We start from the raw sequence: 144,179 nt of genomic DNA on the forward strand, positions 1-144,179 counted from the left end.
AACGGCAGTTCCCTGGCGGTCCAGTGGTTAGGACTCTGCGCTTTCACTGCCTTGGGCCCGGGTTCGACCCCTGGTCAGGGAACTGAGAGCCCACAAGCCACATGGCACAGCCAAAAAAAAAAAGAAGAACTAGAGCTCTAAGAGATTCCTGGGACCAAAAAGTGCCCCTAGTGTATATTTCCCTGAGTTTAGTTGTACCACTGCTGAAAGGAACAGGGGCTAAGAAGGGTCTATGGGAAGAAAAAGTAGCTGAGGGAAAGGTAGTTTATATCCTGGCAAGTTTTCCATTAGAGATGGAGAATGGCGACTGGAGGAGAACGAAGCAGAGCCCAGGGCGTGGTGAGAAGCTGCTCCTGACTTCAGCAGCCTGTTTATTGCTTGGGTTATGTCATTTGTAAGCCAACTCCTCTGTGCTCCTTGAGTATGTTGCAGAGGGAAGATTGAGTCTGACTCCCTGGGACCTTTGCCATGACGGCCTGTTTATTTGAGCTGGGTGTTGAGAGCTGCCCGGACACGCAGCCGGCATCAGCAGGCTGCTATAAACCTGGAGCATCACCCCAACATGGGAAAAGCTTGCATGAGCACTCCTTGCCCCTGTCCTCCCACCTCTTCATTTGTCCCCTCCCTGAGTAGAAAAAAGCCTGACAGGGATGTGGTATTTCAACCAAATGGTACATTGGACCTCGTTTTTTTTTTTTTTTTTTTTCAGTTTTTTATTTTATTTTATTTTTTACTTTTTTGAAAAAATATCTTTATTGGAGTATAATTGCTTTACAATGTTGTGTTAGTTTCTGCTGTACAACAAAGCAAATCAGCTATATGTATACATATATCCCCATATCCCCTCCCTCTGAGCCTCCCTCCCACCCTCCCTATCCCACCCTCTAGGTTGTCACAAAGCACGGAGCTGATCTCCCTGTGCTATGTAGCAGCTTCTTCCCACTAGCCATCCATTTTACATTTGGCAGTGTATATATGTCAGTGCTACTCTCTCACTTCCTCTTTTTTAAAACTAAGTATCTAAAGCCAAAAATTGATTGGCTTATTTTCAACTCTATTTTAAAAAAATTTTGTATTATGAAACGTTCCAAGATGTACTCTGTAAAGATGCTTTGACATGATATGGCTTAAAGCAACTTAATTTGACTGAGGAGGGTAATATCCCTTGGGGTAGAAAAGCAAATTTCTGTCTTTAATCAGCTCTTCAATGTGTGTTGCTGTTTTTTGTGGGGCCTCTGCTAATCCCGTGGGCTCCTTCATTCCTCATTGCCAAGCGTTGCGGAGCTTGGGCCTGAGTTTGTTCAGGCTCTGACCCAACAGCAGATGTTAGCCTAGGGCCCTTGGCCTCTTTTCCATGCTTCGATTTAGGACTCTCACTTTGCAAGGAGAAAGTGTTTCCTATCTTCCCTGTCCCAGTTCTAAGCCCCATGGCCTTGAAACTCAAAGTTGGAGACCTAAATATTCTCTAGCCCCTCTTTCTCCAAGGAAAATCCTTATCTAGCCTGAGGCTAAAGGAGATGTGTTTTTAAAAGGTGAGAAATTTCTAACTCTGTGTGCTCTGTGGGTTGGCAGTGAGACCTACTTTGAACTCTAAAATGTGTGTGGCCTTCCTTCTGGAATCTCTCTTCCTCTGGAGCCCTCTGGGACATGGGATTGAGGGTAGATGGTGGTAGGATAATTAATTTCCTGACCGGGTATTGGTCGCCAAGTCTTAGACCACAGATCTCACAAGCTGAGGGGAAGGAAGTCATTTGTCCTCTTGACTTAATCTGTTAATTCAGGGGGGCTATTCTAGGCCAAACTCGCATATGGCTGCAGGAGTTGGAGGACATCTATATCTGTTTTATATCTATTTCTATGTGTTTGTGTTTGAACTGGCCTGCTATGTAAAACATATGATTGTGGGGGAAAATTGGAAAAACACTGATGTTTAGGAAAAACTCAGTTTTTCACCTGTATGTCTCCTTTACTACATACACAGAACACTTCACTTCTGGTCACCAAGTATGTGGGTTTTTTTCCCCCTATAACAGGCAATTCTCTGCAACACCAGCTGGGTGTCCTACAATTTAACTCAATTCTGACACCGTCTACCTGGAGATAAGGTTAAGGGCTGGGCTCAGTCTCAAGAGACTGTCCCTCCCCAACCTCAGATGCCAACTGCAAGTAGCAGGTCCCTAGCTGGACTTCTGTCTGACTTGCCTGCAAACCAGAGGTTCCCACAACCCCCTCCTTGGGTTCGATTAATTTGCTAGAGAGGCTCACAGAACTCAGGGAAACACCTACTTACCCTTACCAGTTTATTAAAGGATATAATAAAGGATGCAGGTGAACAGCCAGATGAAGAGATCCATAGGGCGAGGCCTGGGAGGGTCCCGAGTGCAGGAGGTTCAGTCTCGGTGAAGTTGGAGTGCATTACCTTTCCAGTTTAAGGATGTGCTCACCCACCTGGAAGCTCTCCGAACCCCATACTGTTGGGATTTTATGGAGTCTTCCTCATGCAGGCATGATCAATCGTGAACTTCATTTCTAGTCCCTCTCCCCTCTCTGGGTAAGTGGGGGACAGGGCTGAGAATTCCAAGCTTCGAAGAAAGTGAAGAATCACTTTCTTCAGTGATTTAGAGCCATCTTTGACTCTTTGCATTTCTTTATTCCTTATATCTAGTTTGTCAATATGTCCTAATGTTTCCTCGTTTGAGATATCTCCCAGACTTGCCCCTTCCCATGTTTGCAGCCTCATCTTAGCCCATCTCTTTAAGCCTGGATTACCACAGAAGCCAGTCCTCACTGGTACCCCACCTCTAGCCTAACTGCCCCAAATCCACCCACCTCACCACTGTCATTTGAATTTCTCCCAGATACATTTTCATCCTACCAGCAGGGTTATTTAGCCAGGACAAAAGAAGGCTGATGGAAACATGATAGCGGTCTCCAAGAGATGAAAATCTGTCCTGTAGAAGGAGGTGCAGTTTCACTCCACCTAGCTCCAGAGAGCAGAACTCAGACTTGTGGGTGGTACCTGCAGGGAGATGGCTAAGAAACAGAAGGACAATTAGAGTGTCAGTTGGACTGTCTTGACAAGTTAACAAGTTTCCCTACATATGCCAGTAATATCCCAGTTAGAAAACAATCTAAAATAACAAATACAAAATGCCTAGAAATAAACTTTATTTGAAATGTCAGTAATCTATGTGAAGAAAATGACCACATTTTGTTGAAAAATATGGGAAACTTAATGAAGAAAACTTTCCTGGATGGCAAAGTTTAAAATCGTAAAGATGTCAGTTCTTCCTTAATTTATTTTTAGGCTTCGTGTACTTACAGTGAAAATTCCAAGAGTCCTTTTAGAATTGGATATAATTATCTTAAAAATTCATCTGGAAAAATAAACAAGGGAGATGACAAAGAAAATTTTGAAGACAGAGCTTAATTGGAGGATTATTAGCCTTGGCGGATAGTGAAATATTACATAGCTGGGCAGAAATAGACTCAATTTTATATAAGCATTAAAAAGAGGATAAAAGAAGCATTGCAACTCAATGGGGGAAAAGGCGTTTGAACAGTTGGTTAGGAATTTAGAAAAAAAAGAAAAAAGAATTCTAACCTTAAACAGTACACCTGAATAAATTCTAGGTAAATGAAAGAAATTAAATACTACAACTTAACTGTAGAAAAACTAGAAGAAAATACAAGTGAATATCAACTCTGAGAGGAGATCCATTTAGAATTTTAGTATTAAAAGTCATGAAGGTATATGTCAATTATATCCCAATAAAAAATAAAAATAAAGGTCATGAAGGAAAATATTTTAGTTCATAAAAATGTAAACTTTCTAAATTGAAAAACTAAAGAAGGCCAAAAAATGAGGAATTATTAGTGGCAAATATGATGAAGAGGCAACATTTTTGTTGATAAGCTCATATTGATAAAAGTACTAAGATCCTTCTAGATCACTGGTCAGGATAAGAATGGATAGTTCATACAAGAGTTCATATTCAGGCTTCCCTGGTGGTGCAGTGGTTGAGAGTCCGCCTGTCGATGCAGGGGACACGGGTTCGTGCCCCGGTCCGGGAAGATCCCACATGCCGTGGAGCGGCTGTAGGATCCCGTGAGCCATGGCCACTGAGCCTGCACGTCTGGAGCCTGTGCTCCGCACCGGGAGAGGCCACACAGTGAGAGGCCCGCGTACCGCAAAAAAAAAAAAAAAAAAAAAAAAGAGTTCATATTCTTTTTTCTGCATATGTTTATTAGGCTCCTACTCTGTGCCTTGGACTGAGGATTCAGGTGGGTTTACGACAGTGAGCAAGACAAGCTCAGTCCTGCCATTGGAGCCCTTATATTAGGTGGGATAATGTGGGTTGCAAATCAGAGAAAATGCAGCTCCGATTGGCTTAAGCAATAATGGATCAGTCTGACTGGCTCAGGTGACTAAAAGTCCAGAGATGCTTTAGGCTCAGGTGAGCCTTCATAGAATAATTTGAGGTCTTACCAAAGACCCAGTTTTGTTCCATTTCTTCTCTCTGCACAAGAGATCTGTGCTTCTTATAATAGCGTAAAATGGGAAACATGTATCCAACAAAAGAGAAATGGATAACTACATGCAGATGCAGCTACTCGAGAATATTATGCATTCACTACAAATGGCCTTTATGAAGACTATGTCACATCAGGGAACTGTGCTTAGAATGTTAAGTGAAAAAAAGTAGGACACAAAATTTTATGGACACTTATTACAGCTTAGCAAAAGAAAAAAAAATGTTTCTAAAAAAAAGGCTAGAAATAAGTACACCTAACTGCTAACCATGTTAGTATTAAGGCAGGATTTATTTTTCTATTGGTTTTTGTTACCTTTATTCTTCATTTTCCAAATTTTCTACAGTGTTCACTCTTCCCTCTCCAGCAGGGTTGTGTTCCCACACTGCCTTCGGTTCATGCCGGGATCATTCCTCTCTTTGTACCTTTGCTAGTGTTATTTCCTTCACCTGGAATGCCTTCCTCTTTTGCCCTATTAATCCATCAAATATTTATTGGTAATTGATACCCACGTATCGTGCAGCTGTGGAATGTAATGTACATGAAAACACTTTGTAAACTGCTTTACAGATGTTAGTTGTTATTGTTAGGAGAAAAAAAAAAGATGAGGAGGATAAGGAAGAGAAAAAACTATTATTTGTACAATAATGTGCCAGGTACTAGGGGAGGCCAGGATGGAAAAATATAGAACAGGGTTGCAGTCCTCCAGAAGTTTAGAATCTTGTCAGGTGAGTAGAGGAAAAAAATACTACCATGTGGAATAGAAATCGATAGAAATGAAATGAATAGAAATAGATAATGGAACATGTGAAATGCAAATGTGAGAGAGGCAGACAGTGATATAAGAGGAAACAGAGAAGGGTGGGGAGGATGTGGAGTGGGTGGGGGGGGTGGGGGGGGATGATGAGCCCAGCTGAAGATCCTGCTGGAAAGTGGTAGGAGGTTAGGGGGAGGGGGAGATAAGTAGGGTGGGACTTGCCACAGGTTTCTGCTGGAGTTTTTAAAAACTAGTATGGAAGTCCCAGGTGGATGGTGAGCAGGGTTCTTCCTTGCCTGTCTTGTTCGATACTGAATATCTTAGTACATAGAAAAGTGGTGCCTGGAACACAGTAGATGCTCAATAAATATTAGTTGAAGGGAAGTTGGAATGAATGAATCATAGGAGTGACATCATAAAATAGGAAGGCTAATCCAAAAGAGGTGGATGACATGGACTGAAAAGGTAAAGGCTGACAGCAAAGAGACAAGTTAATAGATTGTTAGGGTACTTCCAGGTAGGAAATAATGATGGACTGAATTGAGATTATGGCCGCTGGACTTGAAAGTACAGGACTGGTGTGAGAGTCATTTGGAAAGAACCGATAGGCCTTGGTAACTAACCAACCAGATCTACAGAGATGGAGAGAAAAGAATCAAAGATAACATCAAAGAAAGTTAATCATGCTTCAAGACTTGGCCTGAGTTCCTCTTCCAGGAAGTCTTCCCAGAATTCTCAAGCCTATGCTGTGTGTTCCCTTTCTGAAATCAATTAACATAAATAATCTGTATCGCCCTGTATTAGGATGTAATAATTATGACATTATAATGCAGACTTTGCATATGTTTGTTTCCCCAACTAGATTGCAAGCTTTGAAAGGTCAGGGAAATATCTAATCCCCACAGTGCCTGGCCCTGGTACTGCCACAAAGTAGATGCTCAGTAAGTCCTCACTGATTTAGAAGAAACCTGTATTCTCCTCTGTGCTGAAGAGGGCACTTACCTCTGTTTCTTGTTTTGAATTGTTTTCATCTTCTCTCTTAATTGGTCCAAGGTAGTATGGAAGAGACCAGTCTGGAGTATTAGTATCCTCCCCATGTAAGAGTCGAATGCCAACTATTAGCATTGTCTTCAGCAATAAAGAATTTTATTTATTCCTTCATTCATTTGTCAGTCATTCAACAGTAGGGAAATAATGTAGCATAGAGCTTAAGAGTCCATGAGCTTTGGATTTTGCTTCTAATCTTAGATCTGTCATTCACTGGGCCATGCCGGTTTGGAAAAGTTATTTAATCTCTCTCAGTTTTAATTTCCTCATCCATAAAATCAAGATAAAAATGTCTACTCAATAAGAATATTTACTGAGTGCTTACTGCCATTTAATTCCCATTTTACAGTTGAGGAAATTGAGACACAGAGAAAGGATGCACAGGTAGGAAGTGTGGAACCAGGAGTCGGTCATAGAAAATCTTGTCCCAGAGTCATTGTGAAATGGGAGGGAAGGGGGCAGGGCACAGCCTTTGAAAGAACAACATAGCCCGAGGACATGACATAAATTGACTTGAACCAAATGGGCCCAAGATGGCACACAAGTTGACTTCCACTAGACCTTGAGCCTCAGTATATGCTCACTGTAACACATCAGCAAGCTAAATTACGCACCCATAGGCACCATGACAGTTCCAAGGCTGACCATAAGGATCAAAAAGTGGGCGGTGGGGGCTTCCCTGGTGGCGCAGTGGTTGAGAGTCCGCCTGCCAATGCAGGGGACACGGGTTCGCGCCCCGGTCCGGGAAGATCCCACATGCCGCGGAGGGGCTGGGCCCATGAGCCATGGCCGCTGAGCCTGTGCATCCGGAGCCTGCGCTCCGCAACAAGAGAGGCCACAACAGTGAGAGACCCGCGTACCACAAAAAAAAAAAAAAAAAAAAAAAAGGGCGGTGGCCCAATTCCTGGAAATCCCCACCCCTTCCTGAAATAGCTGGAATACTCCTCCCATTCATTAGCCTATGAAATTACCCATCCTGATAAAAACTCACAAACCCATACCCTGGTGCCTTTCTCACCTCCTGAGGTGGCCCACACTCTGTCCGTGGACTGTGTTTCTCTCTAAATAAGTCCACTTCTTACCTATCACTTTGTCTCTCACTGAATTCTTTCTGCGATGAGACATCACGAACCTGAGCTTCATTAAGTCCTGTGCATGGCTTTGAGTCCCAGTCAGGGTTTTGGCCGGGTTCGAGTCCCAGCACGTGGGTTCAAGTTCCAATCTGAGGTGCATGGTTTCACTTGTGCTTAATGGTGTGTTCTATAACTTCACAGGTGTGGCGATCATCAATATAAAACCATATCTAAATATCATATGTAATGTGTCTGGCAGTGTCAGCAGACACTGAATATGCTAATTATTGTTAATAAGTCTTTTTGAGCATCTAATATGTCAGTGGTATAGGGTTGGGCTTTGGGGATATTAAGAGGAAAAGACTCTGCCCTCAAGTTATTCCGAGTCTTAATAACACCACCAGATATTTGTGTGCCAAGAGGCAAACAGACAATCACAAACTATCAGTGCTGAAGCAAACTTTAGAAAACATCCAACCCAACTCCCTCATTTTCCAGAGGAGAAAACTGAGGCCCAAAAGTGGGAGTGTGGTATGAGTAACTAAAGGTTGAAGCTTGGACAAAAATCCTGATCTCCTACAATGGAGTGGTGTGTCCTTGGCATAAGAAAGTGTTCAAAAAAGACAGAGAGATGGTCCTTATTCAAGACCTGTGTGCAATTACAAAGCGGTTTTCCTTGGGAAGCAGAAAATGGGAGAAGTGGTCACTGACGGATGGAGAGAAGCCCACCAGATCCTCCCGGCTCAGCTGGCTCAGCTGGTCTGCAACTTTTTAGCATTCTCTGTTTTCCTAAATTTCAACTGGCAATTTCCTTTTGCCTTCCTGTCTTCTCATGAAGGTGGGTGTTCCATTCCTGCTCACTTCTCTAACCAGGGTGTGTCCTTACCTAAATGACCATATCTCTCTTATCCTCAGGCTCCTTCTCCACCAAGAAACAACCACCACCACCAAAAAAAGGGGGTTCGGCCAAGGTTCCTTCCAGTTCTAAAATCACATGGGTCCTGGGACTTGCCTGGCAGTCCAGTGGTTAAGACTCTGTGCTTCCAATGCAGGGGGTGCGGGTTTGATCCTTGGTTGGGGAGCTAAGATCCCACATGCCGACGCTAGGGGGTGGAGGGGGGCACAGCAATGTTTCAGAGCACATTTCGTCAGCCAGTGAACCTGGAAGCAAGAGGAGTTTCTTTGTTTGCCAAGCGGAGGTCTTGCCACAAGAGGGCAGCAGGGCCTTGAGCACCTGGGCAGGTGCCTACCGTGGGCCCCACAGGAAGACAAGCAGGCTCTCTCCTCTGGCCGTGCCTAGGCCCCCGGAGTTTTCCTGTTGTAAATCCCAAACTCACTTATTTAGCGAAGGGCAGCCAGACAGATTGGAGTGAGACAAGGGAGCAGTTTTGCAAATTAAGTCTAGCACCAGAAAGATGAAAGACCAGGCCTAAAAAGAAATTGGATTCTAGAAAAGTAAATACTTTATGAAAAATTGAGAACGTATCCCTGTCCTAGTTTAAGTTGCCTACGGCTCACATCGTCAGAGGCAGAGCTTTGAGAAGAGCTGGGAGTACTTTACAGACCAGTAAACATTTTAGCAGGCTGAAAGGTTTAAAGCTCATTTGGAAGGCTTGTGTGTTAGACCAGCATTTCTTAGAGTTCCTTGAGAAATTTCAGTTCATTTTGCTCATGTTTAATAAGCTCTTAAGAAAGAATTCATTCTGGAAGTTTCCAGAAAGCTCAGCCAAACCAACACTAAATTAATTAATTAATTAATTAATTAAGGATAGGATGAAAATTATCATGTGTTTACTGAATGAAGAGCACCAGCCTTGGCACCTGAAGGGTCTGAAAGGATGGAGAGGAAGCTCAGTGAGGGTGCAAAGGAGGGCTGGGTGCTGCCTTGGCTTATCCTCTTCAGAGTTCCACTCAGCAATAATCACATTTCAGATCATCACAACAGCCCAAAGATTCCACATAGCCTGCCCAAGGGCCTTTCAAATATATAAAAGAACTTTGTTCCTTAAGAAGACAGTTCCCATTAGATTATAATCTTGCAAAATACCTAGAACACCCACAGAACAGGATATATAAGGACATGAGCTTTATATAGGAAGATAACATTGCTTATTCACCAGCAATAGAGCTAGAGCTTTGTTTTTGTCCCACCTCTCCCAGGGCCAAGGAGGGGTCATGGTTGGGATTAAGCTGCCCACTGCCTTACTCAACCAGCCTTATTTCTGAGCCTCTGCTACCTTGCCAGTTGTTCCCAAAACAGAAGGACTTGTCTTTCCTCACCTCTCTGCCTTTGCATATGCTATTTCCTCTGCCTGGAAATCTTTTCCCTTCCTTATCTTTCCAGCAAGCTTGGACTCATTCTTCCAAACCCCACTCAATGATACTGGTGAAATCTTCCATGACTCCCCAGAGAATCCCCAGACAGCTAATTATCCTTCATCTGTGCTCCCAGAGCAGCTGGTATAAAACTTATCACATTGTACAGTAATTGTTTGTTTTCATGTCTGCTTCTCCCCTCAGACCTGAGAATTCCTAAAGGGCAGGGGCTGATGATTTATCCCTGTATCCTCAGTCCTATATTGCCTGGCACACTGTGCATACTCAGTCAATGCTGGCTGAACGGAAATGGATTCTCTTTCCTGTAACCAGCAGGGTGTTTTGCAAGGTGACTGACCAGGATCACTGAACAAAAGACAGTCATTCCTGAAGGGAGCCCTGGGGCACTTGCCTAGTATCAGGAGCTAAATACATATAACTGATTGCTAACATTCAATTGCATTGGAGGGCACACATCACTCAAAACTTGATGGAGGCCATTTGTCTAGAATCCATTTTATTTACAGCAGAAGATTAGTGTAAGGAGACACCTTCTGATAGTGTGACTAAGCTCTGGGACATGAATTTAAGGGAGCGGTGAGTGTTCCATGTTGAAGGTCTTTATAATCTATGATATGTTTTGGAAAAGACTGTCCAGAGTGAGCAGGTTAAATATAAGTAGATGATGGGAATTCCCTGGCGGTCCAGTGCTTAGGACCCTGTGCTTCCACTGCTGGGGGCATGGGTTCGATCCCTGGTCGGGGAACTAAGATCCCACATGCCTCATGGCACAGCCAAAAACAAAAAAAACCAAAACAACAACAACAAAAAATATGAATAGAAGACCTCTGTTTTCAAATTTATGTAATAGAATGGCTCAGCTCTGGGCTCTGGACCTGGGGGCAGGGGCTTTGGTAGCTGCAGCGGGAATGACCCGGTCCTCTGTGAATGGGTGTTTGGGTTGGACACATAGCTGCCATTTCTCTACACAGCAGCTTTGCCTCATTTGCAGACATCTGAGGGATCAGTAAATATTAGTACATATGTGTTGTCAGTAAATAGAGTTTGCGAGAGCTGCCAACACCCCCCGATGCTTTGTGCTTGTGCTTCTCTCTGGCTCCAAGTCTTCCTCTCTGCCTTCTTGTCCCAAAGCCTCTGGGCGTGGATGTGGGGAGAGACAGCTGTATTGAAAAAGGAGCAGAAGACAAAGGAAGGAAGGGGAAGGTAACCTTCAAGGGGAAAGTAAATGCATATCGTAGTTGATTCCATTCCGGGCAGGGGATTCCCTTGCAGGGCAATTTTTGGAGACGGAATTTCTTGATCTGTGCCTCGGTCAAAATAACAATGAATATGAGGAAAGAGGAGAGAATGGCACATGATCTGGACAGAAGTGATAGCTGAGGTTGGGAAATGATTACCACCCACAAATCAAAATAGGTAAAAGTTCAACATTATGGTTATTAGAACCATGAATTTATATTGTACATTTTTCAAGTTTAGCACAATTTCTTTGCTCTATGTCTTAAATAACCTTACTATTTTATTAATTTTTTGTGTGTGATAGAATATACACAACATAGAACTTACCATTTTAACCCTTGTTAAGTGCACCTTTCCGTGGCATTAAGTACATTCACATTGTTGTGCAACCGCACCTCCATCCGCCTCCAGAACTTTTTCACCTTCCCCGACTGAAACTCTATACCTGTTAAACACTAACTCCTCAGTTCCTCCCCCATTAAGCCCCTGGAAACTACCATTCTTTCTGTCTGCATGAATTTGACTATTCTAGGAACCTCACTGTTTTGTAATTAAACTATTTTCATGAGAGTGTCCTGCAAAATCTTATTTCTAAAAGTATCTCTACATATAGATGAAGTAAGTATCATCATGTCTAGTTTGTAGTTGGAGAAACCAAGCTGAAGAGAAGTTCAGTGCATCAGATACAAGTGGCTGCTTCTCCAAATCTATTCTGCCCTGTTCCCATTCCCTCTCACCCTTCTTTCTTTCGGCAAGTCCCAAATTTTGTTGGTATTCACAGGCAAGCTATGCACACAGGGAAGGGGCTACTCTTAGCCCCAGGAGTATGTCTCGATGCATTTGAGTCCATCACAGTAATTTCAGTTCCTTTGCCAATGATGGTATAGGGGATTAGTAGGTGATACACTTTTGGCCTATGAGACATGAGAGAAAGCTGATGCAAGGATTCTAAAAAGGGTTTCTTTGCTTTGACAAATATACACTTCCTATTTTCTGCTTCTCAGTATGGTGGCCACATGTGTGAGTGACGCCTGGAGCTCAGCAGCCATTTTGTCACCATGAGAAGAGTTAGCCACATCACCCAGATAACACACTGAAGATGGCAGAGGGGAAGATGGAAAGAATCTGGGTCCTTTATCATGTGAATGAGCTTCTGAATTAACCAACTCTGGAACTCCCCACTTTTAGTCTTGCTATTTATGTGAGATCATAAACTTCCTTATTATTTAAACCATTTTTGTATTTTCTGTACTTGCAGCCAAAAGCATACTATTGATAAATGACTTGTTAAGGATTAAAGCTAAACAGGAACCAATGCAGAGAACCCAAGTCTCACATGCTTTTCCACTGGATGATGCTACTGACTCAGCATTGGTCTTTTTGTTATGAGCTAGCCCAACCTATTGTATTATTTCTGAACTGTTGGCTCTGGGAAGCAATTTCTAGGAAAAGGGACCCCTGGAAAATTTAGTTTGATTTTGAGAAAAGAAAGGGGAGGGGAGACGTTGGAGAAAATGAAGAGAGACACAAATAACAGAGCGACAATTGCCTAGGGAGTTGCAACTGGAAGGATGGTAAAAAATGATATTTGGAAATAGCCTTGTGAAACATGCCAGTCAGGTGTGGTGAGACGGAATGGGAGAAAAAAGCCAGCCAGTATAGCTGTAAGAGCCAGGGAGCTTTTCTCTCCGATGGGAAACCCAGCAAATCTCAGAGAGTTGTTGTGTGACAAAGTAGAAGACAAGGGCATCATATGAAGATGACCAGGTAAAGGGTTTTGAAATACTGCAACTACAGAATACTGATAGGAAACTAACATAATTATAATTACACACGAAGCTGACATCAACGCTCACTTACGTTAAACCTGTGGCAGATCGTACTAGCTATTCTTCAGAGCCTACACAGCAAACTTTCTTTTAGACATGTGAGCTGGGCATGTGATCCTGGTTTGGACAATCACAGTTCTTCATTCTCTAGGCAACTTCAATCAGTCCAGGTGGTAGGCACATGACTCAAGGAATGGCTGAAGTCTTTCCCTAGGAAATTAGATACAGACACTGTGAAAAACAAGGTGTTTTTCACTAATAGACAAAGAGAAACAGAGATGAGCAAAAATGAAAGGCAGAAGAAAAAGAGGGAGATGACCTCGAGTTCTCTGTGTCAGACCTTAAGACCTAGGTTCCTATAGCATTTGCTTTAAATCTATGAGCTATCCCAGTGTGGCAGATTATGTTTTCCAGAAATGACCACCATGATATATCCTATCCCATATACTCTAATTACACTGCAACATCGATACTCCTTCCGTGGAGTGGTGGTGTCTATATCCCCTCCCCTTGCACCTGGACAGACCTTTATGACAACTTGGACCAAAAAAGTATGGTGGAAGTGCTGCTATGTGACTTCTGACACTGAGTCATAAAAATGCCATACACTATTGCTTTATTCTCTTGGGACATCTGATTTTGGAAACCAGGCACCATGCTTGAAGAAGCCAATAGCCATATGAAGAGACCATGTATAGGAGTCATGCCAACAGCCCTAGATGAGGTCCCAGCAGACAGCCAACCTCAACCACCAGAAATGAGACATTTCCAGATAAACCCAGCCATCGTCACCCCTAGCCTTTGTCTTCCCAACTGAGGCTCCAGGCATCAAGCAGGGGCAGAGACAAGTCATCCCTATGTATCCTATCTGAATTCCTGACCCACAGAGTCCAATAGAATAATAAATTGATGGTTTTAAACCACTAAGCTTTGGGATGGTTTGTTACACAGCTACAATTAAGGAAATACCCGGTGTCCTCCTTAGCTATGTGAACCAATAAATTCTCTTTTTTGTTTAAGCTAATTTGAATTGAGTTTGTCACTTGCAACTAAAGGAATCTTGACTCATAAACCCTCTAGTCTCTAGGTCTTATCCACTCTAGCAAATCAGTTAATTCAGTTTACCAAAAAAGTGATTTTTCATGTGGTCTTCACAGAAAAAAGTACAGAAAGGTAGGGAAAATGAAAGAAGAGTCAGAATTAGTGCGAAGGCCTAAAAAAGGGGCCCTCTTTTTGTTTTCTTCAACTGATGACTCCCTGGGAAATGGCATGCCTTATTTCCTCATTCATGCCATTTAATTTTTCTGCTTAGGGGTGGGTGCTGGCCACTGATCTGCTGAGTGACTTTTTTTTTTTTTTTTTGTGGTACGCGGGCCTCTCACTGTTGTGGCCTCTCCCGTTGCGGAGCACAGGCTCTGGATGCGCAGGCTCAGCGGCCATGGCTCATGGGCCCAGCCACTCCGCGACATGTGGGATCTTCCCGGACTGGGGCACGAACCCGCGTCCCCTGTGTCGGCAAGCGGACTCTCAACCACTGCGCCACCAGGGAAGCCCTGCTGAGCGACTTTTGAAAATCATTGTACTTTGCTGGATCTACTTCCTTTTTCAAAGAGTGATAGTGGAGGGAGCTATTCCTTTACCAGCAAAATGAGGGAATAGGGCTAGATGTGATATTAATTAGTATTTTTTTTATTGGATTATAATTGTTTTACAATGTTGTGTTAATTTCTGCTGTACAACAAAGTGAATCAGCTATGTGTATACATATATCCTCTCCCTCCTGAGCCTCCCTCCCTATTAGTACTCTTAATAATAGCTCTGTGCTAAGTATTAATATTATGTTAGGTGTTTCCCACATATTCTCATTTGGTCCCCACCATGTCCCTATGCAGCAGGTATTATTAGCCACTTTATGGTCCTTTCCTGGACTAACATTCTATCAATCTTTGTTGAGCTCCTTCTCTTGTGCCTCTCACTCTGATACACTCTGAGGGTATGACAAGTCACATGTAACAAGTTCCTTGTTTTCAAGAAGCTTATGTTCAGATTGGAAAGGTAAAGCTAAACTAAGTATTAAATTGATCTAAACTGAGTAGCACTGACAATAGATGCAATAGGAGTTATATTCATTATCTATTGTCCTGTAACAGATTACTACAAATTTAGCAGCTTAAAACAATACACATTTATTATTTCACAACTTTTGTGGTCCAGGAGTTAGGGTTCAGCTTAGCTGGGTCCTCTGCAGGGTCTCACAAGCCTGCAATCAAGGCACTGGCTGGGCTATGTTCCCTAGTGGAGCCAAGAATCCTCCTCCAAGCTCACGAGGTTGTTGGCAGAATTTCTTGCAGGCTTAGGACCGAGGGCCCTATTTTCTTGCTGTCCACTCGGGGCAACTGTCAGTTCCTAGAAGCTCCTGCAGTTCCCTGTCATGGGCCTTCTCCACCAGTGGTTCACAACATGGTAGCATTCTTCTTTAGGGCCAGCAAGAGACTCTCACCCTAGTCAGCTAAGAAGGAATGTTATATAATGTTCCTGTAACCATGGGAGTGACACATCATCATCTTCACTATATTCTATTGCCTAGAAGCAAGTCATGGGTCCTGCCCACACTCAAGAGGAGGGTATTACACAAGCGTGTGACTCACTGAAGGGGAGATGGGGTCACTGGAAGGTGTATTTGTTGCAGGGATTTAAAAAAGAGAGAGGGGACTTCCCTGGTGGCGCAGTGGTTGAGAGTCCGCCTGCCGATGCAGGGGACACGGGTTCGTGCCCCAGTCCGGGAAGATCCCACATGCCGCGGAGCGGCTAGGCCCGTGAGCCATGGACGCTGAGCCTGCGCGTCCGGAGCCTGTGCTCTGCAACGGGACAGGCCACAACAGGGAGAGGCCCGCGTACCGCAAAAAAAAAAAATTAATAAAAAAATAAAAAATTGTAAATCACTACATTGTATACCTGAAACTTACATAATGTCTATATCTATACTTCAATAAGAAAAAAAAATGCACATTTTAAAACTTAAAAAACAAAATCATTGCTCAATTGAAATTATTACTTGGCCACTCTAATATCCAGGTCTAAATCACTGAGACCATATAGTTTCCTCTACATGTGCTTTTTTACATAGATGGGGCAAGTTTTTATGTAGTTGCAATATATGAAAAGAAAGTTGCGCAAAAATAACTGGGCCTTAGTTCCTGTTACTTAACAGCTGGATGACTTTGGTTCAGTTTCCCAAAACGTGAAATAGAGAAGCAAATTCATGACCCAGTTGTCTCACACGATTGTTGGGGTCATTCAGTAAAATAACGTATATAGGGACTTCCCTGGTGGTCCAGTGGTTTAAGACTCCCGCTTCCACTGAGTGGGTGGGGGTGGGGCGCCGATTCCATCCCTGGTCAGGGAACTAAGATTCCGCCTGCGAGCCCGCGGGGACTGAAAAAAAAAGGATGTAGACACACATAAGGTACTGAGCAAACGAGCAAAATAATTTAAGACTATGTTGAATCACAAACATCAAGTTGTCCTAATATTATTGTTTTTTAAAGGTTATGAAATGAAAGAAAAATAAAATATGCTCCACGTCAGTAGATGAATCTGTCACCTCCACTCCAGGCTGGGTTACCTGCTCACCATCCAAAAGGACACCCCTAAGAAGAAGAGCTTGAAAGGTGAACTACAACCCCCAGCAGGCTTTGCGCCCAAATTGCGTCATATAACCTCAGCTCCGGCCCGGGCCCAGCCCTCTCCCCGCCCCCACCATTCAGAAACTACAACTCCCAGGAGGCTTCACGGCGTCTAAGCCGTCCTCTTTCCCCCCGCCCCCTGTCTCCCCTTTACCCGCGCCGGCAGCTCCGTGGCCGACTCGGGTCCCGCCGTCGGCGGAGCGGGCGCGCGCGCCGCGGGTCGCGCGGCTGCTGAGAAGGCCGAGCACGCGCGGAGGGAGTGGAGGCGTAGGGTGGTGGGAGTACGGCTTGCTCGCTCGCAAGATGGCGGATGAGGACGGGGAAGGGATTCACCCCTCAGCCCCTCACAGGAACGGAGGTGGCGGCGGCGGCGGCGGCGGTGGGGGGTCTGGGCTCCACTGCGCCGGGAACGGCGGCGGGGGAGGCGGCGGCCCGCGGGTCGTGCGCATCGTCAAGTCCGAGTCCGGCTACGGCTTCAACGTGCGGGGCCAAGTGAGCGAGGGCGGGCAACTGCGGAGCATCAACGGGGAGCTGTACGCGCCGCTGCAGCATGTGAGCGCCGTGCTGCCCGGGGGGGCGGCCGACCGGGCCGGGGTGCGCAAGGGGGACCGCATTCTGGAGGTGTGAGTATCGGGGCTGCCCGCCGCCCCACCCCTTCCCCTCTGTCTGTCCCTGCATTTCCCCTCTACCCCTGTCACCCTCAGGCCGCACCTCCCCTCAACCCCCGAACCGGCCCCCCGCCCCTCCATGGAGGTTGGCCCTTCTACCTCCCCACACCCTGGGTTTCTGGGACCCCCGCACCCTCCCTGTAATCTCCAGTGTCCCAGCGCCCCTACTGCTTTTACCCCTGCCCCCATTGCTTTGACTTTTCTGCCCCCTTGCCTTCCCCTTTGGCATGCTGCTTTCTGCTCCTCGGTGCCCCTTGCTTTCCTCTTGTTGAACCTCTTTCTGCTTCTGACTGACAGCATCTCCTTTTCTGACCCAGCCACTGTGTGTCCGCCCCAAGTTCTCATCTTGAGCATCATAGTTTCTTGTTCTCCACCACTCCTTTTAGCCCCCGTGGACCGTCCCTTCTGCCCTCTAAACCAAATAGGCAGGACCTTTGGTCGGCTCCTACTTTTCTTCCGGAAACATCATCCCTCCACGCTGCACTTCTTTTTCTTTCCTTAGTTACCCTCTGCTTATGGTTAAGCACTCCCTATATTTTTCTGTCCTACCGTGTATCCCTTTCCTCCCCTCTTTTTTTGTATTCATACTCTGAGAATACCTTCTTTTCTGACCCTTGCTTTTTTTTTTTTTTTTTTTTTTTTTGATGGTGGTGTCGTCTTTGACACGATAGTTTCTCTTCACAGTAGTCCCCTTATCACACCAGGATTTTGAATCTAGTGTCTCCATCACCACATCCCTCTGAGAGCATCCCTGTCCTGGCCCCTGTCTTCACTCCTGCACCATACTCATATTTCTTTTTAGTCGGGTTTATGGTAGAGCTCTCCTTAGCTCCTACTTCCCCCAAACTACAGCCCCTTTTGGGTCTTTGACCTCCCCACTTTTTCAGGGCATGCCGTTTTCATTCTCTTTTCTAGTCTGTTCTCTTGTGATATCATGCTTGACTTGATCCTATTCTTTCTCTCTGAGGTTGTTTTCCCTTCTTTCTCTTTTTAGGCTCCTTCATGTTGAAACCCATCCTCTTTCCTTGCTGCAGTCTCTCCCGCTTCATATTCCTTCATCCTTACTTCCTCACCGAATACCTTAAAGCTCTGGCAGGATGCTGCCCTGTCTTGCAGTTTCTTTGCAGACCTCCTCCTACTCCTTTAATGCAGGTGTTACATTTGTGTTTTTATACTTTGTATTAAGATTTGTATAGTGATTGCCGATTGACTGGTAGGTGGTGTATGCTCTCATTGTCTCCATTCTCCTCAGCAGTCTTCAATCCTGTATCTCTCTCCTGCTTACTGACTCTATCTTATATATTCTTTTTTCACACTTTTGCCCTCTCTTTCAGTGCTAGGATTTGCCCTCATGAATCTTTCTCTCTCTCTTTTTGGCCGCTCTGCGCGGCTTGAGGGATCTTAGTTCCTCCACCAGGGATCAAACCCAGGCCCACCGCAGTGAAAGCGCAGAGTCCTAACCACTGGACCACCAGGGAATTCCCTCTTTCTCATTATTATAAGTGTTATTTTAACCATAATTTCCATAACCTTCAGTCTTTCCTCTAGTAGAGCAGTAGGTTTATACAGTAGGTTTGATCAAGGTTCCAAAGGGATAAGTAGTTTGAAGGACCTATAGAGTAGTCTGTCCCTTCTTATTCAGCTTATGCCTCTTACCCTTATCCTTGCCATTCTTACTGTATGGTATCCATTCATTCTGTTTCCTCTTACCCTCCACCTCAAGAAACAGTTCACCAAAGTAAGTGTTTCAAGCTATTATACCTTTCCTCTGTCCTTCCTGTAAATAGATGCGTTCTTTTTTCTGTTAATGTCCTATGACTTTTCTGGTGCTCTGGCAATATATTCTTAATTTTTTGGGTGTCAGGGCATTCAGATACCGAATGCAGTAGTGACCTTTTGCTTTGTACCTGGGCACCTAATTCTTTTCTTTCTAGATAATTCAAAATCTGTGGCTGATGTTTCCTTCTGATAGAAGCTCTTGGAATTGTCATTTTCCTTTCCCTTTGGAAGTTACCTTTGTATCCAGCTGTTTATTTTTAAATTTAAAACTGAAGTATTTATTTAAAATTATAAATGTATCGTAAAGTTCTAAATCATTTACTCTACTGGAGTAGAGTGCTGTGGTTTTTGCAGCAGAGTCCAGATATAAACTAGGTCCTGCAAAGGAGACCTCAGATGATTCCCTAGATAGATAGAAGGACTTGCCACAGGCCCAGGTTCCAGTCTAGGCCCATTTCTTCTTCTAGAGAAAAGACATTACATTTTAGTGGTGATGAGTAGACAACTTTCTCTCTTTTAGTGGGCGGGGCAAAAAGAGCACTCTTTGCCTAGAGAACCTTTTTCTGGAATGTTGTGATGATTGGACATCTACCTGGCATTGGATTCTCACCTTCCAACTGTATTTTGTTTTCCAAATTCTTTGAAGTTTCTCTGCTACTATAGTGAAAATAGTGATAGTTGTAACACAGAGCCAAGATAGGTGGTAAATGGTTTGGGTTCTCAACTCTACAGTTTCTTTCTCTTTCCTTCCCTTCTTCCAAAGTCTACATCTTCTCCTTAGGTTTTCAAGTGAGAGGAGGAAAACAGAGACCAAACAGACATTGTTCTTGAGGGATGTCTGTATCTGCTCCTTGTTTTGATCTTGGTTAAGTTGATGCTAATTTTCCTAAAGCATTCTTTAGGCAACACTTTTTTCTGTCTCTCACCCAGGTTCCTTAAATTAACCTCTCTGTTGTCCCAGGTAAGCTTTGCATGTTGATGAAGTGCCAAGTAGGGTCAGAGTAGGCATAGGTAGATTATTATTGTGTAGATGTAGTTTGTATCGAGTTGTAGGTGGATGTCTGGACCTCCTTAAACAGATAATTGTTGATTAAGACTTTTCCCTATTTTAGACACTTTCCTCCAATATGCAAATTATTTTATTCCAATTTTCTATATTGCAGTAGTTTGGACAACTGATAGAGGTTTGAAAGAACAGATGAGGTTTACGAGAATAGAAGCTTGGACAAAAAAGAGCATTATTTCTGTGCATTTCTTTAAAGGCTGCTTACCAAGGCCTTGTCCTAACTGAATCTTGGAGAAGTCATTAAATTAAATTCAATATGGTTTGGTTTGTCCTTTCTCCCTTCAAAACTGACTAGATTCTCACTGGTTAGGGAAAGAGTCATGTTGCAGGGCTTGGTACTGGAGTATGAACAAGCCTTCTGGGCTCTGAATTTTACTGCAGATGGAAAGTTTTCTTGAATGGCAATGTTAGTCTCCACCTTGTAATTTTTCCAGTGTAACATATATTGAGTGTCTTCCCTTTGATGTGTATACACTTGGAGACTAGTGAGTGAAGGATGCTTTCAACAAATAGAACCAAAATAAATATGTCTTTGCACTAATCATACAGCATGTGAAGTAATATTAGACTTCAGGTGATTTTCTTAAGGTTAAGATAGTTTCAAGGGCTCTTGATTGATTTCTTGAGAGATGCCCTTAGGAGGGTTTAAGTGTGCAGTGGATATGGATATTGTACTGTCTGTTTTTGAGAGATTAGGTTTGTCTGTTGGCTAGTTTGTTTTGTCTCTTTGGTGTTTGGATAATATGGTCTTCAGTAAGCATGGACCCTAAGGTTGGCTTGTAAGCGTTCAATATCATGATGTATTTATGCTAGGCAGAGAGTATATGCCTTACTTCTTTTCTTTTTAAAAAAAATTTAATTAATTTTATTTTTGGCTGCGTTGGGTCTTCGTTGCCACACGTGGGCTTTCTCTAGTTGCGGCGAGTGGGGGCTACTCTACGTTGTGGTGCGCGGGCTTCTCATTGCGGTGGCTTCTCTTGTTGCGGAGCACGAGCTCTAGGTGCGTGGGCTTCAGTAGTTGTGGCTCGCGGGCTCTAGAACACAGGCTCAGTAGTTGTGGCTCACGGGCTTAGTTGCTCCATGGCAAGTGGGATCTTCCCGGACCAGGGCTCGAACCCACGTCCCCTGCATTGGCAGGTGATTCTTAAGCACTGCACCACCAGCGAAGTCTCACCTTACTTCTTGATAGCTACAAGATAATATAACTTTTCTGTATTAAAGTTAAACCATAAGAAAAAGATGTTTGTGTGTGCATATATATTTGTTTAGTGATAATTTATTTTCAAAACGTATAAATATGTCATGGGCATTCTTTTTTTGTTTTTTTTAAATTTTATGTGAAAATTTGAAAATTGACTAAAAAGAGGTTGGGACCACACGAAGTATTTTTATGAGTTAGAAAAGTACCTTTTTAGGATCTGCTTTCTCAGTTGTAGCGGAATTCTATTTGGCTTAGATTTTCCAGGTAGGTTTTGTAAATGGTGTTTGAAATCATGGTTATTGATCAAAGGAAGTTTTTACGGCAGTGATTCTCAAGCTTTAGTGAGCGTGAGAATCACTGGGTGTGTTTGTCAAAAGTATGGATTCTCAGGCTCACCCTTTAAAGGTTATGATTCAGTAGGTCTTGCACGGGGCCTAGAAATCTTTATTTTTTACTCCCTGGCCAGGTGTGGGTAATGCAGCCAACATACCCACCCCATACCTGGAGTGAAACTACAAGCCTTTAATTCTCAGTTCATTTTATTGTCCTGATTATGTAGAGTTATTAGCTAAGACTATATGAACAAAGTGATTTGTTAGGCTCTTGAAATCCCAGCCCTTAGGAAAATCAGTTCAGTAGATAGTGGACTAACTGTTGTATCCAATCATCCACACTTTATTGAATCTTGATAAGCTGTTGTAATAAAGGCGAGGGTTAAGAGGTAGAGCAAGTTAATAATAATAATTATTATTATATCACTTTGCAATTTGTATAGTGTTACAGTTTGCACAGTGTTTTTACATTTGATCTTCACAAGAGCCTTGTGAGATAGGGAAAATATAAGCTCCTTGGTGGCAGGGACTATGTCTATGCTGTTTCCGTAGCTAAATATCTAGCGGTACATAGAAAGTACTCTTCCATAAACGCTTGCTGAATGAATGTATGAGTATTATCCCTGTTTCATAAGAGAGGAAACTGGGAGTTGCACTAATGAATGTTAACCAGAATTAAACCCAGGTCTTTGGAAGCTAAATCCAGTGTATTTTCCATTTCTTTGTTTTCTCAGCTATTCTTGACTGTTAATAGTCAACTATTCTTGACTGATGTCACTTAAAATTCTTAAAGTCATATCCCCATGAAGTTGGATAGCAGTTGAACTTTGGTTCTATGATTTTGAAATGTAACTGTGTTATATCTTTATTTACCCTGTCTCTCTTATTGTTAAATTGGGTAGAAGACAGGGGACCAAAATAGGCATTCTTTGCCCTTATTTGTTGCTATCTTTATTGGTTATCAGTGAAGGGAGCATGACGATCGTAATTGCAACCCCAAGAAATACTTTTAATTCCATAGGTAGTGGAGGCGGCAAAATAATAAAACTAAATTTGAAAATAGCATTATCTTCCCCACAGAAATGTCTTCTGCAACATTGCTGTGACCAGGAAAAGATTTTTTGTTAGTAACGTGAAGATTTGTTTGGGTCATATAAGTTACTGTGAAGAACAGTTCTTTTTCCAGCCACCACTTTTCCAGTTTGTTTCAGAAGAGGGTTTATTACTACACTCTAAAGGATAATTGTTTTTTTAGATAAGTCCCGTTGGGAATAATTCCTATGATCTGGTAGATAAGCAAAGAGACTCAGTTAACAAGCAAACATTTACGATTTATGATCACTGCGCGGTGCTTTGGGAGCATGATCTTTGGTAAGTTCATTGTTAGATGCTGACATTGCTGGCACAAAGGATTTTGTAGTGGTTAGGTTAGTGCCAGTTAGGGTCATTCTGTTCTTCGACTGTCAGCTATAGAGATGGTTTCTGTGCTTCACTTAGGCAGTCTAGTAAGAGCCAGTGTATGGGTGGTGCAATTCCAGGCCCACATTTGGAAAAAAGAAATTTAGGCAGTTTAAAACCATTTTTTAAAAAATTGAAACTCATAGATTTTGTATTACACCCAGTTTAAAAAAAAACCCACCTGAAACAAGTTTCACAAAACTGTGTTTACTAGTATCATGCACTCTGGTATTTTTTAGTCCGTCAGTATTTTGGTTTTTTTGTTTTGTTTTTTGAATGCTGATGGTGGCCCACTGCATTAATTTCATGACTCATTAGGTTGTAATCCACTGTTTGAAAAACAGTGATTTAGGGTGTCAATTTTATGATGTTGGCTGATATCACCTCATGTTCAGCCTGGTACCACAATTAAGCACAAACTATGTGTAAAGTACTGTTAGGCTTGTATGAGTCACAGAGTCCCTGCATCCCTGCCCTTGGGAAACTTACAGTGCAGTGGGGAAGGTGCATGTAAACAATTTACTGTATGTAAAGCAAAATGAAATAATGGAGATAAATGAAAAACACAGTGGAGTTTAGTGGTAAGAAGAGTGAATATGCTTGAGAAGATTGGAAGATTGGTGGGTGGATAGGTCATAGAAGGCTTTTAAACTGTGATTGAAGGACAGGTATAAGTTTAGTAGGCAGAAGAGGGGGAAGGATTTTAGAGGCTGAGGTAACTGTGTGACCAAAGGGAGGATCTTAGGATAACAAGGAATCTAAAGTTGCTGTTTGTTTATAGACACCTGTGCTTCAGGTTAGATCAAATGGGGTTTTGATTGCCGTGCTAAAAAGTTTGGATGTTATTCTGTTTTTGAGGTCAGAATATTGTTGTATGTGCTTTAATACCCAGGACTCCCTGAGATTTAGTTTTTATTTAATTATTTACCTGAAGAGGTTGAATAACATTTCCAAGGCCAAAGAGGAAAATCACTATTAGAACGAATTTCAGAGCATCTACTCTCTTGGGCTGTCTTGTACTATATAAAGAAGGGAACTAAAGACAACTAAGCTCTAATGCCCAGAGCTGGGAGCAGCTGGTGATGAGCTGGTTGCCTTTAACTTGTATATGTGTTTTACTCACAGTACAGTTCAGCTTCTCAAATATCTGTTTCTCTTTCTCTTATGTTTTATATGACTGTACTTACTATTGTGTTTACAGTTGGTAAGTTTGATCCTATATGCTGTAGGTCCACTTGAGCTCTGCCCTACAGATGTTCTGTTTTAGCTGTACTCTGATTTGAAGATGCCTCCTTTAATTTAAATCTTTTATTTTGGCATACAGCATGTTGCTGGGAGTTGAGTGGGACTGAAGACAGACAGGGAACTTAATATGTATAGTACTAAGATTTATACCTGCAGTCTACCTTCAAAATGAAAATTCTTACAAAGATCCTTCAAATAAGTTTGTTTATTTATTTATTTATTTATTTGGCTGTGTTGGGTCTTCGTTGCTGCACTCGGGCTTTCTCTAGTTATGGCGAGTGGGGGGCTGGTCTTCGTTGTGGTGCGCGGGCTTCTCATTGCAGTGGCTTCTCTTGTTTCGGAGCACGGGCTCTAGGCGCGCGGGCTTTAGTAGTTGCAGCACGCCAGCTCAGCAGTTGTGGATCGTGGGCTCTAGAGTGCAGGCTTAGTAGTTGTGGTGCACTGGCTTAGTTGCTCTGCGGCATGTGGGATCTTTCCGGACCAGGGCTTGAACCTGCATCCCCTGCATTGGCAGGTAGATTCTTAACCACTGCGCCACCAGGGAAGCCCCAGATAAGTTTAAGAATTGGTAGTGTCCATACAGTGAATTTCTCCTGTCAGTAATGTGAGGGGTACTTCAGAATTAGATTTTGTGATATGGTATCAGTCAAATGCTAGGTAGTATGTGTGTAGTCTTTTTTGTTTATTATTTATTGCTCCCTGCTAACTAATAAGGTTTTCATATAGTTGAGGAAATACACCTATCTGCAAGGTATTAAAGTTGCAGAGTAAGGTACTGCATTTGAGTACTCTTATGTGTACTTCCTTTAATGAACTTCCGTTGTTATGAAAACATCTTTTAAAAAAATGGTTTTTGCTTAAGCTATCTGAAATTGCAGATTCTTGTGTCAGACCTCAGAGCGAGACTAGAACGACAGGTCTGTGTATTCTGTGGACTTGAAACACAAGTAATTAGTTTACTTCTCTTTGGAAAAGTACAGAGCAGTCTGCAGAGTCAGCTGCTTGTGTGGATTTTCTCCCAGCTGCTTTGAAGAGGCTGATTACTCTTACAGAACTATTCAGTGCGATTAACCAGGAAGCTCTCTCTCTCCCCTCCAACCCCCTGCCCCCAACAGTACTTTTATATCTGTGGGCCTATCTAGTTTTAGTTATATTTATTTAGTATGTTTTGAAAATTGGGAGATTGATTAACTTAATATTTGGAGATGTGATGACCTCTGTGAAAGTTTTGGAAACTTCTTCCACTTCTTTTGCTGATCAGTTTAATCATGATAACGTTTGTAATTTATAAAGTGTGTAGTTTGTCTACTGAATGTACCATGCAGGTTACTTAATTCTTTTTACCCAAAATTACTATCATTTTGATTCTGGTAGGGTTAAAAACTATTTTTTGGATCTGTTTTCTCAAGGTATGTAACTTGCATCTCTTTTCTTAGAAATGACAATGAGTTTTGTTCTCTTTACCTGGTGTTTTGAACCCAAGGAAATGTGACACTAAAGTTTCCCTTTCTGAATTGTGTGCTAATAGATTATTTTAGATTTCCCTGGCCTACCAAATTATCCTTTATGTTGCTGATTTGGAAAAGGTCTTACTGTAACTTTCTTCTTATTCAATATGCTGAAATAGACTACAGCCTAACAAAAACTGTACTGTAGTCTGTGTTCCTCAGCTTCCAAAAGAAATTGTGCAAATTTAATTTGGGTTAAAGGATGGTATTTGATTGCGGAAGGGCCATATCACTTAAAAAGTATCTCTCTTGTTATTCATTTCTAAGGGCTTCTTACATAGATGAAGGTATTTTGAACTGTTTTTTCAGTGGTAGTGATAGATTTACACTTCTCACACTCAAATACAGTACCTCTGGAGACTAATAGAATATTTAGGAAATGGGTGTTGGGATTCAGGGTGCAGTTTGTCACCACAGAACAGACTTACCAGATCACATGAAGAATCATGTTTTTAATTGCATTATGTGGTAATTCAGAAATAGTAGTGAAATAGAACTTTAAAATATTAAGATTCCTTCTTTGGTAATTTACCTGACTTGCAAACTAAGGTTGTTGATAGAGCAAGTAGATTTTATTCTTTAATTAACTTTCACTGTACACCAAACTAAAAACATTGGGGAGTTGTGTTTAAATTGGCCATTAGGGAATGGTTCAAATTATAGCAGATCTCAAAGCCTGAGTTGGTGTTGAGAAATGCTTTAGGACTGATCATGTTTGTTTTGCTGGTGAATAACTGATTGAGGGGGCCTGAGAAATAGGGTAGATAGGAGGAGAATGAGTTAGTCAGGTTAGGGAAACCATTATGGCTATTAGCAACTTTCTTACCTTTATCTAGCATTCATTATCCCGCAGTGTGAAGAAGTAACCTATTTTCACATCCAGCTTTACATTTAAATTGAACCATAGAATTGTTATATGCTGATCAAGTTTTTAAAGACAAAAGTTGAAAAGTAAGCAAGCAAAAAAATCTTATCCAAACAAGATAAATGTATACTTTTATAGCTTTAGTATTAGAAATTTCTTTAAGACTTTACTGGTAATACTTAGCCTCTGTTGTGTGAGGAAACCCATTGTGCTTAAATTTTTTAACTAAGTGTGGTGCATTTATTTAGTTTTTATGAGATGAAACAATATAATTATAATAGATTATTCCCAGAATTAACATAAAATAAAGGCTGCTTTTTAAATGTCAACATGTTTATTTCTTATTCCTTCTTCTTACCTCATTTTGCTATCCTTGGAATCAGTGTTTATTTTTTAAAAAATTAATAAAAACAATTTACTTTTATTTTCAGTATATTTCAGTAAAAGAAAACATAGCCTCACTTTGGAATTGCTTACATAATTGAATGTCATCTTTTACTCTTAACCATTATTTTTATTGCTACTCATAATAGAAAACAAAATGATCACTAATACTAAGGCTTGAAAAATGTAGAGCTTGCATAATATTTTTAGTAGTTCCCTCTAAATAGTGAAACCAGTATAAAAGTTAAAAATAAGGAATGAAATTATGGAAGTGCATGAAGGAAAACCAGTATTGAGTTTATGTGCTAATCTTAATAATTTTTTTTCATTCACTCAGGGAAAATTTTTAATGAGTGCTTACTACATGACACATACAATATTAGACACTGGGGATAGGAAGCTGAATGACATGTAGTCTTTGCACTAAGGAATTTCAGGTTTGGTGGAGAAAGTGGCAGCCTTAGGTTATTTCTTAAGCCCAGTTGACCTGATTCTTATTCCTCTTCCCTAACCTCCCCCGTCCTGCCTCACCACAATGGGATGAACAAGTTTAGAGCAATTCCTCCAAGCCGCCATAAGTACTTTTCTGCCCTTAGTTATCTAAACTAGTAATGCAAGTGCCTAGAGACTATGTGCATATTCACAGGAGTCTTCCAGACACAAAATGTACTAAAACTAGGAGGACTGTATAGTTTATTGTCCAGACCAAGACACTTGAAAATGAAAGGGGCCCATTAATTATGCTAGGATAAAAGGTGTAAACTAGTTGTGTCCTGGCCATGTGGAGCACTGATCCAAAGCCTTAGTAATTTTAATATAGGAGGCTGTTTTAAAATTCTAAGACTAGAATTTTGTATTTTATTAGGAGGGAAATGAACAAGTTTGTTTTTATTCTTGGTGTCAAGTTGTTACATTGGCCTTACAGGTAATTATCAGATAACAAATGAACTTTTCTTCTGAATAGCTTCATTATAATTTTATATTGATTTTTAAAATACCTTAAAGCCTTAAGCCTTATTATACTTTTTTTATTGAATGACAAGATTCATTTATTTAGAAATAAGTCTACCTGTGTAGATTACATTTGTTTCCCGATTGCCTTGGAACTAGAAGGTTTGAGGAATCTATTACTCCTTCCCAAGTAGTAAACCCTTGTTACTTGTGGCTGGAGGTATTATGGTCGAAAGACAGATGATGCTTATTTGTACTTTTCCTGCCTCAGGCAGCATTCTTTGTGAATAGAACACCCAGCCAAGGGTAAAAAGTCCCAGTGATGGTGAGCAGCTTATTTGACAAGTTATTGATTCTTTTTTCCCTCTTTGGGAAGACTAGATGCTGATTGACATACCTCTCAGTTTCTCAACCCTGCCAGGGCCATACTTTATTGTTATTAGTACTCTCTTTTGCCCAGCATTAAATTTTTAGATGTAGGTGCTTTAAAATATTGGTATAAATATTGAATTTTGCTTTTGATACTTAAAAAAGGCTTTGGTAAGGGTTTGTGAATTAGGGCTCTCCATAGAATGCATAGCCTCCACCATTATAAACATCCCCCACCAGAGAGGTACATTTGTTAGAATTGATGAGCCTACATTGACACATCATTGTCACTTAGAGTCCATAGTTTATTTTAGGGTTCACTCTTGGTATTGTATATTGTATGGGTTTGGACAAATTTGTAATAACAGCATCTGCCATTGTAGTATACAGAGTAGTTTCACTGCCCTAAAAATCCTCTATGCTCTGCTAATTCATTCCTCTCTCCCCCTAAGCCCTGGCAACTACTGATCTTTTTACAGTCTCCATAGTTTTGCCTCTTCCAGATTATCATACAGTTTGAATCATATAGTACGTAGCCTTGTCTTCTTTCATCTAGTAATATACATTTAAGTGTCCTTCATGTCTTTTTATGGCTTGATAGCTCATTTCTTTCTAGTGATGAATAATATTCCATTGTCTTCTGGATCTACCACAGATTATACATTCCTCAACTGAAGGACATCTTGGTTGCTTCCAAGTTTTGGTAATTATGAATAAAGCTGCTTATAAACGTCTGTGTGCAGGTTTTTGTGTGGACAAAAGTTTTTGACTCCAAAGAGCATAATTGCTGGATCCAGGTGGTAAGAGTATGTTATTTTTATAAGAAGCCACCAAACTGTCTTCCAAAGTATACCCTTTTGCATTTCCACCAGCAGTGAATGAGAGTTCCTGTTAAGCCATATCCTCGTCAGCATTTGGTGTTGTCAGTGTTTTGGATTTTGGTCATTCTAGTAGGTGTTTAGTGGTATAAAATTCATTTTTTAAATTATAAAAGTAATGTGTTAGTAATGTTAGAAAATTTGGAGACTAAGGAAAAAAAAAATCACCCATCATCTTATCATCCTAACACAACTACTTTTTGTATTTTGCCTGTCCTTTTTTAATGTATTTGTTATGAAGTCATACTGTTACATATAATTTGTGATCTAATTTTTAGAATTAATAGACCATTTTCTAGAATAGTTTTAGATTTACAGAAAAATTGAACAGATAGTGTAGAGTTTCCATATATACATCCCCCACTCCCACCATACAGTTTCTCCTCTTATATAAGTATGGTTATTTGTTACATGTTTAACATTTGTTAAAATAAATGAACCAATGTTGATACATTATTACCAACTGAAGCCCATAGTTTATTCTGATTTCATTAGTTTTTACCTAATGTCTTTCTATTCCGGGATCCCATCCAAGATACCACATTACATTTAGTTGTCATGTCTCCTTAGGCTCATATTGGCTGTGACATTTTCTCAGTCTTTCCTTGTTTTTGATGACCTTGACACTTTTGAGGAGTACTGGTCAGGTATAGTATGCCTGACTATTAGAATTTGTCTGATTTTTTTTCATGATTAGATTGGAGTTTTGGTGATTTTGGGAGGACAGTCACGGAGGTAAAGTATCATTTTCATCAGTTCATATCAACTGTACATACTATCATCATGATTTATGACTGTTGATATTGACCTTGATCATCTGGCTAAAGTAGTATTTGCCAGGTTTCTCGACTTTAAAGTTATTCTCCTCCTCCTCTCCCCCCTCTTCATACTGTACCCTTTGGATAGCAGTCACTATATGCAGCCCACACTTAAGGAGTGGGAAGTTATGCTTTTCTCCTTTAGTATGTAGTAACTGTATAATTTATTTGGAATTCTGCATAGGAGAAGAATGTCTCTTCTCCCCTGTCTATTAATTTATCTGTCATTTATTTATATCAGTAAGGGTTCATGGATATTTATTTTATACTTTGGGTTGTATAATCTGATACTGCCACTTTATTTTGTTGCTGCAGTTGTTCCAGAATCGGCCATTGGTAGCTCTTTCAGTTGGCTTCTGTGCCCTTCTACCATACTCTCATCAATGTGTGTTTTTTTGTTTTGTTTTGTTTTTGAGCACTTCCTTACTTTCTGGTACTACACAGTGCTCCAGGCTCATCTTGTGTGTTTCCTGCCCCAGTCCTAGAATCAGCCATTTCTCCAAGAGCCACTGGTTCTTTTTACTGGAGAATGTTATTAGAAACCAAGATCTAGGCATTAGGTATGGTTCTTTTTTTTTTTTTTTTTTTTTTTTTGCGATACGCGGGCCTCTCACTGTTGTGGCCTCTCCCACTGCGGAGTACAGGCTCCGGACGCGCAGGCCCAGCGGCCATGGCTCACGGGCCCAGCCGCTCCGTGGCACGTGGGATCCCCCCAGACCGGGGCACGAACCCGTGTCCCCTGCATCAGCAGGCGGACTCTCAAGCACTGCGCCACCAGGGAAGCCCTAGGTATGGTTCTTGCTAAGAGGGTGTACTTTCTTTCAGGTCCTCTCAGCTGTCAGAGCAAAGAAATATATGTGTTTATTAACCCCTGTATATACACATATCTGTAAATATTTCTATATGTAACCATCTGTATCTATATTAAGTTAAACATGAGTTCTTACTGATGTCTCTAACTTTTCTTCATTACCATATGGATGTTTTATCCCCCTCCCCTTGCTGATTTGTACATTTCCACTCCAACAGTGAGAAACTTGGCTCCCTACATCCACCATTTATTTACTTAATTTTTCAATTCCAGTATACATGTATAGTAATACCAGAATTGTTAACCTGTACCCCTGCGGGAAACAACTTTATTGACTAGAATACAGTACTTATGTGCAGTCCCTTTGGCCTTTAATCTTACAAAATTCATTCATTTCCAGTTACTTAGGTCTGTACTTTTTCCCGCCTACCCGCTTCCATGAGGTTTTTTGAAATAGATTTGAAATACAGTTAGATTCTCTTGTTATAGCCTGGAATTCTCTGAACCTACTGATTTAAGAAAAAGTTGCATATGTTAAGGTTTACTCTTTGTGTGGTAAAGTTCTGTACGTTTTGACAAGTGCATCCTTTCATGTATGCAGTGTTACAGTATCATACGGAATAGTTTCACTGCCCTAAAAATCCCCTGTGCTTCACTTACTCATCCCTCCCCTCCCTCCAAGCCCCTGGCAGCACACTGATCTTTGCCTTTTCTGGAATGTCATATAATTAATTGGAATCATACAATATGTAGCCTTTTCAGATTGGCTTCTTTCCCTTAGCAATATGCATTTAAGATTCCCACATGTCTTTTTGTGGCTTGAGAGCTCATTTCTTTTTATAGCTGAATAATATTCCATTGTCTAGATGTACCACTTTTGTTTATCCATTCACTTATAAAGGGCATCTTGGTTGCTTCCAGTTTTTGGCAATTATGAATAAAGCTGCTATAAACATCTGTGTGCAGGTTTTTGTGTGAATATAAGTTGTCAACTCAATTGGGTAAATACCTAGGAGTGTGATTGCTGGATCTTATGGTAAGACTATGTTTAGCTTTTTAAGAAACTGTCAAACTGTCTTCCAAAGTGGCTCTACCATTGAATGAATTGCTGTTGCTCCACATCTTCACCAGCATTTGATATTGTTTTTTTTAACCAATCAAATAGGTATTTAATGGTATTTGCAGTTCTCCAATGATGAGTGATGTTGAGTAACTTTTATATGCTTATTTACCATCTGTATTTCTTCTTTAGTGAGGTGTCTGTTCAGATCTTTTGCCCATTTTTTAATACATTAAAAAATTTTATCTATCTATTTATTTATTTATTTTGGCTGTGCTGGGTCTTCCTTGTGGCACATGGGCTTCTCCAGTCGAGTTGCAGAACTCGGGCTTAGTTGTGGTATGTGGGATCTTAGTTCCCCGACCAGGGTTAGAACTCGGGCCCCCTGCATTGGGAGTGCAGAGTCTTAACCACTGGACCACCAGGGAAGTCCCTGCCCATTTTTAACTGGCTTGTTTTCTTATTGTTGAGTTTTAAGTTTTAAGGTTCTTTTATATTTTGGATACAAGTCCTTTATCAAATATGTGTTTTCCAAATATTTTTTACCAGTCTGTGACTTGTTTTTCTTAACAGTGTCTTTCACAGAGCAGAAGTTTTTAATTTTTATAAAATTCATCTTAGCAATTTTGTCTTTCATGGATCACATTTTTGTTGTCTAAAATCTCATTGTCATACCCATCACTAGATTTTCTCCTATGTTACCTTTTAGAAGTTGCATTTTTATAATCCACTTCTTAACATAACATTGGCCCGAACATATTTATAGATTATTTTGTTCTTCATATTTACAATTTTAAATGATTGCTTTATAGTTAAATTGTTTTGCTATAATTTTCTTTACCATTCATTTCCCCCTATTGCTGACTTTTTATAAGAACAGAAATTTGGAAACAACCTAAATAATGAACATACTTGTACCTTGCTTTTTCTGTGTTCAGGATTATTTCATTTCTTTCAACAAATACTTGAGAATGGTCTACATGCCACTGTAAAGTTCTTGCCCTCATGGAGCTCATATTTTGATGATTTCCTTAGGATAAATTCTCAGTAAGGCCATTTTGGGTTGAAAGAACATGAACATTTTTATGACTTTAGATGCATATTACCAGTGAAATTGCTTTCCAAAAGGATTTTACCTGTTTATGTAGTCATCGTCTCATTTTCCACATAAGTTAACATTAAGAGTAATTGAGATAATAGTTTTGTGCTTTTAAAATTGTTAACCACATTGTTTATTAGAAAAAACGCAAGCATTTTAGAAACCTTTGACCATTTACTTTCTCTAGTTGTACTTCCCTTGTCCTGTCAGTAAATTAGGTGTTCTAAAATGTTATTATTTCTGAAACAGAATTCCAAAAAGTTCTTGATATTTAGTGGCCTGGCATTGTACTTTGGTACAGACACGATCAAGCTTGACTTCCTTTGGCTATTTTTATTGCTTATGCATGTCTGAATCCCTTATCTCCAGAGTGTAAGGGCAAAGTACAGCATGATTGCTAAGACAATTAGTCAGTTATGTGACTTGATTGTTTGCCTAAGTTAAGTTATCAGAGAGGCAGAGGTGGATGAAAAGGAGTCAACCTAAGCCAGCCAGATGATTTAACTGCAAAATTTAAAAGGACATGTCTTTACATTTCAGTAGAGTAGTTCCTTGTTTTTATAGTCTAGTGTCTAGTATAGATGTACTCAACAATTGGGTAATGAACCAGTGAAAAGTCAAAGGAAGTGTCGTTCTTTTGATGAGTCAGGGGACTGTTTTTCTCCAACTTGTAAGATCTTCACCCAATTTCCAAGAAAATATATTGCAGAGAAGATAGGGAGTTTGTTTAAAAAGCTTTGTGTAATTGAAAAGATAGAAAAGCTATGTTAAATTTTAAAAATTACCCATAGTTCCATAGTTACCCTAACTTAGCTATTTTCATAGTTTACATACTGTGTCTATTTGGGGGCAGGAATATCTTATGTGCTCATAAGATCACAATGGATGATATTTTTATATTTTAAATGCAAAAAACCTCAAACAATATTTATAGTCTTTGTTTTTTGCATTTTACATGCTATAAGGACTTTTCCATGTTTGCATATAGTCTTCATAAATATTTTTTGAGTTGTAAGTTCATTTGCTTGATGTACTTCAATGTCATTAAAAGTTTTTCTAATGTTAGCTATTTGGCTGGACAAATTCTTTTTCAAATACTCTGTGAGAAGAAAATGCTTTACAGCCTTGAATGCTTAAAAATCTAACAAGGGGATTCTAGGACTCCTAAAAAAGATCAATTATATTTATAATGTAATATAATAGTATTAATCAAGTGTTGAGTGAATTTGATGTTTCTCACATTATGGCTTTAATAAACTAGACAGAGATGCTCTTGCTCTCTGGCTTAACTTTATAATCATCTGTTGCTGACGTTCTTAACTACACTAGGCTTGAAATACGTGTCCTGTTGTTTTTAGGAGGTTAAGACAAAAGGCCAAAGCAGTAGTAGGGGTAAAACTAGCTCTGGCTTAATTTTCTCTTCATTATTTTGTTGAAATAGGCTTGTAAGATGTGACAGTATTGAAGGCTTAGCTTATTTTCCACAAAGATATGGGAGGTGAAGGAAAAGGGTGTGTTTTATCCATTAAACAATTTTCTACTGCAGATATGTGTAGAGATTCATCTATTAGGATCTTTATAACAACATTGTCAATAACAGAAAAAAAAATTCAGAGTAATCTAAAAGTAGAATAGGGGCTGTTTCACTCTGATGATAGACTACTATTTTACATTTATAAATGAGGATATTATATAATTTTATTTTAAGATCAACTTTATTGAGGTTTAATTTACATACAGTCAAATGCACACATTTTGAGAGTTTTAAATCTGAGAAAAGTATAGATCCACTTAACTACCACCCCAATCAAGATATAGAGCACATATATTACTTCAGAAAGCTTCCTTGTGTCTGTTGTACCCCCTACCCCCGCCCCCTCCCTGACAGACAACCACTGATCTGATAATTATCACTATAGAATAGTTTTGTCTATTCGGAACTTCAAATAAATGAAATCAAATCAAACAGACTCTTTTCTCTCTTCTTTGCTCAGTGTTTTTTTGAGATTCATCCATATTGTGGACATCAGTAGTTTGGTCCTTTTTATTGCTGAGTAATACTCTGTGGCATGAATGTGCCACAGTTTATCTGTTTACCTCTTGATAGACATTTGGCTGTTTTCAGTTTTGGACTATGATGAATAAAGCTTCAATGAACATTCAACTATAATTGTTTGTATGAACATGTTTTCATTTCTCTTGGGTAGATACGTAGGAGTGGAATTGCTAGGTCATATAGTAAATGTGTGTATGTTTCACATTATAAGAAACTGCCGGATTGTTTTTGCTTTATGCTCCCATCAGCAATGCATGAGAATTCCATCTCTTCCACATCCTTGGCAAAACTTTTTTTATTTTAACCTTTCTGTGAACATGTAGCCGTTGTGTTTTAACCTACAGAATTGAGAAGTGTCTCCTACTGCTTGCAGTTATAGGACTTTATTGTCTGTTTTTTACAGGCTGCCTCTGGGGGACTAACTACACTTTAATTACTTTCCTGTGTGTCACAGGGGGTCAAAATAATATTCTGCTTACCACATAGAATGGCTCCTTCCTGTGGCACGTATAGTGATTGGCTGTGTCATATTTCCATCCATACCTAATTTCATTATATACAGGTTCCTTCATAAACAGTATACAAATCCTGACTATTGAGAACTTTTTTTCCTCTGCTTTTTTGGGAGTGTTTATATTAGCTTTGCAGTTTCCTCAGCTGGCTAACTTTAGTTGAATAAAAGTCTTAAAGCCACTCCCATTAACTAGCTAAAGGCCTCTCCAGTGGGGTCAAATTTTGGTCTTATGTAAAAAAATGAGGGGCATTTTATTAAAATTATCAAGTGTATCTTTACAATGCTGAAGACACAAAGTAATTGGGTATCATCTGGTTGCCTAAGGAAACTAAATTTTGGTCCTAGTTGTGGATGGTTGGATTTTTTGGTTGCCTTCTTTTTTCCCCTCCACATTTTATTTATTTATTTTTAAAATTAATTAATTTATTTAATTTATTTATTTTTGGCTGCATTGCGTCTTCCTTGCTGCGTGCGTGCTTTCTCTAGGTGTGGCGAGCACGGGCTACTCTTCGTTGCGGTGCGTGGGCTTCTCATTGCGTTGGCTTTTCTTGTTGCGGAGTATGGGCTCTAGGCACGCAGGCTTCCGTAGTTGTGGCTCGCGGGCTCTAGAGTGCAGGCTCAGTAGTTGTGGCGCATGGGCTTCGTTGCTCCACGGCATGTGAGAACTTCCCGGACCAGGGCTTGAACCCGTGTCCCCTGCGTTGGCAGGTGGATTCTTAATCACTGTGCCACCAGGGAAGCCCTCTCCACATTTTATTTTGAAAAATTTCAAACATACAGAAAAGTTGAAGGAATTGCACGAGAATACCTGTTTACCACCTAGATTCTATAATTAACATTTTACTGTATTTGTTTAATCACATATCTGTTGAAAATTTTTGATGGTGTGTTTAAGCCTTTCTTTGTAGAAAAAGCATTGATGGGTAGAACCCACTGGGCAGTAGTTACTTTTGTGTGGTATAGGACTTAGTGGTTCTCTGATGCGGTAGTTCTCTTTTGAAGTTGACTATCTTGTGTTTCCTATTATCATTGGTTGAGAGCTCAGTCATTAATTTTCAAATGAATTCCATCTAGATTATGTTACAAAGACAAAAGAAAAGCAAGGGAAATTGGTCGTAGAAAGGGTTTGTTTGTATCATCAGGAGGCCAAAATACTGCCAACCTGCTTGCCCAGCTGATAGAAATACTGTCACATGAATAACTACCTTTTATTGAGTGATTACTGTATTCTAGAGCTTTATCTCATTTGAGGTCTTACAACAACTCTGTTATATTATTAGCCCCATTTTATGAGTTAAGAAATTGAGGCTTATGAGATTGAATCATTTGCCAAATGTCTCATCTCTTTTTTTTTTTTTTTGTGGTACGCGGGCCTCTCACTGCTGTGGCCTCTCCCGTTGCGGAGCACAGGCTCCGGACGTGCAGGCTCAGTGGCCATGGCTCACGGGCCCAGCCGCTCCGCGGCATGTGGGATCTTCCCGGACCGGGGCACGAACCCGCTTCCCCTGCATCAGCAGGCGGACTCTCAACCACTGCGCCACCAGGGAAGCCCCAAGTGTCTCATCTCTTAAATGGCACAACTGGTATTCAAAAGGAAGTCTCTCTGAATCCAAAACCCACGCTTTGAACCAGAAGTCTGTAGTGCTGAAAGTTCCCTTTCTGCAGAATTTATAGTTTACATTCATTTTTGTCTTCAGAATCGGCCAAATTGGGCCACACCTAATATGAGCCTGGTATAGTAGCATTCTTGTGGAAAAGGGGATATCATATAAACATTTTTATGACTATGAAGGTCTCTTAATTCTTGAGGAGGGAGGGCCCTTTTTGAAATCAGGCATCCTGGGGTTTTTACTGACCCATTTCATTCTCTGAAGAATGAAGGAATCTCCAGCTTGTATTAAATTGTGGAATGTATAGAATTCCTTCTATAGTTGAACCAGATAAGTATTAGCAAGTGTGTTTAGAATATGACACTGGTAGTTCTTTCCTGTTTTTTTGTTTTTGTTGTCGTTTTGGGATTTTTTTAAGAGGGTTTTTGGGATGATAGCCAATTTGAAGCTTGGTCTTACTATTAAAGAAGTGAAACCTAAGCAAGCTTCCTTGCTCCCTGGCTGCTTTTGGAGTAAGCCTCCCTTAAGTTTGCCGATTTTCAGGGCTTATTTCTGTGAGTGACCCAAGGAACAGTGTATTCTGATTTGAAAACTGAATGGGTGGAGGTATGCATTGAAAACAATAGTTTTTAACCTTTCTGGAGATTACATACTCCTTTTTTGAAGCTGATGAAAGCTGTGGGCCCTCTTCCCAGAAAAAAATGCATATATGTAGACAAATATAATTTTACATACAAATTCTGTAGGGGTTCACTGACCACCGCCCGCCCCCAAGCCTATCGACAGAGTAGTCCAGATTAAAAATCCTTTAAAATTAGGAAAAATTAGGGAGCTGAAAAATAAGATTTGAGCATCAGTTCTTAAACTTTTTTCACAAATGCTTATCAGTTCTTAAACTTTTTTCACAAATGCTCATCTCATAAAATTGATTGTACTAACATAAAAATCATATTTTAGTATCCAAGATGTTTACTTCAATCTCTACAGTATTAGTTTTCCTCACTTTGTTAAAAAAAAAATTAACAAGGATATTCATGAGTTAAGCTAAGATTCCTAGGGATAGATCAAACTCTTTATGTTGATTTTTAACTTTTGCCTTTTCTATTTTATTTCTTCTACCATCAAAATATTTTCCCAGAACTAGTAATTAGGTCAAAGATTCAGATGAAATGCTTTACCAATCCCCAACTTTAGGTTTACGTTGATTCTTTAACCAAAATCTCTTCATAACCCATAGATACATAGTACTTCTTTCCTTAATATACTTTCTGATATGAGTGTTCAGGCATTGATCTTGGCAAGTTACATGTTTTATTACATTAATCTTCACAACGACTCTGTTAGGGTCTTATTATTGTCTCTCTTTTATAGATGTGGAAAGCAATGCTAAGAAAGATTAAATGACTTAAGACCAGTTCTGGCAGGGCCAGGATTTGAACCCATGTAGATCTAGCTCCAAAGCCCATTTTCTTCTATTTTACCATCCTGCTCTATGATCAAAGAACTGACCACTTTTTCTGGCCACTGGTCTGACCTGATCTGAATTTTAAAAGCTCAAGTTTCCATCAGTGGAGGGAGCTCTTTATTTTCTTCTATAGCTAGCCAGTTGTAAAATTGCTGTATTGTGTGTGTGTGTGTGTATTTAAGTTAGACTTTAGGTTGTGAAATGTCAAGAGCACTGAATTTACTGGCTAGATTGTTAAACCTAGATTAAGGAAGGAGGCTTATTAGCTGGATGATCTCCTGCCTGTTCTGTTTATATAAATGGATGTTTCAGATACCATACTCTGACAGACAATTCCAGTGATTGAAAAGTTTGTGGAAGGCTTGTTACTAAACCTAGCATCATTTGCAGGAAGGAAAAACCCTAATGGTTTGGAACAAGAGTGAAAAAGAGTTTAAAGGGTAGATAAGCTTTTATCAAGTTGACTAAAGGCCAGGTGTGTATTTCCTAACCCTCTTGGGATAGCCATGGAGGGAACCTCCAGGTCAGCTAGTTGCCTAGTGGTTTTTGCTGAGATAAAGGGTGGGGTCAGCATTCTGGGAAGGTAGTTCAGTTTGCTGAGTGAGTTTTGTGAGACTCAGCATCTTTCTTGACAAAATTATTGTTCTTCCAAACCTTGTACTTTTCCTAGTTTCAGCCTTTTTATACACAGTGGAACAGGAAGGAGAATGCATAGGTTGATTTACTACGTAAACTTAGCGGTACATTTTTTAGTTTGAACTGATTACTCAGGGCTTTAAGTGAGATAGCACAGAACAGAAAAAAAAGTAGATACTAATTGAAGTGATTGGGAGAACAAAGGAAGTTGGGTCAGATATAAAATTTTAGAGAGGTTTCTCCTTGCCTTTTTAAAAACTGAGTGATAGAGGAAACTAGCATGTATGAAGATATATATCATTTAATTCCCAAGGTGATGAAACTTGGTATAAAGGAAAATTAAGTTGACCGATTTTAAGATATGGGGAGAAATCAGATACAAATGTAAAAGAACTATCTTAAGTCATACTTTTTGGGTCTTTACAAATTAAGGGAGCATATTTTGTGAAAAATTTCTCTTGACAGAATTCCCAATTCTAAGAAACTTAAAAAGGACAAAGAACAGTTCAAATGGCAGGATTGTTAAAAGCCACTTTATTGTATTGTATACGTGCTTAGTTAGGATGAGGAAATTGGCTTTAAAAGCTTTGTTCCCTCCTCAGCTTCACCCTCCTTCCCTTGTGTTTTCCTGAGGCTGTGTGCGAGGTTCTAGCATAGAGGAAGGGTAGGTCCTTTCACCTGTTGCCATTTTTTCCCCCTGCCATAAGTTCACACACACTTTTTCACATTATGATTTGCAAAAACGTAAACAGCTTTTCTGGAACCAAACTGATCTTTTTATTTTGTGGTTCATACTTCATGACACTGGAGTGGGGGCAGGAGGGTGGAGCTATAAGGTGTTTGGACCCTTCTGGTTTATGGGATTGTCTTTTTCCCTTTTTCCCCTTAGGAACGGCGTGAATGTTGAGGGGGCGACACACAAGCAGGTGGTGGACCTGATCCGAGCAGGCGAGAAGGAATTGATCTTGACAGTGTTATCTGTACCTCCTCATGAGGCAGATAACCTAGATCCCAGTGACGACTCGTTGGGACAGTCATTTTATGATTACACAGAAAAGCAAGCAGTGCCCATATCGGTCCCCACATACAAACATGTGGAGCAGAATGGTGAGAAGTTTGTGGTGAGTGTCAGCCCAACTCCATCCTCAAACCACCTAGCTTTTGTTTCTCCCAATCTTATCATTTATGATATATATTAGAGCACTAGGATAAATGACTGCCACCTAGGTCAGTTTGCCTACGAGGAATATGGGTTTACACATAAATAAAAGACACTGGCCCTGATTTATTGCAGGAGGTGAACTACAGTAATGGAAGAAGAGGCATATTTCTGCTTAAGTATAATTCCATTTTATTCTAGACAGTTTTAAGTTTGCATTTGGGCCTTTTGCAATCATGTGTCAGTTTATTTTGTTTGTTCTTTTATTGGTTGTCATATCTCTTTGCTAATAGCAGTCTCACTTACTGTTGACTCTGTAGAGCTATAGAGCAAGATTAATTTTAAAGTGTGGTGTGTCTTCCAAAACATTTGGGTAATACAGAATTTGTCCACGTCAGAACCTACAAGTGCCCTATACCCCCGTTCACATCTTGTTCTTTTTCATTTTCTTTGGAGATATCTGTGTGAATGATTAATTCTGGTTTTCTCCAAGGTCCTCATTATATTCTGCATGCAATTCACATGGGCTATTTTATACATTTCCAGTTTCTTGCTGTTGTAGATATGCAGGAAAGCCCATCTTGAATTCTGGATGATGTGTGCCAGCCCCTTTCCCAAATGCCTTTGTTTGTTCTTTAAAACCTAATTGCAACTGATAGCCCAATCTGCTTAATTTTTCCCTTGGTTGCAATATTCTTTATTTGCCTTTGATTATTTTGGGAATGATGGTATAATGAGAAATTCATTAATCTATGTGGAAAATGCAGTGCATTCTGTAGGTATTGGCAAACAGACTCCATGTGTTTAAAGCTGATCTGCTGTTTAATGTTGCAGTCTCTGAAACTGAGATTTATCCCCTGTATAGGAATGAGCTACTAGATATTTATGGTAAATTCTTTTTAATGGGGAGATGAGAAAAGCAAGCAAGGAAGCCTGAAAAGTTCCAGAAGGATCAAATAATATTTGACTGCATCTGTACTTCAGCTGGAGATGATAGCGTGTAGGTTTTATGTCAGTCTGGTCTATGTATTCTCTGAACCATACACACAAAATTTAGAGTTTTGTGTTTCAGAGGTGCTATACTTTTTTTTAACCATTTTTTAAATTGAAGTATAGTTAATTTACAATGTTGCGTTAGTTTCAGGTGTACAGCAAAGTGATTCAGTTATACATACACATATATATTTATTCTTTTTCAGATTCTTTTCCATTATAGGTTATTACAGGATAGTTCCCTGTGCTATATAGTAGGTCCTTGTTATTTATCTATTTTATATATAGTAGTGTATATATGTTAATCCCAAACTCCTGATTTATCTCCCCCACCCCAACCTCGTGCCCCACTATCCCCTTTGTTAACCATAAGTTTGTTTTCTGTGTCTGTGAGTCTGTTTCTGTTTTGTAAATAAATTCACTTGTATCATTTTTTTTAGATTCTACATATAAGTGGTATCATATAATATTTGTCTTTTTCTGTCTGACTTACTTCACTTAGTATGATAATCTATAGGTCCATCCATGTTGCTGCAAGTGGCATTATTTCATTCTTTTTTATGGCTGAGTAATATTCCATTCTGTATATGTACCACATCTTCTTTATCCATTCATCTGTCAATGGACACTTAGGTTGCTTCCATGTCTTGGCTGTTGTACCTAGTGCTTCTTATGAACATTGGTGTGCATGTATCCTTTCAAATTAGAGTTTTCTCCCGATATATGCCCACGAGTGGATTGCTGCATCATATGATAACTCTATTTTTAATTTTTTAAGGAACCTCCATACTGTTTTTCATGGCGGCGGCACCAATTTACATTCCCACCAACAGTGTAGGAAGGTTCCTTTTTCTCCACACCCTCTCCAGCATTTATTATTTGTAGATTTTTTTTAATGGTGGCCATTTTGACTGGTGTGAGGTTATACCTCATTATAGTTTTGATTTGCATTTCTCTCATAATTAGCAATGTTGAACATCTTTTCATGTGCCTGTATGTCTTCTTTGGAGAAATGTCTATTTAAGTCTTCTGCCCATTTTTTGATTGGGTTGTTTGGGTGTTTTTGATATTAAGCTGTATGAACTGTTTGTATATTTTGGAAGTTAATCCCTCATCGGTAGCATCATTTGCAAATATTTTCTCCCAGTCCGTAGGTTGTCTTTTCATTTTGTTTATGATTTCCTTTGCTGTGCAAAAGCTTTTAAGTTTAATTAGGTCCCATTTGTTTATTTTTGTTTTTACTTCCATTACTCTAGAAGATGCATCCAAAAAATATTGCTATGATTTTTTTTTGTCAAAGAGTGTTCTGCCTATGTTTTCCTCTAGGAGTTTTATAGTATCTAGTCTTACATTTAGGTCTTTAATCCATTTTGAGTTTATTTTTGTATCTGGTGTTAGAGAATGTTCTAATTCATTCTTTTACATGTAGCTGTCCAGTTTCTCCAGCACCACTTATTGAAGTGACTGCCTTTTCTCCATTGTATATTTTTGCCTCATTTGTCATAGATTAATTGATCATAAGTGTGTGGGTTTTTTCCTGCGCTTTCTATCCTGTTCCATTGATCTATATGTCTGTTTTTGTGCCAGTACTACACTGTTTTGATTACTGTAGCTTTGTAGTACAGTCTGAAGCCAGGGAGCATGATTCCTCTAGCTCCGTTCTTTCTTCTCAAGGTTGTTTTGACTATTTAAGGTCTTTTGTGTTTCCATACAAATTAAAAAATTTTTTGTTTTAGTTTTGTGAAAAATGCCACTGGTAATTTGATAGGGATTGCGTTGAATCTGTATATTGCCTTCGGTAGTCATGGTAATTTTAACAATATTGATTATTCCAATCCAAGAACACGGTATATTTTTCCACCTGTTTGTGTCATCTTCAGTTTCTGTTATCAGTGTCTTATAGTTTTTGTAATACAAATCTTTTGCCTCCTTAGCTAGGTTTATTCCTAAGTATTTTATTCTTTTTGATATGATGGTAAATGGGATTGTTTCCTTAATTTCTCTTTCTGATATTTCATTTTTAGTCTATAGAAATGCAACAGATTTCTGTATATTAATTTTGTATCCGGCGACTTTACTGAATTCATTGATGAGCTCTAGTAGTTTTCTGGTAGCATCTTTAGGATTTTCTATGTGTAGCATCATGTCATCTGCAAACAGTGACAGTTCTGTTTCTTCTTTTCCAATTTGGATTCCTTTTATTTCTTTTTGTCTCTGATTGCTGTGGCTAGGGCTTCCAAAACTGTGTTGAATAAAAGTGGTGAGAGTGGGCATCCTTGTCTTGTTCCTGATCTTAGAGGAAATGCTTTCAGCTTTTCATCATTGAGTATGATGTTACCTGTGGGTTTGTCTTATATGACCTTTATTTATTTTATTTTAAAATTTATTTATTTAATTTATTTATTTTGGGCTGCATTGGGGCTTCATTGCTGCACGCGGGCTTTTCTCTAGTTGCAGTGAGTGGGGGCTACTGTTCGTTGCGGTGTGTGTGCTTCTCATTGCGGTGGCTTCTCTTGTTCCCGAGCACGGGTCCACGGGCTTCAGTAGTTGTGGCACGTGGGCTCAGTAGTCGTGGCTCGAGGGCTGTAGAGTGAAGGCTCAGTAGTTGTGGTGCGTGGGCTTAGTTGCTCCACGGCATGTGGGATCTTCCTGGACCAGGGATAGAACCCGTGTCTCCTGCATTGGCAGGTGGATTCTTAACCACTGCGCCACCAGGGAAGTCTCTATATGGCCTTTATTATTATTGAAGTATGTTTCCTCTGTGTCCACTTTCTGAAGAGATTTTATCATAAATGGATGTTGAATTTTATCAAAAGCTTTTTCTGCATCTATTGAGATGATCGTATGGTTTTATTCTTCAGTTTGTTAGTGTGGTGTATCACATTGATTTGCAGATGTTGCAGAATACTTGCATCACTGGAATAAATCCCACTTGGTCATGGTGTATGATCCTTTTAATGTATTGTTGGAGTCGGTTTGCTAGTATTTTTTTAAATTAATTTATTATTTATTTTTGGCTGCGTTGGGTCTTCGTTGATGCGCAAGGGCTTTTCTCTAGTTGTGGCGAGCAGGGGCTGCTCTTCATCGCGGTGTGCGAGCTTCTCATTGCAGTGGCTTCACTTATTGCAGAGCATGGGCTGTAGGCGTGCAGGCTTCAGTAGTTGTGGCATGCGGGCTCAATAGTTGTGGCTCACGGGGTCTAGAACACAGGCTCAGTAGGTGTGGTGCACAGGCTTAGTTGCTTTGAGGCATGTGGATCTTCCCGCACCAGGGCTCGAACCCGTGTCCTCTGCGTTGGCAGGCGGTTCCTTAACCACTTTGCCACCAGGGAAGTCCCAGTTTGCTAGTATTTTGTTGAGGATTTTTGTATCTATGTTCATCAGTGATACTGGCCTGTAATTTTCCTTTTTTGTGATATCTTTGTTTGGTTTTGGTATCAGGGTGATGGTGGCCTCATAGAATGAGTTAGTTAAGTGTTCGTTCCTCTGCAATTTTTTAGAATAGTTTCAGAAGGATAGGTGTTAGCTCTCCTCTAGATGTTGGTAGAATTCACCTGTGAAGCCATCTGGTCTTGGACTTTTGTTTGTTGGGAGTTTTTAAATTACTGATTCAATTTCAGTACTGGTAATTGGTCTGTTTATATTTTCTATTTCTTCAGGCTTCAGTCTTGGGAGATTGTACCATTCTAAGAATATGTCCATTTCTTCTAGGTTGTCCATTTTATGGACGTATAGTTGCTCTTAGTAGTAGTCTCTTATGATCCTTTGTAGAGGTGCTGTACTTTTAATCATAAGACATGTAAGAAGTAGAAATCAAGATTTGGCCCTAAAAATGGAGCAGATTGGATATTGAGACCTTTGGGGAATTACCTAAGACCTCGAGAACCTCTGTAGACTTAGAAAAGGAATGAAACTACTAATTGTCCTTTTTTAAAAAATCAACTTTATTGAGCATAATTTACTAACATTAACATTCACCCATGTTAAATGTCTAGTTTCGTGAGTTTTAATTAATGCACATAGTTTTATAATCACCGCAATCAAGATATAGAACATTTTCATTGTCCCAGGAAGTTCCCTCATGCCCCTTTGTAGTCAGTCCTCTTTCCCTTCCACTGCCTCTGTCAACCACTGATTACCTTTCTGTCACTGTATTTTGCCTTTTTTTAGAATGTCAAATAAATGGAAGCATACAATGTGTAGTCTTTCATGTCTAGCTTTGTTCACTTAGTGTAGTCCTTTAAGATTGATACATGTTGTTGCATATATCAATAGTTTATTCCTTTTAAATTACTGATAGTATTCCATTGGATGGATTTACTACAGTTTATTTATCTGTTCGCTTGTTTTTGCCCATTTGTGTTGTTTCCAGTTTGGGGCTATTATTACTGAAGCTGCCATGAAATAACATTAATGTACAGGTCTTTTATGTAGATTTATGTTTTCATTTCTCTTGAGTACATACACAGCTAGAAGTGGAATTGCAGGGTCAAATGAGAAATTGTCAAACTGTTTTCCAAAGAGGCTGTACTGTTTTTGTATTCGCATCTGTAGTGGAGAGTTCCAGTTGCTCCATAACCTCTTGAACACTTGGTATTTTCAGTTTTTTAAATTCTAGCCATTCTAGTGAGTATAGTGGTATTTCATTCTGATTTTAATTTTGCATTTGCCTAATGACTCATGATGAGTGTATTTTCATGTGCTAATGGCTTTTCTTATATCTTCATTGTTAAAGTATCTGTTCTGCTCTTGCCCATTTAAAAAATTGGGCTGTTTGTCTTATTATTATTTTGTTGTAAGTGTTATTTATGTATACTGTATATAAGTCTTTTATCAGATAAATGCTTTGTAAAATATTTCTCCCAGTCTGAGGCTTGCCTTTTTATTTTATTTTTAACAGTGTCTTTCAAAAAAACAAGTTTTAAACTCTGATGAAGTATAGTTTGTCAATTTCTTTCTTTTATGGATAATGCTTTTTGTGTTCTAAGAAATCTGCCTACCTCAAGAACACAAATCTTTTATGTTTTCTTATAAAAGTTTTATAGTTTTAGCTTTCTGATTTTGTAACAACTGTATTTCGAGGTATGATTCACATACCATAAATTCACCCATTTAAAGTGTACAATTCAGTGGTTCTTAGTATGCTCACAGAATTGTGCAACTATCACCACAATTTTAGAACATTTTCATCATCTCAAAAAGAAACTCTAGGGGCTTCCCTGGTGGCGCAGTGGTTGAGAATCTGCCTGCCAATGCAGGCGACACAGGTTCGAGCCCTGGTCTGGGAGGATCCCACATGCCGTGGAGCATCTAGGCCCGTGAGCCACAGCTACTGAGCCTGTGCATCTGGAGCCTGTGCTCTGCAACGAGAGGCAGCGACAGTGAGGAGCCTGCGCACCGCCATGAAGAGTGGCCCACGCTTGCTGCAACTGGAGAAAGCCCTCTCACAGAAACGAAGACCCAACACAGCCAAAAATAAATAAATAAATTTATATAAAAAAAAAAAGAAACTCTATACCCTTTAGCCAGCATTCTCCAAACCTCCTATCCCCTCTAGTCCTAGGCAACGACTAATCTACTTTCCATCTCTATAGATTTGCCTATTCTGGATGTTTCATATAAGTGAAGCCATATGTATTTTCAAGGTTTATCCATGTTGTAGCATGTATCGGCCAAATGACACTCCATTGTATGAATATAACATTTAATTTATCTGTTCTTCAATTGATGGACATTTGGGGTTCTTTATAGTTTTTGCCTCTTGTGTATAATGCTGGTATGAGCATGTATATATGAGTTTTTGTGTGGATACCTGTTTTCATTTCTCTTGGAAAGAAATACTTAAGAGTAGAATTGCTGGATCATATGGTAACTCTTATGTTTAACCTTTTGAGGAAATGCCAAACTGTTTTCCAAAGTGACCACATCATAGTTTTCTTCTTATGTTTAGGTCTGTGATCCATTGTGAGTTGATTGTTGTATACTGTATTATATAAGGGTCAAGGTTATTTTTTTTCCCCATATGGGTATCCAGTTTTAGCAACTTGTGTTGAAAAGAATATTCTTTCCGCATTGAAATACCTTGACATTATTGTTGAAGATCAGTTGAACATATATGTGTGGTTTTATTTCTGTATACTGTTCTGTTCCATTGAGTGTTTGTCTGAACATTTTAATATTTATGTCATTTTGATGTTGTTCTCTGCTTAGTGTCTTTTTCCTTGGGAATGGGTCAAATCTTTTTGGTTCTTTGTACAGTGAGTAATTTTGGATTGTATCCTGGGTATCGTGAATGTTACATTGTGTAGACTCTGGATTCTGTGATATTCCTCTGAGGAATATTGATGTGTTTGTTTTACTTGGAAGTTAACTGTAAGCTGTGTCAGCTTCTGTGAGTTGCACTTCAAGTCTCATTTCAATTCTTTCAGCTTTTGCTGTGCTACTTTTGAGTCTGTCTTGTGTATATATCATTTAGGGAGGGATCAGCCTGAGATGTATGTGATGTTCGTTCACAGAATTAAGGCATCCCCTTTTCTGGTTCTGTCTCTTTTGGGATTCTCCACTCATTTTGGTGGCATCCATGATTGCCCAGAACCTTTCTCTCTTTCTTCTGGCCAGAAAGATGTCACAGTTTTTCTTGGAGTTTTAGTTGCTTAAGTTATGCTAATTTGTGACTGATGCCCACTATCAGGGCAAAATCCCCTAAAAGCAGGAAACTCCCCAACTCTGTCAATTGCTTCATGTTTTTTTTTTTTTTTAAATCAATTATTTATTTATTTATGGCTGTGTTGGGTCATTGTTTCTGTGCGAGGGCTTTCTCCAGTTGTGGCAAGTGGGGCCACTCTTCATCGCGGTGCACGGGCCTCTCACTATTGCGGCCTCTCTTGTTGCGGAGCACAGGCTCCAGACGCGCAGGCTCAGTAGTTGTGGCTCACGGGCCTAGTCGCTCCGCGGCATGTGGGATCTTCCCAGACCAGGACTCAAACCTGTGTCCCCTGCATTGGCAGGCAGATTCTCAACCACTGCGCCACCAGGGAAGCCCTGCTTCATGTTTTGACTCCCCTTTACAATTTTAGTGTAAAATTCAGAATCCTCAGGTAATTGGTTTTTGTATTTTTTCCAGAGTTTGTAGTTGTTCACTGGGAGGGTTGGTCTATAGGGAGTTTACCTGAAGCAGAAGCTTCAGTTCTATCCATTTTTTCTTTATGTATAATGAAGCAATTATGTCTTCTTGATGAATTGACACCTTAAACATCTCTTGCATTGTTCTTTGTTCTGAAGTCTTTCTCTAATATTAACATATAGCCACTAATAGCCACTTCAGCTTTCTTTTGGTTATTGTTTTCATTGGATATCTTTTCCATTCTTTTACTTTTAACCTATCTGTATAATTATACTTAAAATGGGTTTCTTGTAGACACCATATAGTTGTGTCTTGCATTTTTTGTGCAATCTGGCAACCTTGGTCTTTTACTTGGAGTGTATAGTCTGCATACTTAGTATAATTATTTTATTTTATTTTTAAAAAATTTATGTATTTTTGGCTGCGTGGGGTCTTCTTGCTGTGCGCGGGCTTTCTCTAGTTGTGGCGAGCAGGGGCTACTCTTCGTTGTGGTGTACGGGCTTCTCATTGCGGTGGCTTCTCTTGTTGCAGAGCATGGGCTGTAGGCGCGCGGACTTCAGTAGTTGTGGCTCGTGGACTCTAGAGTGCAGGCTCAGTAGTTGTGGCACATGGGTTCAGTAGTTGTGGCTCGTGGGCTCTAGAGCGCAGGCTCAGTAGTTGTGGCGCACGGGCTTAGTTGCTCTGCGGCATGTGGGATCTTCCCGGACCAGGGCTTGAACCTGTGTCCCCTGCATTGGTAGGCAGATTCTTAACCACTGTGCCACCAGGGAAGTCCCAGTATAATTATTGATGTAGTTAGGTTTAAATCTACCATATTCTTTATTATCTATATCTCATGTGTTCTTTATTCCTTTTTTCCTCCTTTCTTGCCTTCTTTTCGATTAATAGAGTATTTTTAATGATCCCATATTATCTCCATATAATTGTTGTTTTATTTTGTTAGTGGTTGTTCTATATTTACAGGATACATCTTTATAAGTATTATCTTCAAATAATACAATATTACTTCTCATTTAGTATAAGAATTTTATAGCAGTACATTTCATTTCCACCTTCTATCCTTTGTGCTGTTGTTATACATTTTACTTCTATATGTAAAAGTCCATGATATTTTGTTGTTGTCTTTGCTTTAAATAATTAAAGAGGGGACTTCCCTGGTGGTCCACTGGTGGTCCACTGGGTAAGAATCTGCACTCCCAGTGCAGGGGGCCTGGGTTCGATCCCTGGTCTGGGAATTAGATCCCACATGCATGCCACAACAGGGAGTCTGCTTGCTGCAGCTAAGAGTCTGCACACCGCAACTAAGTCCACGTGCTGCAACTAAGAGTTTGCATGCTGTAACTAAGAAGCCCGCATGCTGCAACTAAAGATCCCGCACGTGGCAACTAAACATGCCACAATGAAGATCCTGTGTGCCGCAGCTAAGACCTGGCACAGCCTAAGTAAATAAATATTTTAAAAAAAATTAAAGAGATTGAAAATGAGAAGAGTTTCTTTATATTCAAGCACATATTTACCATTCCTGGTATCCTTCATTCCTTTGTGTAACTGCAGTTTCCATCTGGTATCATATTCATTCTGCCTGAAGAATTTCCGTTAATATTCTTGTAGTGTAGATCTGCTGGCAATGAATTCTCTCAGTTTTTGTTGATCTGAAAAAGTCTTTATTTCACCCTTACATTTTTTTTTTTTTTCGGAGCTTGTAAGTTGTGTTCTGACACCTTTTTAAAATGTGTAGTTATATCAGGGACACAACTTGACCCAAACTAAACCTGTGGTAAGAGCTGGGTTTAAAAGGGTCTAGTTTCATTTTCCCTTAGGAGGTTTTTATTTATTTATTATAAAAATTTTATTGGGGCTTCCCTGGTGGCGCAGTGGTTGAGAGTCCGCCTGCCGATGCAGGGGACACAGGTTCATGCCCCGGTCCGGGAGGATCCCACATGCCGCAGAGTGGCTGGGCCCGTGAGCCATGGCTGCTGAGCCTGTGCATCTGGAGCCTGTGCTCTGCAACGGGAGAGGCCACAACAGTGAGAGGCCTGCGTACCTCAAAAAAAAAAAAAAAAAAAAAAAAAAAAAAAAAAATTTTATTGAAGTGTAGTTGATTTACAGTGCAGTGCCAGTTTCTGCTGTACAGCAAAGTGACTCAGTTATACATACATACATATATATATCTATATATACTCTTTTTCATATTCCTTCTTTATAAATTTTTGAATTTTAATTTTTTTATACAGCAGATTCTTATGTCATCAGTTTTATACACATCAGTGTATACATGTCAATCCCAATCGCCCAATTCATCACACCCCCACACCCCCACCCCCCGCCGCTTTCCCCCCTTGGTGTCCTTATGTTTGTTCTCTACATCTGTGTCTCAATTTCTGCCCTGCAGACCGGTTCATCTGTAACATTTTTCTAGGTTCCACATATATGCGTTAATATACGATATTTGTTTTTCTCTTTCTGACTTCATTCTGTATGACAGTCTCTAGATCCATCCATGTCTCAACAAATGACCCAATATTGTTCCTTTTTACGTCTGAGAAATATTCCATTGTATATATGTACCACATCTTCTTTATCCATTCGTCTGTCAGTGGGCATTTAGGTGGCTTCCATGACCTGGCTATTGTAAACAGTGCTGCAATGAACATTGGGATGCATGTGTCTTTTTGAATTATGGTTTTCTCTGGGTGTGCCCAGTAGTGGGATTCCTGGGTCATGTGGTAATTCTATTTTTAGTTTTTTAAGGAACCTCCATACTGTTCTCCATAGTGGCTGTATCAATTTACATTCCCACCAACAGTGTAAGAGGGTTCCCTTTTCTCCACACCCTCTCCAGCATTTGTTGTTTGTAGATTTTCTGATGATGCCCATTCTAACTGGTGTGAGGTGATACCTCATTGTAGTTTTGATTTGCATTTCTATAATAATTAGTAATGTTGAGCAGCTTTTCATGTGCTTCTTGACCATCTGTATGTCTTCTTTGGAGAAATGTCTATTTAGGTCTTCTGCCCGTTTTTGGATTGGGTTGTTTGTTTTTTTAATATTGAGCTGCATGAGCTGTTTATATATTTTGGAGATTAATCCTTTGTCAGTTGATTCGTTTGCAAATATTTTCTCCCATTCTGAGGGTTGTCTTTTCGTCTTGTTTATGGTTTCCTTTTTTTTTTTTAAATTTTATTTATTTATTTATTTATGGCTGTGTTGGGTCTTAGTTTCTGTGCGAGGGCTTTCTCTAGTTGCGGCAAGTGGGGGCCACTCTTCATCGTGGTGCATCGGCCTCTCACTGTCGTGGCCTCTCTTGTTGCAGAGCACAGGCTCCAGACGCGCAGGCTCAGTAATTGTGGCTCATGGGTCTAGTTGCTCCGCGGCATGTGGGATCTTCTCAGACCATGGCTTGAACCCGTGTCCCCTGCATTGGCAGGCAGATTCTCAACCACTATGCCACCAGCGAAGCCCTATGGTTTCCTTTGATGTGCAAAAGCTTTGAAATTTCATTAGGTCCCATTTGTTTATTTTTGTTTTTATTTCCATTACTCGAGGAGGTGAATCAAAAAAGATCTTGCTGTGATTTATGTCAAAGAGTGTTCTTCCTATGTTTCCCTCTAAGAGTTCTATAGTGTCCGGTCTTATGTTTAGGTCTCTAATCCATTTTGAGTTTATTTTCGTGTATGGTGTTAGGGAGTGTTCTAATTTCATTCTTTTACATGTACTTGTCCAGTTTTCCCAGCACCACTTATTGAAGAGACTGTCTTTTCTCCGTTGTATATCCTTGCCTCCTTTGTCATAGATTAGTTGACCATAGGTGCGTGGGTTTATCTCTAGGCTTTCTGTCTTGTTCCATTGATCTGTGTTTCTGTTTTTGTGCCAGTACCATATTGTCTTGATTACTGTAGCTTTGTAATATAGTCTGAAGTCAGGGAGTCTGATTCCTCCAGCTCCATTTTTTTCCCTCAAGACTACTTTGGCTATTCGGGGTCTTTTTTTGTCTCCATACAAATTTTAAGACTTTTTGTTCTAGTTCTGTAAAAAATGCCATTGGTAATTTGATAGGGATTGCATTGAATCTGTAGATTGCTTTGGGTAGTGTAGTCATCTTCTCAATATTGATTCTTCCAATCCAAGAACATGGTATATCTCTTCATCTGTTGGTATCATCTTTAATTTCTTTCATCACTGTCTTATAGTTCTCTGCATACAGGTCTTTTGTCTCCCTAGGTAGGCTTATTCCTAGGTATTTTATTCTTTATGTTGCAATGGTAAATGGGAGTGTTTCCTTAATTTCTCTTTCGGATTTTTTGTCATTAGTGTGTAGGAATGCAAGAGATTTCTGTGCATTAATTTTGTATCCTGCTACTTTACCAAATTCATTGATTAGCTCTAGTAGTTTTCTGGTGGCATCTTTAGGATTCTCTATGTACAGTATCATGTTATCTGCAAACAGTGACAGTTTTACTTCTTCTTTTCCAATTTGTATTCCTTTTATTTCTTTTTCTTCTCTGATTGCTGTGGCTAGGACTTCCAAAACTATGTTGAATAATAGTGGTGAGAGTGGGCATCCTTGTCTTGTTCCTGATCTTAGTGGAAATGCTTTCAGTTTTTCACCATTGAGAATGATGTTTGCTGTGGGTTTGTCGTATATGGCCTTTATTATGTTGAGGTAGGTTCCCTCTATGCCCACTTTCTGGAGAGTTTTTATCATAAACGGGTGTTGAATTTTGTCAAAAGCTTTTTCTGCATCTATTGAGATGATCATATGGTTTTTATTTTTCACTTTGTTAATATGCTGTATCACATTGATTGATTTGCGTATATTGGAGAATCCTTGCATCCCTGGGATAAATCCCACTTGATCATGGTGTATGATCCTTTTAATGTGTTATTGGATTCTCTTTGCTAGTATTTTGTTGAGGATTTTTGCATCAGTGATATTGGTCTGTAATTTTCTTTTTTTGTAGTATCTTTGTCTGGTTTTGGTATCAGGGTGATGGTGGCCTCATAGAATGAGTTTAGGAGTGTTCTTTCCTCTGCAGTTTTTTGGAAGAGTTTGAGAAGGATGGGTATTAGCTCTTCTCTAAGTGTTTGATAGAATTCACCTGGAAAGCCATCTCGTCCTGGACTTTTGTTTGTTGGAAGATTTTTAATCACAGTTTCAATTTCATTACTTGTGATTGGTCTGTTCATATTTTCTATTTCTTCCTGGTTCAGTCTTGGAAGGTTATACCTTTCTAAGAATTTGTCCATTTCTTCCCGGTTGTCCATTTTATTGGCATAGCGTTGCTTGTAGTAGTCTCTTAGGATGCTCTGTATTTCTGTGCTGTCTATTGTAACTTCTCCTTTTTCATTTCTTATTTTATTGATTTGAGTCCTCTCCCTCTTTTTCTTGATGAGTCTGGCTAATTGTTTATCAATTTTGTTTATCTTCTCAAAGAACCAGCTTTTAGTTTTATTGAATTTTGCTATTGTTTTCTTTGTTTCTATTTCATTTATTTCTTTTTTTTTTTTTTTTTTTTTTTTTTTTTTTTTTTTTTTTTTTTTGTGGTACGCGGGCCTCTCACTGCTGTGGCCTCTCCCGTTGCGGAGCACAGGCTCCGGACGCGCAGGCTCAGCAGCCATGGCTCACAGGCCCAGCCGCTCCGCGGCACATGGGATCCTCCCAGACCGGGGCACGAACCCGCATCCCCTGCATCGGCAGGCGGACTCTCAACCACTGCGCCACCAGGGAGGCCCTATTTCATTTATTTCTGCTTTGATCTTTATGATTTCTTTCCTTCTGCTAACTTTCGGTTTTGTTTGTTCTTCTTTCTCTAGTTCCTTTAAGTGTAAGGTTAGATTGTTTTTTTGAGGTTTTTCCTGTTTCTTGATGTAGGCTTGTATAGCTATAAACTTCCCTCTTAGAACTGCTTTTGCTGCATCCTATAGGTTTTGGATCATCTTGTTTTCATTGTCATTTGTCTCTAGGTATTTTTTGATTTCCTCTTTGATTTCTTCAGTGATCTCTTGGTTATTTAGTACGCATTGTTTAGCCTCCATGTGTTTGTGTTTTTTTTACTTTTTTCCGCCTGTAATTCATTTCTAATCTCATAGCATTGTGGTCAGAAAAGATGCTTGATATAATTTTAGTTTTCTTAAATTTACTGAGGCTTGATTTGTGACCCAAGATGTGATCTATCCTGGAAAATGTTCCATGCGCACTTGAGAAGAAAGTGTAATCTGCTGTTTTTGGATGGAATATCCTATAAATATCAATTAAATCTATCTGGTCTATTGTGTCATTTAAAGCTTCTGTTTCCTTATTTATTTTCATTTTGGATGATCTGTCCATTGGTGTAAGTGAGGTGTTAAAGTCCCCCACTATTATTGTGTTACTGTCGATTTCCTCTTTTAGAGCTGTTAGCAGTTGCCTTATGTATTGAAGTGCTCCTGTGTTGGGTGCATATATATTTATAATTGTTATATCTTCTTCTTGGATTGATCCCTTGATCATTATGTAGTGTCCGTCCTTGTCTCTTGTAACATTCTTTATTTTAAAGTCTATTTAATCTGATATGAGTATTGTTACTCCAGCTTTCTTTTGATTTCCATTTGCATGGAATATCTTTTTCCATCCCGTCACTTTCACTCTGTATGTGTCCCTAGGTCTGAAGTGGGTCTCTTGTAGACAGCATATATATGGGTCTTGTTTTTGTATCCATTCAACAAGCCTGTGTCTTTTGGGTGGAGCATTTAATCCATTCACGTTTAAGGTAATTATCGATATGTATATTCCTGTGACCATTGTCTTAATTGTTTTGGGCTTGTTTTTGTAGGTCCTTTTCTTCTCTTATGTTTCCCACTTAGAGAAGTTCCTTTAGCATTTGTTGTAGAGCTGGTTTGGTGGTGCTGAATTCTCTTAGCTCTTGCTTCTCTGTAAAGCTTTTGATTTCTCCATCGAATCTGAATGAGATCCTTGCTGGGTAGAGTAATCTTGGTTGTAGATTCTGCCTTTTCATCACTTTAAGTATATCATGCCACTCCCTTCTGTCTTGTAGAGTTTCTGCTGAGAAATCAGCTGTTAACGTTATGGGGGTTCCCTTGTATGTTATTTGTCATTTTTCCCTTGCTGCTTTCAATAATTTTTCTTTGTCTTTAATTTTTGCCAGTTTGATTACTGTGTGTCTCGGCGTGTTTCTCCTTGGGTTTATCCTGTATGGGACTCTGCACTTCCTGAACTTGGGTGGCTATTTCCTTTCCCATGTTAGGGAAGTTTTCGAATATAATCTCTTCAAATATTTTCTCTGTTCCTTTCTCTCTCCTTTGTCCTTCTGGGACCCCTATAATGCAAATGTTGTTGAATTTAATGTTGTCCCAGAGGTCTCTTAGGCTGTCTTCATTGCTTTTCATTCTTTTTTCTTTATTCTGTTCTGCAGCAGTGAATTCCACCATTCTGTCTTCCAGGTCACTTATCCATCCTTCTGCCTCAGTTATTCTGCTATTGATTCCTTCTAGTGTAGTTTTCATTTCAGTTATTGTATTGTTCATCTCTGTTTGTTTGTTCTTTACTTCTTCTAAGTCTTTGTTAAACATTTCTTGCATCTTCTCGATCTTTGCCTCCATTCTTTTTCCGAGGTCCTGGATCATTTTCACTATCATTATTCTGAATTCTTTTTCTGGAAGGTTGCCTATCTCCACTTCATTTAGTTGTTTTTCTGGGATTTTATCTTGTTCCTTCATCTGATACATAGCCCTCTGGCTTTTCATCTTGTCTATCTTTCTGTGAATGTGGTTTTTGTTCCACAGGCTGCAGGATTGTAGTTCTTCTTGCTTCTACTCTCTGCCCTCTGGTCCACCCTTATGTTTGAAAGATATTTTTATAGGGCGTAAAATTCTGGGATGATGGTTTTTTCTTTCAGTACTTTAAAAATGTCACACCAAGGAACCAGCTCTTAGTTTCATCAGTCTTTTCTATTGGTTTGTTTTTGTCATTTAGTCTCTATTTCATTTATTTCTGCTCTGATCTGTATGATTTCTTTCCTTCTACTAACTTTGGGTTTTGTTTGTTCTTTTTCTAGCTACTTTAGGTGTAAAATTAGCTTGTTTATTTGAGATATTTCTTTTTTCCTGTGGTAAGCTTGTATCGCTATAAACTTCCCTCTTAGAACTGCTTTTCCTGCGTCACATAGATTTTGGGTCGTTGTGTTTTCATTTTCATTTATCTCCAGGTATTTTTAAATTTCTTTGATTTCTTCAGTGACCTGTTGGTTGTTGAGAAGCACATTGTTTAGCCTCCATGTGTTTGTGTTTTTTGCAGTTTTTTCTTGTAGTTCATTTCTAGTCTCATAGCATTGTGGTCAGAAAAGATGCTTCATATGGTTTCAATTTTAAATGTACCGAGACTTGTTTTGTGACCTAGCATGTTATCTATTCTGGAGAATGTTCCACGTGCACTTGAAAAGAATGAGCAATTTGCTGCTTTTGGATGGAATGTTCTATATATATCTGTTAAGTCTTATCTAATCTAATGTGTCATTTAAGGCTAGTGTTCCATTATTGATCTTCTGTTTGGATCATCTGTCCATTGATGTAGGTGGGGTGTTAAAGTCCCCTACTGTCATTGTGTTACTGTCAGTTTCTCCCCCTTTGTGTCTATTAATATTTGCTTTATGTATTCAGTGCTCGTATGTTGGGTGCATATATATTTACAGTTGTTATATCTTCTTCTTGGATTGATTCATTGATTGTTATGTAATGTCCTTCTTTATCTCTTATTACAGACCTTGTTTTATAGTCTATTTGGTCTGATATAAGTATTGCTATCCTGGCTTTCTTTACATTTTCATTTGCATGGAGTACCTTTTTCTATTCCCTCACTCTCTGCCTGTGTGTGTCTTTAGATCTGAAGTAAGTCTCTTTTAGGCAGCATACATATGGTTCTTGTTTTTGTATCCATTCAGCAACTCTATGTCTTTTTTTTTTTTTTTTTGCGGTATGCGGGCCTCTCACTGTTGTGGCCTCTCTCGTTGCGGAGCATAGGCTCCGGACGCGCAGGCTCAGCGGCCATGGCTCACAGGCCCAGCCGCTCCGCGGCATGTGGGATCTTCCTGGACCGGGGCACGAACCCATGTCCCCTGCATTGGCAGGCGGACTCTCAACCACCGTGCCACCAGGGAAGCCCCACATTTACTGTTTTTAACATCATATTGTACATCCATTTTTGGTGTGTATATCCATTAACTGCTTATTGTGATACTGATGATTTCGATACTTTTGTCTTTTAATCTTCCTACTAGCTTTATAAGTGGCTGATCAACTACCTTCACTGTATGTTTGACTTTACCAACGAGATTTTTCCTTTCATAATTTCTTCTTTCTAGTTGTGGTCTTTTCTGCATAGAGACATCCCTTTAACATTTCTTGTAAAGTTGGTTTCATGGTGCTAAACTCTTTCAGCTTTTTCCTGTCTGTAAAACTTTCGATTTCTCCTTCAAATCTGAATGATTTGAATAATTATTCAAATTATTGAATAATTTACCAGGTAGAGTATTCTTGGTTGTAGGTTTTTTCTTCTCATCACTGTAAATATATTGTGCCACTCCCTTCTGGCCTGCAGAGTTTCTGCTGAAAAGTCAACTGATAGCCTTGTGGGAGTTCTCTTGTGCATAACTAGTTGCTTTTCCCTTGCTGCTTTTAATATTCTCTCTTTATCTTTAATTTTTGCTATTTTAATTACAGTGTGTCTTGGTGTGGTCCTCTTTGGGTTGATCTTGTTTGGGACTCTCTGTGCTTCCTGGATCTGGATGTCTGCTTTCTTTCCCAAGTTAGGGAAGTTTTTAGCTATTATGTCTTCAAATACGTTCTCTGCACCTTTTTCTCTCTCTTCTCCTTCTGTGACCCCTGTTATGTGAATGTTATAAGCTTGATGTTGTCCTAGAAGTGTCTTAAAGTGTCCTCATTTTAAAAAATTATTTGTCCTTTTTTTCTGTTCAGCTTGAGTGATTTCCTCCACTGTGTCTTCCAGTTTTCTGATCCATTCCTCTGTATCATCTAATCTCCTATTGAATCCTTCTAGTGTATTTTTAATTTTAGTTATTGTATTTTTCATCTCTGTTTGGTTCTTCTTTATATTTTCTAATTCTTTGTTAGAAACTTCTAACTTCTTACTGTGTTCATCCAGTCTTCTCCAAAGTTCTTTGAACATTTTTATGATCATTACCTTGAACTCTATTGCACAAATTGCTTATCTCCATTTCACTTAGTTTTTCTTCTGGGGTTTTGTCTTGTTTCTTTGTTTGGAACATATTCCTCTATCGCCTCATTTTGCCTAATTCTGTGTTCTTATTTCTGTGTATTTGGTAGGTTGGTATGTTTCCTGATCGTGGAGAAGTGGCCTTATGTAGGAAATGCCTGTGTGTCAGCAGCATACTCCCCTCTGGTCACCAGACCTATACGCTTTAGGGGTGCCATCTATGTGGGCTGAATGGGCTCTTCTGTTGTGTCAGGCTGACTACTGTGGGTGCATTGGTAAGCATGGATGGCCCCTGATCAAGTTGGTTGCCAGGCCTTGCCTAGTGCAGAAGCTGCCAGTGACTGGTGGGTGGGGCCATGTCCTGGGAAGGTTCTGGGGCTGGTGTCAGCCTGCTGGTGAGTGGGGCCAGTTCCTGACTTGGCTGGCTGTGGGGCCCAGGTTTTCCCAGAGTTGATGTTGACCCACTGGTAGGTGGGGCTGGATCCCTGGGCAGCTGGCCAGTAAATATATGGAGAGGTGATGATCAGCATCATTAGTAATCATGGAAATGTAAATTAGGACCATAGTGAGAAATCTTTTCATACCCCTTCCACTGGCAAAAATTAAGAGGATCTTTTTATATTATTACTGAAAGGAGTTTAAATTGATGTAACTGCTTTAGCTTACAGTTTGGCATTATCTCCTTAGGTTGAATATTCACATACCTTATAACTCACAGTTCATCTTGTAGGGTATACCCAGGAGAATCTCTTACATATGTACTACAGGGGACATATGCACAAATGTTCATAGCAGCATTGTTCATAATAGCCAAAACTAAGAAGTAGTAAAACCCAGAAACAATCTGAATACCCATCAACAGAACAGATTTTTGCAAAGTGAAACAACGAAGTGTTGTATACAACAGAATAAACAACAAAGATATATAACGTTGTGGATGAGACTAAGTGAAAAAAGAAGTCCCAAAAGGTCTCATTCTGCATGATAGACTTTTCATAAAACTAAAATACCCTTCAAAAATTAAAATAAAAAATAAAAATATAAGGATTACATATAAATGCAGGAAAAAAACTAAAAAGAAAAACAAGGGAATAATGAAACATGGTTGAGCATAATAATTTTGGGAGTTAGAGAAACAGGGAGATAGGGTGAAGGAGGCAGAGACTATATGGTTAGAAATAAGTTTTTGTCAAGGTCTTAGCTTTTAGTTTGCTTTTCACAATGTTAAAAATAACTAAATTGGGACTTCTCTGGTGGTCCAGTGGTTAAGACTCCGCGCTTCCACTGCAGGTGGCACAGGTTCAATCCCTGGTTGGGGAACTAAGATCCCACGTGATGCGTGGCATGGCCAAAAAAATAAAAGTAAAATAAAAATAACCAAATTAAATATCCAAACAAAGAGTTTTCCAAAATGAGACTGTGTTGTGATTAATCCAGTTCTGTACACCTGAGGTCCAAATAAAGAAAATAGATACCATTTATGACCCACATTAGGGAAAACACATACACACACACACACACACACACACACTAAACCTAAGTTCTTTAGGATCATGTTGTTTCCTTTTGCTTTTTTTCTTTCCAAGAAGAAGCCTAAATACTTCAGTATTCGGGAAGAATCCCTTAGTTAAGGATCTCACACCTTTCACCCAGAAATCAGCTAAGATTGCTGTATCTCCTTTTGCTATTATAAGCAGCTTATGAATAGCAAATAATGTGTCCTTTTGAAGATGAATTTTCAGCTAAAAACAAGATTAAATGGCAAGGTAGCATTGGAAACAATTTGTTGATCATAATGTACATTGAAGATTCATTCAGATCAATAGCATGGACTAGATCAGGGTCTGTTTGACATTTGGAAGCAGAACTTGGGTGATGTTGTCATGGCCAAATTGTCATCATTTTTTTTTTCTAATCACTTTTGCATTGTATAAGGAGAGTCTCTTCTGTGTGTTCAGTAGCACAATTCCTGTTGGTTACTAGAGGTTTGAGAAAGTGAGAGCATTTTAATATTCAGATCCTACATAGAATGAGATGTTACCATTTAAAAGCCTTAAGAAATCTGTAGGTGGGGATTAAGGAAGCAACAAAATAAATATCTCTGATATCGGGAATTTTGGTTTTTGCTATTGAATACAGAGCCCAGATATTACTAGAATTGCTTTCCCTTCAGTGGTTTGTGCTATTGTGAGAATTTATCAGTTACTGTCTTCTGGCATTCATTCCATAGAATTCATTCATGAGGATAAAGAGAGAAATGGCATGGCATGGATTTTCAACATTTACATATTGAGAAATTTGGAAATTATTTCAAAGCTGAAGTTTGAAACTTTGACTTGCAGAATCCACAGGGACAAAATTAGATCACTGATCAGATAAGTTGTACACTTTGCCCAATCATAATTCATTCCTTTTTCCTTATTGGGGTCTAACTCAGCAAAGAGTATCTCAAGAAGGCTGTAACTTGTTACCCTTGGAAGCTGGCTTTGCAATCTGAACACTCTAACTTTTTTTTTTAATAGATCATTTTTGGAGTATAATTGCTTCACAATACTGTGTTAGTTTCTGTTGTACACCAAAGTGAATCAGCCATATACATACGTATGTCCCCATATCCACTCCCTCTTGAGCCTCCCTCCCTTCCTCCCTATCCCACCCCTCTAGGTCATGGCAAATCACCGAGCTGATCTCCCTGTGCTATGCTGCTGCTTCCCATAACTGTTTTACATTTGGTAGTGTATATATGTCAATGCTAATCTCACTACACCCCAGCTTCCCCCTCCCACCCTGTGTCCTCAAGTCCATTCTGTATGTCTACATCTTTATTCCTGCCCTGCAACTAGGTTCATCAGTACTATTTTTTTTTTTTTTTTAGATTCCATATATATGTGTCAGAATACGGTATTTGTTTTTCTTTTTCTGACTTCACTATGTATGACAGACTCTGGGTCTATCCACCTCACTACAAACAACTCAATTTCGTTTCTTTTTATGGCTAAGTAATATTCCGTTGTATATATGCGCTGCATCTTCTTTATCCATTCATCTGTTGATGGACATTTAAGTTGCTTCCATGTCCTGGCTGTTGTAAATAGTGCTGCAATGAACGTTGTGGTACATGTCTCTTTTTGAATTATGGTTTTCTCTGGGTATATGTCCAGTAGTGGGATTGCTGGGTCATATGGTAGTTCTATTTTTAGTTTTTTAAGGACTTCCATACTGTTTTCCATAGTGGTTGTATCAATTTACATTCCCACCAACAGTGCAGGAGGGTTCCCTTTTCACCACACCCTTTCCAGTATTTATTGTTTCTAGATTTTTTGATGATAGCCATTCTGACCTGCATGAGGTGATACCTCATTGTAGTTTTGATATGTATTTCTCTAATAATTAGTGATGTTGAGCATCTTTTCATGTGCCTCTTGCCCATCTGTATGAATATTCTAACTTCTGAAGTTTTGTAGGATATGGTCAGTTGGAGAAGACAGTGACCAGTGATCATTAAATTCAGCGTGCTATCGCAAGCTTGACAAACATCATCTAATTCCATGTATAAGCCAGCCAGTCTGAGGGTTTACATTAAGGTGGAAAAATCCTAGAAGCACTGTCCGCCTGTGTATATCTTTAGTTCCTATTTGATACTCTTCCTTCAAGTCCAGAGAATATATTTTTTGATGGATGTTTTCATTTGTAATGAGACCATGGTCGTTTCTCATGGATCATGGACATTCATGAGTTGATTCAGTAGGGAGTCAGTCATTTTCTTTGCAAATGAGTGTGTCCAAACCAGGGAAATGACGCTAATGGATCTTGGTGAATTTTAAGGGCAAGTGAAGAACAAAGCAGTCTCTGTCGTGATCTCTTTTTGTATGTTTCTCATTTGCTAATAAGCACAGTTAACTTAAAAACAGTTTGTGTTTCCATACGAATTGTAAAATTTTTTGTTCTAATTCTGTGAAGAATGCCATTGGTAGTTTGATAGGGATTGCATTGAATCTGTAGGTAGCTTTCGGTAGTACAGTCATTTTCACAATATTGATTCTTCCAATCCAAGAACATGGTATATTTCTCCATCTGTTTATGTCATCTTTGATTTCTTTCATCAGTGTTTTAGCCTGAGAAAACCGTAATTCAAAAAGAGACATGTACCACAATGTTCATTGTAGCACTGTTTACAATAGCCAGGACATGGAAGCAACCTAAATGTCCATCGACAGATGAATGGTTAAAGAAGATGTGTCACATATATACAATGGAATATTACTCAGCCATAAAAAGAAATGAAATTGAGTTATTTTTAGTGAGGTGGATGGACCTAGAGTCTCATACAGAGTGAAGTAAGTCAGAAAGAGAAAAACAAATACCATATGCTAACACATATATATATGGAATTAAAAAAAAAAAGAATGGTACTGATGAACCTAGTTGCAGGGCAGGAATAAAGATGTAGACATAGAGAATGGACTTGAGGGCACAGGGCGGAGGGGGAAGCTGGGGCGAAGTGAGATTAGCATCGACATATATACACTACCGAATGTAAAATAGTTATGGGAAGCAGCAGCATAGCACAGGGAGATCAGATTGGTGCTTTGAGATGACCTAGAAATGTGGGATAGGGAGGATGGGAGGGAGGCTCAAGAGGAAGGGGATATGGGGATATATGTATGCATATGGCTGATTCACTTTGTTATACAACAGAAACTAACACAGTATTGTGAAGAAATTATCCTCCAATAAAGGTCTATTTAAAAAAAAAACAACAACGGTTTGGCTCTTGTGGAAGCCATTCCTACCTGCATTAAAGTATTACTGAACTGTCAGGCATCCTATTTATAGTTCTGTTCCCTTTGACTTCACATTTAAGTGGGAAGAGGTGGGTGGTGAGAGGCTATTTGATGTTACTCTTCTCACCTTATAAGAAACTGAAATTTTAGGATTGAAATTGTCACAAAGGCCTCTCAAGTTGTAGGGTTCTTTCTACCCTAGGAAATGTTTTTCTAGACTTGCAATCACTCAAGTCATCATCATTGAGGAAATCCAGTCATAGTCTTTCTGTGTGTTATCAAAGACCTAGTCTACTCTTCCCTGGAAAAAGACATTGGGGAATACCTAATTCACCAATGCCACTAAGCTAGCTTTACCTCCCTTCCTTCCTTCCTTGTGTGAGGAACTCAGACTGATTTTTAACACCAGTAGCATTGTGGACTTGCTTTTTTTTTTTTTTTTAATTAGTCTCTGCTTTACAACAAAGTGAATCAGTCATACATATACATCTGTTCCCACATCCCCTCCCTCCTGCGTCTCCCTCCCTCCCACCCTCCCCATCCCACCCCTCCAGGCGGCCACAAAGCACCGAGCCGATCCCCCCGCGCCACGCGGCCACCCCCCACCATCCATCCACCCCACGCCCGGCAGTGTATACACGTCCATGCCTCTCCCCCGCCCCGTCACAGCCCCCCCCCCCATATGGACTTGCTTTTTAAGCAAAGGAATGATGATGTTCTTGAGAAATTTGGGAAGTTTAGTTTGAGAAGTAAGTTTATAAGACCAGGTTGACTGAATAAGACTTTCTTGAGACTGCCTGCCCTTAAGAGAATGTGTGGTCTTGTCTGAGGGGAAGACTGTTTTCCTTTTAATGCTTTTCTACTTAAGAAGGAATACTTGGTAATATGTGTGATTCATTACAATCAGTTATAAATTTGAGTGATAATTATAAAAAGAAAACTCATTGATCAGGATCATACTCATCCCTGGACACTATTTGATAGTGGTTAGAGGCTTTGCTTTTAAGTAGGGGAGGGATCATAGGAGGAGAGTTGTGAGAGAGGAGTTTTTAAATTATTGTTGCATTTAATTTATACTTCCTAAATCACAGAAGCATGGAAAAGATTCTTCCTGAGATTGAAGGAAGGGCTCTGGTGTATACGTTCTCAGTGACTAAGTCTTTATTGATTTATTTATTAAATTGAAGTATCGTTGATTTACAGTATTGTGCTAATTACTGCTGTACAGCAAAGTGATTCAGTTATACATAACTATACTTTTTTTGATATTCTTTTCCATTATGGTTTATCATAGGATATTGAATATAGCTCTCTGTGCTGTACAGTAGGACCTTGTTGTTTATCCATTCTGTGTATAAAAGCTTACAACTGCTAACCCCCACCTCCCACTCTATCCCTCCCCCAGCCCCTCCCTCTTGGCAACCACCAGTCTGTTCTCTATGCTCAGTGACTAAGCCTTGATTACATGAGTAGATGACCTATTTTGTGCACATTTAAATTTTTGAATGGTTTTTGCTAAGCCAGTAAATGTGATTTGGGGCTAATTTTCCCATCTCTGCATAATTTGATATGTTCTGAGAATACAGAGTAACTTAGATTATTTGATGTTTTTGGATTATGCATCCCACCACTTTCCTTTATGAGGACACATATTTAAGAATTACACATACGTGTATTCATTTCTTCATCAAATATTTACTGAGTGCCTACTGTGTGCCAGGCCCTGTTCTAGAAGCTTGGCATGCATCTGTGAACAGTAGACAGAAATCTCTACCTATTTCTTTTTTATTTTTTAAATATTAATTTATTTATTTAGGCTGTGCTGGGTCTTAGTTGTGGCACATGGGACCTTTCTTGTGGCATGCAGGGGCTTTAAGTTGTGGCATGCGGGATCTGTAAGTTGCGGCATGCGGGCTCATAGTTGTGGCATGTGGGCTTCTTAGTTGTGGCGTGCGGACTCCTTAGTTGTGGCATGCGGACTCTTAGTCATGGCATGCGAACTCTTAGTTGTGGCATGCATGCAGGATCTAGTTCCCTGACCAGGGATTGAATCCAGGGCCCCTGCATTGGGAGCTCGGAGTCTTACCCACTGGACCACCAGGGAAGTCCCTCTACCTATTTCTTTATGAGGATTATTAACTGTTTATATGAGGAGGTCCTTAGAGTACATTTATTCTTCAACTTTTTGTTAACCCTGTTTTAATGATGGAAGGGAGAAGAACAAAACTAGGGATATCTGACTTCAAGAAAGGAGCTTTTGCAAAAATGATCTATTTGGTAACAAAAATGTCACTATTGCTTACATCATTTTTAGATATTTTCTTTGGAAGTGTGGTTCACACACATATCAGTCACATTGCTTTATAATCAATTCTAACTTTTTATATCTCTCCAAATTTGCTTGCTTGTTCATTCACTTTACTTACCACATTGGCTTTGAATGATTTTTAACTTTCTGAAAATAAAATCTACCCTTAAAAGCTGATAATTGCCTCTGAAGATATTTAAAACAGTGTGTTGGAGGTAATTGTAATAGCAAAAATAGGATCATGGGCCCCCTGAAGGCAGTAGCCCTCTTTTGTACATATAATTTCTGGCATCTTTATTAAAAGTAAATCTTGTTTTACAGTGACCTTGAACATATATTCTCTGTTAAGTGTGTATCAGAATATACCTAACCGGTATCAATCTGAGCCTGACTGTAGGTGATTCTGTGATTTAATTTGCAGTAAGTAGGCTTTTTTTTGTTCTTCACCCTCACCAGGTATACAATGTTTACATGGCAGGGAGGCAGTTGTGTTCTAAGCGGTACCGGGAGTTTGCCATCCTACACCAGAACCTGAAGAGAGAGTTTGCCAACTTTACATTTCCCCGACTTCCAGGGAAGTGGCCATTCTCTTTATCAGAACAGCAATTAGATGCCCGACGTCGGGGGTTGGAAGAATATCTAGAAAAAGGTAAGCCAGCCTGTTAAACTCTACTATCTTGAGTAAACATAGGGTCTAGGTATATATTGCAGCTCCTAAACTGCATAGCTAAGTTTCCTGAAGCTCAACAGTGAAAGTAAATCAGCTTTTTGGCTTAGGTGTTGAATGATCTGAGCTTTGAAGCCAAGAGTGAAATGTTCAGTACAGCAGTTAATAGCCTATTTTATTGACTCGCGAAACACTTAACAACAACAGAAAAATGCATAATTATTTTTTTGATGCATTAAGGGCCTTTATTTATTTATAGGGTTATATTTTTGCACACAGCAAACATATACAGACTCAACAACATGCTAAATTGATTTGGGAACTAGATGGGCAGTATTTAAGACATTTCTATGAAAGTGATTCTTGGTTCACTGGCATGTCCTACTTGAAAATTCCTTACTCCTCTTACACGTGTCCATGGATAGGTTTGATGAGTTGTAGGTAAGCTAACGTCCCCTTTTTCTAAGTAGGTTATAGGTAGAAATATTAAAACTTATTTGTTACCTCAGGACCTCCAAACAATACATTAGGAGTCTTTGGATGTGGACGCTGAAACATTCGTCTAGAAAGGCAGGGAGAAATGACACAGATCTCCTGAATAAGATGGTTCAGTTTGTGGCTCAGAGAAGAGACCTTGTTTTCCTACATTATAGAGTTACATAATTTGCTAGGCATGCAATAGGCTTTTCTTTAAAATACTAATTTAACAGAATAATGGTCTTATGTGGTATTTAATAATTCTGTGTCCTTGTAGAAGAACTAATTGACCTAGTTGAATTTTTTTAAAACTTTGGTAGAGAGCTTTATCCCTGAAGAAAAACCATTTCCCCCATAGAAGGTAGTTAAACTTCATCTATTTTTAGCTTTTCTCTAACATGGAATGGCCTCCTAACACAGCCTTTGGGAAATGAGAAAGAGTACAATTTTTTTTTAATAAAATGAAGTAAAATCAGCAGTGTAATTTATTATCCTCATGAGAATGTTAGGAAATTAACTCCCTTAGATTTAGATGATTACCTACCTACCTGCCTGTTTTCCTTTCCTTTCTTCTCCCTTTTTCTCTCTCTCTTTTTTTTAGTTGTAGTTGTTTTGAAGTTAAAGTTAGTGAGGTGAGAAATGAGAAGATGTGCTCAGCTTAATACTTGATTACCTACCCATTTTTTTCCAAAGTGGCTTTAAATGCTTATGATTCTCTTACTGGCCTACTCCTAGGCCAAATAGATATTTTTCTTTGTATTTTAATTTTGTGTTTATTCCCAGTTGACCTTACCCTTGCTCTATTGTCTAGCTTATTAATAGTTAACACAAGACAGCAAAGTTAGATTTACTGAACTTTTATTTCTCTTTTACAGGTAACTTCCTTTGTCTATGTTTAATATTTTTAATAAGCTACATCTTTGTACATCCTATTATTCCTCTGTTCTGGTTCATATTTATATAAATGTTTGTTGTGCCGTAAAATATCATGTGTCAGGGATGGCATACTGCCTCAGCACTGCCTGCTAATGATGATTTATACTTAAACCTTGATATGTTCTTGACTTTATATTCTTAATTTTAGGGCCTCATGCCAGATTCTGTCTTTGTTTTCTATAGTGTGCTCAATACGAGTTATTGGTGAGAGTGACATCATGCAGGAATTCCTATCAGAATCAGATGAGGTAGGTGAATACCCACTATAGTGACTATTTACCTCTTGGCTCCTTGTGGGGGAAAATAAATTAAAGGTATCGATGATGGATTGAATTGCCATAAATTCTCTAAATGACTGTTTTTTCAACTTCCTTTTGTTATGTGTCCTGCTTATCCTTCAAGACCTAGTGCTAGGTCCACCTTCTCTTTGAAGCCTTCCCTGATATTCAAGGGATACACATTGATTTTTCACTCCACCAAGAACTTCTGCAGTCAGTACACATAATTATCACCTTGTTGCTATCTCAGTCTCTAATTTTTTATACATATAGTCAGATGATCACTTTATAATTTTACTTTACTAGATCATGAGCTACCTGTAGGTAAGAGCTAAATCTTTTTTTTTCAGCTTTTTGAATATAATTGTCAAATATGAATTGTATAAAGGTGTACAACTTGATGTTTTGATATCTGTATACATTGTGAAATGATCACCATAATCAAGTTAATTAACCTATCCATCACCTCATTACCATTTCCTCCTCCCTTTTCTCTTCTTTCCTTCCTTCCTTTCTTCACTTCAGATCTACCCCCTTAGCAAATTTCAAATATGGAATATAGTATTGTTAACTATGATCACCACGCTGTACATTAGATCTTCAGAACAAGAGCTAAATCTTGATCATCTTTATATTCCCAGTGCCTTACCACAATGTCAAGCATTTTGTAGGTGCTTAATAAATATTAATTGAATAGAAGAATGACTATGTAATGCTGCTGTATTAAATAGTGTGTCATCCACTAATTATTTTATATGTATATGTTTTATTTCCTCAACTAGATTATAAGTTTCTTGCAGACAGGGCTTTTATAACAAAGTAATGCTTAGGATGGTTTTAGGCACTGAATAGTAGTTTTTTTAAAGTGGTAAATGAAGATGAACTTGTTTCTAAATAGTTGTTTCTCTGTAATAAAAATTAGAAGGTCACAAATTTGTTAGAGGAATGTGTTTTCAAAAGCAGTAAGAGAGAAGGACTTCTTTTGAATTAAGGAGGATAAGAATTGTTTACTTTTTGCTAGAAGAAAATTGGACATCAAACTAACTCAGATTCCTGAGTTTCATCAATTTTTCCTTTCAAAGGTGTCATGGTTATTTCAGGGTTCAGAAAGGAACTTAGGATACCTCTTGATCCAATCTAGCATGCCTAACCATTTAAAACCAGAGAATATTTGTTGAAACTACTGCTTTTGGTTGTTTTCTTTTCTCATTTGTGAGTTCTGAATGTTTGAAAGTAAGCCAAAAATCTTATCTGTATTTGACCTAGACTGATTCACACAAGTTTTCTGTTTTGAGATATGAACACGTTGGGTCCGACATATTTCTTTCCTCCCTGTTCATCTTAAAGGTTAACTTCTGCTGCAGCCTAAAGTCAGCTTTATGACTTGAAATGTATTGACTTATGTCTTTTTTCCCTTTTCATTGGAGCTCACTTTCTTTCTACCACAAGTTTAGGTTGTTTAGCTAGCATGTTGCAAGGAGAATGAGGATATACTGGGTCATAAATTCTTTTTTTTTTTTTAATTAATTCTTTTTCTGCCTTTTCCCCAGAACTACAATGGTGTGTCTGACGTAGAGCTGAGAGTAGCATTACCAGATGGAACAACAGTTACAGTCAGGGTTAAAAAGAACAGTACTACAGACCAAGTATATCAGGTAAATTAAACTTGAACAAGTAGGCTTGACATTGGTTGGTTTAAAACTAAGAAAGATAGATTAAATGAGTTAATACATATAAGGAGCTTGGAGTATCTGGCATGTAATAAATTTATTAAATGTTAGCTGCTGCTGTTGATATTATGATTATTAACATGGAAGTACTTTGTCCTCCTTGAAAGAAAGATACAATAAATATCCCCAGGTTATAATGGTTGTGATTAGCACCCCCTCTTTTTAATTGTAAAAGACTTTCTAATGTATGTGAAAATAGAATAGTACAGTGAAGCTCCATGTACTCATCACTCATATTTAATAATCCTCAAGATTTTGCCACATTTGTGTTATATATCCTTTTTTCCTTTTCCTTTGTTTAAATATCTTAAAGCAAATTCCATGTTTTTCGACCTGTGTATATTTCAGTATACATCTCTAAAAAATATGGATGTTCCTCTTACATAATCACAAAGCCATTATCAAACCTAAAAAATTAACTACTTCCATGGTATTAACTAATAATAAATCCATAGTCAAGTTTTCCCAATTGTCTAAAAATGATTTTTAACAGTTGGTTTGTTATAATCTGGATCTAAACAAGGTCCTTATGTCCTTAAAAAACATTTGGTTTTTATGTTTGTTTTAATATAGAGCAGTCTCTTCCCTTCCCTTCCCCAACTTTTTTCCCTTATGTTATTGTTTTATTGCAGAAATTGGGTCTGTGTCCTGTGGAATGTCCCACATTCTGAATTTATTTGTTTGCTTCTTTTGTCTATTTGTGTCATTTAGTATGTCTTTCTGTCTACTTATATTTTCTATAAATGGAATTTTTCTCTAGAGGCTTGATTAGATTCAGGTTCAGCTTTTTGATGAGAATGCTTCATAATCGGTACTATATACTTCATATTGCTTCTCAACTGGAGGAACACAATATCTGGTTATCCACTTTTAGTGATTAATCAGTAGGTTTACCTGGTAATAACCTGATGTCTCCATTGTTAAGTTCTTCACTGATCTTTTATCCAATAAGTGTATCACTGATGATTACTGTCCTAACCAGTGATTTCATTAAGGGTTGCAAAATGCTGATTTTCCAATTTTCTCATTTCTTCACATTTATTAACTAGAATTCTTCTGTAAAGAACTTTCCCTTATCAACTAAGGCTATTTAGTATCCTGAAATACAGTTTATAGGAAAAGGGGGATAAATATTTAATTCTTCCCTTTTATTGCCAATTTTTGGCATAAAGGATCAATGCCCTAGCTGATTCCAGTGATGTCCAATGAGATAATTATTTTTTTAGTATCATGTGGCTTTTTAGGTACTCAATATGATTTAATCAAGAACATATATTCTTTTTGGTGCTCACATTGTTCTGTCTTTGGTCAGTGGAATCTCCTTCACGTCTGCTTCTGTATTTTTTTGGTGCAACCCATTTGTTTATGATAACATCCTTGCTTTTTGGTACAGCAAGATGCTCTGGGCTCATCTTTGTATATTTCCTACACTAGATCTTGAATCAGTCATTTCCCCAAGGAGTCTTTCCTTTCAGTGAGGAATGGTATTTAAAGATCATGATCCGAGTGCTGGGTATAATTGTTTCTTTTAGGCCTTTTCATTGGTCTTTAATCCTGATTTGATCAAGATTTTCAAGGAGACTAGTGGGTTTCTGGATATTAGTACTTATTTCTCCTTTGTGGCAAACAAAAAATTTACCCCCCCAAATATTTACTGTATACCATGGCAAAGGATACGTACAGGATCTGAGGTATTTCAGAAATTATAAAATGGTGGATTGATTGCAAGGAAAACATTAATTTTATATAGCTTATTGATGTTTTGTTTCATTTTCAATACTTCTCTAGCAAGGCCTAATTTTTTCTTTCACTTCTCTCCTCACCCTGTTACTGAGACTTCTAGCTATAAGCCATTTTCCAAACCTTGAGAAGATTTCAGTTTCTATCTAGTGCAGTATAGAATGGTAACTTAGAACACTTACAGTCTCCAGTTTCTGCCTCACATCAGGGATGAACCTAGGTCTGATATGTGAGTAGATACGGGAAGAAGGATATAATCATATTTGGTTTACTGAGACACTAATACTCAATAATTTTCTCTTGTTTAATTAACACCTTATTTATACATTTTGGGATTGATCTTGAAAAGGAATTTTGGTACTACTAGTTTGTGTTTTTTGCTTTGTATTTTCTTGTTGTTATTTGTATGTAATTTCAATTTTCCTTTATTTGCATATAGAGTCTTTCAGTTTCTTTTTATTTATCATGTTGGGACCTTAGTTCCTAGAGAGAAGGACTGATACTTGTTTAAAATGTCTCTGTTGTCCCAACATTTTGCTATTTTCACGTGGATAAGGATGATGATAATTCTTAGGATATGGAGGTCCCCAGCATGAGACATGGATCATCTGAAAAGTAAACAAGAATAATTTGTGAAGTATGAGAAAAATTGATAAACAATGTTTTAAGCTCAAGAACCAAAGATATAGATCTTGTATGTTAACAGCCTATATATTAAATGTAGGCTGAATGTGTGAGACTAGATATTTAAGAATTTATTTTCTTTTTAAAATCTGTCATTATGTAGCACATTTTTTGTAAGTGCTATTCAAAAAGATCCTCATGATATGAAGTCCTATTTCAGAGAGCAAAGCTGATATTTAAGGAGAGACTGTTATCAGCTTTAATTGGAGGGGAGAAACTCATATTTAGAGATCATAGCTGTTTGGATCAAATAAAGGTATTTTTCTCTTTTATTTCATGCATATGTATGCATACATACAAAAAAGAGTAGCTGTGGACCATGAATTTAGTTTATATGAAACCAAGATGGCAAAACCCTTCTCTTCTCCCCGCTCCTCATGCATATACCTGTCTTTTCCCACAGCACTGTCTGATTTTGTTTTCCTGAAACTAATCTATCCTGTTTACACTTTAGGCTATTGCAGCAAAGGTTGGCATGGACAGTACGACAGTGAATTACTTTGCCTTATTTGAAGTGATCAATCATTCCTTTGGTAAGTGCCAGTGACTAATATTAAGTTTTGTTTGAGGATATTTTATCCTAATACTAAGAAATTGAAGCGCCCAAAAGCTGTCAGGTTGAAACTGTTTGCCTAGAGAAGAAGATCTTGAAGACAAGGGGCAATCGCACTAATTGGGACTGTTTCTAACAAGCAGACAGGACAGATGCCATTAAGCATAATCCCACTAAGTCTAGATACCTGATCACCCCTTTTTCCTCTGTTGTCAGTATCAGTTACTTACACCCAGCACTGAAGCAGATACTTCCATGAGATTTTTAAAAATCAGAGTTCAAAATTAATATATTCCAATGAAACAGCCTTAAAAAGAGGGGATTTTCTACTTAGCCACAGCTTGTTTTAGCGTACTTTATGGTTTTTGTAGATTTTTAAGAATAGCTTTTTGTTTTCAGGAGTTAGAAAGAAATATGTTGATTAAAAGCCTTTGCTTTTTTAAAAAAATTAATTAATTAGTTTATTTATTTTTGGCTGCGTTGGGTCTTCGTTGCTGCGCGCGGGCTTTCTCTAGTTGTGGCGAGTGGGGGCTACTCTGCGTTGCAGTGCGCGGGCTTCTCATTGCGGTGGCTTTCGTTGCAGAGCACAAGCTCTAGGCGGGCGGGCTTCAGTAGTTGTGGCTCTCGGGCTCTAGAGTGCAGGCTCAGTAGTTGTGGTGCGTGGGCTCAGTTACTCCGCAGCATGTAGGATCTTCCTGGACCAGGGCTCGAACCCGTGTCCCCTGCATTGGCAGGCGGATTCTTTTTTTTTTTTTTTAGCTAATTGGGCCTCTCATTTTTGTGGCCTCTCTCGTTGCGGAGCACAGGCTCCGGACGCGCAGGCTCAGCGGCCATGGCTCACGGGCCCAGCCGCTCCGCGGCATGTGGGATCTTCCTGGACTGGGGCACGAACCCACATCCCCTGCATCGGCAGGCAGACTCTCAACCACTGCGCCACCAGGGAAGCCCTGGCAGGCAGATTCTTAACCACCGCTCCACCAGAGAAGTCCTGCAAACCACTTTTGACACGTTTGATCAGTAACAGCACCCTCTCCATACATTGCACAAATCTTTTTTTTGCGTTTCAGTTGCGTTTTTACCTTTCTTGAAATAATAAAGCATAATATGCCGAAAATGTTGCTTTTTTCTTCCATCTTCAATATTAAAATGGCTACACAAAAATTCACCAGTTTTGATAAGTTTTTTTAAATGCATGCTGATATGATAGCTGTCACAATACAATCTGTTTCAAATGAAGTTAAAGACAACTAAGCGCTTCTGGAGCCATTTTATGGAAAAGACCAAACGAACTTTTTGGCCCACCCAGTGTTTAAGTTTGCGTAAACAGATATCCTCTTCCTAGGAAGTTTTATTGCACGGTGACAGAGATTTTCTCTTATATATTCTTTTATAAAAGCTAGGGATGGTTGCACTGAGACCACAAAGGGGAGGAAGTTGGAAGGCTTGCTTTAAATGACAGATTTCCTATGGTTTTTGGGTCTTTTCCACATCATATATGTACAGGGCTAAGGCCAGAAACAACAGATAATATTGACTGATCAGAACTTCCTCATCCCGGAAAGGGAGAGAGTTTGGTAGATTTGAGTCACCTTGCCATCCCAGGTCAAGGTAGATCAACTTTGATTCCCCCTAAAGCAGCTATCTCCCAATTGTTTATTGTCTTTCCGACTCTCTACAGTCTAACTAGGCAGATATAAATATTACAAAGGATTGCTAAGGACCCAGGACACTTGGATTCTAATCTTACCTTCTTCTCTAAGCTTTAGTTAACAAATAAAATGGGAAATATTAAATCTGTCTTTTGCTCTGTTATAAAGCCAAGTAAACATCAAGAGAAGAAAACTCTGCCTTTTTAAAGAAAAACAATATAGAAATTAAAAGTGGTAGTGTTTTATCCTGCTTGAGCATTGTTAGGAAGAGGAAGTAAGGCTACCCAGAAGTCACTTTTCACTGTGGTGAATGTCTTAGACTTGTGGGGGGATGTGGAGAGCCTTTCAGCTCTTAATGATAAAAGCTGTTCATTGAGAACTGCCACATGAGAGACTCTGAATGCACCATAACTGGGTAAGAGGGGAGGCTTGCTTTAAAGATGTTCAGTGGACATTGCTGTAACTTAACTCAATTATGGATCAGATATTTTAACTGACTTTGGAGTAGGTGACGTCTGCAGAGTCAGCATGTTAACTGAAAGGCATGTCATTCAGGTGATAGATTTCAGTTAGCTTGAGGCTCAGTTGTCCAGTCATATTAGAAGGCGTAGATTTGGCTAGACAAACTGATATTTTGTGGTCCCAAGGCAGAGCTCCTGGATGGAACTAAGCTGATGTGCTGGTTAATGATAACCTCCATTCTTGTCTGCTTTACACAGTTCATACTAGGGAACTGCCTTGTATATCTTCTCACTCTAGCTTTCTTTGCTTTGTCTTCTCTTTAGTACGTAAGCTGGCACCTAATGAATTTCCTCATAAACTCTACGTCCAGAATTACACATCAGCTGTGCCAGGCACCTGCCTAACCATTCGAAAGTGGCTTTTTACGACAGAAGAAGAAATCCTCTTAAATGACAATGACCTTGCTGTTACCTACTTCTTTCATCAGGTGGGTGAATTGATCTCCCTGGAAAGGCCTGATTTCTTTTTCTGTTTGTATGTAGTGGTCATTTGCCAATACAGTGTGAATCCTTGAGTAAGCTGTTTTGCCTCCTGGATCTTAGTTAAATTTGTAAAATGTTCTGTCCCATTTTGACAAAAGATAAGTTTAAGAAGGTGGGGGGACTTCCCTGGTGGTGCACTGGTTAAGAATCCGCCTGCCAGTGCAGGGGACACGGGTCCAAGACCTGGTCCAGGAAGATCCCACATGCTGTGGAGCAGCTTAAGCCTGTGCGCCACAACTACTGAGCCTGTGCTCTAGAGCCCACAAGCCACAAGTACTGAGCCTGCATGACACAACTACTGAAGCCCACATGCCTAGAGCCTGTGCTCTGCAACAAGAGAAGCCATCGTGATGAGAAGCCCTCACACCGCAATGAAGAGTAGCCCCCACTCACTGCAACTAGAAAAAGCCCATGCACAGCAATGAAGAGCCAATGCAGCCAAAAATAAATAAATAAAGCCATTAAAAAAAAAAAAGTTTAAGAAGGGGATATCCTGGAGTTCAAAATGTATTTATTATTATTTTTAAAAATAATAACAAATGAACATTATGGGGCTATGTTGTTTTTCAAAAAATTTTTCATCAAAATTAGACATACATAGAGCTTAAAGTATCAAATAGTTCTACACAGGTTATTATGAAAAATATTAGTTATTCCCACTCCTTTTCCTCTCATAGGCAACCACTTTCACCTCTTTTAGCTTGTTTTTTGTTGTTTGTTTTATTTCATCTTTTAAAAAAATTTTATTGAAGTATAGTTTATTTATAATGTGTTAGTTTCTGGTGTACAGCAGAGTGATTCAGTTATACATATATATTCTTTTTCATAGTCTTTTCCATTACGGTTTATTACAAGATATTGAATATAGTTCCCTGTGCTATATAGTAGGTCCTTGTTGGTTATCTATTTTATATATAGTAGTGTGTATCTACTAATCCTAAACTCTTAATTTATCCCTCCCCCAGCCCGTTTCCCCTTTGGTAACCATGAAAGTTTGTTTTTTATGTCTGTGAGTCTGTTTCTGTTTTGTAAAGAAGTTCATTTGTGTCATATTTTACATTCCACATATAAATGATATCATATGATATTTGTCTTTCTCTGACTTCACTTGGTATGATAATCTCTAGCTCCATCCATGTTGCTGCAAGTGGCATTGTTTCATTCTTTTTTATGGTTGAGCAATATTCCATTGTGTGTGTGTGTTTGTGTGTGTGTGTGTGAGAGTATGCGTATACACGCACACATACCACATCTTCTTTATCCATTCATCTGTCCACGGACATTTAGGTTGCTTCCATGACTTGGCTATTGTAAATAGTGCCGCTGTGAACATTGGGGTGCATGTATCTTTTTAAATTAGAGTTTTCTGCAGATGTATGCCCGAGAGTGGGATTGCTGGGTCATATGGTAATTCTATTTTTAGTTTTCTGAGGAACCTCCATACTGTTTTCCATAGTGGCTACCCCAACTTACATTCCCACAAACAGGTATAGGAGGGTTCCCTTTTCTCCACACCCTCTCCAGCATTTGTTATTTGTAGATTTTTTTAACGATGGCCATTCTGATTGGTGTTAAGTGGTATCTTATTGTAGTTTTGATTTGCATTTCTCTAATAATTAGCGATGTTGAGCATCTTTCCATGTGCCTATTGGCCATCTGTATGTCTTCTTTGGAGAAATGGCTGTTTAGGTCTTCTGCCCATTTTTTGATTGGGTTGTTTATTTTTTTGTTATTGAGTTGTATGAGCTGCTTGTATATTTTGGAAATAAAGCCCTTGTCAGTAGCATGATTTGTAGATATTTTCTCCCAGTATGTAGGTTGTCTTTTTGTTTTGTTTATGGCTCCCTTTGCTGTGCAAAAGCTTGAAAGTTTGATTAGCTCCCATTTGTTTATTTTTGCTTTTATTTCTATTGCTTTGGGGAGACTGACCTAAGAACACATTGCTACAATTTATGTCTGAGAATGTTTTGACTATGTTCTCTTCTAGGAGTTTTATGGTGTCATGTCTTATATTTAAGTCTTTAAACCATTTTGAGTTTATTTTTGTGCATGGCATAAGGGAGTGTTCTAACTTCATTGATTTGCACATGGCTGTCCAGCTATCCCAACACCACTTGCTAAAGAGACTGTCTTTTCTTCACTGTATATTCTTGCCTCCTTTTCAAAGATTAAGTGACCATAGGTGTGTGGGTTTATTTCTGGGCTCTCTATTCTGTTCCATTGATCCATATATCTGTTTTTGTGCCAGTACCACACTGTTTTGATTACTGTAGCTTTGTAGTATTGTCCAAAGTCTGGGAAGATTATGCCTCCAGCTTTGTCGTTTTTCCTTTTGGATTGCTTTGGCAATTCTGGGTCTTTTATGGTTCCATATAAATTTTAGGATTATTTATTCTAGTTCTGTGAAAAATGTCATGGGTAATTTGATAGGGATCACATTAAATCTGTGGATAGCTTTGGGTAGTATGGCCTTTTTAACAATATTAATTCTTCCAATCCAAGAACATGGGATATCTATTTCACTTTATATTTACTTCCATACCTCTATTATAACTTGATTATATTACTCCTACTTGATGTTTCTGATTCAAGCAATATTGCTTAATTACCTGCTATAGAAGATGGGACTTTAGCTCCATTTCCTCCCCCACTCCACTACATATTTGTACCTTTTCATCTGTCCTATCGTCTTACTATAGTCAAATTACAATATTTGTTAGATTAATATTCAGTGTTTATACTGCTATGACTGTAAATAATGAATTTAGCAGAGCCATATAGAGAATACTATCCTTACTTTTTACTTTCTTTTAAACGTTTTGTTTTAAAATTATTTTGAAAATGATTAACCCATTTCATAACACTTTATAAAGTGTCCCATTACAATTCTAATTGTGTTTTTGTTAAATTTATAGTTTAACTGAAGAAGAGTCACCATTTTTATTAAATGTGGTATTCCCAACTAAATGTGTGATGTTTCTGTTTTATTCATCTCATCTTTTGTTTCCCCAAATAAAGTTCTGTCGTTTTATATTTCACATACGCCCCTTTAAGTTATTCCCAAGTATTTTATATTTTTATTACAATTATGAATGGGATATTTTTTCTTTATATTGTTGGAATGGAATAATTATTTACCAGGAGTCAGAATATCTGGTTCAAGTACAAGCTCTCCATTGGGTAAATCCTTAACATAGCTTTGCTGAGATGTGTTTTCTGATCTTTTAAAGGGTAATAGTAGTACCTCACATTTTTTTCATCAGTATCAAAATTTAAACAAAGCAGAGCTTGTGAAATTACTTTTGGAATTATAAAACTGTAAAGCAAAAATAAAATATTTAGGTATATAGAAAGAAAAGCTGTTATTTTTGTAGCAGTATCTCATATGCAACAACTTTTCTAAACTCTTCTGTTTTTTCAAACAATTTTTTAAACAGGTTTATTGAGGTATAATTGACATACAATAAACTGTACATATTTAAAATTTATAATTTAATAAGTTTTTTTTACCCCCTTAACCATTTTAAAATGTACAGTTCAGTAGTGTTAAATATATTCACATTATTGTCAATGGAGCTCCAGAAATTTTTCATCTTGCAAAACTAAAACTCTCTACCCATTAAACAACTCATTTCCCCCTCCCCTACCTCTGGCAACTACCATTCTACACTCTGTGAATTTGACTACTTTAGGTATCTCATGTAAGTAGAATCATACATTATTTTTCTTTTTGTGACTTGCTTATTTCATTTAGCATAATGTCCTTAAGGCTTTTTCATGTTGTAGCATATGACAGGATTTCCTTCCTTATTAAGGCCAAATAATTATATTCCATTGTACATGTATATCACATTTTGTTTATTCATCTGTGGATGGACATTTAGGTTGCTTCCACCTCTTGGCTGTTATGAATAATGCTGTCATGAACATGGTTATGTAAATATCTCTTCAAACTTCTGCTTTTAATATACCCAGAATTGGGATTGCTGGATCATATGGTAATTCTATTTTTAATTTTTTGAGGAAATCGCCACACTGTTTTCCATAGCAGCTGTACCATTTTACATTCCCAGCAGTGCACAACAGCTCAAATGATTTTTTTGATTGACTAGGTAAACAATTGTGCCTTTTGGAAAATAATACTAAATTTTTTCCCTCACTTAATTTTAGTTATTTTTTTGTATCATATGTTGATGTTGGGAATATCTCATGCATCTCTTCAATTTTAAGATGCCATCAGTTGTAAGAGGCACTAGTATTTTAAGCACTGCCAAGAAAAAAAAGCTACCAATTAAACAACACACGTTGATTATAAGATGCATCCCAATTTTAGGAACAATAAAATGTGAAAAAATGTGCACCTTAGAATTGATGAAATACTGGATAATAATGATAGTAATGTGCCTTTTCCTTAAAAAATTGATAAGGTCAAAATCCATAGTAGGATATATTTAATTTCTGGCTAAGCCTGGCAGACTAAACATACTTTTAAACTACTTCTTCCTGAAAGCTCACTAAAGTAACATTAATGGATTTTAAGAGGCATAAACCTGCAAAGAGAAGAGGATGAGACACAACAGATGAGAACAGTCAACAGTTTTTAGAAAATGAACGTTTGAATGAATCAACATGACTTTGGTGTTTGGTTATCGTGGAAGAATTGGTGAGAGGCATGTGGAAGGTTACAAACAAACAGCCAGTTAACCTAAGAGGAAAAAAAAATGTACAAGAGAGGAAGCCCTGGTACAGTACATGATTTAGTTGTGAACAGTGTTTACATGCTTACCATAATGTATAGATTACAGTAATCAATACTGATTATTGATTTAATTTTTATTGAGGTGTTGAAGGAAGAAGTGAGAGTGTAGAGTGGCATAAGAAAGCTAAAACTTATTATTATTTATTTATTTTATTATTTTTTTTTTTGGCCGCACTGCGTGGCCTGTGGGATCCTAGTTCCCTGACTAGGGATCGAATTCATGCCCTCTGCAGTGGAAGCATGGATTCTCAACCACTGGACCTCTAGGGAAGTCCCTAAAACTTATTATTTTTAACAGCAAGTCAACATTGTCTAAAATTGATATGTTAGGAATTAGCAGCATAAGCATGACATTTAGAATTATGAAAGGAATATCACAAAAAACTGTTTACAGTGCTTTAAAGTATCTGTGTAATGAGGCTGTGGAATCAGGAGACTTTTTTTTTTTTTTTTTTTTTTTTTTTTTTGCGGTATGTGGGCCTCTCACTGTTGTGGCCTCTCCCGTTGCGGAGCACAGGCTCCGGACACGCAGGCTAAGTGGCCATGGCTCACGGGCCCAGCCGCTCTGCGGCATGTGGGATCTTCCCGGACTGGGGCACAAACCCGTGTCCCCTGCATCGGCAGGCAGACCCTCAACCACTGCGCCACCAGGGAAGCCCAGGAGACTTATTTTTATTAGGCACCTCTTAGTAATACACATTTAAAAAATTATGTATGTCTTTTACTTTAATGAAAAAATTTTAATTAAGGGAAAAAGGAATCTAGTGGTAATATTTATGTTTTTCACTCAGGGCTAGTCAAGCAGTATAATCTTGATTAGAAATGAGTGAGGAGAGAACATTTTTACTGCCCCATGTGAAAATAGGTCACTTAGAGCTGCTGGAGTAGATATTCACTCTGGGTAGATGACCCACGTCTGCCCTGGGGAAACATTCATCAATATTTAAGTGCTATTACTAGTCAGACACAGTTCTAGGTATTGGGGAAACTGAATAGATAAACCAGTATTTGTTTGTTTGTTTTCCCTCTTTACTTCTCTCCCAGCTTTTCAGTAACTGGTTTAAATTTTACCTGGAGCAGCTGAGTCTTTTGGTGATAAACAACATAATGTTCAGGTTCTTTAGGACATTGGTGGCAGTTCTTATTGAGCATCGCCTCTGTGAATATAATCCTCTCTAAGTGAATCCTTGCTTATACGGCTAGGACTGGGGAGACACTGGCATAATCTTTCCATTAGGCAGCCCCAGGCAGGATATTAATATCCTTGTGTGGTTCTTAGAGGAATTTAACAGCTAAATGATGCTAATATAAATGATAGTAACTATTTATATATATTTATATATACTTTACAAAACTATTAACATCTTTTATCTCATTTTGTTGTCCACCTACAAGATGAGTGTTATTCCTGTTTTACAGACTGAGAGGGTTTAAGTGACTTACTCAAGTGCATATTGGTAGGTGACAGCTAGAATTTGAACTAGTCTCGTAACTTCAGTCCTGAATTCATTCTGTTACGCAAATATTTTCCCTTAAAAGACTATGGGGAATGATTTCTACCTTAAGGAAATCAGCAGTTTTCTGATAAAGATTCAAGTGGGCCCCTGCCTGGTGACTGTATAGAGTTGTCCTTTCAGTAACTCACTGAGGTTAGATCCTGAATGCCCTGAACAAATGGTTCTATTCGTTCTTTTTCTTTTTTTCCTCCCAAAGATCAGTTTTCCCTTCCATTAGATTTTTTAAGTTTTTCTTGGAGTCGAGGAGGAGTAGATAAGGTTGGAAAGGGGATGTATGTTTCATACATTCCTGGCTGAACCAGGAATAGTTTAGAATTAGCATATTAGAATATTATATCTGGGTACCTTCATGCCTGTATCAAGTCCTCTCTGAAAGTTTTTCGGCTCATGGTCTCAGATTTATCACTTCCTCTCTTCCAGTTGTTACCACCCTAGATAAAGGTCTTGTTTCATTTCATGCTTAAAGTACCACAACATCGTTGATCTCCCTTGTTTCATTCTCTCCTTGGCTTAAATCATTTGGGCAGTCATATACAGATCAGTCTTTCTTAAAAAACAACAATAACAGCAACAGTTTTTTTATTATTTATTTTAGCTCTCTACTCTGCTTAAGTCTAAATTCCTGTGCCTGCTCTTTAGGATCCTTCATACCCTATTAACCTACCCATTCAGAATTATTTTTCATTGTCCCCTAACATGTACCCTTTATTCAAATCAGGCAAGTCTGTCTCCTGAATGTATTTAAGGTCAAACCCATTCCTGTTTCCTGACTTTAGCTTGTAGTTTCTTCTATTCAGCCTCTCCTTTGGGGTCCAACCGAGACTTCCTTGATAACTACGGTTAGCAATAAGCTCTCCTGTTCTGGCTGCATGTATCACTTACTATTTATGTCAGTCATTTTTTGCTACTTCACTGTTATCTTTAATACAGTATTGTATACTATCTTGCTGTTTTCTGTAATTCTTTCTCATGTATAAATTAACCAGAATTTAAATCTCTTAACAGGAGAAACCAGATCCCTCACATGCCTAGAACAATCCTTGAGCACATACCAGACACTCATTAAATGCTACTTATTCCAGTAAATATACCCGTATGCCAGAGTTCACTGGTGATAACCAGATGGATAAGAGTTATTGTGAAAATGAATCTATGTCTATTTTTACCAAGAATGTACTTGATACTAATTTTTACATTTCTTTCTTCCCTGCCTTGTTTTGGTGACAGGCTGTTGATGATGTGAAAAAAGGTTACATCAAGGCAGAGGAAAAATCCTACCAATTACAGAAGCTGTATGAACAAAGGAAAATGGTCATGGTAGGTTTATGTCCCCATAATCTCTTTATAAAATGCCCCTTCTTATCTCTTTTTTTAATTTAATTTAATTTTATATTGGAGTATAGTTGATTTACAAAGTTGTGTTAGTTTCAGATATACAGCAAAGTGACTCAGTTATACATATATCCATTCTTTTTCAGATTCTTTTCCCATATAGGTTATTACAGAATATTGAGTAGAGTTCCCTGTGCTATACAGTACGTCCTTGTTGATTATCTGTTTATCCCTATTTTACATATAGTAAAATACAGAGTGTATATGTTAGTGTGTATATGTTAATCCCAAACCTCCTAATTTAATACATATAGTGTGTATATGTTAATCCCAAACCTCCTAATTTATCCCTCCCCCCCCACCGTTCCCCTTTGGTAACCACAAGTTTGTTTTTGAAATCTGTGAGTCAGTTTCTGTTTTGTATATACATTCATTTGTATTATTTTTTAGATTTCACATATGAGTGATATCATATGGTATTTGTCTTTTGCCTTCTGACTTCGTTCATTTAGTATGATAATCTCTAGGTCCATCCATGTTGCGGCAAATGGCATTATTTCATTCTTTTTTTATGGCTGAGTAATATTCCATTGTATATATGTACCACATCTTCTTTATCCATTCCTCTGTTCATGGACATTTAGTTGTTTCCATGTCTTGGCTATTGTGAATAGTGCTGCAATAAACATTGGGGTGCATGTATCTTTCTGAATTTTGGTTTCCTCCAGATACATGCCCAGGAGTGGGATTGCTGTATCATATGGTAGTTCTATTTTTAGTTTTTTTTGTTTTTTTGTTTTTTTTACTTTTTTATTGACAGAATTTATAGCAGTTTCATATTACGGAAAAAACTAAGGAGATAGTACAGAGTTCCTATCTTACTTAATATGGTACACTTGTTATATATTAACTAAAGTCCAACAATTATTAATTTCCTTAGTTTTTTTTTACATCTTTATTGGAATATAATTGCTTTACAATGTTGTGTTAGTTTCTGCTGTACAACAAAGTGAATCAGCTATATGTATACATATATCCCCATATCGCCTCCTTGTTGAGCCTCCCTCCTACCCTCCCTATCCCACCCCTCTAGGTTGTCACAAAGCATTGAGCTAATCTCCCTGTGCTCTGCAGCAGCTTCCCACTAGCCATCCATTTTACATTTAGTAGTGTATATATGTCAATGCTACTCTCTTACTTCGTCCCAGCTTCCTCTTCCCTCCCGTGTCCTCAAGTTCGTTCTCTATGTTTGCATCTTTATTCCTGCCTTGCCACTAGGTTCATCAGTACCGTTTTTTTAGATTCCATATACGTGTGTTAGCATACAGTATTTGTTTTTCTTTTTCTGACTTACTTCACTCTGTATGACAGACTCTAGGTCCATCCACCTCATTACAAATAACTCAATTTTGTTCCTTTTTATGGCTGAGTAATATTCCATTGTATATATGTGCCACATCTTCTTTATCCATTCATCTGTCGATGGACATTTAAGTTGCTTCCGTGTCCTGGCTATTGTAAATAGTGCTGCAGTGAACATTGGGGTCCATGTATCTTTTTGAATTATGGTTTTCTCCGGATATATGCCCAGGAGTGGGATTGCTGGGTCATATGGTAGCTTTATTTTTAGTTTTTTAAGGAACCTCCATACTGTTCTCCATAGTGGTTGTACCAATTTACATTACCACCAACAGTGCAGGAGGGTTCCCTTTTCTCCATACCCTCTCCAGCTTTTATTGTTTATAGATTCTATTTTTCTATATATTTTTAATTGAAGTATAGTTGATTTACAATGTTGTGTTAATTTCTGCTGCACAGCAAAGTGATTCAGCCATATATATATATATATATATATATATACACACACACTTCATTTTAATATTCTTTTTCATTATGGTTTATCATAGGATATTGAATACAGTTCTCTGTGCTGTACAGTAGGACCTTGTTGTTCATCCATTCTGTATATAAAAGCTTACATCTGCTAACACCAACCTCCCCCTCCATTTTTCCTTCAACCTCCTCCCCCTTGGCAACCCCCAGTCTGGTCTCTGTGTCTGTGTTTCTGTTTCATAGGTAGGTTCATTTGTGTCATATTTTAGATTCCACATATAAGTGATATCATATGGTATTTGTCTTTCTCCTTCTGACTTCACTTAGTATGATAATCTCTAGTTGCATCCATGTTTCTGCAAATGGCATTATTTTGTTCTTTTTTATAGCACTGAGTAGTATTCCATTGTATATATGTACCACATCTTTATCCATTCATCTGTTGGTGGACATTTAGGTTGTTTCCATGTCTTGGCTATTGTGAATAGTGCTGCTGTGAACATAAGGGTGCATATTTTTTTAAATAAATTATTTTATTTATTTTCATTTTTGGCTGTGTTGGGTCTCTGTTTCTGTGCGCGGGCTTTCTCTAGTTGTGGCGAGTGGGGGCTACTCTTCATTGAGGTGCGCGGGCTTCTCATTGTGGTGGCTTCTCTTGTTGCCGAGCACAGGCTCTAGGGGCACGGGCTTCAGTAGTTGTGGCACGCCAGCTCAGTAGTTGTGGCTCACGGGCTCTAGAGCACAGGTTCAGTAGCTGTGGCACATGGGCTTAGTTGCTCCGCTGCCTGTGGGATCTTCCCAGACCAGGGCTCTAACCCATGTCCCCTGCATTGGCAGGTGGATTCTTAACCACTGCACCACCAGGGAAGCCCGCATATATCTTTTTGAATTACGGTTTTGTCTAGATACATGCCCAGGAGTGGGATTGCTGGGTCATATGGTAGTTCTATTTTTAGTTTTATGAGGAACCGCCATACTGTTTTCCACAGTGGCTGCATCAGCTTACATTTCCACCAAGAGTGTAAGAGGGTTCCCTTTTCTCCACACCCTCTCCAGCATTTGTTATTTGTAGACTTTTTGGTGATGGCCATTCTGACTGGTGTGAGGTGATACCTCATTGTAGTTTTGATTTGCATTTCTCTAATGATTAGTGATGTTAAGCATCTTTTCATGTGCTTTTTGAAAATGCCCCTTCTTATCTCTTAAACCTATTCTAGTCATTTTTGGAAGATGTTTACAACCTGGTCAGTGGCTTAACTGATTTAAAAAGAAGGAGAGAGATACAGACCTTGATATAAAGTCCATTGTGTTCCTCCATTTAGCACACAGAAAGCTTATTGTGGTATATATAGGTATATAACTTTATTATTAATAATAACCAAACAGTATTCTTTTTGATAATAAAAAGTCCTAAAATTAGATGTGCAAAACATTTAATATGATAAAAATAAGATTCTGTAAGAATTAATATTTGGATGTTTAACATTAGAAATTATTTTAGTTGTGATTTAGCAATCACAAAATCGTTTGTTTTCACAACTCCCATCTGCGCATTTGCTTAAACATTTACGCTCAGTAGTGCTTTTGGTTAGTATGATATCCTAGAGCCGTGCTGTTTGATTCCCTAGCTGCTAGCCTCATGTGGCTATTTAAATTTAATTTTAAATTCATTTAACTTAAATAAAATTTAAAATCTAGTTCTTCCGATGCATTAGCACATTTCAGGTGTTGAGTAGTCACATGTGGCTAGTAGCTACTGTACTGGACAGCCCAGATATGGAACATTTTCATCATCACAGAAAATTCTGTTGGAGAGGGCTACCTATGATATTCTTGGAATATTTCAAAATTAGTTTTGAATTGCTATCTGCCATAAATAGAGGGATGAAAATTGTCAAAAATAAAATTTGTAAAGAACACTTATGAAAACTTCCACTCATATCATCTTAAAACTTCTTTCTTGGCCAATTCAGATAGTTGAAAATTTTCCAGTTATAGTTTTTCATAATAGTTTTCGTACAGTTTTTACACAAGGCCGTAATTGCATTGGTAATAATTCTGATAGGCCACTTGAATTCCTTTTGTACTTTCTGAGCAGTTCTTAGGAGGGAATGTTGATCCATCTAAATTAATTGTATTGGGACTTCCCTGGTGGCACAGTGGTTAAAAATCTGCCTGCCAATGCAGGGGACATGGGTTCGAGCCCTGGTCCAGGAAGATACCACATGCCACGGAGCAGCTAAGCCCGTGTACCACAACTGCTGAGCCTGTGCTCTAGAGCCTGTGTGCCACAACTACTGAAGCCTGTGCGCCTAGAACCTGTGCTCGGCAACAAGAGAAGCCACCGCAGTGAGAGACCCGCGCACTGCAACGAACACCCAACGCAGCCAAAAATAAATAAATTATTTTATTTTATTTTTTTAAATTAATTAATTGTATTGGAATAAGAATGGAAACAAGTTAGCCACTGAACTTAGCCCATAGTCTTATATCTAGGTGGAATAGTTATTTTATCACTCATATGACAAAAAGGGAACCATCCACCAATGTTCTGCATACCAACAGGCTGAAATAGACAGCACGAAAGTCTTTTAAATAGAATTAAGTTTTGGGACTTCCCTGGTGTTCCAGTGGTTAAGACTCCACGCTCCCAATGCAGGGGGCCTGGGTTCAATCCCTGGTCAGGGAACTAGATCCCACATGCCACAGCTAAGAGCCTCAACTAAAAAGATCCCGCACATGGCAACGAAGATCCCGCGTGCTGCGGTGCAGCCAAATAAATAAATAAATAAATAAATATTTGAAAATAAATAAAAATGTTTTTTAAAAAATAGAATAAAGTCTTGGCAGAATTTTGGTTAAGGGAATTTTGCTATGTGGGAGACAGGATTTTAAAACTCAACTTCTACCTCTTCTTTAAGATAATGGTATTGTCTTCTATATATTAATGCATGATTCTGACCAACACATCTGCATCTTCTACTGAAAAGGGCTATCCACCTCTGCAATAGTTCTTTGCCTTTGTCAAAGCCAACAGAATCAAAGTAATTTCATAAGGCCTTCTGAATATGGAATACATATTGTTTCTTTGCACATATAGCACTCTAAACACACTAGCTTCCATTTATACATTTAACAAAAAATATTTGTTGAGCACCAAGTGTGTGCCAGGCACAGTGCAAAGTGCTAGGAAATAAATAGGTTTGGGTTGTTCTGTGGCAAAATATAGAAAATCTGAGTTTAACAAGCATAGTAATCTATTATGAAATTATTTTTTAGACTCAAGTTTGTATCTTGTAATCCTCAGTTAAGAACACAAGTGCAGTTAGTACATTGATAGGTTTCCCCGTGGGTCATCTGAACTGAGTATAAAATATGCTTCTCTTGAAAACCTAGTGCCAGTGTACAAGTGTGTACTGGCCCTATAATACTGCAGTCCTATTTTAAAGACCTCCCCCCTGACAAAAGTTTGGGTTTTATTCAGATATCAGTGTTCAAAGACATTAGCCTAGTCAATGGTCATGGTCAATACATTGAAACTACCACCTCAGATGGACCCTTCAGAGCCCGTAGGTCTTGATACCATTATGATAACAACTTAGCACAGTTGATAGGCCTGAGATAAGGCCAGATCACTATGATTAGTTGCCAGATCACTGTGAGACCTTCAGCAATTCACAAACTTGTCACTTTCAGTTTCTTTTCTGTAAATTGGGGATGTTCAGGTTGCTAGCTCTCAAGTTGAATCTTGACAAAATACTCCAAAGTTAACAGATAAATAAGCTTTGTGTAAGTTCCCTTGCTCTCCAAATACAGAGGACAGCTCATACCTTTGCCATAGTTTGTAATACCCAGTGTGATCAAAATGTTTTTGTTTTTTACCTGTTTGCAAAGTTAGATTGAATCTCAAATTTGGATGGTTGAGAATATAGTGTACATAAGACTTGTTTTTTCTTTTTTCTCTCTCTCTTTTTTTTTAAGTCTTTAATACTTATTTATCTTATTTTTGGCTGCGTTGGGTCTTTGTTGCTGCACGTGGGCTTTCTCTAGTTGCAGCAAGCAGGGGCTACTCTTCGTTGCAGTGCACGGGCTTCTCTGCAGTGGCTTCTCTTGTTGCGGAGCACGGGCTCTGGGCGCGCAGGCTTCAGTAGTTGTGGCTCGTGGTCTCCGTAGTTGTAGCTTGCAGGCTCTAGAGCACAGGCTCAGTAGCTGTTGCACACAGGCTTAGTTGCTCTGTGGCATGTGGGATCTTCCTGGACCAGAGCTTGAACCTGTGTCCCCTGCATTGGCAGGCGGATTCATAACAACTGCACCACCAGGGAAGTCCCTCTCTCTCTTTTTTTTTTAACTCTCACACAAACAGTGAACGTGTGTAACTTATGTATTGCCATTGTTGAACTGACAAATAAGAAGTTTCTGGGTTTGGGGTTCCCTGGTGGCACAGTGGTTAAGAATCCACCTGCCTATGCAGGGAACGTGGGTTCGAGCCCTGGTCCAGGAAGATCCCACATGCCGCGGAGCACATAAGCCTGTGTGTCACAACTACTGAGCCTGCGAGCTACAACTGCTGAGCCCATGTGCCACAACTACTGAAGCCGCACACCTAGAGCCCGTGCTCCACAACAAGAGAAGCCACTGCAATGAGAAGCCCGCGCACTGCAACGAAGAGTAGCCTCCACTCGCCGCAAGTAGAGAAAGCCCGCACGCAGCAACAAAGACCCAACACAGCCATAAATAAATAAAATAAATTTATTTTAAAAAAAAGTTTTTGTGTTTGTGTTTGTCAACATAATTTTTAATGATTTCACACAAGGCAGTATACGTGGAAGTCAGTGTTTCTCAAAGTGTAGTTGCCAGCCCAGTTACATGGGAATCACTTGTCAAGCCTGCTCAAAATGCAGATTTCTGGACCCCACCTCACATTTACTAAACCAGAATCTCTAGGGGTAGGATCTAGAAATATTTGTGAAGATTTTTACAGAAGCACCCTAGTGAGTCTGCAACTTTAGGTGCTTGAGAAACACTACCCTTGGAATTTGGGAGAATTTGCTTCCAAGGTTCCTCTCAGGCCTTTATTTCAATTTTAGATCTGGTTTGACCCTTGGCATGTTGTTTGGGAGAACAGAGAGTTCTCCAGAATGGACCTCCATCCCCTCACCTAAAGTGTTTTGCTCTGTTAAGTACTGTGTCTCTGCTTTAATAACCATCCTATTTCAGTATTTACCTATCTTGCTGAACATTGAACATTTATAAAATGTCCCATGCCATACCTGTCCTCTTCTCTTGCCTGATGCGCACCATCATCTAAGTGGTATGCAAATCAAGGAAGGTAATTTAGGATACATATTTAGCTACTCAGAATTTAATATGAAAGGAGAATAGACAGGATAATTTTTTGTTTGAAGTACATAGCTACGCCCTTATGTAAATATGTTTGAAAACAAAAATTAACTTTCCTTCGGAAATTTGGATGTATGTAAAATTTTAAATATTTCTTCTCTATGTTTTCTGCAAATCGAGGAATGTAGAGACTGCCCACTTAAAACTGAGAAATACTGCCTGACCTGATAATCTCGGGAAAACCTTAAATTTCCCCAATGACACCTTACCTTAATGGAGCCTTTAAAATTATTTTTTAAAGCTGTCGTGTATTGAATACCTAATTATGTACTAAGTACTATGCTAGATACTTTTCAAGGTCACAAATAACTGTATGGTATAGATGCTATTATTATTTCCCTTTTTATGGAAGAGGAAACTAAGGCTCCTAGGATTTAATAATTTGCTAGCGTTCAAATAACTTGCCCAAGGTTACAGTTAGGAAGCTATGGGTCCAGGATTCAAGCCTGGGGCGTTCTGGGCCCAGGCTCTTGATCACTACTCTGTGCTGTTTGCTGCTTGTTGTAACCCCAGAAGAGTTCTCTCCTCTATCATCCACTGCCTGTCATATTTACCAAAGTACAGATAGTAGCCGGAGATTTATTTTTGTTCATAGTGCCAGTAGAAGGCGTAAGCAGTTTATCACTGATTCAGGATGGATGATGGTAAAGGGGGATGGATGGGGTAATGGAGGGAGACAGAGAAGAAAAATGATGCAAATGAAGTATTTTGGCACTTCTGATTGACCCTGTGTCTGTGTTCTTGCTACCCATTTATAAGTTTTCACCTTTAAACGTGCTATTATTTTACCTAAGCAGAAGTAAATACAAAGTAGGGAAGGGAGCCTGTGGTGTAATTTTTTTTCCCCCTGGGCCCTTAGGTCTTCCCAGACAGTCCCTGGTGGCAGTAGAGACAGTCTTAGGTGCCATTCCTTGGTACCAGAGCCATAGGTTGCCTAGGGTCCTTTTTGTGGCTGTCTCTTCTTTTCTCTTGGTGAGGCGGAAGGCAGCTCTCCAGTGTATTCTAACCTCCGTACCCATCTAGTTGAAATCAGCTAGGGTGCTATACCTGTGTCTTCTCTCTAACTCTCTGCGCACATCACCGCTATGCCTTGTTCTTCCTGTGTGACATGCAGATGGGGGTGTCACACAGACTTGAGACTATTTGCTTGTTTCCCAGGCAGTCACTGAGGAAACCAGGTCAGAGTCCATGCGTCTTCTTTTTTCCTTATCATCTTTTCCCTATTTCTCTTCTACTCTCCTTCCCATTCATTCTCGTTTACTCTCTCCCCTCTCAACTCAACATAGTGAGTTAAGTAAGAGAGAGGCCAGCCTTAACTGTAGAGGAGAAGGGACAAAGAGTTCAGAGACCTCTCTGGATCAGTCTTGGAGCATTGTACCTGTGAGGGTCACATATGTCACTTGTTTGTGGTCTAGATGCTTTTTAAGGAGACATATATGCTGGAGACCCAGTGGGGCTAAATGGGACTAGTTGGTAATAGAGAAAGGATCAGAGGCCTCAAAATTAAACGTGGCTTCTAATCCTGGTTGTGCCACTTATTATTACCTGTGACATTAAACAAGTCTCATTATTATTCTGAGTTTCTGTAAAATGACTAACTTTTAAAGTTTCCTTTAGCTTAAACTTTTTATGAATATGAGATTTGGGATAGCTTAATCCTCATCACTGAGATCATTCTAACTTTTGATTGGAGAAGAGATGAGAAACATTAGCTCTCTTACCTTAATTATAAGGATAGATTTGATTCCATCCCTTAGGTACAGTGAAAATAGAGGGCTGGACTAAATGGCATTGTGAGTTCCCTCTAGTCCTAGGGCTCTTGGTTGCAGTATCTCTTCTGGCTTCATTTATATATAAGTAGAGAAAGAGAGCGGGGTTGGAAGTATGGAGTTGGAAGTTAGAAGGATAAAGGATCATCTAGGAGTCCTGTCCCAGCTTGGCAATGGATGTGAGACCAGAGGCAAGGTCTTCAGGTTGCGAGGTTTCTCTTGGTTCTTTTGTGTGCCATCTCAGCAGCTCCTGATGATGGTGTAGTTCCATATAACACTGTTTCTCTTTCCTTTTTTCTCTAGTACCTCAACATGCTAAGGACTTGTGAGGGCTACAATGAAATCATCTTCCCCCACTGTGCCTGTGACTCCAGGAGAAAGGGGCATGTTATCACAGCCATCAGCATCTCGCACTTTAAACTGCATGCCTGCACTGAAGAAGGACAACTGGAGGTGAGAGTTCATTTAGCATGTAGCTGGGAAGTCAGGGGGCGTGGTCCAGGAACACCGGGTATACTTTGATACTCACTTGCTATGTTTCAGTTCCTCCTTGTGGGGGAAATGATATCAAAACTGTTTTGACTGGGGTAAATAGGCTCTGGATCCACACTGCTCCTCACCTTCACTGGCTGCTTACACTGACTTTTATTCTTCTGTCACAGTCTTTTCCCTGAAATGATGTAGAGATCTCTACTGATTTCTTTTCGGCTGTCTGGTTCAGAACCATTTTACCTAAGCTCCCCAGCATTCTCAAACTTATGCTCTTGTTCTCGGTTGTTTAGAACCAGGTAATAGCATTTGAATGGGATGAGATGCAACGATGGGATACAGATGAAGAAGGAATGGCCTTCTGTTTTGAATATGCTCGAGGAGAGAAGAAGCCTCGATGGGTTAAAATCTTCACACCATATGTGAGTGGTAGTTGGGGAAGCATGCACGGGGAAAGTAGATTGGGCTTAAAGTTCTCCTTAAGCTAAATGCGTAAATGGAGAGAGCTGTAGAGCAGTTGTTTTGAGATCTGAACCTGTTTGAATCCTAGAGCCCCAGGTTCTTCCTGTCTTTCCTTTAGGCCTGAGTAGGATTGGCAATTTCATATCCCACTTGACTTACCACTAGAAGGAGCCAGAGAATAGCAGATGAGCCAGGCCTGGGTTTTATGGAGCTTGTTAAGGTTTTTCTCTAGGCTGAGCAAGTTTGGAAGGTGACTCTGGGCAGGAGTTCAAAGGCATGGTCCTCTGGTGCCTGGTCTTGAGAAGCCAGTGAGTGTTGCTCTGTTTTTTTTTTCAGTTCAATTACATGCATGAATGCTTCGAGAGGGTGTTCTGCGAGCTCAAGTGGAGAAAAGAGGTAATTCTAAACAATCTTGAATTGACCTTTTCATCTTTTTTTGTTTGTTTGTTTAAAATGTATAGTCCTGTGGCCAAATACCTGGGACCCTCATCTCCATCTGTCTAGGAGTATTAGTTAGAGACTGGTTATCCCACGTGAGCCAGGATATTCTTCCAGAGGGGTTATTAGCCTTGGACGCTAAACGGACTGTGCCAAAAAGCCCTCCTTCCATTGTCTAGAGATTGGCCATTGGCTACAGGCTATTGCATCTCTCATGACTTCATGCAGCCTCCTCTGCTTGTTTTTTGTCAGTCTCCCTCCATGTTCTTCCTGACCCAGAAGGGCAGCTGTCCTCAGTTTTAGCCGTTCTGACTGGGTGAGACGTGAAAGAGTCTGTCTAGGCTAACCAAGAGTGTGTGTGCATGAGAAGGTTTTTGCTGCTGCTTTCCTGCTGTCTGTATATGCCAGTGCTGGAACAGAATTTAAAACATTCAGAATAATTAGCTACTTACTCTCAAAGAAGATGTTTTCAAGGTTCAGAGGGTAAAGTCAGGAATAAGAAAATTTATATTCTTGGTATAGTAGAAAGAACATTGGGCTCTGGGAATCAGATCTGGATTCTCTCCCAGCTTTTTTTCTCTCTGTGATCTTGGACAAATCAGCCTCCCTGGATCTCAGTTTTCTCATCTTTCCTCATCTGTGAGACAGGAAGGCTGAACCAGATGGTTAATATCCTAGGTCCCTTCCAACTCTAAAAGACTATGATTCTTGATGGAAAGTTATATCAAGTGAAGAGGCCAATCAGATCAAGTCATCCATCCAGTCATACATTTTCTGTGTGAGGGGTTGTCTCTAGATGGGAGGAGATGAGGACACCTAAGGCTTCCCAGTAACTCTTTTCTTTTTTTCCTTTCAGAACATTTTCCAGATGGCGAGGTCACAGCAGAGGGATGTGGCCACCTAGCCTTTCGTTACCCTCTTCCCTTCTCTTCACCCTCATCCTCTTATCCCTTTCGTCTCCCATGTCAGACAGAGTAACCATTAACACGAAAGAAGAGAAAAAGGAAAAAAGTCATTATATTCAAAAGCCCTAAACTAAATATTATTAATAATCCCTCTGAATTTCATATCTCTGGAATTGAGCTGGTAGAGAACAACAGATGGGTCAGCACCAGGAGTCACCTGAGTTAAGACAGGAAAAGAAATAAGCCCAACCAACTCGCCAAAGGTATCTTTGTCTTTTCACCTGGGCCTCATACCAACAGACTCTCCTTGTACTATATTTTTAGAACTGGAACTATGAACTCCATCCATTTGCACTGTTCAGGCATATATATGTATGTATGTAAAAATTATATATACACAAATTAGCTGCACGTATATACATATATATATTTCTTTTTAAATTTCATATTGATGGCAGTACCTTTTTTAGCTTGTGTTTTTACACACCTTTCACTAGAATTCATGACTTCTCTCTTGCTCTCTTTATTTTGAAACAAACTTTAAAAAGGAAAAAAAAATTTACAGGGAAAAATACCTCTCCTCATGAAGGACTCGAAAAGTTTACAACCTGCTTGGGTTTTTCCCCCCTTTTTTGTATTGAATGAAGATTCTGGATCATGGGTTGCCATAGAGTCTGAGGAGCAAGGAGCATAGTTTCTTTATCTTCCAAGAGGCTGCTGGGGAGGAGAAAGAGGTGTGTTTCTCAAGGGCAGCAAGGCTGCAGATCTGCAGCCAGAGTCTAAAGACTTGGTGTGGTCTCTCTTGATTCCAAGACAACTTTCCTGGTCCATCTCTGTCTCTTCCACTCATGGCTTTTAGCCACATTCCACATCTTCCTGCTTCCCGAGGGCCGCCTGTATGCTTTCCCTCAACAGGCCTAGAATGAAGGGGAGGGCGGGCTCAGGAGGTTGACGCCACAGACACCTGAAACACTTAGTGGTCATGATTTCCTGTTTCCCTGCTCTTTCTGAAGCAGGGATGGTACTCGGGACCAGAGTTAAAGCTGATACCTTTAGGCACAAAGATTGGACTTAAGTAGGGGGAAGGAAAGAAGAAAGTCCCTAAGAATATAAGCTTTTCCCTACTCCATTGCTGACCAGTAACCACCCATAACTATTACATTCTCTGTGACTTCCTTAAACACCCATGTTGGGGAAGGATCTGACAGCATCCCCAAGGCCGTGGGGAAACTTGGAAGGGTCAGTGGCCCATGCCGGGCAAACCATACCCCGTCCAAGCCAGCTGAGGACCCAGGAAGGAGCAGTAGTAATATGGTTGATTTGGGTTGGATCTCAGCTTTGAATTAAAAGGAACCTGAAGGAAAATCTTTTTGTCCCTCAAAGAGCTCCTCATCTGATCTTGCAGTTAGAACTTTTGAGACCTGAGAGCTACATCCCAGGGTCTGGGGCCAGGGCTGACTGGGGTAGAGCAACATTCTCAACCCCCAGCCTCCGAAGGTACTGCATTGGGAGCTCTGATGCAGTCAGGCTCTAATGCACCTGAAACATTTTTGAGCCTTCTTTACTTTTTTCCTTCTCTACCTTCTAAACAGAAACCTCCATAGAATGGCATCTTTTGCTTTGTCTAACTGGGAGGCAGCCATAGTTGGTTGTAGTCGACTCCACTGAGCAGTGTTGGGGTGATTTGAAGTTTCTGTTTTTGTAACTTGTTTTTGCAGATTGTTGTGAGGCCACTTTGCTTTCTCTCTCACTCTGTTATCTTGGCAGGCGCTTGCCCCAGGGGGTGTGGGATCATATAGGACATCCTATCTTTCCTCACCTTCTCCAAACCCAGGTGGAATCACAGAGTGCAAAATGTAAGAAAGCTGAATGTTTAAAATGGCAGAGAGTGATCCCTGATTTGGAGGCTTTGGCACGGAATTAACTTCTTGTGGCTTAAATGAATTTAATAATGAGCCAAAGGACCCTGGAAAGAAGGTATGTTGATTGCCCACTCCAAGATGCTGAAGAGGCTTTTGGCACCAGCTTTGTTCAAACTTTAAAAATAGCAGTTTGCCCCTATTCCTTCAGAGTGGGAGAGGAATGAACAAATCCGGGAGTCCGTGGGAAGCCCAGATGCTGACCTGTGATGTGAGAGTAGCGGGGATGCCTTCAGCATGCATAGATGCTGCTCCTGTGTCGTTCTAACCTGGCGCTCACTTGGTGCTTGGAGGTTGGGTGAGGGCCCTGTAGGTAGTTAGCCTGTTTAGCCCCTGCTTAAGGCTGTACCACTAACAAAGCCCCAGCTACAGTGAGAAGGGGAAAGCAGGGAAGCCCTGGAGGACAGCGCCTTCTTCTCTCCCACCCACAGCAGCGTCCTGCAATGGAGGCAGAGGTCGCTGTGGCTGTACAGCTCCATCGGGTCAAGCTCTTCTTTGCACGAAGCAGTGTTAGTGTGATACCCTTTTCCCCTTGCTCTGCACTTCCTTTCTCGAATCCCTACCACCTTTCTCAGTCCAGGGCTCTGCCCGGGGAGGCTTCTGCTCAGTCTTTTTTTGCAGTTTGTCTCTGGGAAATAGGCTCCCCTTTGCCCCTGCTTTGCCCCAGCAGAGCCAGCAGGATCTCCCTGATCTCTTGTTGTCCTCCCTTCCCAACAGAGAGTTTCTATCCTCTTTGATAAAAACTCAGAGTTTTTATGGATCAGGAGAAAATGCAGGCCCTGAGAAACCTACCCCTGCAGAAAGGGTTCCCTTGGGCCGTGCTTTGGGTTTTCTGCTCTTTATATTTTTAGTTTACTCTCCATTCTTCTGCCCTCCCCTTGCCCTAGGTCTAAGTTCAGCACAGGCGAGTGCTCGGGGCAGCTCCTAGGCCTGGACACCTCTCAGGGAGGAATTAGGTAAATGTTCAGCATCCCCGTGCCTGGCCCATCCAGTTTCATCCTTTAGTTACCCAGGCCAGTAGCTTCGGGTTATCCCCTCTTATATCTCCAAACCCAATGCTTGGAGCAGCAGCATAGGGCTCTAACAGGAGGTGATACCTCTCTCTTTCATTTCAGAATTTGCCAGCTTAGGGGCCTGGCTCTTGAAGGCAGTTTTCTTAAAGGGGACTGCATCCTGGATGACCCGAAGTCTCCAGACCTAGAGGGACAACTGTGCCCTCCCTTCTCTGCTTCATGTTCTCTGGCTAGATTGATTCAGCAGTAGAAACCATTTGGTCTTTTGCACCCCAACATACCGCTAGGTTCCTTCCAGAGTCACTGTGTCACATTAGCTTCCTTTTGGAGGGAGGGTGATGTGGTTGAATACTCAGAGAGCAGAGGCAGTGGGTGCGCATCTTTAGTTCCCCATCTTCCGGTTTCACCTCCTGCCCTCCTCTTGCCCTAAAGCTGAGCACATCATGCCAGGCCTCACTCATACAGGATGGTGTCAGCTCACTCCTCAGCAGTAATCTAGGGTGTGTGGGAAGCTTCAGGTTCTGGGGAAGAACAGAATTGAAGAGGGGATGATGTGGGTGGAGGCACTGGCCAACTAACTGCTAAACTTGGACACCAGTTTTATATCACATCCCCCTTTGTAAGCCAGTGAGCAGGGCTTCAGTTTTCCCCAGACCATGCACACTTTTAATTTATTTGAGAGAAACTCTAATTGTATTTTCACTGCAGTATCTTGTATTTTTTATTTGTGATTTAAGAAATGTGAAGAGAAAATACACAGACACATAATGGCTAACAGTGTTTCTTTCATTCCTTGTTCTAGAGCTAACCACTCTAAAATTGTTTGGTAATGTCACTTAGTGTAATTAATTGTAACATATTCTTTTAAATAAATTGATTTATTGATGAAACTATTCTTTGGTTTCCTAGACTTACAAATCCTTCGGGTTGTGTAGGAAGAGGTGAAGAAGGACGTTTGAGATTTGAGTTTGAATGATCAGTCTGAAAATGGGAAGGAACATCTAACTAGTTCCCCTGAGCAACTAACTAGTGAGGCGGTTGTTTGAGAGCAGGAGATGGGGAAGGGTGGGAAAAGGAGAAGCTGGGAGGCCCCTGGTCCAAAGTTCTATTTGCAGAAAATTCCTCCTTTGAAAATTCCTCCTTCCCCCTCAACCCTCAGGGTTGGTTGTGCCAGCTTGCACAGACTCCACATTAAGACTCACAGGACTTCTGTTCCTCAGCCTTATGCAGATAGAGCCTGGCAGAGCCCTTGGGACAGATCTTAGCACCGTCCGCCTGCCCCCAGCCACATGTACATACTTTTTCATTTTTCAAGTTACTTAGGAAACTTCTCTCTGGAATCTGAACTGAACGATACCTATTACCCCTAACGAATGCCAGCTCAATACCGTGTCCTCTGGGTGATTATATCCTCCCCTCTGCCCACACTCCTGAGAATAAGCGTGGTCTTGCATGTTCTTTGCTTTTGCGGAGGAATCTCAGGTGTTGTAGCCTGAGTACCTACTCTTAAGGATACCTACTCTACTCTGTGTGTTAGTTTATGGGCTGAATCTATTCTGAAAAGCTCAGCATTTGTGTTAGGTCGGATATTTTAAATTATTTTTTTATAAACCTTCCTGTTTTGTTTTTCTAATCCCTAGCCATGTGCTTTTGCTCCTTGACTGGAGACCATAAGAGCAAGGAGTAGTTTGACATTTTGTTTGGCAGTTTGGGGAGAGACATTGCTGTGGGTCTCTCACTGAGCCGTCAGCATTCAATAAGTGAAATCTGGTAAATATTACTGTGCTAATGGGGAAAAAATTTTTTTTTCTTTAACAAGGAAAGAATCCACAGAGAAGTAGAAAGTGGAACTCCAGAGTTAGAATTATAGAAGTTAAAGTCAAACATTTATTGAATATCTGCTGTGTGCAGGGTATTGTGTTAGATACTGCAATAGATACAAAAGTGAAGTAAGAGACACTCTGCTAACTTGCAGCCTCTCAGAGGAATGACCATATGACCTAGCTGTGGAAGGGTTAAGTGCCGGAAGGACTAGAAAAGGAGGGGAGAAAGATCTCTGGATGAAGGCAATGAAGGAAATCTTGATGAAGAAAGTGAACTGTTTAGAATGAGCAGAATTTCAACAAGAAGGCATTCAGCAAGCTTTACTGAGCCATCATGTGTGCCAGACACTAGTAATTGGGAATGAAAAGACATGGGTGTGGTGGGGATCAAACTTGGCCAGATGGACAGCAAATAGTCCTGTTTGATTAGAACTTAAGGTGTGTGTAGGAATAAAACAGAAGATAAGCCTTCGAAGAGCCTTAAATGCCAGGTGAAGTGCTCTACGTTAAAAAAAAAAAAAGGGAGGGGGGTTCCCTGGTGGCCCAGTGGTTAGGACTCTTCGCTGTCACTCCCGATGGCCCAGGTTCAATCCCTGGTTGGGGAACTAAGATCCCACAAGCCACGGCACAGCCAGAAAAAAGAACCAGAGAAGTTTTGTTTTTCATCATCTCTGGTTTAGAAACACTGATATTTCAGAATACATACAGAGGGATCAATTAGGAGACTGCCGTGATTAGTTAGGAAGTGGAGGCAGTGATAACTTGAAACGAGGGAAATGGGTATGAAAAAACTGTGGAAGTACAATCATTTATGATTTAGCATTAAACACTGAGTTGATGTGAGAGGAGTAAAAGACTCCCAAGGTTTCATGGCTAGGTGAACTTTGGGGAAGAAAATATTTTAGCTTTGGACCGATTATAATTCAGGCATGTGTGAGAAATCTAGATACGGGTGTCCAGCAGTTATTTCTTAATTATTTGCTGAGCACCTTCTAATGTTCTGGGCACTGATGAGGATGGTGGGGTTACAGTGGTGATATGGCAGAGTAAATACCTGTGAATGAATTCGTAGAAGACAGGTATCTTCTCTGGAGAGCACGTTGTAGGAGAGGAGGAGGGGAAATGCAGAGACGGGTAAGGAGGATACTGCAGGCAGGCCTCCAGTGGGCGAGGGTGACCTGGACACTGTTGATGGCGGTGGAGATGGAGACACAGACGTGAGTACATCACCGACGCATTTTAGAGAGAGAACCAGTAGGGCTTTGCAGTTGGGTTGGATATGAAACGTGAGAGAAAGGGTGTGATCAGAGTTTTGGCCTGGGTGGATACACAGTGGTGCTCTTTACGAGCAAGGAGGACTGAGGGAGGAAAGGCACTACTGAAACTGAGTTCAGGAGAAACATTAGGTTAGAAACACATAGCTGGGAGTCGTTTTCATTGAGCAGATGGGAAGATGCAACCCCATTTACGGGGAGCAAGAGGAAGCTGACTCAGGGAGGTAGACCGAAAGAGGGGCCAGAGAAGGGAGAATCTAAGGGCCAGGAGCTTGAGCCAAGGCTGCTCAAGTTCTCAGATTTGGAGACGAGATGAGGCTTGGCCATGAGTGGGAATTCCTTCAATCACAAATACAAGCAGCCAAGGCTGTGACAGCCTTTGAAATTTTAGCAGGAGGATGAAAAGACAAAGGCAACCCTGAAAGTCAGAGAGGGTGTCAAGCTACTGAAGGGTCCAACCCTAAGGAAGCAAGACACCTTGCATTACATTCATACATCTTAAAGCTCAGAAAATACAGACGGGATGAGAATGCATTGAAGGAATGATCCAGGGCTTTTCCCCTGCCACATTCTCATCACCACAATCCCCCCTAAGTGAGGATATTTTTCTAAATGTCTGTTTTTGTTTCTAAAACTAGAAGGCTTCTCCCAATCCCTGCTATTAACCTGTCAGCTCCACTCTTCTGCCTCGAGAAGTTATTTTCCTTCTCTCTTCTCTTTATTCTACCATTAACATTTGAACAGTAACTTGATTATTTTGGAAGAAACCGGTGCTCAGTTTCATCTTGTTTGGTCTGAAGTTAGGTGATCTTATTGTCATCATTTTCTGTTTCTTCTGCATTTTATTACTGAGGCCTCTTCTGCTCAGAAGAGATGTTAGTGAACTTCGGTAGTTAACAGAACTATCCCTCCTTTATACCCTTCCTACTATATTTGAAGCCAGTATGATGTCTGAAAAAGTCTGTGTTCATACAAGAAACGAGTTACGAGCTTCCTTTTCCATCTCAGATGGCCTCCTATGTTTTGCTGTCAAAGGGCCTGGAGAATCCCTGCCCAGATGTTGTTTTGATTCCCCAGAAGAACCCTCTGTGTCTTCTTCATCCCCATCATTCAGCCTGACTTATCTACTGCTCCTCTGGAGAAAGTCTGGCTGCAGCCTTGCAGGGAGAGGGGACAGCAGTGAACAGTGACAGACAATAAGTATAGTCTTCAATGTCTGTGTGAAGGGCTACCACACTGAGGGGCTGCCTGAGATCTGGAAAGATGCCAGGAAGGAGGAGCCTTCCTAGTCCCCCCAGCTCCCACATCTCAGGAGAACCCACCAGTCAGCAAATCACTCTGGGAGATGCCCTTTGGCTTAAACCCAACCTTCCATCTCTCTGTCCTGACCAGAAACTGTTACAAAGCCACAGTGAGCAGCTCAGGGGAAAATTCATAGTGTTAATACCAACTGCTGTTACCTTCCTCCTTGCGCACCTCTTCCCATCTCTGACTGCACGCGCGCGCGCACGCACACACACACACACACACCCATATCTCTATTTAACTGAGATTTCAGATGCTGCGTACTTGGCTCAGAATCCTGCCTGGATTCTCTTTCTTCTGAGTAAGTCCCATCCCTGATGTCTTTCCAATCCGAGAGACGTTTTTTCCTGAAACAATGTCCACAGCTGGTCCTATAGTGCTGCACGTGTTACTTCTGTTTTTAACTCTTCTTAGTTTGGGGCAGTTTAAGAGAAGGCAGAAGTATGGGGCAGAGTGACGGGGGAGTTGTGGGGATTTACTCGTCCTGGCCTCAGGCCAGATCTGGGCTGGAAAGTGAGCAAGTCTGTAAGCAGGACGTAATGAAGGTGGGGTAGCAGGTAGCTGCCTAGAAGCAAATGGCCCACATGTTGTGAAGTTAAAGAGATACCTGTGTGAAGCCCAGCGCGAAAGCAATTCACAGAGAGGAATCTAGAAACTGCAGGGACCTGAGGGCTAATGCGTCCACCTTCACTGCTCCAGCCTGCTAGATACTCCTTGGGATCTTTGCCTCAGGTCACAGAACAGGTAGTTGAAGCTATGAGACAAGCACATCATCATGGGCTTTGGGGCCCGGGTTCTATTCCTGCAGCCATCCCTTAGTCGCTCTGTGACACTGGGTAAGTTAACTAACCTCCAAATCCTCCGTTTCCCTGTCTGTAAAATTCTATCCTGCCTCATAGGGCTGTTGGGAGGTTAAATAAGGAAATGCATATTACGGGCCTAGAACAGAATCATGTGCAGAGCAACTGCTTCGTAAACGGTGGTGGTATAGTCGGCTCCCAGTAGCCCCACTGGCCGGGTGCTGGGACAGCTCCCTCACATGAACAAGGGAGAAGTGGAGGTCTGGAGTGTGAGGCTGCACGTCCTCAGCCTTCAGAAGGACAGGGCTGGATGCGGGAGAGAGGCCTGCTGACCTGTTTTCTTCCCTCTGTGCCCAGCTCTACAGAGCATTCCAGAATTAAGCCCAAAAGAAGGGCAGAAGAATAGGATCATGAAGCCGTGATCAGTGCCTGGACACTGCTCAAAGGCAAGGGCTGGGCCTTCCTGATAGAGTTTTCTCTCCCAAAGCTCACTCCTCACGCCCCTCCCACCCCGTCCCCGACGTGCACCATCCCCTACCTTCAACCTCCCAAGACACTTATTTGATGCTTTTAAACTTTTTCTTTATTTAGACAGAAAAGACCAACTCTTTAAAAGTAAAATGCAATAAATAAATAAGTTAAGCATAGAGAAGTGTCTGAAACGGACTCCCCACTCTCCCCGGATCACTCCCACCCCCACCCCATTTCTCTTCCCTAAAACCTCTTTCTAGAGAAAATGATCAGGTAATAAACCCCTTTAGCCCACCCCACACCCCTCCTCCCAAATACCCAATTACCCCCCAAAGCAAAGGGAGAACTCAAGAGAGAGAGAAAATCCAAGGGAAACATTGTCTAAACCCCCAGAAAGAGAAATGGCAGCGTCCGGGCTGGGCCGGGCTGGATAACGCACGGGTGGTAGTGCTATTTACACGGAGGGGCCAGCAGAGACTGTAAACATTTTTAGGGGTTTGGGGGAGGTCTTTTCCTCGTGAAAGGAGGAGGGTCTCTGTGGCTGACTGGCGGAGAGGCAGCCCTCAGGGCTCCTCCACGTTCTCCTTGGAGGGGGCCCTTGGGGGAGGCAGTGAGTTTTAGGGCTGGGAGCCCAGGGTTCAGGGATATCCTACCTCGAGCTGAGGGTGGCCACAGGGAGTGTGAGAACCAGCTTCTGAGAAACCCCGAATATGGGGGCGAGGGTGGGCAGGGAGCATGTGGGAGGCCCCTGCTGCCCTCCCGGGCCGCACAGGTAGAAGAGGCCCACTGCTGGGGGAGGCAAGTGCGAAGGCTGGGCGCAGAAGGCCCGTCACAGGAGCCCCAGCAGAAGGCAGATACCCCAGAGCCTTCGAGCCTGTTCCTTGCTCCCTCACAAAGGCCAAAAGGGCATCTGGGAGGAAACAGGCCCTTCGGGGAGGCGTGGTGGTGGGAGTGGGCCGGTGTCCTGTGCCCCCAGGGCCATGAAGCAGCGTTTGCCCCAGAGCCCAATCAAGGCCCAGGGCGGATGTGCAGAGAGGGCTGGGGCCAGTCGTGGGGCGAGGGGGTGAGGTGCCCCTTCCTCTGGCGTCTCCAGGCCTGTGAAGGAAGAAACGTGGGTGAAGCTGTGGAGAAGATGGCAGCTGAGGCAGGTCCCAGGCCCTGGGTGGGGAGAGGGAGCTGGGGCGGCTGAGGAAGGCAGGTCATCAGAAAGGCCTCGGTCCAAACTGAACCATCCGGCCCCCGAGCCATTCGACAAGGGGCAGGGATGGAGGAGACGGGAGGGAGGGGCGAATGACACAAGAAACCAAAGGATATTAGGAAGGAAATACTCAAACAGCCCGTGAGGAAAGGAACGTGGAAGATAACGGAGACAGGGACTAGAGGAGGAGGAGCAAAGAAATGAGACAACAAACAGGCAGGCAGAGGTGACTCAGAGAAAGGAGGAGGGTGCAGTGTCGGGACAGACACCTGGAAAAAGAGCAAGGGGGCATCCGCAAAAGGGCGGCAGAGCAGGCCGGGGTGGAACCAGGGCTGGACTTAGGGCTGGAGTCTCGTGGGGGCGAGCGAGACCCCCCAGCCCCTAGGGGGCGCTCTCATTCCTTTTTGGAAAGGAACAAAGAAAGCGAGAGAGAAATGCACGGAACACAGACCACAGTCACCAACCACTGTTGACCAAGCACATCCCGCGAGCTGCCCCCGGCCCTGACTCTGGGCTGGGGGGCGCTTCCCTCCGCGGCCCCCTCCCCAAATAACAAACAATCGGCTCCAAAGACAACACGCTCGTTCCATGCAACTTACAGGGGCCCGGAGCAGGGGTCCGGGGATGGGGGCTTCGGCCGACAATGGACACGGGCCCTGGGCTGGGGGGCCCCCAGGGTGGGAGGAGTTAAGCAGCCAGGATTGGGGGGAAAGGGGGAAAAACAGAAAATGTGGGTATTGTTCTTGGGTTGTTTTTTTTTTCAGGGGTTTGGTCCAAAGGAGGTTAAACAACACAAAAGTAACGAAAGCTCACAGCTCTGTGGCCATGAGGTTGGCGGGTGGCGGGCAGTGGGGAGGAGGGGAATTGTTAAGTGAAATTCACAGGCAGTCCAGCTTTCCAGCTGCCTCCACCTGAACCAAAGCTGCTCCCCAGAGCCCTGACACTCGGACTCACCCCAGTCTGTTCTGTGTACTCTCCCCTGTCCTGTGGGTCTACTGCCACATGAGGGAAATCACCTGGGGTCCAGGGCACCGGGACCTGATGTCCCCACTTCTCAGGACAACAGATATTCTAGGAGCCAGTGATTCTAGGACCCTCCAGTACCCTAAACCAGCCCCCTATTCCCCAAACCCTACTCCCCTAATTCTACTCCAACCTAAAGGAAAACCAGAAAAAGAGACACACAAGACACATGGACACTGACCAGACAAACGAGACCAGATATCGGGGAGGTTCTAGGGAGTGGACACAGACGTATACAGACCTGGCTCTCTCTGGGGTCACAGTGTGAGTGCGTGTGCACACACGCGTGTGTGTGCATGTGTGTGTGTGTGTGAGAGAGAGCGAGAGAAAGTGAAAGAGAGAGACTTGGGTGACTGAAAAACAGCTGAGGAAGCTGCTCCAGATCCCTGCCTCAAGTGCCCAGAGTCAGGGGTGGGCACCCCTGAGGGTGGTGGGAAAGGGGGTGGGGACAGTCCAAGTGAGGGCCCTGGCTGCCATGTGAAGGGGCTGGAGAGGTCACAAGACGGGAGGGGGACCCACCTGGGGCCCTCAGTAGGGCCGGTTGGCATCCTTAGGCCGCTTTAGCTGGACTTTGAGGCGCTTCATGCCAATCTGGAAACCGTTCATGGCCTGGATGGCAGCCTGGGCACTGGCCGGATTGTCGAAACTCACAAAGCCTGAGGTGAGAGGGGCATAAGGCCTGGCCCAGCGCCAACCCCCCCACCCCCCCCGCCCTGCCCCACTGTCCTGTGCTTAGGCCGAGGCCTGCTCTTTGCTTTCCCGTCACCACCCTACTTCCTCCAGGTCTCCCAAATGCCCGGAAAACTGCCCAGCACACAGGAGGCTTTCGGTAAGTAGTTGTTGGTTGACAGGCTGAGTGAATGAGTCCAGTCCGGCCTCTCACACACCCTGGGACATTCCTTTCAGTATTCTTTGAGGGGTGGCAGCCCCTTCCTTGGCCTGGATAGCTCAGAACCTGCCTTTTGAAACCTCCACTCCAGACCCTAAATGACTTCTGAAGCCCAGAGGACAAGCACGTCACCTTTCTCCCCTGAAGCAGCCTATCGAAGAGTGAAGGCAGCTAAACCCTGCTCCCTAAGCCTTCCTTTTGACAACTGAACTTCCCCAGTTCCCGAGCCTCTTCCAATCCTCACAGAGCATGGATCTGACCAGTTCTTAAGGAGAAAAGATGTGGTTTTCTGGAGGAAGAGATGGGCCTGGGCAGCAGCTGGTATGGGATGTCAGGAGTGTAAAAACTGGTCCTTTCAGACTCTTGGACAATCTGGATTTCAACTACTGGGTCCATTGCAACCATAAGTGCCTGCAAATGCATCAGATCTTGACCTCATCTGGAGTTTGGCCAAAATGTGCTATATTTTATCTTTTAGATCATCATATTCTTACCAAAACACTTGCTCTGATTGGTGGCCCGGTCAACAAAGACTTTGGCTGAGATGACGTGGCCAAAGGGGACAAACATCTGGAGGATCTCTGAGTCAGTGAACTCCTGGGGCAGGTGGTAGATGAAGATGTTGCAGCCATCAGGGCCTGGGTGGCAGCGGAGACAGAAGGAAGAGCTCAGTGACTGGGAAACAGACTCAAGGTGCAGGGGGCTGGGGAAGGCAGCCCCCAACATGTGGGCCAGGGCGCCAGCCACCTCACCTGCCCCCCTCCCCCCAGTTGCAGCCCCACACATGGGGCCAGAGCTGGCCTTGGAGCCCACGGCAAGGGCACCCCAGCCCTGAACGCTCTTGGCTGGGACTCCCCGCCCAGGCCGCACCTTCCCGTTGCTGTTGCTGCTGCTGCTGCTGCTGCTGTTGCTGCTGCTGGGGGGGAGGCGGAGGCTGCTGGGCCACCAGGGCAGGAGGCTGTGGGAACGCGGGCGCCACCAGGCTGTAGGCTGCCGGGTAGGCTGCTGCGGGGGGGAGGACAGAGAGAGCTGATGGGGTTCCTGAGAGGCCCCTGCCCCACCTATAGCCCTCCCAGCCACCCCAGTCCCCCTCCCCCTCGCCCAGGCCGATGGAGTGGACAGGGCCGAGAGGTGTCACGGGGGGAGCTGCCTCACACCGTGCCCGTAAAGGCGTGTCCTCACAGGTAGGGCCTGCTAGGAAGTCTGACGGAGTGGCTGGCAGCCAGCACGAAGCCCAGACCCAACTTCTGGGCCTCTTTTGCTCTTACCAACCCTTCCACCCAGACTGGGGCCTGCGCTGGGGCTCCTCACCTGTATAGTGCTGCATCCCCGCGTAGGCCTGCTGCAGGGGGTCCACGGGGGCCGCAGGGCTCTGGGCTGGGGAGAGCAGTACTGACCGTGAGGGTGGGGCTGGGACGCTGCTGGGAGCCCCACCAGTGCCTCTTGGAGCAGAGGCCAGGCAGGTGGGGAGGAGAGCCTCATGGGAGAGCGTGGGATGTGAAATGAGAGGGTGGAAATGCACAGAGCCGTAGGGAGAGGGGAGAGCCTGGCGTTAGCAAGACTTGAGTCTGTGACTGGCTGTGCAACCCTGGACGAACTCACTTCGCCTCTCTGTGCCTCAGCTTCCCTGGCTGAGACCGGGAAGGAACATCCCTGCCCAGGGTGACAGAGCGGGAGAAAGCGCCGTTATCACCCCACAGCCTGGAGAGGGAAGGTGTGTCATGCCTGCCGGCAGTGAGAGCGATAGCTGGGGTGGTTGCTGGGGAGAGGGGTGGGTAGGCAGAGAACCCCACCTGGGTAGGGATGAACCCCGTTGGGATACAGAGCATCAGGGGCAGGCTGCCCAGTGGGCTGGGTGGGCACCGGGCTGTAGCCGTTGACGCCCAGGGCAGCAGGGATTGCAGAGACGGGCGTGGCAGCGATGGCAGGAGGGGTGCTGGTTCCTGGGGAAGAGAAAGCGACAGAGACAGAACAGAGAAGCAGACACACACATACACACAAGTGCAGAGAAGCAGTCAACAAGTCTGAGGGCAGAGGGGAGGAAGCAGGCTACTCTCTGACCCCTGAACCCCTCCCAGCCCCCATGGCTTCCCTCAGTGAGGCCCTGTGCCCCCCTCCCCTCCCCCACCGCGTGGTAGCTCCCCTGACCTGCCCCACTCACACCCAGCCCAGCCGTGCCTGGACCTTACCTGAGGATGGGGTGATAGGGGTGGCGATGAGGCCATTGGCATTGATGGCGGCCATGTGCTGCATCTGCACGGCAGCCATGGTGGCCATGGGGCTGAGGTAGGCACTGTGAGCCGCTACCAGGGCCGCCTGCTGCTGCATCAGCTGGGGACAGGGGAAGAGGGGAGAGTGGGGCCAGCCCCCCCGCACCCTGGCCTGGCTCCCCTCCAACCCTGGGCCTGGGCATTGGTGGGGGAGGGGGGCAGGACGCTGGAGAGCGTGGGGATGGGCCCGGCCCAGCACGGCGAGGAGGGGCTGGGGGCCGTGAGGGCAGGGCGGGGGGCGGCGGGCAGTGCTCACGGCCTGGGTGTAGGCGCTGTAGGCTCCAAACTGGAGGGCGATGGGGCTGAACATGCCCAGCTGGGTGGCCACCTGCTGCATTCGGCGGAGACCTCGCTCCTTCTCCGTGTCAGCAAACTTCACCACCAGGCTGGACGAGGCACCCTGGGCACCGGAGGGACAGAGTCGGGGTCTCTCTTCCCCAGAGCCCTCAGGACCTGGCCTCAGCTCCACCACGCATGGCTTGGCCTCTTTGGGAGGGCAGCCATCATTGTGCCTATGTCAAAGCGGGGAGACTTTCATCCCACCTTCCCCCTGTGTCAGACTGTGCAAAAGACTAAAAAACGTAGAGGAATGTGCTGGGAAAGGAAAAGTGCTCCCAGAATGCAAAGGGCAGTCCTGGCTTCTCCATGAAGATTCTGAGCCGGAAGTCCTCCCCAGGGTGGATCAGCCACAGCAAACGTTTATCTTGCCTGGTAGCTACCCCACCCCCTTACCTCACCCCATGCTCCCACATCCCAGTCCTCACGGTGTGCTCAGGGATGCAGCCTCAAAGTTTCATACCAGCCTATGCCAAATAAAAACCAGCCTGGAACATTTGCAAGGACTGTTGTAGAATCCTAGGGTCTGGAACGCAGTTCTCTATCTGATGCTGCATCCTCTCGCCCAGCTCCCTGCTAAGTGCTTGCCCAGCCTCTGCTGGAGAACCTCGAGTTATAGGAAGCTCACCTCCTTGGGAGCCAGCTAGTTCCTTTTAAGAGGTTTGTTCTGCTGGGGGAGCCCTCTGCGAGATCAGTCAGCTGACCCACTGCTAATGTGTGGGGCAGCAGGATGAATGTGCAGAGGGCACGCGGGGCCTCTAAGCAAGTGTCCCAGTGCCCAGCCAGTGAGGTGGGGGTGGTATATGGGAAGGAGGGAGAAGAGGTGAGAAGTGACCAGGGCTGAGGGCTGGAGGAGGCAGGAGAGGAGGGGCTGGGAGATGTTATTGGAAAGGGGAAGCTGTCCCTAAGAGGTTTGATTCTTCTGCCAGAAAATTTTTTTTGAATAATAGTCATTCAATAATAGGCAGTCCATTCTGGATAGTAAAGACCCTATCCAGAACGGACTGCGCCCTCTGAGCCAGGGTCTGGAGTGGGCCCAGCCAGGCTAGAAGAGGCCTGAGGGCTGGGGCAACGGAACTCACCGGCAGGGTCCGGCTGCTGTGAAGGGTGTTGATGGCTGCCTGGGCCTCAGCGTGGGTCTGGAACTTCACGAAGGCGCAGCCTGGAGAGTTCAAGAGGGAGGAGGAAGGGGTGAGTGCCCACCCTTGAGGGCCCCGACAGTCCCCATTGCCCACGGAACCAGTGGGGGAGGGGCAGGAAGGCGGAGTGCCCGGCGGGGAAGGGGTATCGGTGGGCTACCTTTGCTGGTGCCGTCTGGGCCCCGGAGCACAGTGCACTCGTCTATGGTCCCGAAAGGCTCGAACATCTTCCGGACATCCTCATCTGTCTGCTGCTTCCCTAGCATCCCCACAAAGAGCTTCCGGTCTTCTGGCGGGTAGGGCACAGGAGGAGGGGGCAGGTTCAGGGCCTCCAGGCTGCCTTCCCAGCCCTGCTCCGGCTTGGGACAGGCAGAGACCCCTCCCCTTCGCCTTCAGCTCTTCCCTGGAACTCCCCTCACCCCGGACCGATGGCTCTAGGGCGTGAAAGAAGGGATGGTTGGGGGATGGGCTGCAGATACATAGACTAGGCATCCCAGTTCTGAAGGCCTGACTTGCACTCCACTCTGGGCCTCAGTTTTGCCGTCTCTGCAATGGGCTGGATCACATCCCCTCTGGCCACCCTGACTCCTATGCCCACCTTGACTGGAACCCTTCAGAATTCTCAGACTCTCTTCCTCAGAAAGCCTGCCCCTCAGCTACTCCAAGTTCTAGGCCTGCGGATTGAGGGAGAAGGATTGAGTCCCAAGGTACAGAACCTACCTCCTCGGCTCTCGCTGTCGGCTGGCTTGACCTGGATCGGCCTGTTCATCTAAAGGAAAAGAAGAGAAAGCAACTGCTGGGGACCTCCTCTGACCACCCCAGGAGGCCTCCCCAGGCCAGGACCTGTGGAGAGGCTAGAGGGAGTAAGCCCCAGGCCCAGCCCTCTAAAGTGCTGATGGGAAGGGAGGGATGGGGCTTAATCTTGTTTAGGATTAGGACCTGAGGGGATTAGAGTTAGTGGAAGGAGAGGATGTAGAGGAGGATGCTCCTGGGGCACGACTCTAAGCTCAGGTAGGGCCCCAGATGATTTGGCCAGGGAGAGGTGCTGCTCTCCTTAGGGGGAGAGTGGGGCTGCCCATAGGACCCGGGTCCTGAGTTAGAGCCCAACCAAGGGCTGTTCAGCAAAAGCTGCCTCAGTTCTACAAAGTAGGAGCCACAGAGGCCACCCCCTCAAGCAGCCCCAAGGAAGACTCTAGACTGAGGGAGACCCCACAGATGCCCCGACTTCCTTCTGACCCCTAGAGGTGTGTTTGCCTCTCTTTCTGCCCCCCTACACCCCTTGACCCCAGGGGGAAGGCACTCGGGCAGCACAAAGGGAGCAGATGCCCAGTCTCCGTGGCAACGGGAGAATGCGCGCCATGGCAACCGCCCACTCAGCCTGATTTATCCGTCCCCGTCGCCCTGGCGACCATGGTGACGTCATCACTTCTGCTGCTCCACACACCCGGAGGAGTGGGGAGCGGGGTGGGAACAGGGTATGCTGGGGGTGGAGGATTTGGTGGGGGCTGGGAGGTGGGGGAGGGGCCCAGGAGAGCTTCCTGATTCTGGAGGGAGGCGCTGAGCAGGCCCTGCAGGGGCGATACTGTCCAAGCTCCTGCCTTCCTCCTCCAGATCAAATCCTTGATGTCTCACCGCCAAGACAGCTCTAAAGGAGGAAATGCTGTCCTGTGCTCTTTCGCGATTCTCCGGGTACCCGGAAGTCCTCCTGAGCTCTACCCTCTCCCTACTCCTGCAGCATCTCCCTTTGTTCAGCCTCCGGTGGAAATGCAGACAGTTCCCCACTCCATGTTCCTGTCTGGTAAGAGGACTTGGGAATGACTCCCGCAGGTTGATTTCCTTAACCAGTGTGGGGAGCATCTTAGGAACTGGAGAGGGAGGGAAGGACTCAGTATTTCACATCTGAAAATATTTTGCTGTTGAAGACTTTGACCACTGGGGCCACACCTGGCCACCCCACTCATCTGATGGTGGGGCAGCCCTAGGTATAGTGACCAAAAAAATAAGTAAACAGAAGAAACCATTCATCCACATTCTGAGGGTGGGGCAAAAGTTACCCTCAGGAAAGGCACTGGACTTTGAGGACTGGCTCTGCCACTCACTGGCTGGGTGACCTTGGGCAAGTCATTTCTCTCCTCTGGGCCTCAGCTTCCTCATCTGTAAAATGGGCTGGATCAGGCGATCTAGAGTCAGGTTCCCCTCAGCTCTAGTATTCTAGCCTTGAGGTCTTGTGTGTCACCACTTAACACAGAGAAGTGCAGAAATGATAGTTGCCCCTGCCCCGTCTCACACTGCACCCTGTTCCCAGGTGTCACGCCATGCCAGTCAGTCTGGCTGGACTCTGCAGGTGAGGTATTATCAGCCCGGATCAAATCTAGGCCCCGCCTCAACCAATACTTCCTCCCTGTCCACCCCTCCCCCCCAGTCTCTGGATCTGAGAGCAGCTGGGGGTGGGGGTGGTGGAGGGGGAACAGTCACACAAATCCTCCAGCCAATCTGCCCCAGCTTTATCCCCACCAATCTGGGATTATCCCATCGGAGGTTCAATCTCCTCAGTAGCTCGTGTGAGTCTGTGCGTGTGAGTTTGTGTGTGTGTAGCAAGGGGTGGAGGTCAGACACTCAGGACTCTTGGTCTTTCACTCCCCTTTTCTCCCGTACTCCAGTCAGAGCCATCAGGAAGTCCTCTCACAGGCAGGTCAGCAGCCAGACCCCCAGCTCCCACTACAGGAGAGGTAGGATCAGCATTGGAGTCACAGCTTCGGGGAATTCTTATGCTTGGCATTAACCCCCTCCCAACAGGCCCCTGGGGATTTGCTGCTCTAGTTGGAGATGGGGAACCTGGGATCCAGAGAGAAAGGATGGTGTTCCCTCCCTGCAAGGCTCCCAGGCACAAAAATAGCATATCAATAAATATCCACAGCTGATATGGATTCGCACAAAAACACACACAAGTGCACAGACCACAGCACAGACCACGTTGACGGAAGGCTCTCCCCACTCCATCATAGACAGACTCCTCCCTCAGTGGCCCCCAGTGCCCCGTTCCCAGCCTCTCCTTCTTGGCCTGGCACTTCCTGTGGGAAGCTCGGCCTTTGTTAGCTCAGCTCGGGTACACCTGCCCCCTCCCCTGAGTCCAGCTGGGCCCTGTTTACCGGGCAACCTGGCGCCCGGCGCCTCTCTTCCCTAGCTACCACCCGCCAGGTGATAAGCCCTCTCCAGGGCCTCCCAAAGAAGAAGGGGCTATTTAAACTCCTACCAAGTATCCCTGAGACCCCTACCAACATGGTCACTTGTAAGTAAGTCCCTCTCACCAATAGCTAAGACCCCACTTCCAAGAAGAGCTCTCCATGCCCACAGATCTAATTTTCCTGAGGGCACAGGCCTGGTGTCCTGCCACTCCCGACTCCAGACTTGTGCCCGGTGTCCCAGACCACACACAGGTCCTCTCCATGGAGCCAGAATCCACCTGCCCAACGGCAAGATGACGGGGAGGACCTGTGTCCCCAGAGTGGGATTTTGGCCCAAGTAGAGGGGGAAGCACAGGCCAGACAGAAGGAGTCCTTCACACCAGCACCTCCAGGAGGTCACACCCTGCTCCTAGGAAGAATCCAGGGACCTGTGACAGAGCCTCTCCTGGGAACTCTTAGGGGAGAGAGAAGGAAATGAGGTTCCATGGCCATAGGCCCAGTTCCCATTCTTTCTCTCTGCAGCCTGAAGCATCACTCAAATATGGTGGCACCTTCCAGATTCTGAGCTGACAAAGATGGGGAGAAAGGAGAGCGGGTAAATGCCCCCATTAAAGAAAGAACCTGCAGTCAGAGGGCATGGAGATTAGACAGTAGGAACTTCCCAACACAGTTGTGCAAGAGCTGGCACGCTGGACACACACACTCACACTCAATGACTGTCTGAGGGGAAACACTGCTGCCAGAAAGGCAGGTGGCTGAGAAAAGACCTGGGGGCACAAAGGGTCAGGCAGAGCTTGGTTATAGACATCTGCTCCCCCAAACCCCCAGCACGGGGGGCCCCTTGGAGGATAGAACCCCTCATTTCCTACTAAAGGCTCTGTCAGGTGCCTCTGGAGTCTGACCCCTGAGGCAAGGCCAAAGTGGAGGACTCAGCCTCACCTGGGAGCTTGGGGCAGGGCTCGCCGATGATTAACTGGGGCTGCCTTCTCACATGCCTCCTACCCTGGGCCTTATTACCTCAGGAAGAGGAGGCAACGCCTTTCCACACCCAGGGCGTAGCCCTGCCTGAACCACACAGGCAGCTGGAGGGGGACAGAGGCAGGACAGAAGCCCCCAGCTGGCACAGATGGCCCTGGGGCTCCTGCGCACCCAGCGCCCTCTCTCTCACCCATGTCCCCACTGCAGTACCCCTGCTTTCTACCTTCTCCCTTGTCCCCCTCTGGCTTCCACAGGGGCTCTGAGAGATAGGAGACAACAACAGAAAAAGACAGAGAAACGGCAATGGAAATGAAAACTGTTGATTTGTGAGGGGCCTCCCCAGAGGAAAGAGAGAGGAGAGTTGTGAGGTCATGTGATGGGAACCGGGCTTCCCAGTGATTCATGTGCACACACACACACACACACACACATGCTTCTTAGAGCCCAAGCCTGCTCACACATACACAGATCCTTAACTCTGTGGGCGATGGCTGTTCTGGGCTACCTTGCCCCCGACTGGGATAAGATAGTGGGGTGAAGGTGGGGAGCTGGCAGCAGATCTGCTTTCCTGGTGGTATTTAGGGTTGAGGGCCACAGAGGGTCACAGAACCATGGAGGGTGTGAAGTTGGGAGTGGTGGAGACAGCTCTAATTTTCCTAGATACCCCCCACTGCCTTTCCCATCTGTTTTGTCTATTTCTCTCCCAGGAAGAGCTGGCGGATCCGGCTCCATCTCCATTCCCACAGAGGGAAGGAGAAGAAGATGTGACAGGTGTGTCTCCAGCACTCAGACTGTGTTTAGCAAATGTTGGCTGGAGGGAAGGGTGGAGTTAGCTCTCAAGAGGTACTTTCCAGAGAAGAAAACAGAAGCCGATAGATACAGAAAGGGAATGGCACACCCTTTCCCCACAGGAAGGGTAACTGGGGGGCAGTCTGAGATTCTTTATTCCTGTCCGTGCCAGCCCAGGCGTGGGATAAGCTGCAAGGCTGCCTGGGAAGAAGACAAAGAGCTCTGACCTTGCAGGAGGGAGGCCACGTCAGAGGCACCCCTTGCCTCCCTGGGCACACTTGGTGGGGTCAGGCCTGATCTTCCACACTGATGGCTGCCCCTGCCCTTGCCTGCTGCCCGCAGCCCCCCTCCACAGGGCTTACTCCCAGCTCAGGCCCACCAGGCCCTGACCACCCTGATGCCCTGTGGCACTGTTCCCGGTGCTTTTCCTGGGAGACGCGAGGTGAGCCTGTTCGACCTCAGAAGTCAGCACAGAGATGCCAGGCGGGCAGGCACCAGCTGCCCATCTTGGGCCGCAGGCACCCCTCCCCCATTTCACAGCCAGATTTCCTCCCCAGAGCCAGAAAGGGTGCCTGAGTGCCTCCTGCTCACTCGGCCCTACACTTGGTGTCCAAAGTCTTCTCCCCATGCCTCCCAACCAGCTAAGTCCCTCCTCTAAGTGCTGCCCCGGGGGCAGGTTGGGAAGTGGGGAAAGGGCTACCTCTGCTCTTTGCAAGGGTTATATCTACTCTGCTCATCGCTGTTTTCCTTCTCTCTTGGTGAGAAGAAATGCGTGCATCTTCAGCAAGGAGGAGGGGTGCTACAAGGAGGCAGGGGCTTCCCGGTGAGGAGAGGAGGTGGAAAATACACTCAGTGTCTTGGGAAGGTGGTGCCCCTTCTAAGGCCCTTCTCAGCCCCCTGGCCTTGAAAAGGCCGGGACTCACCCCTGGAAGCGTCTTCTGTTCGTGCAGGGCGCTCTGGGCCTTCAGGGCTGAATCGCGGGCACAGTATGTCAGGAAGGCACATCCTGAAGAGGGGCAGGGGCAGAGAGACCGGGTCGGGGTGAGTCCCCGGTCTCCCCTCCCTAAAAGGCCCCCTACCCCCCACGCAACTGAGGACTGGGGAGCTTGTCCCTTCTTGCCACCTTCTGCCTGCTGGGGCGGGGAGGAGTCTGAGAGGGGGTGCCCATTCTTCCCCGGAGTCTCTGGGCTGATGAGCACAGGGCAGAGACCCCGAGACCAGGAGGCTTACATGGTGGGGTGATGGAAGAGGGAGAACGCCTGGGCTGTGGGAGCTGGGGCTTTGTGTGGGGGGAGGAGAAGGGGCATGTGATCTCCAGACAAGTACGTGTAGTGTGGTTTTCTCTCTTCCTTAGCTGGTCTCCTTTCCCCTTTCTCCTTTGCCTCCACCTCCCTCCATCTTGGTCATCGTCAGCCCTCTCCTCTCCCATTTTCGCTATTTCCTCCTCTCTCTCCAGCTCCATGGGAGGCAGGTGGAGGGTGGAGAGCTGACTAGAGAAGGAAAGGGAAGAGTGGGGAGCCGGAGTCCCTGGGCCGGTGGAGGGGGAGGCAGCGTGGCCCCTCTGACTCCCAGTGTCTGGGGCTCTCCAAGGCCTGACCCCAGGCCTGACCCTGCTTAGCTGCACAGCCCTTTGGCCTGAGGCACATCCTCTTTCACCCCCAGCTCCCTTAACTTTCCAGTCCCTACGCTTCCCAGATCTTTACCAATCTCTGTCCTACACTGTTTCCCAGGTCCCCCTCTTTAGTTCTGGAGCTGCCCTGCCCACTCCATGAACATCCACTCTTTCCAGGTTGAGCACCTGACCCTGTGTCCCGACCCCCATCCCAATAGTATCTGAGGCTACTAAGACTCTCATTCTTGTGCGTGCTGCCCCCCTCCACACACACACCCCTGCCCAGCTCCTTATCTCTCAAACCAGCTCTCTCGTTCCTCCATCCTTCCTTGAGTTCATCCACATCATCCCCCTCAACTTTGGGGTCCACATCTCTGCAGCCACCTTGACAACTCTTCCCCCAGAGAGGCTCTCCTTGGTCCTCCACCTGGGGTCCCCTGGTCACCCTAGCTGAGTTCTCTTCTAGCTCCTCCATCCACACTCCCCAGCCCGTGAACTCTTTTCCTTCCAGATCAGCCTTCTCCAGCCACTCCATCCCTCCAGCCTGGCTTCCCCACCTCCTCCCAGCCTCCCAACCTCCCAGCCCACTCCCTGAAGCCTCTCCAGCCTGGCCTGACCCCTCACCCTTGTGCAGCCCGGTGTACTTGTCCTTGATGACAGTCAGCTCGAAGATCCGACCAAACTGTTCGAAGATGGGTTTCAGGTCCTTTTCCTCCAGATGCCTCGGTATCTGCCCCACAAACAGCTTGATGGCATCCGGTTCCTTCATTGGGGCGGCCCAGGAGAAGGGGCCGAGGGGAGCAGGGAGAGGCCCGAAGGCCAGGGGGAGCTGCCCAGCAAGGAGGCAAGTGGCCGGGGCTGGCTTTCCCTTTGGCCTCAACCACAGTGCTGAGCGGAGGGGCCGCTCTTCACACAAAGGAGGCCCAGGGAGTTGAGGGCTAGGGGTCAGGGGTCTAGGCAGACACTGTCATGCCACCAGGGGGCATAGCCCAAGCAAACGATCTCCCTCCCAGAGATCTGGCAGATATCCCAGGATGGGGGGCAGTGTGGCCAAGACCTGGAGGGTTAGGGTGGTAGCAGGGGCGCTGGGAACTAGGGGTTCAGATTAGAGCTGGATGTGGAGGAAAGGGCCTGAGGAGGGTGATGGGGTTGCAGGCTGAGGGGTTAGGGTCCTGGTATGGTTGCCAGCAGCGTTGGGGGGGGGGCACTCCTGATGTGGGGCAGGTGGAGCTCTCGTTGGCTTCCCTGGGAGGACACCTCCCCTGTGGCTGATCCTTCTGCTGGGTCCGAAGATCCCTGATGCCAGATGCTTGATCTCTGATGGCGGCAGGGCGCCGGGGGTCCCTTTGGCCCTGCCGCCTCCCTTCAGGTCCTCCCCTCAGCCCCCCTCCCACCCCCACCCCGGTCCCCGGGCCTGGGCTGCTGCTGGCTGCTCCCGCCGCTGGGGCTGCCTGCTTTCCCGGTCACCTGGGTCCCGGAGCTCTGCTCTCCGGCCGCGCTCTCCTCAACAAAAACCTCCCCCCTCCACACCCCCCTCCCCACTCCCACCTCCTTTCCCCTGACATCAGTGATGTCAGTCTCAGGGGTGGAAGACAAATTCTCTACCCTGGAGAGGGACGCACAATCCAGACAAGAGCCACGCCCTCTTTCTATCTCCTTCCTCCCTGACTCCCTTCCCACCCCCAGAAGAGCAGCTGGTCCTGTTGATAATAACCCTTCCCCCATCTTACTCCCTAATCACGAGTTGGGCAAGGCACTAAGATGGAGAATTTATAGAGGAGCCCTAAGGTGGGGTCCATTGTTCCGGGGGCTGGAGCTGTCCCCGGTGCTGGAAGAGAAGACCCAGGAGAGGGGAGCAGGGGGGAGGAAGAGAGAGGAACTGGCATCTGGGGAGACTGAGAGTGGGGAGCCAAGGGAAGAAAACAGGGAAAAGAAGATGGCATAGAGACGGCTGGGCAGGTTAGGGGCGGGTGGCGAGAAGGGTGTAGCTGGGGAGAGAAGCAGGTCGCAGAGCCTGGGGGGAAAGGCAGAAGGGAACCAGAGAGAAAGATGGAAAGGGGGCTGTGGAAGAGAGAGCAGGGTGAGATGAGTGCAGAGAGGGAACTGTGTTTTCCAGAAAGGGAACCAAGAAAAACTCGATCTTGCTGGCATTTGCCGACGCCCCCTTCTCGCCCTCTGGGGCGTTTGTGTGTATAAGTGCGTGGGCAGGGAGGCAGCAGTGGTGTCAGCGGGAGCTCGCACTTGGAAGCTGTTTGAAGACCAGGACACTGTTTAATTCAGCTTTTACTGTTCACAGTGTCTAGCACAGTGTCTTGTTCACACGTAGTAGGAGCTTAACAAATATTTCTCGAATAAGTAGTCAATGCCAAGAACCTCTGATGAGAGTAGATTCCTGATTCCTTCAATGGGCAGAATCACAGCTGGCAAGCTCCCCTTTAGGGCAAAGGAAACCCCAAAATTCCTTCCTTCTGCTTCTCCCCCCTCCACCCCCCACCCCAGTTATGTTCCCTGACTAGGACTCTCTAATTGAGTCAGGTAACAAAGAGGGATGGGGGAAGCATATTTGGGGGCCATTACTCCCCTAAACAGTTAAACTTCTATAGATGATCGGTTTGCCCTGTGATGTCGAGGGAGCTTGACCCCTCTGTACATTGGGCGCACTCACAGCTCCCCCTCAATGCAGGGAGTATCTGCTGACATCAAACCTCCTGGACGGGGCAGCCCTTGCCTGCCACCAGGTGCTCACCGACCTGGGCTCACAGCTTTTGTGGAACTCCTTGCCTCCTGTCACCCCTTCTTCACCCCAGAATGGGGCTGATGTCTCCACGGTGGTGCTGGTGTCTCTGAAATCTGTCCCACCTGAATCCCAGCAGCCCTGCCTCAGCTCTCTGGACAGGCAGGATTTTCTTCTGGAAGGGAATTAATAATACTATCTATCACTTAGACGGCTCTTACGGTGTTGGTCCCTGTCATAGGCATTGTTTAAGTGCTTTATATTTACTAACTTGTTTAACCCTCAGCACCACCCTATGATGTAGTTTCTATTGTCATCTTCGAGTAAACATGAGGAAATCAGGCACAGAGAGATTAAGTGACTTGCCTAAGGTCACACACTGGAAAGAGGTATAGCTGACAGTGTGGTTCCAAGTCCATGCGTTTAACTTCCCTGTCAAATCTCCTCTTGGGAATGGGGGGAGTGGTTGAACCTGGCCTTTCTTCCTCTTGTTTCTTCATTTGAGCCCTGGGTGAGAGCTATCCTTCCTTCTACTGCTTGATTCTCCATTCACCACCATCCATCGTTCCCCTAGCATCATTTCTGTGGCCTGAAGCCACATTCTGACAGGTATGTATGCTTGAGTGTGAGTGTGTGTGTGTGTGTGTGTGTGTGTGTGTGTGTAGACATGATTACACTTCATGGTACGGATGTCCAGGTCCTCCCAGTAGGGTCCTCTAAATGGGTGGGTAGGGGAGATGGAAGAAGACCCAGTGCAGCGTGGTCAGAATATGCGATGGCAGTGCCAGGGAGTCAAGAGTGCAAGTACATCTGGAAAGGAACTTTCCACCCATCTCCCCACCCCCACTGCTCCTTCCCTTGCCTCCTAATCTGATCTTGGTATTTATGGAGATGCTAAACAGATCATGCCCTCTGAGGATGGAGCCTAGGAAGACCCCATGGCCCTGTTGATCTCATTACTCTGTGTCTTGTCAGCAGATCTGCCGCCCTGCTGCTCATTCAGGCTTGGGGCTAATCATATTAATTGAAATATTAAACATTCACAAAAATGAATTATAATGAACTCCCCTCACTCCTCCTCCCAGTCAGCAATCGAGGAGACAGCTGCAGGCAGCAAAACGCCTCCAGTCCTTCGCTTAGTTTGTGGTCCCCAGATGGAAGGCTTCAGTCTGAGAGGAGAGGCGGGGTTTAGGAGAGAAGAGGTGGGAGCTCTCTTCAGGCCCTCCTTGCTGGGCGACTGTGGGCACATCTCTGTTGTCCTTCAGGCTGTAGGGGAGGGAAGCCCTGTGGGGTGAAGACTGGGGGGAATAATGACCCAGAGGTGCATACCGAGGAATTGCTCTCCAGGAGGAGATGAGGCTTCCAACTAGGTTCCTTCAAGGTACTTTCTCTGCCCACCATCCCCAAGCTCACCCTCTTTCTTATTCTCTGCACTCAATGTTAAGATGCCCTACATTAAAAGATTATTGGGCTTCCCTGGTGGCACAGTGGTTGAGAGTCCGCCTGCCGATGCAGGGGACATGGGTTCGTGCCCCGGTCCGGGAAGATCCCACATGCTGCGGAGTGGCTGGGCCCGTGAGCCATGGCCGCTGAGCCTGCGCATCCGGAGCCTGTGCTCCGCAACGTGAGAGGCCACAACAGTGAGAGGCCCGCGTACCGCAAAAAAAAAAAAAAGATTATTGACTTTATAAAGAGAGAGCTCACTCCTGGTTTTAGATTCTTAGGAAACAAGACATGCTAAATAGTTGGGGTACTTTTCAGAAAGGTCAAAATGTAGTGATGGTATGTGTGGGCAGAATGGCTAGTCACCAAATACTTGCTGGCCTCATTAATTGAAAACAGAGTGAAGACTTCTGTAGCAGAATCTGTGAGAGTGTACAAAGAATTGATTATATAATCGTCCTTCCCTCAAGTGGCTTCTACCTCAAGTGGAGAGGTAAGAAAGGCCAACACAATTTACAATAGTGAGAACTGAGGTGCTGTTAAAAAAAGAAAAGTAGCCTCTCTCATTTACACATATGTGTATTTGGGGTTTGGGCCATGGGATGTGGTCAGTCAAGAAAGGCTTGACTGATTCTCAAAGCACAAGAAGATCATAGCCTAGCAGAAGGAAGACATTAATTATTTTATGCATGGGGGTGGGGGATGGAGGGAACTGTGCATGTTTATGCCTCTGTGTGTGTGTGTGTGTGTGTGTGTGTTTATGTGTGTGTAGATTTGCCAGTCCAGACCAGCACCATTTACTGTAATGCAAGCTGTATATATAATTTAAAAATTTCTAGTAGCCACGTTAAAAAAGTGAAAAGAAAAAGTGAAATGACTTTTAATAATATATTTTATTTAACCAGTATATTCAATATATTATTCAACGAGTTTATATGATATATCCAAAATATTCAACAAGTAACCAATGTAAGGCTTATTAGAGATATTTACATTTTAAAATACCAAGTCTTCAAAAGCCAGTGAGTGATTTACACTTACAGCTCATCTGACACTTTCAGCAAATTTCAAGTGCTTAATAGCCACAGGTGGCTCGTGGTGACCACATTGGATGGTGCAACTTAGAGGTTCCAACACTAGCTTCTCTGGGGGGTGGAGGGATGGGAAGAGACAGGTCTTGGCCAACAGGAACTGTCACCTCTGATTAACCTCTGCTCCTGCCTAAAAAAAATCACTTCTGACAGATGGCAGCTTATCTACCTCTCACTATAACTCTCACTCCTAAAAAACAATCAAAATGATTACTACCCAGATGGGGTTTCTGAGAAGAGGTTTGTAGCCCACTATTTAATCTACCTCTTGAGGTTTTTTTCCTGGCTTGGGAACTGCCAACATTTTCACTTCTTTTCCTCAGTCTTTTTTTTTGGCCATGTTGCACCGCTTGTGGGATCTTACTTCCCTGACCAGGGATTGAACCCAGCCCCAGCAGTGAAAGCACGGAGTGCTAACCACTGGACCGCCAGCGAATTCCCTCCTCAGTCTTTTCTGAGAGGCAGATTGCAGAGAGACCCCCGCCCAGGCCATGGCCTAATGCTGGGCTTGTTAAGCTCTTTCCTTGCTCCTTGGGCAGTTTTCACAAATCTGAAAAGACTGCCTCCTTTTGGGCTCTTCTCTGCCTCTCACAAGGTCTCTGCTGCTCATGATCTCCAAGGGGGTGTAGAAATTCAGCACTTGTGTGTATTGTCAGACAGCCTCCTGCCCTTTCTAGGTGCTATTTTCAGCTCTTTGGCTTTCTGTCTCACTTTCTCTTCTTAATTAGATAGCAGAAGAACACATCTTGAAGACCAACTGCCTTTCCTCTCCCCTACCCCATTTGGAGTGGGAGACATGATTTAGAATTTATAAGGAGCAGTTAATCTACACAAGAAAGTCAGTCCAAGAGGGGTAACTTCTGGCAGCATGTCCCCAGGTCCTTTCCAGCATTTTTAGTCTGAGAACATTCCTTCCTTTGTAGAACTCAGTTCATTCCATCCTATGGGGTGCTTTCATGTGTTAAGAATCCAAGACTTCAGGGTCAAGTGTCTGCACTTGAAAGATGGAGGGGTTTGGCTCCCGGGCCGGTGGAAAGGGAAGGAGCCTAGATTCTCCTTCCCCACTACTAGGCTTTAAGTGAGAAAGTCAGGAAGCAGATTCTGGGAGACTCTGCCTTAGGAATCCCTTTTCCAGTTATGCTCTAGAGCTAAAGAAAAAACTATTTGAGGTTGGGTGGGGTCAAGAAAGGCTCATTTTCATATGCAGTCAAGCTGGGAATTCAGTCCCCAAATCTGGGGGAGGGGATCCTTTACACACCCTCCTGAGCTTACTCCTCGGCTTCAGAGTGGCCCCCTTATTGCTTTCCTCAGCCCCGCCCCCTTCTGGAGAGGGCGGGGCCAGGCCGGGGGCGGGTCCTCACCAGCCGCGCTTCCTGTCGCCTTGACGACCGCGACAAGATGGCGACCCTGCCGGGAGGGATTCAAGGACTGTACCCCGAGGCGCTGAGCCCCGAGCAGCTGGAGAAGCTGCGCGGCTTCAAGGTGGGTGCGGCCCCCGACCCCCGCCTCCATTAGAGTGCAGCTCCCTCTGGGTAAGGGCCCCAGAGAAAAGGGACGTGGAGCCTGTTCCCAGATAAAGGGGCGGAAGGCTGGGTGGGTGGGGACACACCCGGCTGACCCCTAGGCTTCTGGGGCCCTGAACAGAGCCCGGCAGGCGCCTGAAAGTCCAGAAAAAAACTTAAACAGGGATGGGCCAGAGAAATGGACCGAAATGACTGCCGGATACTTTAACTTAGATACAAACAAGAACTTCCCAACGGTAGAGACCCGACCTTAGTTAAGGCCCCTAAGCCTGAGCCGGAGGCAGCATTGAAGATGTTGATCTGTAAGAAGACAGATGGCTTAAATGTTCAAACGTCCTGGGAAGAGACCCGGGTTAAGTGCGCACATTGTTTCCCCAAGTCCCCCACACCTCCAGGACTTGAACCCTGAAATCTTTCTCCTCATGAAGCATGACCTTTTGCTCTTGCCCTCCAGATTCAGACTCGGATTACTAATGAAAAGTACCTAAGGACCCACAAAGAAGTGGAGTTGCTCATAAGTGGTTTCTTCAGGTAGGTGGTTTTCAGACTGGCCTTGAGCAAATAGTGGAAATCTCGTTGGGGATAGATGAGTGTGAGTGACCTCTTCTTTCTTTAAACACTACTTGTTGCTTCCTTTAGGGCCTGAAGTTTAGAAAATATCCTGAGATTGAATATTTTCTAGCGCCGGGGTCTGTGGCACCCAGGGTTTTCTTGTTATCTCTAGAGGTTTCCTTCAGTTATCTCAAAATTCTCAAAAATATTAATATGCATTCACTTTAGCTCTAAGGATAAATACATACCTTCCAACACTTGGAAGAGGGAATTTGGCATTGAGAAACTCAGCAGGCAGCCATTGGGTGTAGAACCCTATTCCCTATCAGAGGCATTTAACAAGGTCACCAGAACTTAAAAAAAATTCAGACGTCTGGCCTTTCTCTACCTGAGAACATTGGTGTGGAAAGACTCCCAAGGGTTGGAAGCCACTCCCTTGTCAGTCATGGGGAAAAGAAAACCATTTTCCACCATGTCTTGGAGCCCCTTTTTCCTTCCCCCATACTGCCTTTCAGCATGGCATTTGCTTGAATGAAAATGTTCCTAATAGGATGAAAAGCAAAGAACTGAGGGAAAAAAAAATCATGGAGCATCAATGGATGGAAACAATAGAGCATGTCGAATACTGTTTGGCTACAAACAGATAGGCAAGATTTAAATAATAATGGCTTCCATTTCCAGGCACTGCTGTTGGTTTCCTACATTAGCAGTTATCACATTGTATAATTGCGTTGTCCATCTTTTCTTTCTCTCCCTGGACCAAAGCTCTAAGCTGGTGGAGCCATGTTTGTGTCCCCAGGGCCCACAGTGTATGACATTTTGGTACATTTTTGCTGATCCTACTAGCGACTCTACAAAGATAGTTTATTATCACTTACATTTTACAGGTGAAATACCTTCCCCAAATTGCTGAACCAGGATCCAAACCCCTGGTTTTTCCACTGTGTTGCACTGTAAGCACACAGGAGCTGGGGAGCCAGAGGTAGGGCTCTCCTTTGTCTTTTTAAAAGTAGGCCTGGAGGGGTGTCTTTTTTCCATGCTTCATTGTTCTTCAAAGTGGCAGCCGATTCTCAGAGGGCAGATAGGGGAAGGGGAAAGGGAAAATGGAAACCTGTCTGTGAGTTTTGTCTTTTTTGGGCCAGGCTTAAGGCTTGGGCAAAAGATGGTTTAGGGGTCCTCTGTCAGTGTCAGCCCTGGAGATCAGGCCATCACTTTCTGTACCTTTTCTTCTAAAGGGAGATAAAGGATGACATCTTTCCTATCCTGGGGAGCTTGCAATCCAAGTTAGGAATGATTCCAGCAGCGAGATTGGGGATAGATGTTAAAACCTGAATTAACTCACCATTTGCAGTGTTCACAAACAAAAGGATTTAGAACCCTTGGGGGTGGTGAATGAAGAGGGTGTTGTTTTAGTCACATGGCAGGGGTGGCCCTGCTTCTCTGCCCAGGAACAGTTTCCAGGAGGAGCTGTGTGTCTGCAAGGACAGCTCTAGGCATCTTCCCTTTCCTTCCTTATCATCCCCCTCCCTGGGCCACCAGGCTTCTCCTTTTGCTGTCCTGGAAGCTCCTCTCGTGAAATCCTCCTGGCCCCTTTTAGGCCTTTCTCTTTCTGAGGGGGAGGTGAGAGGGGAGAGGAAGTGTTTGAACTTTGAGGGTTTGCTTTTGGTTTTCTTTTTGGTGTGATTGTTATCTCCTTTGGATGATACCAGAGTGAACCAGAATCAGCCCCTCATCTGCATTGGATGCTTCAGATGGTCCTTCCTGTGAGAAAAGAGGAAGGGAGAAGAGGGGACAGAATCCTGGGCAGCATGCCTGTCCTCACCCGTCTGCAGGTCTCTGCTGTACACTCACTGCAAGCCATGAGAAGCCCCACGCTGTTTTTGTTGGGAAGCAAGCTCACCACTTGGGTTTTGCAGATCCTAATGATTTATGGCCATTCAGCCACAACTCTCCAGTCTATACTCATATATACAGTATATGGAACTCTTAATGCCTTGAATTTTAGAACTGAAAAATATTAGAAATAGGGATCTAACTTATTTTAGGCACCCAGAGATCTCAGGTTTTAGGCTGGAGATATGATAACAAAGTGTGAAATTGTAGACAGGCTTTATTAGGTGTTTTTGTAAACAGCCAGGCAGATGAATCTTCCCAAACCATAGCACAGATCATATCATTCCTTGGCTGGAAAATTCTTCAGTGGATCCACAATATTGCCTTTTTTTTTTTTAAACCTTCTGTTGAAATATAAAGTACAGACAAGTGGCATATCCTAAACTGGATGAACTTTCACAAGCTGAGAACACACATGATACTAGCGTCCAGATCAAGAACTAGAACCTGACTAGCACCTCAGAACTTTTGTGGCCCCTTTCAGTCACTTCCTCCAAAAAGTCAGCCAGTATCCTGACTTCTAATCACACAGATTCATTTTGCCTTTTTGTGTACTTTATACAAATGGAATTCCACAATATGTGCTCTTTTGTGCCTGGCTTCTTTTGCTCAGCAGTATCTTTTAGATCCTCCATTCTCATTGCTGTGTAGTATTCCACTGTGTGACTCTACCACGCTTTGTTTATCCATTCCCATTGTCTCTCTCTTTTTTAAAAAAATAAATATATTTATTTATTTTTGGCTGCGTTGGGTCTTCGTTGCGGTGCGCGGGCTTCTCATTGCTGTGGCTTGTCTTGTTGCGGAGCACGGGCTCTAGGCCCATGGGCTTCAGTAGTTGTGGCACTTGGGCTCAGTAATTGTGGCTCGCAGGCCCTAGAGCGCAGGCTCAGTAGTTGTGGCACATGGGCTTAGTTGCTCCGTGGCATGTGAGATCTTCCTGGACCAGGGCTTGAACCCGTGTCCCCTGCATTGGCAGGCGGATTCTTAACCACTGTGCCACCAGGGAAGTCGCCCCATTGTCTCTTTCTTTTTTAAAAAATTTATTTATTTACTTTTGGCTGCGATGGGTCTTCCTTGCTGCGCGTGGGCTTTCTCTAGTTGCGGTGCATGGGCTTCTCATTGTGGTGGCTTCTCTTGTTGCGGAACACGGGCTCTAGAGCGCAGGCTCAGTAGTTGTGGTGCACGGGCTTAGTTGCTCCATGGCATGTGGGATCTTCCCGGACCAGGGCTCGAACCCGTGTCCTCTGCATTGCCTGGCGGATTCTTATCCACTGTGCCACCAGGGAAGTCCCCCCACCATTGTCTCTTGAACTGAGTATGAATGTCTCTCCCTGGTCTTCAAGGCCCTCCATACTAGGGCCTCCTTCGCTTCCCACTACTCCCTGCACGTGCCCCCACTCCAGCCAGACTGGACCTCTCTGATCATTCCACCACCCTCTGCAGGGGCACTGACACTCCCTGAGTGCTCTTCTAGACCCTGGGGAAACAAAGGTGGATACGACCCAGTTCCTACCCTCTGGAGTTCACTGTCGATAGGACATGGGCAGTTCCCTTTAATTTTCGGGCCTTTATTCCTGCTGCTCCTTGGTCTGGAAGGCTCTTGTCCCTCAGCCCTCATCCCATGTGTACCTCAAGGGCGCTCTCAAACGCCAGCTGCTCTGTGAGGATTTGGGGGTCTTGCCATAAGGAATCACTCTCTCTCCTGTGATCTCCCAGCACACTATTTCATACCCTCCCGTAGCATTACCTGGAGGTTACTTGGCCTTTTGGACATTTGGGAACTTACCCATTTCCTTTCACTTGACTGTAATTCCTTTGAGGTGGGGCTATATTTTATCTTTTTAAAATCAATCCCTCATATCTTATATAGTGACTTACACAGAATTTGTGCTCAACAATTCTCAAATTGAATTGAAGGAGAAGAAGGGAAGCAAAATTCTTGAAGCTTGGGAGACAGGGGCCTCCTGGGCAGGGAGGGCCTTCCATGCCGGTGGGGCAGGGCAGCCATGGCCACAAGGCCATGCTGTAGAGCACTGGCCTTGGAACCACAAGACCTGGGCCTCCTCTCCTTTATTTACTTGCTTTATGAACTTGGGCAAATGGTCAACCTTTTGAAAGCTTGCTTTCTTCATATGTAAAATGGGGCACAGTCATTGCTGTTTCACAGAGTGTAGAGTGAGATAATGTTTATGAACAAGCTTTATGAGCTATAAAAGTCGGTGGGCTATAAGACAGTTTCAGCTTCCCAGTGGCACCGGCACCGTGGGTTTTGTCCCAGTGTCCACTGTATGCAGGGCCAACAACCGTCTCAAGTCCGTCCTCTCAGCATGGTTTACTGTGCCCTCCCCGCCCCCGTGGCGATTCCCGGTTACACTTCCTTGGAAGGTTGTGGGTTGCACATCTGTCCCACCACACGTGAGTCCCTCGAGGAGGAGGCAGCGAGCTCTTCTACTTGCCGCCTGGCCCGGGCCTAGTCTCTGCTTCTGTGAAATGTTTGTGGAGTGAATGACAAGCTTCACTTGGCTGCAGTACTTGCTGTCTTGTGAGGTGAGCATTCCCTAGACTTCTTGCCATTTAGAATGTCTTGCTCCTGGCCTCAGATCCTGACTAGAAGGAAAATCACAAAGGAAAGGGTCCCTGGCAGGAGTCCTCTGGCTTTCCGCCTGCCACGACGGGTGTGTCTCAGGTCATCTGCCCCGACAGTGCAGGACCTGCTTTACCTCCTCCCCTTATCCCTTGATGTTTTCCAGAGAAATGTTTTTGAAAAGACCAGACAACATTCAAGAATTTGCTGCAGGTGAGTAAGGTAGCGTCCATTTTGGGCGTTTGTTAAACGAGCACCAGGAGTGTTGCTGTGAATTTAGGCTCGGACAAGCCCAGGATTCTCCCTGCAGAGTCTGGGGTGCTTCTTTATCCAATGTCTCCCAAGGGAGCTTTTTTCAAAAGGCTCTTTCCTCAATGTCATTTCCTCAAAATGAGGACAGATAAGAAACGAGGCAGAACTTCCTCGTGGTAAAGATTGTTAAGAATTTTGAGATTCCCTAAGGAACAGACTGGCAGCTCTTTCCCTGGGAATCTTAAAGCAGGGTTCTCAACCCTGGCTGCCCATTAAAATAATCTGGGGAACTTTAAAAAAATACCTATGCCCGGGCCCACCCCCAGAGGTTTTTATTTAATCAGTCTGGGGTGGGGCCGGGCATCTACAGTTTTAAAGGCTCCCCAGGTGATTCTAATGGGCTCCGCTGCCCTGAGATGGCTTGAGGTCAATGGTATTTAAAGGGAAGGGGCTGGGCTCGATGATTTCTTGGGTCCTTTTAGCCCTGGGATTACAGCCTCAAACCGTTTCTGACTGAATCTAAGTATGTCTTTGCTGTCACAGCAGATGCTGCCTCTGATTCACGTTATGCTGGGTATATAAAAATCCTCTTCTGTCGTCATCCTGCAAGAGCCTGGCTCTCCTCTGAGAGGATATTCTCAGAGAGGGCGTGATGTCTCAGAGACAGGAGCCAGCAGGCCGAGCTGAGACAAGAATAACATTTGGTATTTATTTGGGCCCCAAGATGGGCCTGGAGCAGAAAGCCAGCAACTCCCTCAGCCCTCTGATGGCTCACTGTGCGTCAGCAAGCTGACAGGCCAGCGGCAGGGCAGTGTGGAGGGGACAGGGGCTGTCCTGTCAGCCCTTGCCGGGAACGCTGGAGCTGGAGGCTCAGAACTTCTGGGCGGGGGCGGGGAAGACAGTGACCTTGGGATTTGCTGTGGCATCTCATATTACATTGTAAAGCAGGACCACCAGTAACAGCCCTGCTAAGACAGAGCCGTCCTGGCTTTTTAGCAGAGTGAGCTGTCTCTCTCCTAGTCTTTTTCCCTTGGGTTTAGATGATTTCTTCTTTTTAATTCTTATCCCAGACTATTTCACGGATCCAAGACTTCCCAACAAGATTCACATGCAGCTAATTAAGGAGAAGAAAGCGGCTTAATTAGCAAAATCATGATGCTCAGCTGTTGAGAGAGAACAGAAAGAATCCAGCCTCGGGGTGGGTGTTAACCTCACTTACAGTCAGAGGCTTCTTTACTCCTGTGAAAATAAGCACTGGTTCCTCGGCCCAGGGTGTGAAAGAAACCAAAGAGAGATGCTGCAGAGAAGTTCCGTGCAAGTGTTTCATTTTCCTGACACTACTTTGGGGAATGTGAAGAGAGGCCCAGGGTTTGTCTGGCATGTCGGTGGCAGGGAGAGACATCCTTCTTCTTAATCTAGTGACGTGGATCAAGAGAATGGAAGTTGAGTAGTTCCGGAGGAAAGAGAGAGCCAGGGAAATAGGGTGGGATCCGTTAGTATCAAGAGCCTGCTCTCAGGCTGCAGAATTCCTGTGGGCTCCTGCAGGTGGCCTTTTCCTTGTGTCTTTGGCGGCGGGAGTAGAAGGGCTTTCCCACTGCTTCTGGAAAGGGTGGGGGCAGTTTCCCTCGTTGCATTTGGATTGGGCGCTTGCCTGCCCCCTTCATCGTCAAACCAGGCTACGCCGTGAGGGCCATCACGCATTTTTCAGGCAGGATTTCTGAAATGATTTTGAAGGTTGGGATTTTTAAATGTGAGGTGGGAAAGAGCCACACTCCTGATTTAGCAGCACCATTTCTGTTTTGCAGGGTCATCTGGAAGCGAGAGAGCCCTGTTGCCATCAGTGTGGGTTTCCGGGCTGTGTCTGCTGTTGCAAAGGCTTTTAAAGATGCTCATTAAAAACAGACCTCCCTGTTCTCTCTGCTTTATTTCACTTAGAAGGAAGAAGACATCCTTCACGGGAGGCTGCTCTGCCCCTACTCTGACCGGGTAGGTAGCAGGCCTGTTTCTCTGCTCGTGGCAGAGGCCTCTGAGCTAGGTCAGTGGGTTTCCACATGTGCCTCAACCCCGTGCACTCCCTGCCCCTCCAGGCCACTCACTCCCAGAGCCAAGACCGGACAAAAGAGCAGGGGTGGGGAAATCTGAGAGGAACACAGCTGGTCGTGGTTGTACTCAAGCAGAGTCCGCGCTTCCAAGGTGGCTTTTGTTTTTTATCTTACCTCCGGGGTTACTGTACAAAGTGTACGGGTGATGATTAACTTTTATTTCCATAGAAGCAATAGTCAGAGGAACTGGGTTGGGTGGACGGCAAGAGCGAATGAGATTAGACACAGAAAACCCATTCAGGGCCATGAATATTGTGAAATAAGAGCCCCATGGGTGACTCAGAGGTGGTGGACTTTGTTCTTGAGGATTTTTAGGAACAAGCTGCCCATCCATTTGATTTTCAGCTTAGAGGCAGGAGAGTGGGCCAGTTGGCCTGGTGAAGTCTTTTCCAGGCCTAGGAGGCATGGAAGTCTTGCATGTGTGTGTGTCCTACCTCTCTGGCCTCCACAACTCACTGGCTCCACTGTAGGAAGGACCTCTCACCTGTGTGTCACTTGTCAACTTCACTATGGCAACAGAAACAACAAATAATACAGACCGAAGTGGGGGCTGTATTATTTTTATTTCCCTTGTCTCTGCTGTCTTGTTCCCAGCTACCATCATCTGCAGTAGTAGAAAGGGCAACAAAATGGGGCATTTAGAGAACTATTAAAGCTACACATAATAAGCTATGGGGTAGGAACCTGAGGAGTTATTTTAAGTGCTTTCAGAATCACACTTCAGCAGCCATGGCTCTGACAACGAGGTATCCCTGTTTAGAAAATCCAAACGAAGCCTTCAGCCAAACACACACCTACTAAGGATCTCTGATGTGAAGTGTTATGTTAGACACTCTTGGAACCTTTTGTAGGGGAAGAGACCTGCAACAGTGTGGGGAGAGAGCAGAGTGTTTTTCAAGATGCTTGAGTGCATGATTTAATACATGAGAGTACAGTGGCTCATGCTTGGGGAGTTTCCTGGTAGAGATAAGAAATGCATTTTTAGGTCATAGTGCACCTTCTCTGTGTGAGACAGTGTGCTCGGTCCTGGGGGTAAGGCAGAGCGATCGTCCCTCCCGTGCAGCGGTTCATGGTCTGGGAGACGGGCTCCTTTTGTCCCCAAACCTTAACTGTCTGAATATCTCACTTTTTAGACTGAAAGCTCCACCAGGGCAGGGACCAAACCTAAAAATCAAACTTGTTCACTGTTGAGTTCCGGACCCCTAGCACAGTGTCTGAATATAGCAAGTGCTTGGTATGCATTTGTGGAGAGAACAAATGCTTGTATAGTTGAATGAGCAGTCCCATTACGTTGACTGCAATCAAGACTGTTGTATACCTATGATGGAAGTAGGGACATGATACAGGAGGCGGTGGAAGAAGGAACACCTGGTCTTCCTGCGAAGTGAGGGAGTGAGGGAGGCCTCACGGAAACTGGCATGTGATGTGTAAGAAGGGATTTGCTAGGCAGACGTGGCAAGAGGCATGGGGTAGTCAGGGTGTCTCGGTGCTTACATTCTGCTGAGCAGGATGCTGGTGGCCTGCTGATTTTTTTTTTAAATTCATTATTTATTTATTTATTGACTGTTGGGTCTTCATTGCTGTGCGCAGGCTTTCTCTAGTTGCGGCGAGCAGGGGCTACTCTTCGTTGCGGTGCGCAGGCTTCTCATTGTGGTGGCTTCTCTTTGTTGCGGAGCACGGGCTCTAGGCCCGCGGGCTTTTTTTTTTCTTTTTTTTTGCGGTACGCGGGCCTCTCACTGTTGTGGCCTCTCCCGTTGCGGAGCGCAGGCTCTGGACGCGCAGGCTCAGTGGCCATGGCTCATGGGCCTAGCCACTCCGCGGCATGTGGGACCTTCCCGGACCGGGGCACGAACCCGTGTCCCCTGCATCGGCAGGCGGACTCTCAACCACTGCGCCACCAGGGAAGCCCGCGCGCAGGCTTTAGTAGCTGTGGCGCACGGGCTTCAGTAGTTGTGGTTTGCGGGCTCTAGAGCACAGGCTCAGTAGTTGTGGCACACGGGTTTAGTTGCTCTGCGGCATGTGGGATCTTCCTGGACCCATGTCCCCTGCATTGGCAGGCGGATTCTTTACCACTGCACCACCAGGGAAGTCCTGGCCTGCTGATTCTTATTACTCCTTTCTTCCTTGCTTCCAGAGCAGAAGGGGGCAAGAGAAAAGGAGAAGGGAGCAGCTGTTGGGTCCGTCCCGAAGCAGTGTCTGCTGTACCCTCCCTCCCTGACTCATTCTCCACGTGGTAGCCCGAATGATCTTTTAAGAAACCTAAATCTGTATGTTACTTTCCTGCCTAAACCCCTTTAGTGGTCTTCTGTGTACTTAAAGTCCGGATGGCCTTCCAGGGACTGCAAAGCTTCATGAGCCCCTCCACCTCTCGGTCGTCGGCTCTTCTTTTCCTCCCGCCTCACGGGGCTCCAGCCACACCAATCTTTTCTCTCCTCCCCGACCATGCCAAGGTAGTTCCCACTTTAGGGCCTTCGAACTCTGCCTGGATTTCTCTTCCCCAGAACCTCACAGAGCTAATGGTCCAAGTTGGGATGCTGTGTGCTGGAAGCAAGAGAAGACTCTGCTAAGCAAGCAGGCTGTGCTTTCCTCACATGGCCGACCCGCAGGTGGTGGCTGCTGGCGTTGTTTCAGGGGCTGCCTCTCTGCCGTTCCTTCCCTCCCTCATGGTCAGAGGAGACGCAGGAGGACCAGGAAGGGACTGTGCCAGTGGTACTTGTCTGTCTTTTCAGGAAAGCAAAAGCTTCCTCAGGACACCCACTTCCGCCCCCGCAGCTTCCACTACCATCTCACTGGCCAGAACTGTGTACATGACCCCCTCTTGAAGGGAGGCTGGGAAGTTGAGGATTTAGTCATTGAACAGTGCCCTAGATAGCTTCTTGTCACTTCCCCAGAGAGTCCTTTTCTAGGGAGCAGACTGAAGTCGCTTCCCCCAGGCATTTAAACATATTTAATTAGAAAGGTATTCCCCCCAGCCATTCTGTTACATCCCTCCGTCTGGTTTTCTTTACAACACCTATCACTGTCTGATATTGTCTTGTCTGCTTATTTTCCTGTTATTGTCTGTGGCCCCAGGAATGTGAGCCCCCGTGAGAGCAGGCCTTGTCAGTCGTGCTCATCACTCCAAGGCCAGCACCCACAGCTGTGCCTGGCACGTGTAGCTACTCAGTGCACACTTGCTGAATGGTTGCAAGGATGGGTGGGTGGTGGTTAGAAGCCTGACTGCACGATGAAGGCTTGATCGAGGCAGTGGCATGAAAACGGGAGATGAATCCTAGTTGTCTTTAGGAGGAGGAATTGGCAGGGCTTGTGATTTGAATGGGGCGGGGTTATAAGGGGGGATGTAGATTCTAGACTGACTTCCAGGTTTCTTGTGTGGACAAGGCGAGGGATGATAGGATCATCTGCTAATGCAGAAGGGAAGTCGACAGGGGCAGGGGAAATAGGGAGATGAATTTATTTTTTAATTTTAAAAATGTTTAAAATTTTTTAACTTATTTTTTGGCCCGTACTGTGTGACTTGTGGGATCTCAGTTCCCCAACCAGGGATTGAAGCTATGCTATGGCAGTGAAAGTGCCAAATTCTAACCACTAGACCACCAGGGAACTCCCCGGGGGATGAATTTAGGCCAGAAGGTTTCCACTGATTTGCAATTGGGTCGTGTGTAGTATTAATATGATTAGCTTCAGTGGGGTTGACAGAAGTGAGACTGCAGTGGGCTTAGCAGCAATTGGGAGATGAGGATGTGGAAGTGGATGCATGCTGCCCGTGGAGATGACCTTCTTGGAGCAAGGCTGTGAGGCAGACGGAGGAAGGGCAGTAGCTAGAAGGGGAGGCAGTGTCTGAGGACGGGCTTTTGTAATGGGAGACGCTTGAGCATCCAGGGGTTTGACATTTTCCATACCTTCGGGTCTATTTTACTTTTAGGCTAAAAAACATTAGGGGCTTCTTGGAAATTCTGTGCAGATTGGCCCTGATGTCCAGAAGTAACGGGAACTAATGGACAGGCCTAACTTTGCCACCACATGACCTAGAGTGACCTCTGTGTCAGGTTCCTGTCCTCACAGTTGGAGCAGAAGCTGTCACAGGCTTGCAGCAAGGATGGCCTCCGGCTGGCTCTCACTGGGTGGGAAGGCAGGGCCAGAGCTGGAAAGCTCGTCGTTCTCATCTCCCTGGACAGGCCTCTGCTGCCCTCTCCTGGGCGAGACACCGCTCTGCTCGGAGAATGCCCATTCCAGGCCTGAGTGGAGTGAGCAGGAGGGAGAGAGACAGGGCTGGGAGTGGGAGAATGGTCACAAATTTCCAGATTCCTATAGTAGAAAGTTTCTTCAGAAGTTGCAAAATCCAGGGCCTAATCTCTGGCAGTGCTGTTTCATGAGCTCCTTAGATGTTTCCTTCTTACAAGTGTCAGAAGAAAGAAACCTTGCAAGGTTGATTATTCATTCACTTGTTTGATCACTTATTCACTCGTTTATTCAACAAACATTAGGGTACATTATATACTCAGACTGCAAACTTTTGGAAGTCAGATACACTTTCCTCAAGGAACTCGTAGTCTAGTGAGTGGAGATGGATTAATAGATAATTATAATCAGTTTCAAAAGTGAAATGATAAGAGAAAAGGGCAAGCCACTGCAGGGGCACAGAGGAGGGATACCTGACTGGCGCTGTAGTGGCAGGTGGGCATGATGGGGCCTTGGCTAGAAAATGTTTCCCAGCGTGGGAGCTAAATGCTAATAGATGATTAGGAATTACAGGCACTGAGTTACTGTCTAATATCATATCTCCCCGTTATTAAATCTGAAGGGCAAGTCTTGCTTCTTCCAAGGAAACTTCTTCCTGAAGGCTTTCCTCACTGTTATCTTAGATATCACTGTTATCTAACAGTCTCGAACGGCCTTGGTTTTCATATCTGTAAAAAAAAAAAAAAAAAAAAAAAAAAAAGTGGGGCATGCTACTAGATTTTATCTTTGAGCTTTGTTGTCATCGTGAATCTGAAATCCATGAATGCTAACATTTGCTTTGTAAAAACAGCTCCCTGGGAGCAGGCTGGCACATGCATATGGACATACAAACCCAGAAAATTTTCAGCATCCATGGGAAAATTCGGCTTTAATCCAAAAGAATCAAATGTGCTTTGCATACAGTAGCTTTTCACTAAATGCTTGTTGCAAAAGAACAGGCTCTTGGCACTGTTAAAGCATTCCTGTTGTCCCCTTGGGTTGCTGAGTTTCTTCATCTATAAGGGGGATAACATGTCCCTTGTGGACTTGTGCGGGGTGTCATTACACATGCAGGCACCATTCCCATGTCTGGCCTATGGTAGGCCTTCGTAGATAGCAGCTATTGTTTCAGTGAGGTAGTAATTTAACCTGGCACAGGGGACAGTCACTGAGGAGAGTCACAAGGAGAAGAGGGAGTACACTAAAATTAAATGCAAGTTGATATGTTGGAGTTCAAGGCTATTTTGTGTGAGACTGAAGACTTAGCGCTTTCTCCAGAAAGCTTCTTCAAGGCCCAACACAACAGTTCACTAGTCACACTCCTGACCCGTCTCTCACAGGCCCCAAGTGGCCTGGAATCTGAGGCGGGTCCTTCAGGAGCAGGACTTCACAAAGTATCCTATTCTTCAGTCACTGGGCTGGATAAGTGACAGCACAGAGCCCTCAAAGAATTGCAGCGATAAGCGCATCTCAGGAGACTGGAAGAACAAACTCCTAATGGTTGTCTGGTAGCTGTAGGATAGGTTAATTGTCCAATTAAGATGTATCTGCAAACTAAATCTGATGGAAAAAGGCTAAATGGGTTACTGCGTTTTGTTTCCACACCTTATGATTAGAGAAATGAAAACCAGATGCCAAAGGGGAGGACTGAATCGTAGAATTTGTTCAAGTAGAAATTGCCTTAGAGATCAGCCAGTCCAGTCTTATTTTACAGATGAAGAAACTTATCCACAGATGACAGAGTGGCACAGGGGGCTGACACTCTCCTGATTTCCAATCTAATGTGATTCCAGTATTTCACGCTAGGAAAAAAAAATACCTAGACTCGTTTAGCTTGGAGAACAAAAAATGGCTGGATGACAGTTCAGGAACATGGATGTAGTACACCTCTGGGCAACTAATCTATCATTCTAACTGTAGGTGAGGTCAAAACCCATTAGTTTATCAACAAACATTTTGAGTGCCAGCTATCTCTCATTCAAGGTCATTTCCGTCTCCATGATTTTCATTTTTCAGTTTGCTGTTCTGTATATCGACTTGCACTAGATGTTATGGGAAGATCTATTGAGTGTAAAGAAAAGTAGTCCACCCCTTAGAGAGGAAGGTAAGATGCACACTGTATTCTTGGTCACATGTATTCAATAGTTCATAGTGATGTTAGGACTAATATATAGTAAAATCTTAATACAATGTCTATTTGGTTTTGGAATACACCATTTTTCTCCCCTCGGCTGAGGACCCTTCCAGTAGTAAAGTAACTGATTGTGAGACCCCACACACCAAACCATCTAAGAGGGGAGAGAAGTTGTCTATAGCTGTCCTAGGTGAGAAGTATCAAAAATATATATATATATTCTACTTCTCGTATTTAAAGGTGCTATAGTGGATGCCATGGTGTGCCATCCAGATACCCCTCCTTGGGACTGAAGCACTCAACCCTGTGGCCTTCCTTCCTGCGCAAGGTGTGGGTAATTTTGGTGGCTAACATTTCTAAGCTGAGACCCCTCTAGAAATTGCCTTCAACTGAAAAATCGTCCAAGATAGTGCCCTATCCTTAGACAGCCTGTATTCACTGGTCAGTATGGGAGTTCAAAGGCCTGATTCCCTTGCCTCTATGGGGGACAGCACTGAAGGGTCACCACAGCTCCATGGCTCCTTCTGTCCAGTCCTATGGCCTTCACTTCCTCACAGGTGTTGTTGATCCTGACAGCACACCCTAATAAACTTCCTTTACTCAAATCTCCATCTCAAAGTATGTTTCCCAGGGAACCCAGCCTGGCAACAGCTGGTGCCAAGAGTACTGGGGAAGCAGATTCCAAAATGTGACTTTAAAGCCAAATCACCTGCTGGCCGGCTGGCAATGAGGACCCAATCGCTGGTGGTGGGTAGAGCAGGGATGGCCCCTGGCACACTGGATGGGTGCAACTGTCAAAACTTTCAGCAGCGGTGCACTGGGATGGGATCCTGGTGGGAGGGAATGCATTAGTGGGGGAAATATATCAGGTTTGAGAAGTTATAAAGACAGTGGAATTGGATGGCTGCTGCTGGAGGCCCTCAGTGGAGAAAGACAGTGAAAGGCTGAGGGTGATAGTCACTAATTGAAGCCTGTGAAAGCCAGAGGCCCTCCTTGGCAGCTTGTGAAGAGGCTTTTATTTCCTGCATCTAGAGGACCCAAAAAGCTGAGAATAAAGTCTAGATTTAATTATGAGAGTAGCAGAGCTCTAGATAAGTATTTGTTTTTTAAATTTATTTTATTTGTATTTATTTTTATTTGTATTTATTTTTGGCCACGTTGGGTCTTCATTGCTGCGTGCAGGCTTTCTTTAGTTGCGGTGAGTGGGGGCCACTTGGTATATGATGGAAGAAGGTATCAAAGGGGTCAAAACAGTTGGCAAGTTAGAGTGAATATGCCAGTTTTATATGCTACATCAAGTCAGAAAAGTCACCTTTTCTGATTGTGTTCTATCAGAGGGCCCAAAGGATCTTTTATTTACTGAAGTGAGAAAGAATGTGCTGGTGAGATGAGCACCAGTTTCATTGAGAAGCTCAGGGATGGCCTTGCTCCGTAGGCAGGACTGAACTGTCACAGAACCAGGCTCACTGATAGTAATGGGGACCATAGAATGCTGAAACAGGCAGGTGGTGGGTGCCTAGCCATTGGCATCAGAGTGGCTGAATTACTGTACTGAGCAGAAATGTTGGAGAGGCTAGGGTCTGACTGGCAGAGGGCTTTGGAGATCATTAATGAAATACAGCTCTCTTGGGAACAAAATAGGTGACACTCAACAAGGATACCGCCCAATCTGTACAATTAAGAGTAATTGAGGATGGATGATCAGGAGACTGAGGGCAGCCACCCCGATAAAAAGTTGTAATTCCTTGCTGTTTCTATACCTGAGCCAGCTTAAAAAATAAATCTTTATTGAAGTATAATTTATTTACATTAAAATTCACCAATTTAAAACATACCTTGGGCTTCCCTGGTGGCGCAGTGGTTAAGAATCCGCCTGCCAACACAGGGGACACGGGTTCGAGCCCTGGTCTGGGACGATCCCACATGCCACGGAGCAACTAAGCCTGTGCGCCACAACTACTGAGCCTGTGCTCTAGAGCCCATGCGCCACAACTACTGAAGCCTGTGTACCTAGAGCCCGTGTTCTGCAACAAGAGAAGCCACCGCAATGAGAAGCCCGCATACCGCAATGAAGAGTAACCCCTGCTCGCTGCAACTAGAGAAAGCCCGCGCACAGCAACGAAGACCCAACGCAGCCAAAAATAAGTAAAATAAATTTATTTTAAAAATACCTTTAATAATTTTTTCAAATATATACAGTTGTTTAACCATCACTACAAGATAGGTAACATTTCTGCCACCCCACAACATTGCCCTGTGCCCAGTGGTGTGCTGGAGCAAACTTACACCAATTGTGGGATCCAATTGTTAGCTAGAATTCTCTCCCCTACTCAGTGTTCAGTGATGTCATATTGGTCATGTGAAATTGACAATGAAAGAGGTATTTACACCATAGACACAGACAAATGCCACAAACCAGGGCTCCCTCCTCACTGAAAGCTGGTGGTTAAACATTTACCAGCCCATCGCTGCTCATGCCCCTTTGCAGTCAATCCCCATCCAAAACTCTGGCTCCTAGCTACTACTGATATTTTGTCGCTAGATTTTGCCTTTTTAATAATTTCACATAAATGGAATCATACAGCATGTAGTGTTTTGTGTCCAGCTTCTTTCATGTAGCATATATTTAGATTTATCAGTGTTGTATGTATCATTAGTTTGTTCCTTTATCTGCTGAGTAGCATTCCATTCTTTATGCAGCAGTTGATGGCCATGTGGGTTATTCCATTTGGGGAAATAAAGCTCCTACGAACATTAAATATATTATTAGTAACTTTTTATTTCTCTTTAGTAAATACATGGGATTGGGACTGCTGAGTTAAATGGTAAGTGTATGTTTAACTTTGTAAGGAATTGCCAAATTCTTTTTCTTTTTTAAATTCATTTTTATTTATTTATTTTTGGCTGCGTTGGGTCTTCGTTGCTGCGTGCGGGCTTTCTCTAGTTGTGGCGAGCGGGGGCTACTCTTCGTTGCAGTGTGCGGCCTTCTCACTGCGGTGGCTTCTCTTGCGGAGCATGGGCTCTAGGCGCACAGGCTTCAGTAGTTGTGACTCATGGGCTCTAGAGCGCAGGCTCAGTAGCTGTGGTGCACGGGCTTAGCTGCTCCGCGGCATGTGGAATCTTCCCGGACCAGGAATCAAACCCATAGTCCCCTGCATTGGCAGGCAGATTCTTAACTACTGTGCCACCAGGGAAGTCCACCAAATTTTCAAAGTGGCTACCCCATTTTGCATTCCTACCAGCAGTGTATAACCAGTTTCTCTGTATCCTCACCAGGATTTGGTGGTGTCACAATTTTTTATTTTAGCCATTCTGATAGGCATATAGTAATATTTCATTTTGGGTTTTTTTTTTTTTTTTTGCAGTACGCGGGCCTCTCACTGTCGTGGCCTCTCCCGTTGCGGAGCACAGGCTCCGGATGCGCAGGCTCAGTGTCCGTGGCTCACGGGCCTAGCCGCTCCGCGGCATGTGGGATCTTCCCGGACCGGGGCACGAACCCATGTCCCCTGCATCGGCAGGCGGACTCTCAACCACTGCGCCACCAGGGAGGCCCTTCATTGTGGTTTTAATTTGCATTTTTCTGGATAATTATCTTGAACATCTTTTCATGTGCTTCCTTTCCCTTGATAATATCCTTTTTGGTGAAATATATGTTCATGTCTTTTGCCTGTTTTCTGATTGGATTGTTTGTGGATTTTTTTACTTTGAATATTTATTTAGATATGTTAGATATATGGTTTGCAAATATTGTTCCCCAGTAGCTTGTCTTTTCATCCTCTTCACGTGGGCTTTCCAGGAGCACAAGTTTTTAATTTTGATGAGGTCTGAATTCTTGATTTTTCCTTTTATAGAGCATGCTTTTGGTGTCAAATTTAAGAACTCTAATTCCACGTCTTGAAGATTTTCTCCTTTTTGAAAGAAAGTTTTATAATTTTACAGTTTACATGTAAGTCTGTGGCCATTTTGAATTAATTTTTTTTATAAATTAATTTATGGCTGCATTGGGTCTTTGTTGCTGTGTGCCAGCTTTCTCTAGTTGCAGCGAGTGGGGGCTACTCTTCATTGTGGTGCATGGACTTATTGCAGTGGCTTCTCTTGTGGAGCACGGGCTCTAGGCGCGTGGGCTTCAGTAGTTGTGGCGCGTGGGCTTCAGTAGTTGTGGCACGTGGGCTCAGTAGTTATGGCTTGTGGGCTCTAGAGCGCAGGGTCAGTAGTTGTGGTGCCCGGGCTTTGTTGCTCCGTGGCATGTGGGATCTTCCCAGACGAGGGCTCGAACCCGTGTCCCCTGCATTGGCAGGCGGATTCTTAACCACTGCACCACCAGGGAAGTCCTGAATTAATTTTTGAATAAGGCGTTAGACTTAGGTTGAGTTTCATTTTTTGCCTATGGCTGTCTAATTGCTTCAGCATCATTTGTTGAAAAAGCTATCTTTCCTCCATTGAATTGCTTTGGTATCTTTGTCAAAAAAAAAAAAAAAGTTGGGCATATTTGTGTGGGTCTATTTCTGGGATCTCTGCTCTGTTCCACTGATTGATGTGTCTATCCCTCCACCTATAATACACAGCATTAATTATTATTGCTATATAATAATTCTTAAAATTGGGTAGACTGATTCCTTACACTTTATTGTTCTTTTTCAAAATTATTTTAGTGATTCTAGTTCCTTTGCCTTCCAAATAAATTTCAGAACAATACTGTTTATGTCAACAAAAAATGTTGGAATTTTGATAGTAAATTTCATTAAACCTGCATATCAATTTGGGGAAAAATTGACATCTTTACTAAGTTGAGTCTTTTGACTCACGAACACAGAATGTCTCTCCATTTATTTAGATCTTTATTTCATCAACATTGTATAGTTTTTAGAATATAAATTTGTATTTGTTTTGTTATTTATACCTAAGCAGTTTTTTGAGCAATTGTAAATAGTATTTTTAATTTTGGTGTCCACATGGGGTGTGTGTGTATGTGTATCATATTAATTTGTTCCTAGGAGTTTTTTTTTTTTTTTTTTTTTTTTGGCTGTGTTGGGTCTTCGTTTCTGTGAGAGGGCTTTCTCTAGTTGCGGCAAGCGGGGGCCACTCTTAATTGCGGTGCGCGGGCTTCTCACTATCGCTGCCTCTCTTGTCTGGAGCACAGGCTCCAGACACGCAGGCTCAGTAGTTGTGGCTCACGGGCCTAGTTGCTCTGTGGCATGTGGGATCTTCCCAGACCAGGGCTCGAACCCATGTCCCCTGCATTGGCAGGCAGACTCCCAACCACTGCGCTACCAGGGAAGTCCCCTAGGAGTTTTTTGGTTAGATTCATTAAGATTTTCTACATAGAAGATTACAGCATCTGCAAATGGGGACAGTTTTATTTTTTCTTTTCGAATCCGTATGCCTTTTTACTTCCCTTTCTTTTCCTTTTTTTTTTTTTTTTTTTTTTTGCGGTACGCGGGCCTTTCACTGTTGTGGCCTCTCCCGTTGCGGAGCACAGGCTCCGGACGCGCAGGCTCAGCGGCCGTGGCTCACGGGCCCAGCCGCTCCGCAGCATGTGGGATCCTCCCGGACCGGGGCACGAACCCGTGTCCCCTGCATCGGCAGGCGGACTCTCAACCACTGCGCCACCAGGGAAGCCCTTTACTTCCCTTTCTTGCCTTATCACACTGTCTAGAACTGCTAGCACTATTTTGAACAACAGGGATGAGAGCAAATATTACTTGCCTTGTTCTTGATTTTAGGAGGAAAGCACTCACTCAGACTTTTCACCATTAAGTATAATGTTAGCTGTAGGCTTTGTAGGTGCTCTTGTCAAGTTGAAGAGGTTTCCCTGAATTCCTATTTTCCTGAGAGTCTCTTTTTTTTTTTTAATCATGAGTGGGTGTTGAATTGTGTCAAATAATCCTGAATCAATTGATATAATCATGTGATTTTCTTCAGAGTCTTAATGGTGGATTACATGGGTTGATTTTTGAATACTGAACCAGACTTGCCTCCCTGGAATAAACTCCACTTGGGCATGATGTATAAATCTTTTTATACATCGCTAAAATCTATTTGCTGATAATTTGTTAAGGATTTTTTGATTTATATTCATGAGAGATATTGGTCTGTACTTATCTTTTTTTTTGTACTGTTGTTGTCTGTCCCCTCCCCTCCCCCCCCCCGGGTAATATAGCTTCATAAAATGAATTGGGAGGCAATTCTTCTATTTTGTGAAAGAAATTATATAGAATTGGTGTTAATTTTTCTTTAAATATTTGGTAGAATTCTCCAGAGAAACTATCTGGGCCTGAAGAGGTTTTTTTGTTTTGGTGGGGACAAGAAGGGGGCAGTTTAAAATTATTAATTTTCTTAATTGTTACAGGTCTATTCAAATGATGTTTTTCATATTGGGTTAATTGTGATAGTTTTTTGCCAAGGATTTAATCTGTTTTGTCTAAGTTCTCAAATTTATGTGTATAACGTTCATAGTATTCCCTTTTTTTAAAAAAATTAATTTATTTATTTATTTCTGGCTGCATTGAGTCTACGTTACTACATGTGGGCTTTCTCTAGTTGCAGAGGGAGGGGACTACTATTCATTGCGGTGCGCAGGCTTCTTATTACGGTGGCTTCTCTTGTTGTGGAGCACGGACTCTAGGGCGTGCGGGCTTCAGTAGTTGTGGCACACGGGCTCAGTAGTTGTGGCTTGCGGGCTCTAGAGCACAGGCTCAGTTGCTCCGTGGCATGTGGGATCTTCCTGGACCAGGGCTCGAACCTGTGTCCCCTGCATTGGCAGGCAGGTTCTTAACCACTGCGCCACCAGGGAAGCCCTCCCTTATCTTTTTGATATTTCTGAGGTCTTTAATGATATGCCATGTTTCATTCCTATATTTTATTTTTGTCCTCAAAGAACCAACTCTTTGTTTCATGGATATTCTCTATTTTTATTTTATAAGTTTCATTGATTTCTGTTCTTTTTCTTATCTTTTTAAAATTTCCTTGCTCACGCTTGTTATGGGTTTAGTTTGATCTTCATTTTCTAGGTTCTTGAGGTGGGAGTTTAGATGACTGAGTTTTAGACCTTTCTTCTTTTCTAATGTATGTGTTTAGTGCTATAATTTTCCCTTAGCATTGCTTTAGCTGTGTGCCACAAATTTTGATATGTTGTT

The 144,179-nt window shown here is 43.0% G+C and overlaps 3 protein-coding genes across 9 annotated transcripts; 2 read left to right on the plus strand and 1 right to left on the minus strand.

Annotated features, from left to right (window-relative positions):
• Window positions 1-16,804: 16,804 nt before the first annotated feature.
• On the plus strand, window positions 16,805-94,548 carry SNX27 (sorting nexin 27; the record flags this gene model as incomplete). The annotated part of the gene is made up of 12 exons (XM_079697641.1): window positions 16,805-17,124; window positions 40,164-40,395; window positions 66,325-66,517; window positions 68,132-68,196; window positions 69,777-69,881; window positions 72,835-72,913; window positions 75,368-75,531; window positions 83,090-83,179; window positions 92,500-92,649; window positions 92,979-93,107; window positions 93,484-93,543; window positions 94,442-94,548. The coding sequence occupies 12 exons, from the start codon at window positions 16,805-16,807 to the stop codon at window positions 94,487-94,489; spliced, it is 1,635 nt and encodes a 544-aa protein (XP_079553767.1). The 3' UTR covers window positions 94,490-94,548.
• An 11,296-nt stretch (window positions 94,549-105,844) lies between these two features.
• Window positions 105,845-117,283, minus strand: CELF3 (CUGBP Elav-like family member 3; the record flags this gene model as incomplete). Of its 7 annotated transcripts, none has more annotated exons than XM_079696743.1 (12): window positions 105,845-105,972; window positions 106,700-106,843; window positions 107,076-107,210; window positions 107,517-107,582; window positions 107,999-108,148; window positions 108,395-108,536; window positions 108,732-108,875; window positions 109,894-109,973; window positions 110,111-110,236; window positions 110,671-110,719; window positions 115,826-115,908; window positions 117,139-117,283. In XM_079696743.1, the coding sequence occupies 12 exons, from the start codon at window positions 117,281-117,283 to the stop codon at window positions 105,845-105,847; spliced, it is 1,392 nt and encodes a 463-aa protein (XP_079552869.1). The 7 variants fall into 7 exon arrangements, with proteins under 7 accessions (XP_079552869.1, XP_079552868.1, XP_079552867.1 ...); XM_079696742.1 differs by having other exon boundaries at window positions 107,076-107,207; window positions 110,111-110,239; XM_079696741.1 differs by having other exon boundaries at window positions 110,111-110,239.
• Window positions 117,284-123,180: 5,897 nt separating this feature from the next.
• RIIAD1 (regulatory subunit of type II PKA R-subunit domain containing 1) lies at window positions 123,181-130,496 on the plus strand (the record flags this gene model as incomplete). Its single annotated transcript, XM_079697943.1, has 5 exons — window positions 123,181-123,264; window positions 123,760-123,836; window positions 128,501-128,547; window positions 129,657-129,784; window positions 130,392-130,496. The coding sequence occupies 4 exons, from the start codon at window positions 123,181-123,183 to the stop codon at window positions 129,725-129,727; spliced, it is 279 nt and encodes a 92-aa protein (XP_079554069.1). The 3' UTR covers window positions 129,728-129,784; window positions 130,392-130,496.
• Window positions 130,497-144,179: the final 13,683 nt, after the last annotated feature.

The sequence above is a fragment of the Hyperoodon ampullatus genome (genome assembly GCF_949752795.1).
Source record: "Hyperoodon ampullatus genome assembly, chromosome: 2".
Classification (NCBI taxonomy): Eukaryota; Metazoa; Chordata; class Mammalia; order Artiodactyla; family Ziphiidae; genus Hyperoodon; species Hyperoodon ampullatus.